Raw genomic sequence first — 143,668 nt, forward strand, 5'->3', positions numbered from 1 at the left:
AATTACAGAGAAATGATTTTTCCAAAAGCAAATTTCTTTATGATTCTCTCTGATCTGAATTTCACTGCATTTCTATTCCTGAAAAAAAAAGATCACTGACAAGTAGAATGACAGCTTAACCAGAATGTTTGATGAATGTCATGTTATTGGTTTCCAATGTGTCATCCACAGCCTATGGATATCCAAGCTGCCTGTGGGAAGGTTGATATCTAATCAAAATCAGAGTTGTATGTAAAAGGAAACAATGCTATGGCTTAAGCAAACAACCATATCTACTGTAAGAACACTAGGAAATTACTGGATTTCTTGATAAAAATATGTATTAAGGCTTAGGACATGAAGATTGATAGAACTGATGGAAATATAAGAGCGGTACTACCCCAAAGGTAAGTACAGTAATCATAGGGACTCCATATATAGTTTTTCATGATTACAAGACATTCGGGAAATTCAACTAACTTTAGATGTATTTTCTTTGGAGAACTATGTTGTATTTCTTCCTGCATTGTTTTACTATATTATTAACAGATATTTTTCCCAAGAACACACATTAATAGCTCTACTATTTACAAATCTCATATTCTTAGAGTCTGTTTCCAAGGGAATTCTATCTGCTACAGAATCTGATTGGGTCAATTAGATATTATCGCATTATCCAATACATGGTGTTTCTAATAGGATGAGTTTCTGATGATGAATAAACTCCTGGTCTTCCTTATGCCTGTCTGTACGTGGTGGATTTTACCAAGGTGCTAAAAAGAAAAAAAATTGATATTAAGAATATAAACATAACTTTTACAAAATATATAAATAAGTGTATTAGAGTAGGTCTTAAAAAGAATACCAGGCCACAGTATTACTAGAGAGAGGATAAAATAACATAAAAGTTAATACATTGCTGAGATTGTAAGAAAATAAGGCAGGCAATTAAGTTCTCCCACCAAAGAAATAAAACACAAAACAATAAAAATAACAAAAGATGACTTGTAATCAGAGAAGTGATTTTAGTCAAAGAAATCTGAGACTGTCTTAGAGGCAAATTCAATATCAGTTTAGGAAAAACTGACTAAATCATGGACTTTTGCTAAGTTGGGGATGAATCTTACACCTGTATATTAAGTGCAGAGTCTCACTGGGGGCTAAAACAGGAGGGTACAAAAATGTGCCTATCACTAATGGAAGGCTGTAAGAAATCATATTTTTATGCTGTGGCTGGGGGTTAATAATAATATGCCCTGCATGTTTGCAATGACAGATCTCACTTGGGTCTGAAGTTCAAATTAGAAGTAGATCTCTAATCATAAAAATCATATATTGATAAATTGAAGCTAAGCTCAAGATAGTTTCCCAGGTTAATAGTGTTCCTTGGAACCCAGAAGAAGCACATTTAAACCTATTTTAGAGGAAATTATTCTCTACTTAAGCCCTCAGAATTTCAACAAACTAAACTGAATAAAAAATGACCTCAATATCAAATATGAACTGTAGATGAAATGAAGTCAAACATAAATAAAAGTCAGCTAAAAAAAGAACTGATATACATACCATGTCTTTCAATAAATCCAGTGATTTCTGAAAATTCAGTTCTAAAGGTAAAGAAATTATATTAAATTATTTTATAAAATAAAGACCAAATCAAGAAAAAGTCTATATCTATTTGCAAAATATCCAATGAAGTTTTTAAGAAAGAAAAATGTTAAAATTAAAATCACAATAAATACATTAAATGTAAGATTTAATTTAGCTAAATAGACAATTATTATTATTTATTTATGACATACCCAATTTAACAGGACATAGAAAGTCTGAAGTATAAGTGACAGAAAGAATCTAAGGGGAGAATACTGATCAAAAAGAAATGGATTTAGTTATAATAATATCAGAAAAAGAAGTCCAAAATATTATCAGGGATTAAAAAATATTTACTATGATAAAATGTATGAATCATTAAGAAGACCTAGTAACTCCAGCTTCTCAAGCTTCTATAAATATAGCAACTCAGTCTTCACAAGGGAAAATTGAAAATCCACAAACTGGGAAATGTTCTCACACTTCTTTCACTTAATGCTATGTCAAAAAATATTTATAGATATAGATAGGTAGATGACAGATAGATGAATGAATGGATGTGTGTGTGTGTGTGTGCATGTGCACATGCATATGTGTATCTTATAAGAGTCTTGAATCAGCAACTGAATTATTGAATCTGACACTGACCTGGAGTAACATTCAGACACTTCAAAAACATCTAGATAAGTGGTCTGAGGTATCGATAACATCTATTAAACAGAAATGATACCCTCTCAAGTTGTTAGCATGAGAGATATGGAGGTCAGGTGATAAACTGAGTTCTGACCCAAGCCCAACTCACAGTGTGCTCACTGGTTCATAATGAAATTTGTGGATATTTATCCCATTCCTGATATATAAGTGGAAAAAACACAGTTAGTGATAGAACACCCCTTGTCTTGCTTTTCAAATTTGTGTAGGAAAGCCAAATGAAACTAAACTGAACTTGTCTCCCATTCCAACGAGCTTGAAATCAACAGCAATACTGCATTTCTGGAATTATTGAAGAGATGTGTATTACTGTCAAAGATATGAAAAATGTAGTAGTTGTGATTCCTAGATATCCCCATTTAATTTTCTTACATGGCTTTAGCACAACAGTGATGGATCATGGCACATAAACATGGACTCCTGTATATTTAACAGGTGGTAGCCTGATTTTGAATTGAAACTGCTATGTCTACATGTGATACCCTGACTAGAAAAGCTTATCATAGACATTATCATTGGAGATTTAGGTGTGCATCTATTGGTTTGGAAAACAATAAATAGGTAAATTTTCAATCTCCATTAAGTGTGTGTGTGTCTATGTGTGTGTGTTTATATGGTAAGGACCAAGGACGATAGTTCCACCTTCATGGTTTTATATAAGTATTATGTCAACTCTCTTGCTTTCTATATAATACTGTACATAGGGCATTTATGATCTCAATAATCCATAGAAGATACCAGTAATTTGCTATATTGATTACATCAGAGTGCTCATTTAACCCCTTTGGGTCCCCACGGGAGTGGAGGGAGACTGGACAGAGAGGGAGAAGGGGCCATTGAAGGTACAGTGTTTACTATGGGATTTAACTCCTCAAAGGCCTCCCAGTAGCTTCAGATCTTCTCAAGAATCCTTCATGTCCTGCTGGTTTGCAGCGAGTGGCTCACAGCTTCAAGGGCTCCTCTGCCAAATGGAGAACTATTTCAAACATCCTGCCTCTATTTTGTACTGTAGCGATGCAGACAGCAAACCTGACCCCATTTTCAGGTCCTAAGGAGAAATTCTAAGTACCTGAAAGACTGAGGATCATGGTGGCTTTTATTTAAGATGTGGAGATAGAGAGCACATACCTGGACTTGGGCCTGCAGCAGCACCAAATTGCACCAAGAGTTCCCTTTATTTTCTCTCGCATCTCTGTTTCTCATTTTCTCTCTGCTGGATTAGCCACGGGGACTCCAAGTTCTTCATTGTGTGGTCCTGGTACCAAGATTCTCCTGGGAATTATAAAGCTATTCACCTTCTACATTGAGCACTTCTTATTTTTTCCCCAGCAGCATAAGTCATCCTTAAGAGGGGTCAGGGTGCTAGCTCTTAAATATATTTTAGGCATCCCTTTGTACATTAAATTCTCTTTCTTGGAGACTGCTCCTGACATGGTGTTCACCGTGCTCCCAGCTGGCCTCCTGAAGTTCTGCTCTGCCTTCCCCACCAGGTAGAGTTCAGGAGCTGCCTACCTCAGGGTGATAGGTTCTCTTCTAGTTGCTTTATTCCTTTCCGTTTTACATTTAGGGAGTATAATTGGAATACATAAACCTCTCTGTGACCAGAGCTTTATTTGCAACCCACAGGTTTTGTTATGGCATATTTTCATTATCATTCAATTAGTAAAATTCTAATTCCCATTGTGACTTTATCTTTGACCTACATAATGATCAGAAGTATGTTTTTAATATCCAACTATTTGGTAAAATATTGGTTGTATAGTTTTAAATTCCTTGCTTATTCAGAGTCTTGTTTTATAACCAGAATGTAGTCAATTTTATAGATGTGCCATGCGCACCTAAAAATTTCTGCGTGATATATATATTCCATCATTGTTGGTTCAGTGTTTTATGTAAATTTAGGCCAAAGTTTTTAATGATGGTATTCAGATCTCCTATAATCTGCTGATTTGTTGTTGTGGTTCTATGTTACTGACCTAGGTAATTCAGATTTTTCTATTTCTACTTAGATTTTTGGAATTTCCCTTCATATATTGCATTGAAGTTTAGATTTATAATATATTCCTTGTAAAGTAACAGTGGGTTTTATTATCCTGCCTTATCACCAGTGATACTTTTTGCTTTCAAATCTATGTTAACATTAAAAAATCTTCTTCAATTTTGCTTATTGTTGTTATGACATAATTTTTGAATCCTTTCATTTTCAATCTGACTCTTGTCTCTTGTAGGTGGCATAGAATTAGGTTTTTTGTTTGTTTCAATAATCCTTGTCCTTTAATTTGAGTATTTACAGTTAATGTATTTTCTTATAGACCGTTTACTCCTTGTTTACAATTTGTCCCACCTTGTTATGTTCCTTTTGCTCTTCTTTCTTCCTTTGAGATTTCTTCAAATTCCATTTTTCCTTGTATTAGCTTGTTATTTTTGCATAAGTAGCAGTTACATATGTACCATGACTTATTAGCTCTTTTACTGCTTCTCAAGCAATGCTGAGATCTTAAATTTCTTTTACTACTTTTTCCTCTTCCATTTGTTTTAATGCATTCTAATTTTTGATATATTTTATTATTACTCTTTTGTGCTGTTAGATTTTATTTAGGTTTATCCACTTATTTATCCTTTCTATTATACATAATTCTTTATAAAGTCCTTATTTTCATCTGTGATAATCTTCCTTCTGCCTGCAGGTCTCCCTTTATAATTTAATTCAGTCAGTTCTGATGAGAAAATATTTTCTAAATTTTTTTTGTCTGCAAATTTCTTTATTTCATCTTTCCTTCCAAACAACATTTTCTCTGCCTCTAGAATTCCCAATGGGAAGTTCTTTTCTTTAGCACTTAAAAATGTTATTCCATTATTTTCTAGTATCCATTCAGTTTCGCTGAGAAGTAAGCTGTAATCTTAATCCTATTGTTCCTTTGAAAGTAATCTCTCTCTTTTTTGTCTGGCTGCTTCTAAGATGTCATGTTTTTCTTTGCCATTCATGAACTGTACTGTGGTGATCTTAAGTGTGGTTTTGTTTGTATTTGTTCTTGTTGCATTTTTTTAGTGCTTATTGAATTTATGGCTCCATATATTCTTTTTAGTTTTAGAGAACTCTCAGCTGTTAACATTTCTGAAATATTGTTTTCATCCCAATCTCTGTCTCCTTTTTTCTTTGGACTCCAGTTTACACATATGATAAAAATGTTTACTGTGGCCCATATGTCTCAAATGTGCTTTTGTGTCCTTTTTATTCTTTTCGTTTCCTGTGCTTTAGTCTTAATATTGTTACTACTCTATCTTCCAGTTCACTTACCTGTCTTTACCTGTGTCCAATCCACTACTGAGTTTTAAATTTCGTATAATTTTTAATTCTATCAGTTCAACTTCAATCAGTTTATAGTTTCTAGTTGTCAAGTTAAATTCTTCACCTTGTCATCTATTTTCTTGAACTTGATAATATTTACCAAAATATGTATGAAATTTAATGTTTAGGTCATCTATGATTCTGATTCTGTTTTGTTTTTTATTCTAATTCTCCTTTTCTTGGTAGTCTTGGTTGTTCTTCAGTGAATACCAGATTTGGGCTATGACAAGTTGTAGAGAATCTGAATGACATTACAGTTGCCCTTTGAACAACCTGGGTTTGAACTGCACAGATCCACTTATACATGGATTTTTTTTCAATAAGTAATACAGTACTACATGATCTGTGGTTGGTTGAATCCTCAGATTCAGAACCACAGATAAGAAGGGCCGACCATAAAGTTATATGTGGATTTTTGACTGCACAGGGAGTCAGCCTCTCTAACCCCTACATTGTTCCAGGGTCAACTGTATTTTCTTGAGGAGAGAATTTCCTATTCTTAGGTAGGGAGCAGAGGGGAAGATCACCTCAGTCACTGGACCAACTGCATACCCACTTTCCTAATTTTTAAGATGGACACACGAAAAAAAGTTCCACCTGTATATGCCACCTAACTCAAGCTTTTGGTAAGGATCATATGAAGTAATATGTGAGTGTCCTCTAAAAATTATAGGACTTTAAAACATTACTTTGTAAATCTATCTTACTGTTTTAATATGAAACCTTTTAGGAATACCACAGTATGGTTGAAACATATTGGAGTTTAGGTTCTGAAATTTAGGATTCATATTTTATTGGACTTACCATGAGCCTTTCTTATAGTTGATGCCAATAATGAAATAAATAAGGGAAACTACTGTAATCATGCAAAGTAATTTTAAGTTGTTAATAGAAACAAAATTATTGTATTATTCTATGTCAGAAATGCTGATTATAATATAAGCAATTAAACAGTGTTGTATTAATAGAGGATAATTGTATTCAGTAAATAGAACCCTTCTCATATTAAAAGGTAGAGTATGATTGTTTTGGGGGGCATTGAACCGTGAGAATTTCCATCAAATTTATTTTAAATGGAGCAAAAACTTTCCTGAAAAAGTCCTTATATATGAGTGCATAAAAATAATATAGTTTCAATTTCAAAACACAATTTTTTAAATTTGGGTTATTTTATTTCTAAGAAACCCTTATTCAAGCTTCAGTCACTATATTTCTATATAAAAATCACAAGTGACATGTGTTGCTTCTGCCGAGATAATTTTACAGAGAGAGTGCCTTTAACTCTCTCTCTCTATCTCTCTGCTCCCCCACCCCCTGCATCTGCCAGCTGGATGTCATTTCCTAAAAACAAAAAAATCAGCAGCTGTATGTTGAGGATGATGTGGTATCTACCATCCCCACTGACTTGCTTTGGACTCTTATGTGACCAGGAGTAAATCTATTTTGGGGTTAAGCCACTGAGAGGTGGGGGTGACTTATTAAAGCTATTGGTATACCCTAATTCTTAAACACCTTATCTTCATTTAATCAACAAATATTTACTGAGCACCCACTAGGTGACAGGCACCCAGGGGAAAGGAGAGGACAAAACAGACAAGATTCTGCATTTACAGGGCATAGCTTGTGTGGAAGATACAAATATATATTTATGTAATCGAAATAATTTTAGATTATGACTCAACCCATGAAATAAGTAAACCAGGTTATAGAGTAGCTTGGTATCCTTTGCCTGAGCAAATGCATTGTTTAGCTACAAGGGGACTTTGAACATAGCATATAAGTGATAGGTCTAGTAAAATAAGTATTTACTGAATTGAAATTATTTAATCTCTTCTGGATGAGCCACCATTCCATTTGTAGCAAATCACAGCTGTCAGACGTTTTCTATCCTTCTCTTTTCACCCTGTATCTCCATTCTAGAAGTGATCAGTGAGCATCTTTCTGAAGTCTTGCAGAGATGTAGAATGGAGCAGCAGGTGAAATATTAATTTCAGGATATGGGATATGGGAACTGGCTAGAAAAATATCAAAGATTGGTCATTTTTTCCCATACTTCCCTAGTTCCACAAATATACCTGTTTACTGCCCCAGAGCTTAGCTAAAAGGGAGAAAAGGAAAGCAGGAATATATACTTTAATTTTGTAGTTACAGATGGAGGAAAACTAAACATGGCTCTAATTGTGATGTGGGAAAATTTGCCTTTTTTTTTAACCACAAATTTTTTGTTTATTTTTATTTATTTATCTTTTTACCACTTACACCCTGTTGTTTTGTGGACTTTCATATGAAATGTTTGAGACAAAAAATATTTTAATTGGAGACAGGAATAATTTTGTTTCCCTCGTTCTGGATGGATAGTGACATAAAAAATTATCTTGTATTTGGACAATTACTTTTATAAGGCCAGTGACTGCTATCATATAACTGGCATTTAGGTAGAGATTTCATTTTAAGTGCTCTCTTGTGGAAAGAAGAAACACATTATTGCACTGCAGGTTAGAGTTGGTGCTTCTTCATTTAGAAAGCTATTTTACTAGATTCTCCTTTGGACTAGTTAGCCGAGAACCAAGTCTTTGGCTTTGCTGCCAGCAAATAATAGACTCTACAAGGATTGTTTTTAAATCATTTTTTATCTGACAAAAGTGTCATGTTAACATTGTCAACTGAAAAAAATGCGCAGCCTAAAAGTTGAGAATTATGTTTTATTTGGTGGACAAAACTGAGGACTTAAGTTGGGGACACAGCATCTCAGATAGCTCTGAGAGAAAGCTCATAAGAGGTAAGGGAGAAGCCAGGATATACAGGACTTTGCAACAAAGACCAGGCAGTTTGAATGTGAAAAGATTACTGTTAATTAAAGAAAACCAGGTATCTCAAGTTAAGGAATTTAGTGCTTTTCTGTGTATGGAAACATGCAAATGTCAGGGCTCATTGAGATTATTCCTTTGATATGCATCTCAGCTATCTGGGGCCAGTCCTGTGCTTTCTCATCCTGAGTGTCCTCAGGATGCACCTTCAGGGGGTGGCTGTAGCAGTTGACTGGTAGATGGCAGGCATCCTGTTTCTATCCTGAGTTCCCTCAGGGCTCACCCTCAGGCTGCTGTAATGTAATGGCTTGAGGCTGCAACATCCTTTGTTTACTGATATGGAAGGCAACATTTTTTTTCATTGATAACATTAAGTTCAAAAAGTTGTTTTTGTTTAAATCAGTTTATATCCTTATAGTACTTAGATGAATATTGCAGTCCCCCAAATAAAGGATATAAACTCTCTTGGCAAATGTATTCTGTTTTTCTGGTAGTATATGGATATTTATTCATGAATATTTGATAGTTTAAATATATTTTGAATGCTCATTAAATATTCATATATTATGCATTCATTGTGTGATAAACTTAATACATGTTAAAATGAATACAACTTTCAATTGAAATAAACTATCTGCAGGTCTCATCCAGAAGCTTTGGTTTTATAGATTGCCCATGTAAGAGGAAAAATCTCAGAGTGCTTGTGGATTCGTGAATGTCATAAATTTCACTGGGAAGAACTGTTCAAGTGCTTCTGCCTGTGGAGTTAATGGCTGGCCTACTCCTCAGTTCCTGCAGTGCCAACCCCTATAGCCCCGAGCCTACTGTGTTCACAGAGTGGGTCTTTACTGAATGTGTAAGTAGACCCTGAGCACTCGCTGTGGGCAGCCTTGTGATACAAAGCCTCTTTCTCAGATTCAACAAAAGATGCTGCTGTGAGGAAAGGTGTTAAGAGGTAAGGGAACATGAAGTGTGATAGTATAGTAAAGTTCATTGAATGGTGGTCATGGGGATTTTCTTATTTTATTATTTGCCTATTCTTGTATAGTAACAGAACTCCTTATTTTCTTTTGGGAACCACTCTTCCATCTCTCAATCAGGTGGTTTCTGCATGCTTGACACCCACACTCCCCACGCCCCATGGCTCACAGGTGGTCATGTGACTCAGACCTGGCCAATCAGAGTACCACACACTGTCCATAGTGCTTAATCCTTGGTGTTTAATACATGCAAAACCATTGAAAACCTAGAGAATTCGTTTTAATTTTTATTTCTTCTGGAATTATTAGGAAATATGTTGAATCTTTTTGCTGCAATCATTAGCTGTAAGAATCACTTGAATCTAAGAGTCATTGGGGAACACCTTTATTACCACAAGAATTTCGAGTATCTGAAAGAGTGAAGATAACAAAGAGGAAAACGAATTTAAGAAAGACAGAGATGGAGTTGTGTGACATAGTTGGAATCCATAGATTCAGAGTGCCTGACATTTCTCCTGTTCTCTATTATTTCCATTTAGTGTGTGAGCTCCTTTGAGTTTTCAGCATTACCTGCAACTGAAAGCCTCACTCATACAAGAATGTTTTGTTGCCTCATCTTGAAACAGGATTGGAAGTGTTTTCTGTTCAGTTTTAGATGGTTTTTTTTCACTATTTTTTACTATTTCAAAGTAGTTTCAAATTTACAAAATTTGCAATAATAAAAATAGTGTGAAGAAAAATCATTGTTTACACAGACTACCCAGCTTTACCTGTCTTAACACTCTAGCCAATTTGCTTTGCCATCTGTTCTTTATCTCCCTCGCTCTCTCCTCCTGTTTTTCTCCATCTTTCTCTCTCTAACATATATATAATAACATGTTATAACATATATATGTCTTTGTGTATATATATATATATATACACACACACATATACATGACATACACACACCACATACATACACACATATATGTATATATGTGTATCTATATAAACACACAGAGCATATATGTAATTATATATATACATATATACATATGCACATAATATTTTGAGCTATTTTAGGGTAAGTTACACATGTATAATAGTTTGACCCTTTATCCCTAAATATGTCAGTGTGTGTTTCCTAAGAATAGGGTTATCCTTACATTTTCACATCATAGTACAGTTATCAACTTTATAAATTTACATGAATATAATCCTTTAATCTACAGTGCATCTTTCAATTTTGTCAGTTTCTTAATAATGTCTTTATAGAATAACCCCGACCAACTCCTCCAGGAGACAGTCAACTGGGTCTGTGACGAAGCTCCAGTTAAAACTCTAGAAACCAAAGCTTAGGTGAGATTTCCTGAATGCAAATCCTTCATGTCTATTAGCACACGTCATTGATGAGAGGAGTTAACACTGTCCATGACTTCACCAGGAAAGGACAGCTGGATGATCCGTGTTTGGAGACCTTCTAAAGTCTACCAATTGCATTTTTTCCTTTGTCTGATTTTAATTGGTATTCTTTCATTGTAATAGGCTATAGCCATGAGTATAATAGCTTTCAGTGATATTTGTCAGTTTTTCTAGAAAATTATCGAACTTGTGGGTGGTCTTGGGGATCTCTGAACTTGTAATTTGTGTCAAAAGTGAGGGTGATTAGGGAAATGCCCAGACTCTTTAGATGGTGTCAGAAGAAAGGGCGGTATTGTGGACAGTTCTCTAGCATCACAGTATTACATTGACCTGCCCCCGCCCCCTGCCCCAGCTATCAGAAGTGCCCTGTGGTACCTCAGACACCTGGAAAAGGTCACCAAACTTCAGTTTGCTTATACTGAAATTGCCTTTGCTGGGTGGGTTCTGTAATTTAGTCTCAAACAAAAGATTGCTCTCAAAACACAAGCCTATTTCTTTTGTTCTGAGGGTATTTTAATAGTTGTCTCCAAAAGATGTGAGGACATGTACCATATGACCTGCTCTACTAGATAGCCTAATGACAGTTTTGGGAGAAAGCTTTCTGGGTGCAGCTCTTATTACCACATTGCTGACTTTATGAGTTAGTGGGAGGTAAGGAAGAGCAATTGGATAGGATAAAACATGCTGAGTTTAAACCAATTTCTACCCCCCAAAACACCTTTGGAGACTTTTCATACTATAATATAGCACGTACTTGAGAAATAGTTAATATTTTTCCATAGTGAATCTTGCTAGTGAGGGAGGGAAATGCTACTAAAAGGAATAGCAGTCTAAAAATTGATTCACACAAATGTGCCATTAGAAGCATGCAGTTAAAGTATGTGATGCTTTATTTCTTACAATTCTTTCTATGAACATCCATACTTTAGGACCCATAAAAAGGATCAATGGATGTTCTTTCTTTTTTATTAAATTTGTAAGTCATTGGAAAATATACAAGTCCACACTTCTTTGCTCATATCCCGTTCATCTGTGAGAGAGGGTGAAAATAATGGCTCAAGATGTTTCCCATCTTTTTCAGAGTCATATATCCTATTGATTGCTTGTTTCCAACAAATGGTGATGAGCCATAAACTCTAAAGCCCTCCATGCCCCATCTCCTTAACATTCTCCTCATAACAACCAGAATCAGGTCCATTCTATCTGCTTTTGTGATTTTAATCATTAGTTTGTAACTTTAATACCATCCATTTTGCTATCAACACGGTAGGTAAGGGTTTTTTTGGATGAAGAAAAATGAACCTTTTGCATTTTAAAATTGCATTTAATAATTTAGAACCACCATGGGTTTCTGTTCTTAGAAACTGCAACCAGATCTCATATCGGTAGATTTGATTATTGAAAGCACAGAGTAAAAGTTGCATTATAATGTATAAAAATGTTGATGAAGAGCAATGGAGTGCTGTGTGGTACAGCTTTGATTTACAGATCAACTAAGGTGGCCAGTTATTGATCATTACCTGTGAATTATTGATACCCTGAGATCAGTGAAATGGTTTTTTTTCAGCTTGTCTCAGTTTACACTTCCTTCAAAGAATGCAGGTTTTGTTTGTAGGACTGTCTTTGTTTGACTTCCCTGAAACCTAATGGTTCACAGTACTTGTTAGAAGAGGATTCTATTTCATCTTGATATTTTAGGTAAATAAAAGTGTCTCCTTGGAAGGGAAGTCTTTCCGTTCAGTGTAGTAGTATTACCCCTTTGTATCAGATTCTTGTAGGGTCCTGGTTCTTTTAATATGAATTTGCCTTAATCATATAACTACCTTTCCCACTTTTCTTGACCAAGTGACATTAGAGGTATTCTTTTCTTTTCTTCCTTCCTTCCTCCCTCCCTCCCTTCTTTCTTTCTTTCTTTCTTTCTTTCTTTCTTCTTTCTTTCTCTTTCTTCCTCCCTCCCTTCCTTCCTCCTTCCCTGCCTCCATTCCTCCCACCCTTCCTTCCTTTTCCTGTCTTTCTTTCTAATGTGAAAAAGTTGTCAAGTGACAATTAAAACCATCATTATTTCACCCCAAATCAGAACCTTGAAACCACTTTTGAGTATACACTCCCCTTTACTCTTCTTGTGCAATTAGTTATCAAGCTGTATTGATAGTTTTCCTTGATATCTCATCAGTCTTTTCCCCTTTATTCTAATTGTTGCTACCATAATTAAGCACTTGCAATAATCAGCTATTTTCACTATCTGGAGTCCTGGCTCTCTATAATACATGATGTTCTCCACTTATCAATTTCAAAGGTTCAGCCCCTGAAGTTGAATGCAAAATACTACAATCAGATTTTGATCTGATTTTTAGAGGAAATCTATGATTAGAGAAAAGTTAAAGATTCCTTCTGTAAATCATCTTCTGGCACATTGCTTTAAGTTTTTAACATTATTCTATACAAGTCTATATGGATGTTCAGAGTGGACAGCTCATCTGTGCAATAGGATGTTTTATTCTAGATCAAAGAACAATTACCACTCTTAGTATGTGAGATATTTTAATGGTTATATTTAAACAGTTTCTTTTCTTTAAAGTTTTTGTTGTCTATTCAAAATCATCAGTGAACTCAAATGTCAATCAACAGGGGCTTGGTTGAATCAATAATGCTGTATCTGCAAAGTAGAATACTATGTAACTATTAAAAGAGATAAATCTACCTGGCTTAACATAGAAAAATCACCAAGATGGATTGTCAAATAAGAAAGCAAGCTATGAGGGATTTTAGAGTAGATACACAATTTAGTTGAGAAAATAAGTATGTGTTTACATATGTACATCTGTATGTACAGACAAAGTTTGGAAGGCTATACCCTATTTTATTAAAACAGCTACCTCTTAGAAATAAATGTAAATAGATTTTTAAAAATTTATACATTTAATTACTGATTGCAATTTTCATTAGGAGCTTGTATCACTTTTATATTCAAAGTTGAAAGAAAAAAATGACATATACCATGAGCGTTTGTAACTATATAAGCAAGTCTAAAGTTAATATTCAAAGCTCCTCATAATTTAGCCTCTGCTGATATTTCCACCATTACTGTTCACTTTGTTAGGATAAGTTGCAGTTTGCTTCTGGTTTACTAACTCTGTTTTGGCCAAAGCGATCTCCCTTTTCCCGAATATGCCTCATGTGAATGTATAGTAATATCTCTGAACACCTCCATTCACAGGGATGAATCCTGGCCTCCTTTACATTCTAGCGTGTGTTCTTCCATCATGTTTTCACATACCTAACTCTCCTGCCTACCGATACCAAGAGCAGAATTGTCTGAATGACAGGGATTGTGTACTACTGCCATTGTTTTCTCCAGATCCCTGTGCAACCTGTAATTTACATAATTTATTTAGATTGCCCCATATTTTTTTTTCACATGTTTTTTGGAGTATAAATGCTTTACAATGTTGTGTTAGTTTCTGCTGTACAACAAAGTGAATCAGCTATATGTATACATATATCCCCATATCCCCTCTTTCTTGAGCCTCCCTCCCACCCTCCCTATCCCACCCCTCTAGGCCATCACAAAGCACCAAGCTGACCTCCTTGTGCTATGCAGCAGCTTCCTACTAGCCATCCATTTTACGTTTGGTAGTGTATATATGTCAGTGCTACTCTTTCACTTCATCCCAGCATCGCCTGCCCCCTCCCCTGTGCCCTCAAATCCGTTTTCTATGTCTACGTCTTTATTCCTGCCCTGCCACAAGGTTCATCAGTATGGCATTTTAAGATTCCATATATATGTGTTAGCGTACGGTATTTGTTTTTCTCTTTCTGACTTGCTTCACTCTGCATGATGGATTCTAGGTCCATCCACCTCACTACAAATAACTCAATTTCGTTCCTTTTTATGGTGGAGTAATATTCCATGTATATATATATGCGCCACATCTTCTTTATCCATTCATCTGTTGATGGACACTTAGGCTGCTTCCATATCCTTACTAACTATTGTAAATAGAGCTGCAATGAACATTTTGGTACATGACTCTTTTTGAATTATGGTTTTCTCAGGGTATATACCCAGTAGTGGGATTGCTGGGTCATATGGTAGTTCTATTTTTAGGTTTTTAAGGAACCTCCATACTGTTCTCCGTAGTGGCTGTATCAATTTACATTCCCACCAACAGTACAAGAGGATTCCCTTTTCTGCACACCCTCTCCAGCATTTATTGTTTGTAGATCTTTTGATGATGGCCATTCTGACCAGTGTGAGGTGATACCTCAATGTAGCTTTGATTTGCATTTCTCTAATGATTAGTGGTGTTGAGCATCCTTTCATGTGTTTGTTGGCAATCTGTATATCTTCTTTAGAGAAATGTCTATTTAGGTCTTCTGCCTATTTTTGGATTGGGTTGTTGTTTTTTTGATATTGAGCTGCTTGAGTTGTTTGTATGTTTTGGAGATTAATCCTTTGTCAGTTGCTTCATTTGCAAATATTTTCTCCCATTCTGAGGGTTGTCTTTTCGTCTTGTTTATGTTTTCCTTTGCTGTGCAAAAGCTTTGAAGTTTCATTAGGTCCCATTGGTTTATTTTTGTTTTTATTTCCATTTCTCTAGGAGGTGGGTCAAAAGGGATCTTGCTGTGATTTATGTCATAGAGTGTTCTGCCTATGTTTTCCTCTAAGAGTTTGATGGTGTCTGGCCTTACATTTAGGTCTTTAATCCATTTTGAGTTTATTTTTGTATATGGTTTTAGGGAGTGTTCTAATTTCATTCATTTACATGTAGGTTGTTTATTTGAGATGTTTCTTCTTTCTTAAGGTAGGATTGTATTGACAGAAACTTCCCTCTTAGAACTGATTTTGCTGCATCCCATAGGTTTTTGTGTCATCATGTTTTCATTGTCATTTGTTTCTAGGTATTTTTAAATTTCCTCTTTGATTTCTTCAGTGATATCTTGGTTATTTAGTAGTGTACTGTTTAGCGTCCATGTGTCTGTATTTTTTGCACACTTTTTCCTGCAATTGATATTTAGTCTCATAGCGTTGTGGTTGGAAAAGATACTTGATACAATTTGAATGTTCTTAAATTTACCAAGGCTCGATTTGTGACCCAAGGTATTATCTATCCTGGAGAATGTTCCATAAACACTTGAGAAGAATGTTTATTCTCTTGTTTTTGAATGGAATGTACTATAAATATCAATTAAGTCCATCTTGTTTAACGTATCATTTAAAGCTTGTGTTTCTGTATTTATTTTCATTTTGGATGATCTGTCCATTGGTGAAAGTGGAGTGTTAAAGTCCCCTAATATGATTGTGTTACCGTCGATTTCCCCTTTTATAGCTGTTAGTATTTGCTTTATGTATGGAGGTGCTCCTTTGTTGGGTGCATAAATATTTACAATTGTTATATATTTTACTTGGGTTGATCCCTTGATCATTATGGTGTGTTCCCAGAACTTGGAACAGCAGTGTGAAATGGGTAGTGGTTCTACTTGGAGACAGGGCAGACTGGAAAATGACAGCCTGGGAAGGAGGTGTGGTGTCCATAGCTTTGGTGTTAGAGGTGCTGCCTGCTGAAGCACCAGTGCTGGCCTAAGCGGTAAATGGGGTGCTGGGGTAAAGAGGAGAAGGATGGAAGATGGCAGCCTGGGAAGGAGGTGTGGTGTCCATAGGTTCGGGGTCAGACGTGCTGACTGCGGAAGCACCGATGCCCGCCAGGGCCATAAATGGGGTGCTGGGGAAAACAGGAAGAGAATGGAAGATGACAGCGTGTGAAGGAGGTGTGGTGTACATAGGTTCGGGGTCTGACGTGCTTCCTGCTGAAGCACCGATGCCCGCCAAAGCCGTCAATGGGGTGCTGGGGAAAACAGGAGCAGAGTGGAAGATGACAGCGTGTGAAGGAGGTGTGGGGTCCATAGGTTCGGGGTCTGAGGTGCTGCCTGCTGAAGCCCTGATACCCGCCAAAGCTGTCAATGGGGTGCTGGGGAAAACAGGAGCAGAATGGTAGAGGACAGCCTGGGAAGGAGGTGTGGTGTCCATAGCTTCCATATTAGAGGTACTGCCTGCCTGATCTGAGAGCAGAGAGTGAAAGTGGGAGAGCTTCTTCCTAGATTCTAACTCCTCTGAATTTATAGCACTGGCTCAGCCTGGCTTTATGACATATCCATTGTACGTGTCACAGAGAAAGGGCGGGCGGGGCATGGGGTGAGGCAGGGGTCACATGCAAGCCCAGCTGGTGGCTTAACCCCGGCCCAAAGGCAAAGGGCGGGGCCCATTCTGGACTTTCTAGTGGCTGGGACTTCTCGCTGTGGGTGGCAGGTGTTTGGCACCAGATGGGCCACAATGCGGAGACTGCTGGGGACTGTGGAAGGCTCCTCCAGAGCTCACCCTGCCTGGGGACTGGATCTGCAGACCCCTCAGCCCTGCGTATGTATCGGCCAGGACTTCCCCACCACGGGGCCCAGAGGCCAGAGCCTGCTGAGACCTGAGGGCAGAAGGCAGCCAGAGCTGACCAGGGTGTGGGCCACCTCGTCCGGAGACCTCCCCAGCTTCTCTGCGAGACCTGGAGACAGGATCGCCTTCTCCAGGGCTGCTCAGCTGCCAGCATCACCACGAGCCAGGTGGCCAAGGTTTCTGAGCAGGAGATGCAGAGCCCTGATGCGACTGGATGCTGCACCCCACGATGTCCCTTCCTGGCAGATAGGTTCTTTCCTCACTTCTTTTTTGAAATTTGGTAAAACAACATTTAAACCGTGGCCTGTCCTTCAGGGTATATAGACGGTACTGGCTTAGCCGGGATTCGATCCAAGCCTGTGTGATTCCAGAGCTCGTGCTCTGGACTGTGGTGCCTCCTTATCGTATATGCTTCATGTGTTACTTGTTTTTCTTTTTCTCTTGTAGTCCTTATGGTACTTAGCCCTAAGTGCCATACCTGTAACAAACAGCTACACTGCCCTGTAGGAGGTCTTCTTCTGTTCAACGCATGAATTGGTCATCCACCACACTGTGTTCTAAGCTCAGAAGATACAGGTCAGGGACCACTAGTTGTCAGCATGGCACCATTCCATATTTCTAATTGAGGCTTGAAGCCCGTATTTTCCCTTTGTCTAGTTTGAAGGATCCAGATATGTAAAGATGATATTCTAGATAAATCATGGGCTGTCGTGAAAGAAATTCACCAGTGAATTGTTCCGTATGGATTAGAAGCCAGCTTCTCTGGCCTTCCTGGAGTATATCCAGTAAGGCGTCTCATTCATGTCTAGTAGGCAAATATATCATTTATTGCAACTTCAGCGTGGAGCGATGTATTGGTATAAAGTACGATCAACACAATTTGGTCATTGTGAGTATGCCAGCTGGGTCCACTCTTACTACAGATATGTAACTCTAGAGATTCTTATGCCCAAGAGAGGAGACATACTCTTGGCTGTCTAGGACAAGGGAAGCATGTGTTGTTATTCAGGAGCTGGAAGCTTCAGCATGACAGGTAGGAATTGAACAATCCTGGTCTACACATCACTTGACCTTGCTTAAAACTTGTTTCTTTGGCTTGCTTCATTGGAGTGTTTCCTCCCTCCTGGGGCTGACATTGTCTGTTATGTATCACGCATGTGACATGTAGAAGTTTCAGAACCCAAAATCATATAGATCATTAAAAATGTATATATATATATATATATGTATGCATGTATATATTTTAAAACCTATTGAAACTCACATTGGACATAATTCATATATTCCAAAATCAGTTTGACCCTCTGCTCATGAGATTCTTTTTATGGTATGTCCCAGCAAATCTGGGCTTCCATCCCCAATATATGTTGAGGTTGGAGGACACAAAAGCTTTTGCTCAGACCTAAATTCTGTCTGAACAAAAGGGAAATATTATAAGCCCTTTGTAACCTCTCCAAGAGCAGAAATGATTTACAGCTGTGGCATTGAACCATAACTCCTCAATCTCCTTTGAGAAGAGTTCAGTTAGAAACAATGTCTTGATTTTTGTTTCTTTTGTTTCTTCCCTGTTTTCTTGTCTTGCTTACCAACAATCCATTGTAATTCATGAGTTAGTATGGCAGCAGGCTGAGTGTTCCCTGGAGCTCATTAAATGAACTGTTTTTCCTAAAATGACGTTTGTCTCCTTGTTTTCAGCCCCTCTTCTTTCCTCTGCCCTTTACTATAACCAGAGCTCAGCAAAAGCTGAGTGGCTTTGTGCAGACCTTACTTAGGTTCAGCCTTTTTTTCTTCATTCTTTTATTCACGGCTCCTCCATTTCATTGTTTGCCTTCTCGAAATGTGTTGAAATCTTTCTGTGGTTGATGACTTCCAAAATATCTTGGCTTTTATTGGTTGATTAATTTTGGTATTTCTACAGTTTTATTTAGATATGGTTTCAGGAGGAACAGAAAGTAAATATATTTCCTAGTCTGCCATCTTGAGCTGAAAATCCCTGTGGATTTTAGCATCCAGTGTTCCCATGGGAAAACACCCAACCATGGCATTAATAGATGTTACACTCAAGATTTCAGCTTTTCTTGAGCAATCACTAAGGATTTAATATGTGGTCATTTCTAATGGGGAAATAATAACTATCTCATGACGTTGATTTGGGGATTAAATTAGATAATGAACATGAAAATGCTTTGTAAGATTTAAAATTCTGTAAAAATGTTTTTTGTTACTATTTGATTTGTTGCTATTTCAACTTCACTTGACAGTTGTTCATGACCTTGCCTATGTGAGAAAATGCCCTCTGGGTTACTTTTTTGAAAGCCAGAATGTATTTTTCAATAGCTCAATGGAACTGGCATCATTTGTGAAGGTTAAGGGTGAAGGGGTAAATGTTTCTTGACCCCTATCACTTTACAGTGTTTTCAGGAACGAACTGACTCATGTATTCCTCTTCCAAATTTGGTTGAGGACCTCCTACCAGCCACATGCTTTACATCAGGTGTTGGAAAGCATCTTCTGGATTTTAACTATCTTAGGCTTTGTGGGCCATATACAGTTTCTGTAGCTTCTCCTCCTCTTTCTTCTTCAACAAGCTTTCTGAACGTGAGAACCATTATTAGCTCACAGTCCCACAGATCCAGGCTGAGAGCCTGATTTGATTTGTGGCCATTATTTGCCGATTCCTGCCCTGCGTCCTCATTGAGGAAGGGGACCATGTTTGAGTAATCACTTCTTTGAATCAACTGTTGGTCTTCTGGGGCTTGTCCTTGCTCTCCTACAGTCTCTAATCAAGGTGGCATCCAGAGAGATCTTGTTAAAACATAAGTCAGATCATGTCACTCAAATTTCTTCAGTGGCTTCTTCACAGAAAATGCAAAGTCCTCAGAGTGCCTCCACAGACCTAGAAATCTGGGTCTCTGTTTCCTCTCTGACTGTTTCCTTCTCCTATCCAATTTGCTCGCTCTGTTTTTCACACGCTGACATCCTTTCTGCTCCTTGGATACTCCAAGCCTACTCTTGCCTCATTGACTTTCTGCCACAGGCCAGCCACAGAAAGAGGATTTCACTGCCCAGGGTCAGAAGGGAAGGGGTAAGGAACTGAAGTAGCACTGACAAATGGGGTCAGAAGTCCATGGGGTTAGAAGGCTGCAATGAGAAGCCTACTCACTGCAACAAAGAATAGACCCCCACTCGCCAAAACTAGAGAAAGCATGCATGCAGCAATTAAGACCCACTGCAGCCAAAAATAAATAAATAAAAAATAAAGTATAGAATCTTAAAAATAATCTATAAAGGATATTACAAGAATAGAATCACAGGCAAGTTTCTCCTTTGAACATACATGCAAAATGTGTAAAGAGAAGCACAAACTGTATCCATGGTATGTAAAACAATCATATATCAAAATCAAAGTAGCTTTATTCTGGCAATGCAAGGTTGCTTTAATGTCCAAACATGAAACTGATCCCAGGAATGAATTAGAGTGGGAAAAAAGTCATTTAAAACTGAAATCTTGGGGCTTCCCTGGTGGTCCAGTGTTTAGAACATGGTGCTTTCACTGCTGGGGCCCTGGAGTCCAATCCCATGTCAGGGAACTAAGATCCTGCAAGACATGAGGCAGGGCCACGAAAAAAAAAAAAAGGAAAGAAAGGAGTCTTAACCAGGAGAAGCACAAGATCGCATAAACATAACAGATAACACCTTATGAAAAGTAGGTGAAGATTATGGAATATTCTAAAATTTAAAACAGAAAGAAACTTTTAAAGATTCAAAAGGATGTGACAAATATTGTACATAGGCAAAATTAAATGAAATAAAATATATGAATGATGGGAGCCCAAAATTCCAGATGCCCAAGTCCTGTCTCTGAAGATTCTCATTCAATGGGTTCAGGATTTCCTCTATATTTATAAACCTACAGGTGATTCTGGTACGATTCACAGACACAATGTAAAGCTTCTCTTTTACAGGAAAGAATACCAGATTATTTTGTTATCTTATAGTTATACTAACAGGTTGTACTATTGACGGATAAGTCTGCTGTCAAAATGCACCCCCACTAGGGATAAAAAAGGAACTAGTAGTCTCTACTGCTACTTGGTGGCAGCATGCATGTATTGCAAGGGCAATTATTGTAGGAATCCAAATTAGTGGAACATTTTAGAATTGGAAGACTACATACAGATCATCTAGTCAAGCTTCCAACTATTACAGTTGTGAAAACTAAGGCCCATATAAATGAAATGATTTATCTCCAAAGAGCATTAGTGAAAGTATGAAATAAAAAATATCTCTGAACTTTAATTTAGTGCTGTTTTTATTAATCTCGAGTATTAGCTTAAACTTCAGTGTGACAGATTTGGGATTGAATTCTTGCTCACGTTTACTGATTGCGTGCCTTTTAGTAAGTTACTAAAACACATTTTTTTCAAATAGACGTATTTATTTATTTATCTTTGGCTGCGTAGGCTCTTCATTGCTGTGCGCGGGCTTTCTCTAGTTGCGGTGAGCGGGGGCTACTTTTTGTTGCAGTACGCGGGCTTCTCATAGTGGTGGCTTCTCGTTGTTGCTGAGCACGGGGTCTAGGTGCGTGGGCTTCCGTAGCTGTGGTTCACGGGCTCTAGCACGCAGGCTCAGTAGTTGTGGCACATGGTCTTAGTTGCTCCGTGGCATGTGGGGTCTTCCCGGACCAGGGCTCAAACGTGTGTCCCGTGCACTGGCAGGTGGATCCTTAACCACTGCGCCAACAAGGAAGTCCTACTAATACACTTTTTACGTTGCTTTTCATGTATGTAAAATGTTGAGCCTTGACTGATATAGAATATGAGATAAACTAGCACTGTTCTTAACACATATATGTAGTTTAAATTTTTTGGCTCTCATCCCTCTTAAACAGCCTCTATCCTCTTAATAATGAATGTGTCTTTCAGCTAGCAGAGCACCCCAGAGCTGACCACATTCTGGCAAGAGATATAGGATTCTTTTTCTTACTGGGGGTTCTTTATACCTGATATTTGAACTGCACTTAAACATGAACAACTCTTGTTTATACTGTATTAATGGATTTGATGGATGAAGTTTAGAAAGTAATATGCAGGAATTGAGCTGCCTTACTCTCAAGAAATATAATTCGATAGTGGTGGCTAGAACGACAAACAGTGTTTGGACAGGGAGTCCATATTGGATGTGAACTTCCTGTACTCCCATTCGTCTATTAAGAATAAATAGAATCCTTTCAAACTGTGTTTTAAAGGGCAGTTATTTCTTTCTGCCTCATTTAAGTTACCTGCAAGAAAAAGACAATCTCCTGAATCCTTGTTTAATAGGCTTTTAATATAAATCAGATAACTTTTTGCAACATTTCCCAAACTTTTCATTATCCAATTGGCTGAGGCTTCTCAACGATTATCATTTCACAACAATATCTCCATCTTCAGCTTTTTTCAATGAATTGGCCTAATAGATGTGCCATTAAAACAGAGCTTCACTCTCAACGTAGTTTTAATTTTGTATTCAAACAGTATGAAGGATTCAGCCATAACAGTGAGTGGATTTCTGATACATGCTACATGATGGATGCAACTAAGTGAAAGAAGTCAGGCATGAAAGGCTACATATTGTATGGTTCCATTTATATGAAATGTCCAGCGGTGGCAAATCCATACACACAGAAAAGATTATACATTAGTGGTTGCCAGGGGTTTGGAAGAGAGGGAAATAGGGAATGACTCCTTAAAATGGGTGTAGGTTTCCTCTTGGTTGATGAAAATGTTTTGCAGCTAGGCAGTGGTGATAGTTGCACAACATTGTGACAGTAGTAAATTCCACTGAATGGTACAGTGAATTGTAAAACGATCCAAATGGTGAATTTTGTGTTATGTTCATTTTACTACAATAAAAAGGGGAAAGAATTAGAGAAAGACTTAGTGTTTGGGAAACTAAGGTGAACTGCTCAAGAAAAAGACAGCTCTATTATTCAGTTTTCTCTCAGCTCTCCCAGTGCATTAATCCTCAGCAAAAAGTAGCCTGAACTTGTAGATGATAGTCATTCAACACAGTCCAGGGAAAAGCCAATAAAATAAAACCGAACTCTTCTTCTTTAGCACACGTATGAAAGGTTAACTTGCTGCTCAGCCACGTGGACATACATGAAGACGTTTCACTTTAGGTGTCCTCTACGTCAGTACTTTACTCACTTTAGCTCATTCACACATGTAGGCAACAGCATTCCTTAATTCGATGGAATCTGCAGCACTGGTTGTGATTGGTCTCATGAAAAGGAAAGGAAAGGTGGCGCAGAAGCCAAGGGAAGAGATTTTCAAGACAGAGACGTTGTTTAAGATCTAACTCGGCTTGGCGGTCACAAAGATAAGGATTGAGAAGTAGTCCCCTGGACTTGTCAACAGAGAAATCATTGGGGGCTTCAAGGAGATCAGTTTCACAGGAGTAGTGGGGCACAAACCAGATCGCAGTGTAGATAGGAGGGGAGAAATGGGGGGCAAGTCAAGAAATTGATGGCAAAGGGAAAGAAGGGAGGGGTGGATAGGAGGACAGGAAAATGGAACGGAGGAGAGCATTTCCTTGTGGCTCTTTAATATGGCTGGGAGGGGCCAACAGAGAAGGAGAGCGTGAAGATGTAGGAAGAGGCGGTGACATTCCGAGCCCAAGGAGGACTGGCCCCTGTCTTCAGCTCCCACCAGCTGGATGTTCCCTTCCTCTAGCTTTCCACGTAGGCTGTGGAAGTTGCCCCTTGCCTCCTTGGATCAGCTGCCCTTGATTCGTTCGTCCTTTTCTTATTTCTCAGCACATCTGGGTCATACGTTATGTGAAGACAAACAAATCACCACGGATGCTTAATTTTCTTGAAAAATCCCCCAGGCAGGTACCATTTTGGAGAACTACATAGTGTGCCTCAGAAAGCCAAAGTAGCCCATTTTTCCTCTCTCATTGGCAGAGATTGCTGTTTCTTGGAGAACCTGATGAAGAGGGTGACTCGCACTTAGGAATAACGTTGCTTGAAAAGTGCAAAAGGTGAGGTAGTTTGGCTATGAGGGGCCTCTGAGGCCTGAGACTTCCTGAGAGATGGCAGACTCACAGCTCCCATTTCCCTCTGACCCTGGGCTATGAGCTCATGAAATGAGATGGTAAATAAAGTCACTGACATGGTTTAAAGGATAATTTTGTTCTCTCTTTTTCACTCAGAGCAAATTGAATGAATTTGCATACAAAATAAGGATGAAATATCTATACAAAGGGAACCATATCCTCATGGTTCCCCTTCCCTTTTCTACATCTGGCCCCTTTAGCTCTGCAGACTTAACGCCACACCATCAGTCCACCCAGTCGGTCCACTGAATGTCTCTTCCTCCTTCACATCTGGTCGTTTTCGTCACCTTGTTCTCCACTGTCGCCTCCTGCAGTAGCTTTTAGGTCCAGAGAGGTTGGTTCACTGTGAGCAAGTAACTGTCAACTCCATGGACGGTTGGAAGTGACTTGGCAGCCGGGATGCGCCCACCCTGAGTTCATTACACCAATGAGGGTCAAGGAGAATGGGGATGCAGCTGGTCTGCAGAGCCCCGGCAGTTCTGAGACACATGCTCCTGGATCCACTCGTTGCTCCATACCCAGCCTTGCCTTTCTTTTTGCTCTCTTGACTCCATCCAGGTTTCTGCTCTCCTTGTCCCTTTGGGGAGGGAGGCCAGTACCAGCCCAGGTGTAGTCCCCCAAAACTTCCTACTTCCAAGCATTACGTAGGCTTCTATATCCACTTGCTTGGGTTGCCCTGACATTCGTGCCAACAAGTTGAGTGGTTTATGCCCTAGGCTCTCTTTTCTGGCAAGAATGTGCCTAAAAATCTCCACCTCTGGTTTGGTGGCCCCTAAACATTCCCAGTCAGTTTTGGTGAGGGGACACTTGGTGACAGTGTTGTCTTTCCAAATGAGTAGGTCTGTTACCGACAATACTTTGCTCCCCATACATCATTTATAAGGTTTCCCTGTTTGTATGTGCAAACTATTTGTGTGCATATTTTGAGAAATACATTGTACGCCCTCTTTTTTATTTCTTCCACACACCCTAGAGATGTCATAGAGGCAGTAAATGTGTCCAACTTTTTGAGAAATTGGAACAATCAAGACTTATCTGTATGGAATGCTGTTAATGATGTCAATTCCCACGACAGCAGCTTTCATCTGACACACTTAGGGACTGTTAACAGGTTAAAAGTAGTAAAAGATGAGGATAGAGAAAATTTTCATTATCTTGTGCTCTGGAATCTTGGATTTTCATTGGCTTGAATGGGCCTGAAAATGTATTTTTGTTTGTAGGGACATAGAAGCCTCTAGCGGTATTCTTAATAAAGCAAGGTGAGTTGTAAGCAATCATCTGATGGAGGGTAAATGTACCACACTCCAGTTTAAGAAAAATACAATATAAAAGTCTTACCATGGAAGAAAATCTTTATATGATCTTTTGTAAAAAAAAAAAGCTTCAAGAAGCATAAAGACATGACACCATATTCAGTTTAAAGTCAGTGACTAGTAAGCAAGGCAAAGCAAAGACAGTCTGATTAAGGCCGTTGCATTGTTCTGGCATTTTTTAGGTCTCACCCAATTCTGTGGCCTTTTTATAACCTAAGATTCTAGGGCACAGAGAACTTCATCTCGACGTAGGGCTGAGCAAGTGCACGGAGCATTTCTCAATAAGTAGGCATTAAATTCTAAGTCCAGAAGGGGCCTTGAGATGCCCTCTCTTTACTCCTTGGTAGAACTGTTTTAACCATCCCCCGAAAACAGATTTTTTTCTTTAAATCTCAAAATTCAGAGATTCCACAATCAGAACTTACTTCTCATATTGCCTTGTGGTCTGCTGTGGGCATCTGTCGAATGGTGTGAACTCTGCGTGGGGAAACTGGCCTACCCTCCAGGCCCACGGTTTGGGCTGCAGTGGTGCCATGCTGTGCTCAGGGGCCTTCTTTTTTGGAAGTCTGGGCTCCAGTGAGCCTTGGTCATGTTCTTTTATGGAACCTTGGGTGCTAGACCACTCTGACCCTCAGTCTCATTTGCAGGTTCTGGGGAGGATGAAATGAGCTCATGTGATATCCAGGTGACTGAGGCAGAGTCGGCTCGGGATGAACCTTTGCTTCGTTTTCATTAGCCGTGGAGAAGACGAAGACAGCTTTGTGCCTATCCAACTTTAATATGGGTATGCCTCTCTTGTGGATCTTGTTAAATGCAGGCTGGTATTCAGTAGTTCTGGGTGGGGCCTGGATTCTGTGCTTCTAACAAGCTCCTAGGTGACGGTGACGCTGAGGGCAAGGGTTTGGCACCTGTGTTTCTCCCTTTCCGGAAGAGCAGGATGTCTGCCCCGCCCCCACCCTGAGAGGAGAAAACATCCGCAACGTGACTACTAGGAACCAGCATCCCTCACAGGCAAGGGACCTGTACCACTGCTCCCAACCATTCTGTCTGAGACGCAGCAAGCCAAAACACTGAAATGCTGAGGTTTGCAGCAAAGAGGAGGTTTATTCACAGGGCAGCCAAGCGAGGACGTGACGTGACAATAGGTCTCAAAACCACCTCCCCAAGGGCAAGGGGCTTTGGGTATCTGTGGGATAAAGAATAAAGAAGCAGGGCAGTATGAGGCATGGGGAGCATGAGGAAAGGTGACTGGAAAAAGGTGTGCTCATCATTGTTCTGAGCTGGCGTAACTAGGCTACAGGGCTCAGCACATTCTCAGGCTGGAGATTTCGGCCCTCTGATGGCAGGAGGTCAAAAGGCACTTGCCCAGGTGGAAGATCGGTGGTCCTCTCCACTCTAAACCAGCTCAGCCTAACCAGGCACAGCTGATTCCAAGTTCCTGGACGATCACGGGACAAACATCTTATTGCTTATGCTACATGCTACTTGGAGGACGTGCAGGTGTTCAACCTACCTTGATGAGTGAAGAAGGGATTTGACTAATCATGACACACTGTTTCACCTCCAGGCGAGCAGAAGAGAGCCGTAGACTGAGTCTGGCTCCTGGCACCTGGTATTGGAGACAGGTGGTTTAAAAACGGGCTCTGCCACCCTCTGTGTGACATTAGGTAGATAGACTATTGAACCTTCCTGTGCCTGTTTCTCCACAAGCAGCATGGGGACACCCAGGGTCCCTCTCTTGGGGGCTGTTATGTGGGTTCAGTGAGATATAGATGCATGCACAGGCACACGGGAGACACCCACTGTGTGTTCCCTTCGTGCTTATTTTTATTAGGACACCAGTATTGTTAGAAGATTTCTGTTTCGGACAGTAAATTACATAGGTGGTCATTGCTATAGTTTATGCAACAGCAATTCACATTGCCATTTGCAAAAATGTAGTTGGTTGTCCAATGGGGATTATAAACATCCGTTTAACATGAGCTACTGAACAGATAGTTTACACAGTAGCTACTTTATTTAAAATCAATTCTCTTTGTTTTCTTAAGCAATTGTTAACCCCCAATTTCGTGAGTACTACCAAGTAAGTCACTTGAAAATCATCTAGAGCAATCTATTTCACTTAGCAAGCCTAAAGCTATAGTTCAACCATTTTATTTACTGTTCTGTGACAAAAATTACTCTCAACAGCTATCCCCTGGATAAGTAATCAGCTAAAGCTAGTTTGACTGACTAAATCGATTTACTGAGTTAATAAGCCAGTTGTTTTAGAAAAGGTCTAATGCATATTTCTCGTCCATTCTGCATTAAACTATTTCCCATGCCTCAAATGTCTTTTTTCCCATTCGTACATACCCAAATTCCTACTTCTGTGCTTTAGGGCTTGGCTGAACTACACCTGCCTTCAGTGAAACTTTTCTGCCCTGCACAATTGGAGATAATTTTAGTCTCCTCATGACTCCCACGGGGTTACCTCTGTTGTGACAATTGACTATTTGGTGGCATATTTTATTTTATTTTATTTGAAAAATCCTTCCGTTCCTCCGTGCACATCAAACAGTAAATGCTTTCTCTTCGTAAACCTGCATAACAATTTTCTGAACTCTTCTGCTCTGGGCAAGATTCATCAGTACACCAGGCAAACATAGTGAAAGAGGAGACAGTACTTGTGTTGTATTCAATTGGGTCTTGATACCTAAGTGTGACTCTTAACCAAGGATTATGCAGTAGTTAAGGACACAGATTAAAGTTGTTTAGGGTGTGTCCTAAAGTGTCAGTGGCAGAATGTAAGTCTCTAATCTGGAAATTGTAGACCTGAGACAGACTACTTCCCTAAACGTCATTTCCTACATCTGAGAAAGATAATAGTATCTACCTTGTAGTAGACTGAATAATACCATTGCCCCCAAATGTCCACATTCTACTCTCCAGAACCTGTGAATGTCACCTTAAATGGCAGAAGGCACTTTGCCAGTGGGTTGAAAGTAATGGTTCTCAGATGGGAAGATTCTCCTGGACTACCTGGACGGGCCCAAATATAACCACCGGTGTTCTCGTAAGAGAGAGGCAGAGGGAATTTTTACCCCAAAGAGAATGTGATGATGAAGTTGGGGTTGGATTGATGTGGCCAGAAGTGAAGGAATGCTGGCGAGGAAAGAGATTCTCACTTAGAGCCTCTAGAAGGAGGATGGATGGCCCTGTTGACTCCTGGTTTCAGCCCAGGGAAACTGGTTTTGGACCTCTGTCTTCCAGAACCATAAGAAAATAAGTGTGTTTTGTTAGAAGCAAGCACATTTGTAGTAATTTGTTACAGCAGCCATAGGGAACTAATGCCTACCTCATAGGAAGTATTTCTCCAATTAAAATGTGTGACTGGAAACACACTTAGTGGCATGTGTGGCACACACTAGTTATGCTACCGTAGGTCGTTCTTGGAAACTGAAGCCTTGGTTTTGAGGGATCATCAAAACCAGTAAAGTTGTTGCCATGTTTCTCCTTGTTCAGTCTGGTGACCAACCCAGTAGAGAGAGCTCCATCCTTTCCCACAGGACACAACCTGTGGGTACGTAGAGGGGAGTGGTTATGTCTCACTTAAGGCACCTTTTTCTTTTCCTTTCTACTTTTGTCTTCATTAATCTTCATCCAACTGACCTTTCTAAATTTTACAGGGAACAAAACCATTTCTCAATGGATTCAGATACTACCCCAAGTTAACATTCCAACCAAGTTCTTGTTCTTCTGGGTCTCATCACCAGAAATTTCTGAGCCTAAATCTTCTCTAGTTTCTAGGATCACTCATTTTCTCATTTCTCCCTTCTCCTTTTAGTTCAGAGTCTTGTCAATTTAGTCCCTTCCCTAACCACAACTTATAATAAGGTGACACAGCAAAGTGATGAAAGTCTAGATGGTCTGGTTTTAATCCCGGGTTTTGCCACCTACTAACTGTGTGGCATTAGGCAAGCTATTCAACGTCTCTGAGCCTCAGTTTCCCCCCAAAAAGTGAACATTATGAATATTCCCTACCACTAGGGTTGCCATTATGAGGAATAAGTGAGTTAATATTTGGTAAGCCCTTAGAATAGTACTTGTTATAGTCTAAGCACTACAGTTGTGCTTGTTAATAATAATAAATGAAATTCCAAGCGTATAACTTACTCAATTTTCTGTCATAACTTTGAAGTGTTGGTCTATCTGTTGGCTCACGTTGCAGGTAAATGAGTCGAGGCATGGGCTGAGGCATCGCTACCACTGGGTGGTGTGTTCCCAGAACTTGGAACATCAGTGAGAAATGGGTAGTGGTTCTACTTGGAGACAGGGCAGACTGGAAAATGACAGCCTGGGAAGGAGGTGTGGTGTCCATAGCTTTGGTGTTAGAGGTGCTGCCTGCTGAAGCACCAGTGCCGGCCTAAGCGGTAAATGGGGTGCTGGGGTAAAGAGGAGCGGGATGGAAGATGACAGCCTGGGAAGGAGGTGTGGTGTCCATGGGTTCGGGGTCAGACGTGCTGACTGCTGAGGCACCGATGCCCACCAAAGCCGAAAATGGGGTGCTGGAGAAAACAGGAGCAGAATAGAAGATGACAGCCTGGGAAGGAGGTGTGGTGTCCATAGGTTCGGGGTCAGACGTGCTGACTGCGGAAGTACCGATGCCCGCCAGGTCCATCAATGGGGTGCTGGGGAAAACAGGAACAGAATGGAAGATGACAGCATGTGAAGGAGGTGTGGTGTCCATAGGTTCGGGGTCTGACGTGCTTCCTGCTGAAGCACCGATGCCCGCCAAAGCCGTAAATGGGGTGCTGGGGAAAACAGGAGCAGAATGGAAGATGACAGCATGTGAAGGAGGTGTGGTGTCCATGGGTTCGGGGTCAGACGTGCTGACTGCTGAGGCACCGATGCCCGCCCAAGCCGTCAATGGGGTGCTGGGGAAAACAGGAGCAGAGTGGAAGATGACAGCGTGTGAAGGAGGTGTGGTGTCCATAGGTTCGGGGTCTGAGGTGCTGCCTGCTGAAGCACCGATGCCCGCCAAAGCCGTCAATGGGGTGCTGGGGAAAACAGGAGCAGAATGGAAGAGGACAGCCTGGGAAGGAGGTGTGGTGTCCATAGCTTCCATATTAGAGGTACTGCCTGCCTGATCTGAGAGCAGAGAGTGAAAGTGGGAGAGCTTCTTCCTAGATTCTAACTCCTCTGAATTTATAACACTGGCTCAGCCTGGCTTTATGACATATCCATTGTACGTGTCACAGAGAAAGGGTGGGCGGGGCATGGGGTGAGGCAGCGGTCACATGCAAGCCCAGCTGGTGGCTTAACCCCGGCCCAAAGGCGAAGGGTGGGGCCCCTTCTGGACTTTCTAGTGGCTGGGACTTCTCGCTGTGGGTGGCAGGTGTTTGGCACCAGATGGGCCACCAAGCAGAGACTGTTGGGGACTGTGGAAGCCTCCTCCAGAGCTCACCCTGCATGGGGACTGGCTCTGCAGGCCTCTCAGCCCTGCGTATGTATCGGCCAGACCTTCCCCACCATGGGGCCCAGAGGCCAGAGCCTGCTCAGACCTGAGGGCAGGAGGCAGCCAGAGCTTACCAGGGTGTGGGCCACCTCGTCCGGAGACCTCCCCAGCTTCTCTGCGAGACCTGGAGACAGGATCGCCTTCTCCAGGGCTGCTCAGCTGCCAGCATCACCACGAGCCAGGTGGCCAAAGTTTCTGAGCAGGAGATGCAGAGCCCTGATCCGACTGGATGCTGCACCCCGCGATATCCCTTCCTGGCAGATAGGTTCTTTCTTCACTTCTGGTTTGAAATCTGGTAAAACAACATTTAAACCTTGGCCTGTCCTTCAGTGTATATAGATGGTAGTGGCTTAGCCGGGATTCGATCCAAGCCTGTGTGATTCCAGAGCTCGTGCTCTGGACTGTGGTGCCTCCTTATCATATATGCTTCATGTGTTACTTGTTTTTCTTTTTCTCTTGTAGTCCTTATGGTACTTAGCCCTAAGTGCCATACCTGTAACGAACAGCTAGACTGCCCTGTAGGAGGTCTTCTTTGTTAAACGCATGAATTGGTCATCCACCACACTGTGTTCTAATCTCAGAAGATACAGGTCAGGGACCACCAGTTGTCAGCATGGCACCATTCCATATTTCTAATTGAGGCTTGAAGCCCGTATTTTCCCTTTGTCTAGTTTGAAGGATCCAGATATGTAAAGATGATACTCTAGATAAATCATGGGCTGTCGTGAAAGAAATTCACCAGTGAATTGTTCCGTATGGATTAGAAGCCAGCTTCTCTGGCCTTCCTGGAGTATATCCAGTAAGGCGTCTCATTCATGTCTAGTAGGCAAATATATCATTTATTGCAACTTCAGCGTGGAGCGATGTATTGGTATAAAGTACGATCAACACAATTTGGTCATTGTGAGTATGCCAGCTGGGTCCACTCTTACTACAGATATGTAACTCTAGAGATTCTTATGCCCAAGAGAGGAGACATACTCTTGGCTGTCTAGGACAAGGGAAGCATGTGTTGTTATTCAGGAGCTGGAAGCTTCAGCATGACAGGTAGGAATTGAACAATCCTCGTCTACACATCACTTGACCTTGCTTAAAACTTGTTTCTTTGGCTTGCTTCATTGGAGTGTTTTCTCCCTCCTGGGGCTGACATTGTCTGTTATGTATCACGCATGTGACATGTAGAAGTTTCAGAACCCAAAATCATATAGATCAGTAAAAATGTATATATATATATATGTATGCATGTATATATTTTAAAACCTATTGAAACTCACATTGGACATAATTCATATATTCCAAAATCAGTTTGACCCTCTGCTCATGAGATTCTTTTTATGGTATGTCCCAGCAAATCTGGGCTTCCATCCCCAATAAATGTTGGGGTTGGAGGACACAAAAGCTTTTGCTCAGACCTAAATTCTGTCTGAACAAAAGGGAAATATTATAAGCCCTTTGTAACCTCTCCAAGAGCAGAAATGATTTACAGCTGTGGCATTGAACCATAATTCCTCAATCTCATTTGAGAAGAGTTCAGTTAGAAACAATGTCTTGATTTTTGTTTCTTTTGTACATCATTTGTAATTCATGAGTTAGTATGGCAGCAGGCTGAGTGTTCCCTGGAGCTCATTAAATGAACTGTTTTTCCTAAAATGACGTTTGTCTCCTTGTTTTCAGCCCCTCTTCTTTCCTCTGCCCTTTACTATAACCAGAGCTCAGCAAAAGCTGAGTGGCTTTGTGCAGACCTTACTTAGGTTCAGCCTTTTTTTCTTCATTCTTTTATTCACGGCTCCTCCATTTCATTGTTTGCCTTCTCGAAATGTGTTGAAATCTTTCTGTGGTTGATGACTTCCAAAATATCTTGGCTTTTATTGGTTGATTAATTTTGGTATTTCTACAGTTTTATTTAGATATGGTTTCAGGAGGAACAGAAAGTAAATATATTTCCTAGTCTGCCATCTTGAGCTGAAAATCCCTGTGGATTTTAGCATCCAGTGTTCCCATGGGAAAACACCCAACCATGGCATTAATAGATGTTACACTCAAGATTTCAGCTTTTCTTGAGCAATCACTAAGGATTTAATATGTGGTCATTTCTAATGGGGAAATAATAACTATCTCATGACGTTGATTTGGGGATTAAATTAGATAATGAACATGAAAATGCTTTGTAAGATTTAAAATTCTGTAAAAATGTTTTTTGTTACTATTTGATTTGTTGCTATTTCAACTTCACTTGACAGTTGTTTATGACCTTGCCTATGTGAGAAAATGCCCTCTGGGTTACTTTTTTGAAAGCCAGAATGTATTTTTCAATAGCTCAATGGAACTGGCATCATTTGTGAAGGTTAAGGGTGAAGGGGTAAATGTTTCTTGACCCCTATCACTTTACAGTGTTTTCAGGAACGAACTGACTCATGTATTCCTCTTCCAAATTTGGTTGAGGACCTCCTACCAGCCACATGCTTTACATCAGGTGTTGGAAAGCATCTTCTGGATTTTAACTATCTTAGGCTTTGTGGGCCATATACAGTTTCTGTAGCTTCTCCTCCTCTTTCTTCTTCAACAAGCTTTCTGAACGTGAGAACCATTATTAGCTCACAGTCCCACAGATCCAGGCTGAGAGCCTGATTTGATTTGTGGCCATTATTTGCCGATTCCTGCCCTGCGTCCTCATTGAGGAAGGGGACCATGTTTGAGTAATCACTTCTTTGAATCAACTGTTGGTCTTCTGGGGCTTGTCCTTGCTCTCCTACAGTCTCTAATCAAGGTGGCATCCAGAGAGATCTTGTTAAAACATAAGTCAGATCATGTCACTCAAATTTCTTCAGTGGCTTCTTCACAGAAAATGCAAAGTCCTCAGAGTGCCTCCACAGACCTAGAAATCTGGGTCTCTGTTTCCTCTCTGACTGTTTCCTTCTCCTATCCAATTTGCTCGCTCTGTTTTTCACACGCTGACATCCTTTCTGCTCCTTGGATACTCCAAGCCTACTCTTGCCTCATTGACTTTCTGCCGCAGGCCAGCCACAGAAAGAGGATTTCACTGCCCAGGGTCAGAAGGGAAGGGGTAAGGAACTGAAGTAGCACTGACAAATGGGGTCAGAAGTCCATGGGGTTAGAAGGCTGCAATGAGAAGCCTACTCACTGCAACAAAGAATAGACCCCCACTCGCCAAAACTAGAGAAAGCATGCATGCAGCAATTAAGACCCACTGCAGCCAAAAATAAATAAATAAAAAATAAAGTATAGAATCTTAAAAATAATCTATAAAGGATATTACAAGAATAGAATCACAGGCAAGTTTCTCCTTTGAACATACATGCAAAATGTGTAAAGAGAAGCACAAACTGTATCCATGGTATGTAAAACAATCATATATCAAAATCAAAGTAGCTTTATTCTGGCAATGCAAGGTTGCTTTAATGTCCAAACATGAAACTGATCCCAGGAATGAATTAGAGTGGGAAAAAAGTCATTTAAAACTGAAATCTTGGGACTTCCCTGGTGGTCCAGTGTTTAGAACATGGCGCTTTCACTGCTGGGGCCCTGGAGTCCAATCCCATGTCAGGGAACTAAGATCCTGCAAGACATGAGGCAGGGCCACGAAAAAAAAAAAAAGGAAAGAAAGAAGTCTTAACCAGGAGAAGCACAAGATCGCATAAACATAACAGATAACACCTTATGAAAAGTAGGTGAAGATTATGGAATATTCTAAAATTTAAAACAGAAAGAAACTTTTAAAGATTCAAAAGGATGTGACAAATATTGTACATAGGCAAAATTAAATGAAATAAAATATATGAATGATGGGAGCCCAAAATTCCAGATGCCCAAGTCCTGTCTCTGAAGATTCTCATTCAATGGGTTCAGGATTTCCTCTATATTTATAAACCTACAGGTGATTCTGGTACGATTCACAGACACAATGTAAAGCTTCTCTTTTACAGGAAAGAATACCAGATTATTTTGTTATCTTATAGTTATACTAACAGGTTGTACTATTGACGGATAAGTCTGCTGTCAAAATGCACCCCCACTAGGGATAAAAAAGGAACTAGTAGTCTCTACTGCTACTTGGTGGCAGCATGCATGTATTGCAAGGGCAATTATTGTAGGAATCCAAATTAGTGGAACATTTTAGAATTGGAAGACTACATACAGATCATCTAGTCAAGCTTCCAACTATTACAGTTGTGAAAACTAAGGCCCATATAAATGAAATGATTTATCTCCAAAGAGCATTAGTGAAAGTATGAAATAAAAAATATCTCTGAACTTTAATTTAGTGCTGTTTTTATTAATCTCGAGTATTAGCTTAAACTTCAGTGTGACAGATTTGGGATTGAATTCTTGCTCACGTTTACTGATTGCGTGCCTTTTAGTAAGTTACTAAAACACTTTTTTTTCAAATAGACGTATTTATTTATTTATCTTTGGCTGCGTAGGCTCTTCATTGCTGTGCGCGGGCTTTCTCTAGTTGCGGTGAGTGGGGGCTACTCTTTGTTGCAGTACGCGGGCTTCTCATAGTGGTGGCTTCTCGTTGTTGCTGAGCACGGGGTCTAGGTGCGTGGGCTTCCGTAGCTGTGGTTCACGGGCTCTAGCACGCAGGCTCAGTAGTTGTGGCACATGGTCTTAGTTGCTCCGTGGCATGTGGGGTCTTCCCGGACCAGGGCTCAAACGTGTGTCCCGTGCACTGGCAGGTGGATCCTTAACCACTGCGCCAACAAGGAAGTCCTACTAATACACTTTTTACATTGCTTTTCATGTATGTAAAATGTTGAGCCTTGACTGATATAGAATATGAGATAAACTAGCACTGTTCTTAACACATATATGTAGTTTAAATTTTTTGGCTCTCATCCCTCTTAAACAGCCTCTATCCTCTTAATAATGAATGTGTCTTTCAGCTAGCAGAGCACCCCAGAGCTGACCACATTCTGGCAAGAGATATAGGATTCTTTTTCTTACTGGGGGTTCTTTATACCTGATATTTGAACTGCACTTAAACATGAACAACTCTTGTTTATACTGTATTAATGGATTTGATGGATGAAGTTTAGAAAGTAATATGCAGGAATTGAGCTGCCTTACTCTCAAGAAATATAATTCGATAGTGGTGGCTAGAACGACAAACAGTGTTTGGACAGGGAGTCCATATTGGATGTGAACTTCCTGTACTCCCATTCGTCTATTAAGAATAAATAGAATCCTTTCAAACTGTGTTTTAAAGGGCAGTTATTTCTTTCTGCCTCATTTAAGTTACCTGCAAGAAAAAGACAATCTCCTGAATCCTTGTTTAATAGGCTTTTAATATAAATCAGATAACTTTTTGCAACATTTCCCAAACTTTTCATTATCCAATTGGCTGAGGCTTCTCAACGATTATCATTTCACAACAATATCTCCATCTTCAGCTTTTTTCAATGAATTGGCCTAATAGATGTGCCATTAAAACAGAGCTTCACTCTCAACGTAGTTTTAATTTTGTATTCAAACAGTATGAAGGATTCAGCCATAACAGTGAGTGGATTTCTGATACATGCTACATGATGGATGCAACTAAGTGAAAGAAGTCAGGCATGAAAGGCTACATATTGTATGGTTCCATTTATATGAAATGTCCAGCGGTGGCAAATCCATACACACAGAAAAGATTATACATTAGTGGTTGCCAGGGGTTTGGAAGAGAGGGAAATAGGGAATGACTCCTTAAAATGGGTGTAGGTTTCCTCTTGGTTGATGAAAATGTTTTGCAGCTAGGCAGTGGTGATAGTTGCACAACATTGTGACAGTAGTAAATTCCACTGAATGGTACAGTGAATTGTAAAACGATCCAAATGGTGAATTTTGTGTTATGTTCATTTTACTACAATAAAAAGGGAAAAGAATTGGAGAAAGACTTAGAGTTTGGGAAACTAAGGTGAACTGGTCAAGAAAATGACAGCTCTATTATTCAGTTTTCTCTCAGCTCTCCCAGTGCATTATTAATCCTCAGCAAAAAGTAGCCTGAACTTGTAGATGATAGCCATTCAACACAGTCCAGGGAAAAGTAAATAAAATAAAACCCAACTCTTCTTCTTTAGCACACGTATGAAAGGTTAACTTGCTGCTCAGCCACGTGGACATACATGAAGACGTTTCACTTTAGGTGTCCTCTACGTCAGTACTTTACTCACTTTAGCTCATTCACACATGTAGGCAACAGCATTCCTTAATTCGATGGAATCTGCAGCACTGGTTGTGATTGGTCTCATGAAAAGGAAAGGAAAGGTGGCGCAGAAGCCAAGGGAAGAGAGTTTCAAGACAGAGACGTTGTTTAAGATCTAACTCGGCTTGGCGGTCACAAAGATAAGGATTGAGAAGTAGTCCCCTGGACTTGTCAACAGAGAAATCATTGGGGGCTTCAAGGAGATCAGTTTCACAGGAGTAGTGGGGCACAAACCAGATCGCAGTGTAGATAGGAGGGGAGAAATGGGGGGCAAGTCAAGAAATTGATGGCAAAGGGAAAGAAGGGAGGGGTGGATAGGAGGACAGGAAAATGGAACGGAGGAGAGCATTTCCTTGTGGCTCTTTAATATGGCTGGGAGGGGCCAACAGAGAAGGAGAGCGTGAAGATGTAGGAAGAGGCGGTGGCATCCCGAGCCCAAGGAGGACTGGCCCCTGTCTTCAGCTCCCACCAGCTGGATGTTCCCTTCCTCTAGCTTTCCACGTAGGCTGTGGAAGTTGCCCCTTGCCTCCTTGGATCAGCTGCCCTTGATTCGTTCGTCCTTTTCTTATTTCTCAGCACATCTGGGTCATACGTTATGTGAAGACAAACAAATCACCACGGATGCTTAATTTTCTTGAAAAATCCCCCAGGCAGGTACCATTTTGGAGAACTACATAGTGTGCCTCAGAAAGCCAAAGTAGCCCATTTTTCCTCTCTCATTGGCAGAGATTGCTGTTTCTTGGAGAACCTGATGAAGAGGGTGACTCGCACTTAGGAATAACGTTGCTTGAAAAGTGCAAAAGGTGAGGTAGTTTGGCTATGAGGGGCCTTTGAGGCCTGAGACTTCCTGAGAGATGGCAGACTCACAGCTCCCATTTCCCTCTGACCCTGGGCTATGAGCTCATCAAATGAGATGGTAAATAAAGTCACTGACATGGTTTAAAGGATAATTTTGTTCTCTCTTTTTCACTCAGAGCAAATTGAATGAATTTGCATACAAAATAAGGATGAAATATCTATACAAAGGGAACCATATCCTCATGGTTCCCCTTCCCTTTTCTACATCTGGCCCCTTTAGCTCTGCAGACTTAATGCCACACCATCAGTCCACCCAGTCGGTCCACTGAATGTCTCTTCCTCCTTCACATCTGGTCGTTTTCGTCACCTTGTTCTCCACTGTCGCCTCCTGCAGTAGCTTTTAGGTCCAGAGAGGTTGGTTCACTGTGAGCAAGTAACTGTCAACTCCATGGACGGTTGGAAGTGACTTGGCAGCCGGGATGCGCCCACCCTGAGTTCATTACACCAATGAGGGTCAAGGAGAATGGGGATGCAGCTGGTCTGCAGAGCCCCGGCAGTTCTGAGACACATGCTCCTGGATCCACTCGTTGCTCCATACCCAGCCTTGCCTTTCTTTTTGCTCTCTTGACTCCATCCAGGTTTCTGCTCTCCTTGTCCCTTTGGGGAGGGAGGCCAGTACCAGCCCAGGTGTAGTCCCCCAAAACTTCCTACTTCCAAGCATTACGTAGGCTTCTATATCCACTTGCTTGGGTTGCCCTGACATTCGTGCCAACAAGTTGAGTGGTTTATGCCCTAGGCTCTCTTTTCTGGCAAGAATGTGCCTAAAAATCTCCACCTCTGGTTTGGTGGCCCCTAAACATTCCCAGTCAGTTTTGGTGAGGGGACACTTGGTGACAGTGTTGTCTTTCCAAATGAGTAGGTCTGTTACCGACAATACTTTGCTCCCCATACATTATTTATAAGGTTTCCCTGTTTGTATGTGCAAACTATTAGTGTGCATATTTTGAGAAATACATTGTACGCCCTCTTTTTTATTTCTTCCACACACCCTAGAGATGTCATAGAGGCAGTAAATGTGTCCAACTTTTTGAGAAATTGGAACAATCAAGACTTATCTGTATGGAATGCTGTTAATGATGTCAATTCCCATGACAGCAGCTTTCATCTGACACACTTAGGGACTGTTAACAGGTTAAAAGTAGTAAAAGATGAGGATAGAGAAAATTTTCATTATCTTGTGCTCTGGAATCTTGGATTTTCATTGGCTTGAATGGGCCTGAAAATGTATTTTTGTTTGTAGGGACATAGAAGCCTCTAGCGGTATTCTTAATAAAGCAAGGTGAGTTGTAAGCAATCATCTGATGGAGGGTAAATGTACCACACTCCAGTTTAAGAAAAATACAATATAAAAGTCTTACCATGGAAGAAAATCTTTATATGATCTTTTGTAAAAAAAAAAAGCTTCAAGAAGCATAAAGACATGACACCATATTCAGTTTAAAGTCAGTGACTAGTAAGCAAGGCAAAGCAAAGACAGTCTGATTAAGGCCGTTGCATTGTTCTGGCATTTTTTAGGTCTCACCCATTTCTGTGGCCTTTTTATAACCTAAGATTCTAGGGCACAGAGAACTTCATCTCGACGTAGGGCTGAGCAAATGCACGGAGCATTTCTCAATAAGTAGGCATTAAATTCTAAGTCCAGAAGGGGCCTTGAGATGCCCTCTCTTTACTCCTTGGTAGAACTGTTTTAACCATCCCCCGAAAACAGATTTTTTTCTTTAAATCTCAAAATTCAGAGATTCCACAATCAGAACTTACTTCTCATATTGCCTTGTGGTCTGCTGTGGGCATCTGTCGAATGGTGTGAACTCTGCGTGGGGAAACTGGCCTACCCTCCAGGCCCACGGTTTGGGCTGCAGTGGTGCCATGCTGTGCTCAGGGGCCTTCTTTTTTGGAAGTCTGGGCTCCAGTGAGCCTTGGTCATGTTCTTTTATGGAACCTTGGGTGCTAGACCACTCTGACCCTCAGTCTCATTTGCAGGTTCTGGGGAGGATGAAATGAGCTCATGTGATATCCAGGTGACTGAGGCAGAGTCGGCTCGGGATGAACCTTTGCTTCGTTTTCATTAGCCGTGGAGAAGACGAAGACAGCTTTGTGCCTATCCAACTTTAATATGGGTATGTCTCTCTTGTGGATCTTGTTAAATGCAGGCTGGTATTCAGTAGTTCTGGGTGGGGCCTGGATTCTGTGCTTCTAACAAGCTCCTAGGTGACGGTGACGCTGAGGGCAAGGGTTTGGCACCTGTGTTTCTCCCTTTCCGGAAGAGCAGGATGTCTGCCCCGCCCCCACCCCGAGAGGAGAAAACATCCGCAACGTGACTACTAGGAACCAGCATCCCTCACAGGCAAGGGACCTGTACCACTGCTCCTAACCATTCTGTCTGAGACGCAGCAAGCCAAAACACTGAAATGCTGAGGTTTGCAGCAAAGAGGAGGTTTATTCACAGGGCAGCCAAGCGAGGACGTGACGTGACAATAGGTCTCAAAACCACCTCCCCAAGGGCAAGGGGCTTTGGGTATCTGTGGGATAAAGAATAAAGAAGCAGGGCAGTATGAGGCATGGGGAGCATGAGGAAAGGTGACTGGAAAAAGGTGTGCTCATCATTGTTCTGAGCTGCCGTAACTAGGCTACAGGGCTCAGCACATTCTCAGGCTGGAGATTTCGGCCCTCTGATGGCAGGAGGTCAAAAGGCACTTGCCCAGGTGGAAGATCGGTGGTCCTCTCCACTCTAAACCAGCTCAGCCTAACCAGGCACAGCTGATTCCAAGTTCCTGGACGATCACGGGACAAACATCTTATTGCTTATGCTACATGCTACTTGGAGGACGTGCAGGTGTTCAACCTACCTTGATGAGTGAAGAAGGGATTTGACTAATCATGACACACTGTTTCACCTCCAGGCGAGCAGAAGAGAGCCGTAGACTGAGTCTGGCTCCTGGCACCTGGTATTGGAGACAGGTGGTTTAAAAACGGGCTCTGCCACCCTCTGTGTGACATTAGGTAGATAGACTATTGAACCTTCCTGTGCCTGTTTCTCCACAAGCAGCATGGGGACACCCAGGGTCCCTCTCTTGGGGGTTGTTATGAGGGTTCAGTGAGATATAGATGCATGCACAGGCACACGGGAGACACCCACTGTGTGTTCCCTTCGTGCTTATTTTTATTAGGACACCAGTATTGTTAGAAGATTTCTGTTTCGGACAATAAATTACATAGGTGGTCATTGCTATAGTTTATGCAACAGCAATTCACATTGCCATTTGCAAAAATGTAGTTGGTTGTCCAATGGGGATTATAAACATCCGTTTAACATGAGCTACTGAACAGATAGTTTACACAGTAGCTACTTTATTTAAAATCAATTCTCTTTGTTTTCTTAAGCAATTGTTAACCCCCAATTTCGTGAGTACTACCAAGTAAGTCACTTGAAAATCATCTAGAGCAATCTATTTCACTTAGCAAGCCTAAAGCTATAGTTCAACCATTTTATTTACTGTTCTGTGACAAAAATTACTCTCAACAGCTATCCCCTGGATAAGTAATCAGCTAAAGCTAGTTTGACTGACTAAATCGATTTACTGAGTTAATAAGCCAGTTGTTTTAGAAAAGGTCTAATGCATATTTCTCGTCCATTCTGCATTAAACTATTTCCCATGCCTCAAATGTCTTTTTTCCCATTCGTACATACCCAAATTCCTACTTCTGTGCTTTAGGGCTTGGCTGAACTACACCTGCCTTCAGTGAAACTTTTCTGCCCTGCACAATTGGAGATAATTTTAGTCTCCTCATGACTCCCACGGGGTTACCTCTGTTGTGACAATTGACTATTTGGTGGCATATTTTATTTTATTTTATTTGAAAAATCCTTCCGTTCCTCCGTGCACATCAAACAGTAAATGCTTTCTCTTCGTAAACCTGCATAACAATTTTCTGAACTCTTCTGCTCTGGGCAAGATTCATCAGTACACCAGGCAAACATAGTGAAAGAGGAGACAGTACTTGTGTTGTATTCAATTGGGTCTTGATACCTAAGTGTGACTCTTAACCAAGGATTATGCAGTAGTTAAGGACACAGATTAAAGTTGTTTAGGGTGTGTCCTAAAGTGTCAGTGGCAGAATGTAAGTCTCTAATCTGGAAATTGTAGACCTGAGACAGACTACTTCCCTAAACGTCATTTCCTACATCTGAGAAAGATAATAGTATCTACCTTGTAGTAGACTGAATAATACCATTGCCCCCAAATGTCCACATTCTACTCTCCAGAACCTGTGAATGTCACCTTAAATGGCAGAAGGCACTTTGCCAGTGGGTTGAAAGTAATGGTTCTCAGATGGGAAGATTCTCCTGGACTACCTGGACGGGCCCAAATATAACCACCGGTGTTCTCGTAAGAGAGAGGCAGAGGGAATTTTTACCCCAAAGAGAATGTGATGATGAAGTTGGGGTTGGATTGATGTGGCCAGAAGTGAAGGAATGCTGGCGAGGAAAGAGATTCTCACTTAGAGCCTCTAGAAGGAGGATGGATGGCCCTGTTGACTCCTGGTTTCAGCCCAGGGAAACTGGTTTTGGACCTCTGTCTTCCAGAACCATAAGAAAATAAGTGTGTTTTGTTAGAAGCAAGCACATTTGTAGTAATTTGTTACAGCAGCCATAGGGAACTAATGCCTACCTCATAGGAAGTATTTCTCCAATTAAAATGTGTGACTGGAAACACACTTAGTGGCATGTGTGGCACACACTAGTTATGCTACCGTAGGTCGTTCTTGGAAACTGAAGCCTTGGTTTTGAGGGATCATCAAAACCAGTAAAGTTGTTGCCATGTTTCTCCTTGTTCAGTCTGGTGACCAACCCAGTAGAGAGAGCTCCATCCTTTCCCACAGGACACAACCTGTGGGTACGTAGAGGGGAGTGGTTATGTCTCACTTAAGGCACCTTTTTCTTTTCCTTTCTACTTTTGTCTTCATTAATCTTCATCCAACTGACCTTTCTAAATTTTACAGGGAACAAAACCATTTCTCAATGGATTCAGATACTACCCCAAGTTAACATTCCAACCAAGTTCTTGTTCTTCTGGGTCTCATCACCAGAAATTTCTGAGCCTAAATCTTCTCTAGTTTCTAGGATCACTCATTTTCTCATTTCTCCCTTCTCCTTTTAGTTCAGAGTCTTGTCAATTTAGTCCCTTCCCTAACCACAACTTATAATAAGGTGACACAGCAAAGTGATGAAAGTCTAGATGGTCTGGTTTTAATCCCGGGTTTTGCCACCTACTAACTGTGTGGCATTAGGCAAGCTATTCAACGTCTCTGAGCCTCAGTTTCCCCCCAAAAAGTGAACATTATGAATATTCCCTACCACTAGGGTTGCCATTATGAGGAATAAGTGAGTTAATATTTGGTAAGCCCTTAGAATAGTACTTGTTATAGTCTAAGCACTACAGTTGTGCTTGTTAATAATAATAAATGAAATTCCAAGCGTATAACTTACTCAATTTTCTGTCATAACTTTGAAGTGTTGGTCTATCTGTTGGCTCACGTTGCAGGTAAATGAGTCGAGGCATGGGCTGAGGCATCGCTACCACTGGGTGGTGTGTTCCCAGAACTTGGAACATCAGTGAGAAATGGGTAGTGGTTCTACTTGGAGACAGGGCAGACTGGAAAATGACAGCCTGGGAAGGAGGTGTGGTGTCCATAGCTTTGGTGTTAGAGGTGCTGCCTGCTGAAGCACCAGTGCCGGCCTAAGCGGTAAATGGGGTGCTGGGGTAAAGAGGAGTGGGATGGAAGATGACAGCCTGGGAAGGAGGTGTGGTGTCCATGGGTTCGGGGTCAGACGTGCTGACTGCTGAGGCACCGATGCCCACCAAAGCCGAAAATGGGGTGCTGGAGAAAACAGGAGCAGAATAGAAGATGACAGCCTGGGAAGGAGGTGTGGTGTCCATAGGTTCGGGGTCAGACGTGCTGACTGCGGAAGTACCGATGCCCGCCAGGTCCATCAATGGGGTGCTGGGGAAAACAGGAACAGAATGGAAGATGACAGCATGTGAAGGAGGTGTGGTGTCCATAGGTTCGGGGTCTGACGTGCTTCCTGCTGAAGCACCGATGCCCGCCAAAGCCGTAAATGGGGTGCTGGGGAAAACAGGAGCAGAATGGAAGATGACAGCATGTGAAGGAGGTGTGGTGTCCATAGGTTCGGGGTCTGAGGTGCTGCCTGCTGAAGCACCGATGCCCGCCAAAGCCGTCAATGGGGTGCTGGGGAATACAGGAGCAGAGTGGAAGATGACAGCATGTGAAGGAGTTGTGGTGTCCATAGGTTCGGGGTCTGAGGTGCTGCCTGCTGAAGCACCGATGCCCGCCAAAGCCGTCAATGGGGTGCTGGGGAAAACAGGAGCAGAGTGGAAGATGACAGCGTGTGAAGGAGGTGTGGTGTCCATAGGTTCGGGGTCTGAGGTGCTGCCTGCTGAAGCACCGATGCCCGCCAAAGCCGTCAATGGGGTGCTGGGGAATACAGGAGCAGAGTGGAAGATGACAGCATGTGAAGGAGTTGTGGTGTCCATAGGTTCGGGGTCTGAGGTGCTGCCTGCTGAAGCACCGATGCCCGCCAAAGCCGTCAATGGGGTGCTGGGGAAAACAGGAGCAGAGTGGAAGATGACAGCGTGTGAAGGAGGTGTGGTGTCCATAGGTTCGGGGTCTGAGGTGCTGCCTGCTGAAGCACCGATGCCCGCCAAAGCCGTCAATGGGGTGCTGGGGAAAACAGGAGCAGAATGGAAGAGGACAGCCTGGGAAGGAGGTGTGGTGTCCATAGCTTCCATATTAGAGGTACTGCCTGCCTGATCTGAGAGCAGAGAGTGAAAGTGGAAGAGCTTCTTCCTAGATTCTAACTCCTCTGAATTTATAACACTGGCTCAGCCTGGCTTTATGACATATCCATTGTACGTGTCACAGAGAAAGGGTGGGCGGGGCATGGGGTGAGGCAGCGGTCACATGCAAGCCCAGCTGGTGGCTTAACCCCGGCCCAAAGGCGAAGGGTGGGGCCCCTTCTGGACTTTCTAGTGGCTGGGACTTCTCGCTGTGGGTGGCAGGTGTTTGGCACCAGATGGGCCACCAAGCAGAGACTGTTGGGGACTGTGGAAGCCTCCTCCAGAGCTCACCCTGCATGGGGACTGGCTCTGCAGGCCTCTCAGCCCTGCGTATGTATCGGCCAGACCTTCCCCACCATGGGGCCCAGAGGCCAGAGCCTGCTCAGACCTGAGGGCAGGAGGCAGCCAGAGCTTACCAGGGTGTGGGCCACCTCGTCCGGAGACCTCCCCAGCTTCTCTGCGAGACCTGGAGACAGGATCGCCTTCTCCAGGGCTGCTCAGCTGCCAGCATCACCACGAGCCAGGTGGCCAAAGTTTCTGAGCAGGAGATGCAGAGCCCTGATCCGACTGGATGCTGCACCCCGCGATATCCCTTCCTGGCAGATAGGTTCTTTCTTCACTTCTGGTTTGAAATCTGGTAAAACAACATTTAAACCTTGGCCTGTCCTTCAGGGTATATAGATGGTAGTGGCTTAGCCGGGATTCGATCCAAGCCTGTGTGATTCCAGAGCTCGTGCTCTGGACTGTGGTGCCTCCTTATCATATATGCTTCATGTGTTACTTGTTTTTCTTTTTCTCTTGTAGTCCTTATGGTACTTAGCCCTAAGTGCCATACCTGTAACGAACAGCTAGACTGCCATGTAGGAGGTCTTCTTTGTTAAACGCATGAATTGGTCATCCACCACACTGTGTTCTAATCTCAGAAGATACAGGTCAGGGACCACCAGTTGTCAGCATGGCACCATTCCATATTTCTAATTGAGGCTTGAAGCCCGTATTTTCCCTTTGTCTAGTTTGAAGGATCCAGATATGTAAAGATGATACTCTAGATAAACCATGGGCTGTCGTGAAAGAAATTCACCAGTGAATTGTTCCGTATGGATTAGAAGCCAGCTTCTCTGGCCTTCCTGGAGTATATCCAGTAAGGCGTCTCATTCATGTCTAGTAGGCAAATATATCATTTATTGCAACTTCAGCGTGGAGCGATGTATTGGTATAAAGTACGATCAACACAATTTGGTCATTGTGAGTATGCCAGCTGGGTCCACTCTTACTACAGATATGTAACTCTAGAGATTCTTATGCCCAAGAGAGGAGACATACTCTTGGCTGTCTAGGACAAGGGAAGCATGTGTTGTTATTCAGGAGCTGGAAGCTTCAGCATGACAGGTAGGAATTGAACAATCCTGGTCTACACATCACTTGACCTTGCTTAAAACTTGTTTCTTTGGCTTGCTTCATTGGAGTGTTTTCTCCCTCCTGGGGCTGACATTGTCTGTTATGTATCACGCATGTGACATGTAGAAGTTTCAGAACCCAAAATCATATAGATCATTAAAAATGTATATATATATATATATATGTATGCATGTATATATTTTAAAACCTATTGAAACTCACATTGGACATAATTCATATATTCCAAAATCAGTTTGACCCTCTGCTCATGAGATTCTTTTTATGGTATGTCCCAGCAAATCTGGGCTTCCATCCCCAATAAATGTTGGGGTTGGAGGACACAAAAGCTTTTGCTCAGACCTAAATTCTGTCTGAACAAAAGGGAAATATTATAAGCCCTTTGTAACCTCTCCAAGAGCAGAAATGATTTACAGCTGTGGCATTGAACCATAATTCCTCAATCTCATTTGAGAAGAGTTCAGTTAGAAACAATGTCTTGATTTTTGTTTCTTTTGTACATCATTTGTAATTCATGAGTTAGTATGGCAGCAGGCTGAGTGTTCCCTGGAGCTCATTAAATGAACTGTTTTTCCTAAAATGACGTTTGTCTCCTTGTTTTCAGCCCCTCTTCTTTCCTCTGCCCTTTACTATAACCAGAGCTCAGCAAAAGCTGAGTGGCTTTGTGCAGACCTTACTTAGGTTCAGCCTTTTTTTCTTCATTCTTTTATTCACGGCTCCTCCATTTCATTGTTTGCCTTCTCGAAATGTGTTGAAATCTTTCTGTGGTTGATGACTTCCAAAATATCTTGGCTTTCATTGGTTGATTAATTTTGGTATTTCTACAGTTTTATTTAGATATGGTTTCAGGAGGAACAGAAAGTAAATATATTTCCTAGTCTGCCATCTTGAGCTGAAAATCCCTGTGGATTTATCATCCAGTGTTCCCATGGGAAAACACCCAACCATGGCATTAATAGATGTTACACTCAAGATTTCAGCTTTTCTTGAGCAATCACTAAGGATTTAATATGTGGTCATTTCTAATGGGGAAATAATAACTATCTCATGACGTTGATTTGGGGATTAAATTAGATAATGAACATGAAAATGCTTTGTAAGATTTAAAATTCTGTAAAAATGTTTTTTGTTATTATTTGATTTGTTGCTATTTCAACTTCACTTGACAGTTGTTTATGACCTTGCCTATGTGAGAAAATGCCCTCTGGGTTACTTTTTTGAAAGCCAGAATGTATTTTTCAATAGCTCAATGGAACTGGCATCATTTGTGAAGGTTAAGGGTGAAGGGGTAAATGTTTCTTGACCCCTATCACTTTACAGTGTTTTCAGGAACGAACTGACTCATATATTCCTCTTCCAAATTTGGTTGAGGACCTCCTACCAGCCACATGCTTTACATCAGGTGTTGGAAAGCATCTTCTGGATTTTAACTATCTTAGGCTTTGTGGGCCATATACAGTTTCTGTAGCTTCTCCTCCTCTTTCTTCTTCAACAAGCTTTCTGAACGTGAGAACCATTATTAGCTCACAGTCCCACAGATCCAGGCTGAGAGCCTGATTTGATTTGTGGCCATTATTTGCCAATTCCTGCCCTGCGTCCTCATTGAGGAAGGGGACCATGTTTGAGTAATCACTTCTTTGAATCAACTGTTGGTCTTCTGGGGCTTGTCCTTGCTCTCCTACAGTCTCTAATCAAGGTGGCATCCAGAGAGATCTTGTTAAAACATAAGTCAGATCATGTCACTCAAATTTCTTCAGTGGCTTCTTTACAGAAAATGCAAAGTCCTCAGAGTGCCTCCACAGACCTAGAAATCTGGGTCTCTGTTTCCTCTCTGACTGTTTCCTTCTCCTATCCAATTTGCTCGCTCTGTTTTTCACACGCTGACATCCTTTCTGCTCCTTGGATACTCCAAGCCTACTCTTGCCTCATTGACTTTCTGCCACAGGCCAGCCACAGAAAGAGGATTTCACTGCCCAGGGTCAGAAGGGAAGGGGTAAGGAACTGAAGTAGCACTGACAAATGGGGTCAGAAGTCCATGGGGCTAGAAGGCTGCAATGAGAAGCCTACTCACTGCAACAAAGAATAGACCCCCACTCGCCAAAACTAGAGAAAGCATGCATGCAGCAATTAAGACCCACTGCAGCCAAAAATAAATAAATAAAAAATAAAGTATAGAATCTTAAAAATAATCTATAAAGGATATTACAAGAATAGAATCACAGGCAAGTTTCTCCTTTGAACATACATGCAAAATGTGTAAAGAGAAGCACAAACTGTATCCATGGTATGTAAAACAATCATATATCAAAATCAAAGTAGCTTTATTCTGGCAATGCAAGGTTGCTTTAATGTCCAAACATGAAACTGATCCCAGGAATGAATTAGAGTGGGAAAAAAGTCATTTAAAACTGAAATCTTGGGACTTCCCTGGTGGTCCAGTGTTTAGAACATGGCGCTTTCACTGCTGGGGCCCTGGAGTCCAATCCCATGTCAGGGAACTAAGATCCTGCAAGACATGAGGCAGGGCCACGAAAAAAAAAAAGGAAAGAAAGAAGTCTTAACCAGGAGAAGCACAAGATCGCATAAACATAACAGATAACACCTTATGAAAAGTAGGTGAAGATTATGGAATATTCTAAAATTTAAAACAGAAAGAAACTTTTAAAGATTCAAAAGGATGTGACAAATATTGTACATAGGCAAAATTAAATGAAATAAAATATATGAATGATGGGAGCCCAAAATTCCAGATGCCCAAGTCCTGTCTCTGAAGATTCTCATTCAATGGGTTCAGGATTTCCTCTATATTTATAAACCTACAGGTGATTCTGGTACGATTCACAGACACAATGTAAAGCTTCTCTTTTACAGGAAAGAATACCAGATTATTTTGTTATCTTATAGTTATACTAACAGGTTGTACTATTGACGGATAAGTCTGCTGTCAAAATGCACCCCCACTAGGGATAAAAAAGGAACTAGTAGTCTCTACTGCTACTTGGTGGCAGCATGCATGTATTGCAAGGGCAATTATTGTAGGAATCCAAATTAGTGGAACATTTTAGAATTGGAAGACTACATACAGATCATCTAGTCAAGCTTCCAACTATTACAGTTGTGAAAACTAAGGCCCATATAAATGAAATGATTTATCTCCAAAGAGCATTAGTGAAAGTATGAAATAAAAAATATCTCTGAACTTTAATTTAGTGCTGTTTTTATTAATCTCGAGTATTAGCTTAAACTTCAGTGTGACAGATTTGGGATTGAATTCTTGCTCACGTTTACTGATTGCGTGCCTTTTAGTAAGTTACTAAAACACTTTTTTTTCAAATAGACGTATTTATTTATTTATCTTTGGCTGCGTAGGCTCTTCATTGCTGTGCGCGGGCTTTCTCTAGTTGCGGTGAGCGGGGGCTACTTTTTGTTGCAGTACGCGGGCTTCTCATAGTGGTGGCTTCTCGTTGTTGCTGAGCACGGGGTCTAGGTGCGTGGGCTTCCGTAGCTGTGGTTCACGGGCTCTAGCACGCAGGCTCAGTAGTTGTGGCACATGGTCTTAGTTGCTCCGTGGCATGTGGGATCTTCCCGGACCAGGGCTCAAACGTGTGTCCCGTGCACTGGCAGGTGGATCCTTAACCACTGCGCCAACAAGGAAGTCCTACTAATACACTTTTTACGTTGCTTTTCATGTATGTAAAATGTTGAGCCTTGACTGATATAGAATATGAGATAAACTAGCACTGTTCTTAACACATATATGTAGTTTAAATTTTTTGGCTCTCATCCCTCTTAAACAGCCTCTATCCTCTTAATAATGAATGTGTCTTTCAGCTAGCAGAGCACCCCAGAGCTGACCACATTCTGGCAAGAGATATAGGATTCTTTTTCTTACTGGGGGTTCTTTATACCTCATATTTGAACTGCACTTAAACATGAACAACTCTTGTTTATACTGTATTAATGGATTTGATGGATGAAGTTTAGAAAGTAATATGCAGTAATTGAGCTGCCTTACTCTCAAGAAATATAATTCGATAGTGGTGGCTAGAACGACAAACAGTGTTTGGACAGGGAGTCCATATTGGATGTGAACTTCCTGTACTCCCTCCCATTCGTCTATTAAGAATAAATAGAATCCTTTCAAACTGTGTTTTAAAGGGCAGTTATTTCTTTCTGCCTCATTTATGTTACCTGCAAGAAAAAGACAATCTCCTGAATCCTTGTTTAATAGGCTTTTAATATAAATCAGATAACTTTTTGCAACATTTCCCAAACTTTTCATTATCCAATTGGCTGAGGCTTCTCAACGATTATCATTTCACAACAATATCTCCACCTTCAGCTTTTTTCAATGAATTGGCCTAATAGATGTGCCATTAAAACAGAGCTTCACTCTCAATGTAGTTTTAATTTTGTATTCAAACAGTATGAAGGATTCAGCCATAACAGTGAGTGGATTTCTGATACATGCTACATGATGGATGCAACTAAGTGAAAGAAGTCAGGCATGAAAGGCTACATATTGTATGGTTCCATTTATATGAAATGTCCAGCGGTGGCAAATCCATACACACAGAAAAGATTATACATTAGTGGTTGCCAGGGGTTTGGAAGAGAGGGAAATAGGGAATGACTCCTTAAAATGGGTGTAGGTTTCCTCTTGGTTGATGAAAATGTTTTGCAGCTAGGCAGTGGTGATAGTTGCACAACATTGTGACAGTAGTAAATTCCACTGAATGGTACAGTGAATTGTAAAACGATCCAAATGGTGAATTTTGTGTTATGTTCATTTTACTACAATAAAAAGGGGAAAGAATTAGAGAAAGACTTAGTGTTTGGGAAACTAAGGTGAACTGCTCAAGAAAAAGACAGCTCTATTATTCAGTTTTCTCTCAGCTCTCCCAGTGCATTAATCCTCAGCAAAAAGTAGCCTGAACTTGTAGATGATAGTCATTCAACACCGTCCAGGGAAAAGCCAATAAAATAAAACCCAACTCTTCTTCTTTAGCACACGTATGAAAGGTTAACTTGCTGCTCAGCCACGTGGACATACATGAAGACGTTTCACTTTAGGTGTCCTCTACGTCAGTACTTTACTCACTTTAGCTCATTCACACATGTAGGCAACAGCATTCCTTAATTCGATGGAATCTGCAGCACTGGTTGTGATTGGTCTCATGAAAAGGAAAGGAAAGGTGGCGCAGAAGCCAAGGGAAGAGATTTTCAAGACAGAGACGTTGTTTAAGATCTAACTCGGCTTGGCGGTCACAAAGATAAGGATTGAGAAGTAGTCCCCTGGACTTGTCAACAGAGAAATCATTGGGGGCTTCAAGGAGGTCAGTTTCACGGGAGTAGTGGGGCAGAAACCAGATCGCAGTGTAGATGGGAGGGGAGAAATGGGGGGCAAGTCAAGAAATTGATGGCAAAGGGAAAGAAGGGAGGGGTGGATAGGAGGACAGGAAAATGGAACGGAGGAGAGCATTTCCTTGTGGCTCTTTAATATGGCTGGGAGGGGCCAACAGAGAAGGAGAGTGTGAAGATGTAGGAAGAGGCGGTGGCATCCCGAGCCCAAGGAGGACTGGCCCCTGTCTTCAGCTCCCACCAGCTGGATGTTCCCTTCCTCTAGCTTTCCACGTAGGCTGTGGAAGTTGCCCCTTGCCTCCTTGGATCAGCTGCCCTTGATTCGTTCGTCCTTTTCTTATTTCTCAGCACATCTGGGTCGTACGTTATGTGAAGACAAACAAATCACCACGGATGCTTAATTTTCTTGAAAAATCTCCCAGGCAGGTACCATTTTGGAGAACTACATAGTGTGCCTCAGAAAGCCAAAGTAGCCCATTTTTCCTCTCTCATTGGCAGAGATTGCTGTTTCTTGGAGAACCTGATGAAGAGGGTGACTCACACTTAGGAATAACGTTGCTTGAAAAGTGCAAAAGGTGAGGTAGTTTGGCTATGAGGGGCCTCTGAGGCCTGAGTCTTCCTGAGAGATGGCAGACTCACAGCTCCCATTTCTCTCTGACCCTGGGCTATGAGCTTATCAAATGAGATGGTAAATAAAGTCACTGACATGGTTTAAAGGATAATTTTGTTCTCTCTTTTTCACTCAGAGCTAATTGAATGGAATTTGCATACAACATATGGATGAAATATCTATACGAAGGGGCTTGACCATATCCTCATGGTTCCCCTTCCCTTTTCTACATCTGGCCCCTTTAGCTCTGCAGACTTAATGCCACACCATCAGTCCGCCCAGTCGGTCCGCCTAACGTCCGTTCCTCCTTTGCATCTGGTCGTTGTCTTCACCTTGATCTCCACTACCGCCTCCTGCAGTAGCTGTTAGGTCCAGAGAGGCTGCTTCACTGTGAGCAAGTAACTGTCAACTCCATGGACAGGTGGAAGTGACTTGGCAGCCGGGATGCGCCCACCCTGAGTTCATTATACCAATGAGGGTCAAGGAGAATGGGGATGCAGCTGGTCTGCAGAGCCCCGGCAGTTCTGAGACACATGCTCCTGGATCCAAACGTTGCTCCATACCCAGCCTTGCCTTTCTTTTTGCTCTCTTGACTCCATCCATGTTTCTGCTCTCCTTGTCCCTTTGGGGAGGGAGGCCAGTACCAGCCCAGGTGTAGTCCCCCAAAACTTCCTACTTCCAAGCATTACGTAGGCTTGTATATCCACTTGCTTGGGTTGCCCTGACATTCGTGCCAACAAGTTGAGTGGTTTATGCCCTAGGCTCTCTTTTCTGGCAAGAATGTGCCTAAAAATCTCCACCTCTGGTTTGGTGGCCCCTAAACATTCCCAGTCAGTTTTGGTGAGGGGACACTTGGTGACCGTGTTGTCTTTCGAAATGAGTAAGTCCATTACCAACAATACTTTGCTCCCCATACATTATTTATAAGGTTTCCCTGTTTGTATGTGCAAATTATTTGTGTGCATATTTTGAGAAATACATTGTACAGCCCTCTTCTTTATTTCTTCCACACACCCTGGAGATGTCATAGAGGCAGTAAAAGTGTGAAACGTTTTGAGAAATTGGAACAATGAAGACTTATCTGTATGGAATGCTGTTAATGATGTCAATTCCCACGACAGCAGCTTTCATCTGACACACTTAGGGACTGTTAACAGGTTAAAAGTAGTAAAAGACACAGATAGAGAGAATTTTCATTATCTTGTGCTCTGGAATCTTGGATTTTCATTGGCTTGAATGGGCCTGAAAATGTATTTTTGTTAGTAGGGACATAGAAGCCTCTAGCGGTATTCTTAATAAAGCAAGGTGAGTTGTAAGCAATCATCTGATGGAGGGTAAATGTACCACACACCAGTTTAAGAAAAATACAATATAAAAGTCTTACCATGGAAGAAAGTCTTCATATGATCTTTTGTAAAATATAAAAGCTTCAAGAAACATAAAGACATGACACCATATTCAGTTTAAAGTCAGTGACTAGTAAGCAAGACAAAGCAAAGACAGTGTGATTAAGGCCATTGCATTGTTCTGGCATTTTTTAGGTCTCACCCATTTTTGTGGCCTTTTCAAGACCTAAGCTTCTAGGGCACAGAGAACTTCATCTTGACGTAGGGCTGAGCAAATGCACGGAGCATTTCTCAATAAGTAGGCATTAAATTCTAAGTCCAGAAGGGGCCTTGAGATGCCCTCTCTTTACTCCTTGGTAGAACTATTTTAACCATCCCCCGAAAACAGATTTTTTCTTTAAATCTCAAAATTCAGAGATTCCACAATCAGAACTTACTTCTCATATTGCCTTGTGGTCTGCTGTGGGCATCTGTCGAATGGTGTGAACTCTGCATGGGGAGCCTGGCCTACCCTCCAGGCCCACGGTTTGGGCTGCAGTGGTGCCATGCTGTGCTCAGGGGCCTTCTTTTTTGGAAGTCTGGGCTCCAGTGATCCTTGGTCATGTTCTTTTATGGAACCTTGGGTGCTAGACCACTCTGACCCTCAGTCTCATTTGCAGGTTCTGGGGAGGATTAAATGAGCTCATGTGATATCCAGGTGACTGAGGCAGAGTCGGCTCGGGATGAATCTTTGCTTTGTTTTCATTAGCCGTGGAGAAGTCGATGACAGTTTGGTACCTCTCCAACTTTAATATGGGTATGCCTCTCTTGTGGATCTTGTTAAATGCAGGCTGGTATTCAGTAGTTCTGGGTGGGGCCTGGATTCTGTGCTTCTAACAAGCTCCTAGGTGACGGTGACGCTGAGGGCAAGGGTTTGGCACCTGTGTTTCTCCCTTTCCGGAAGAGCAGGATGTCTGCCCCGCCCCCACCCCGAGAGGAGAAAACATCCACAACGTGACTACTAGGAACCAGCATCCCTCACAGACAACGGACCTGTACCACTGCTCCCAACCATTCTGTCTGAGGCGCAGCAAGCCAAAACACTGAAATGCTGAGGTTTGCAGCAAAGAGGAGGTTTATTCACAGCGCTGCCAAGCGAGGACGTGACGTGACAATAGGTCTCAAATCCGCCTCCCCAAAGGCAAGGGGCTTTGGGTATCTGTGGGATAAAGAATAAAGAAGCAGGGCAGTATGAGGCATGGGGAGCATGAGGAAAGGTGACTGGAAAAAGGTGTGCTCATCATTGTTCTGAGCTGGCATAACTAGGCTACAGGGCTCAGCACATTCTCAGGCTGGAGATTTCGGCCCTCTGATGGCAGGAGGTCAAAAGGCACTTGCCCAGGTGGAAGATTGGTGGTCCTCTCCACTCTAAACCAGCTCAGCCTAACCAGGCACAGCTGATTACAATTTCCTGGACGATTACGGGACAAACATCTTATTGCTTATGCTACATGCTAGTTGGAGGATGTGCAGGTGTTCAACCTACCTTGATGAGTGAAGACGGGATTTGACTAATCATGACACACTGTTTCACCTCCAGGCGAGCAGAAGCGAGCTGTAGGCTGAGTCTGGCTCCTGGCACCTGGTATTGGAGGCAGGTGGTTTAGAAATGGGCTCTGCCACCCTCTGTGCGATATTAGGTAGATAGACTATTGAACCTTCCTGTGCCTCTTTCTCCACAAGCAGCATGGAGACACCCAGAGTCCCTCTCTTGGGGCTGTTATGAGGTTTCAGTGAGATATAGATGCATGCACAGGCACACGGGAGACACCCACTGTGTGTTCCCTTCGTGCTTATTTTTATTAGGACACCAGTATTGTTAGAAGATTTCTGTTTCGGACAATAAATTACATAGGTGTTCATTGCTATAATTTATGCAACAGCAATTCACATTACCGTTTGCAAAAAGTAGTTGGTTGTCCAATGGGGATTATAAACATCCGTTTAACATGAGCTACTGAACAGATAGTTTACACAGTAGCTACTTTATTTAAAATCAATTCTCTTTGTTTTCTTAAGCAGTTGTTAACCCCCAATTTCGTGAGTACTACCAAGTAAGTCACTTGAAAATCATCTAGAGCAATCTATTTCACTTAGCAAGCCTAAAGCTATAGTTCAACCATTTTATTTACTGTTCTATGAAAAAAATTACTCTCAACAGCTATCCCCTGGATAAGTAATCAGCTAAAACTAGTTTGACTGACTAAATCGATTTACTGAGTTAATAAGCCAGTTGTTTTAGAAAATTCTAATGCATATTTCTCGTCCATTCTGCATTAAACTATTTCCGATGCCTCAAATGTCTTTTTTCCCATTCGTACATACCCAAATTCCTACTTCTGTGCTTTAGGGCTTGGCTGAACTACACCTGTCTTCAGTGAAACTTTTCTCCCCTGCAGAATTGGAGATAATTTTAGTTTCCTCATGAGTCCCACGGGGTTACCTCTGTTGTGACAATTGACTATTTGGTGGCATATTTTATTTTATTTTATTTTATTTGTAAATGCCTTCTGTTCCTCTGTGCACGTCAAACAGTAAATGCTTTCTCTTCGTACACCTGCATAACAATTTTCTGAACTCTTCTGCTCTGGGCAAGATTCATCAGTACACCAGGCAAACATAGTGAAAGAGGAGACAGTACTTGTGTTCTATTCAATTGGGTCTTGATACCTAAGTGTGACTCTTAACCAAGGATTATGCAGTAGTTAAGGACACAGATTAAAGTTGTTTAAGGGGTGTCCTAAAGTGTCAGTGGCAGAATGTAAGTCTCTACTCTGGAAATTGTAGTCCTGAGACAGACTACTTCCCTAAACGTCATTTCCTACATCTGAGAAAGATAATAGTATCTACCTTGTAGTAGACTGAATAATACCATTGCCCCCAAATGTCCACATTCTACTCTCCAGAACCTGTGAATGTCACCTTAAATGGCAGAAGGCACTTTGCCAGTGGGATGAAAGTAATGGTTCTCAGATGGGAAGATTCTCCTGGACTACCTGGACGGGCCCAAATATAACCACTGGTGTTCTTGTAAGAGAGAGGCAGAGGGAATTTTTTGCCCAGAGTTTCCCAGCCGTGGGCCAGTAGTAGTAATAGCAGTAGCAGAATAACAGTAGTAGTCGTAAATTTGCCATGCACAAGGCTAGTAGTATTAATACTACTAGTAGCAGTATTAGCAACAGCAGCAGTAATAGAAGTAATATTTGCCATGCACTGGACTACAAGTAGTCGCAGTACTAGTAGAAGTAGTAGCAGCAGTAGTAATAATAGCAGTATTGTTTTCCATGCCCTTGGCTAGCAGTAGTAGTAGCAGCAGCAGCAGTAGAATTAGAAGCATTTGCAGTAGTAGTAATAGTAGTAGTATTTGCCTTTCACTGGACTAGTAATTGTAGCAGCAGTAGCAGCAACAGAAGTAGTAGCAGTTGTAGTAATAGTATCAGTAGTAGCAACAGCAGCTGTAGTAGTAATATTAATAGTATTTTCCATGCACTGCTCTGCTACAAGTAGCAGAATTAGTAGCAGTAGTAGAAACAGCAGTCATAGGAGTAGTTATAATATTAGTATATTCCATGTGCTGGGCTAGTAATAGTACAAGTAGCAGCAGCAGTAGGAGTACCAGCAGTAGTAGGAGTAGCAGCAGTAGTGGTAATAGTAGCAGTATTTACCATGCAATGGGCTAGTAGTTGTAGTAAAAGTACTAGTAGCAGCAGCAGTAGAGGTGGCAGAAGATTTGCCAGGCAGTGGGCCAGTAGTAGTAGTGGAAGTAGCAGCAATAGATGTAGTAAGAGTAGATTTGCCATGCACTGGCTAGTAGTATTGATAGTAGTATTACCAGTAGTAGAAACATCAGCAGTAGTAGTAATAGTAGTAGTTTTTGCAATGCACTGGACAACTAGTAGTAGCAGTAGTAGTAGCAGTAGTAGCAGCAGCAGCAGGAGTAATAAGAGTATTTGCCATGCACTGGAATAGTAGTAGTAACAGTAGTAGTATAAGTAGTAGCAGCAACAGCAGTAGTAGTAATAGTAGTAGTAATTGCCTTGCACTGGACTAGTAGTCATAGTAGTAGTAGCAGCAGAAGGAGAAGTAGCAGCAGTAGCAGTAGTAGTATCAGTAGTATCAGCAGCAGAAGTAGTAATAATAGTAATAGTATTTGCCATGCACTGGGCTGGTAGTTTTATAAATAGTAGGGGTAGCAGCAGAAGTCAAAGTAGCAGCAGAAGCAGTAGTAGTAACAGCAGATTTGGGCAGTTCACCAGTATAAATAGTAGTAGTAGGAGCAATAGGAGTAGTCGTATATTTACCATGCATTGGGCTAGTAGTATTGGTAATAGTAGTAGCAGTAGTAGCAGCAGCAGCAGCAGTAGTAACAGTAGTAGTATTTTCCATGTGCTGCACTACTATCAGTAGCAGTACTAGCAGCAGCAGCAGTAGTAGTAATAGTAGTAGCACTTGCCATGCACTGGTGTAGTGCTAGTGGTAGTAGCAGCAGCAGCAGCAGAAGTAGCAGCAGCACTACTAGTTGCTGCAGTAGTAGTAGTAGTAGCAGAAGTAGTGGTAATAGTACTAGTATTTGCCATGAATTTGGCTACTAGTAATAGTAGCAGTAGCATTAATAGCAATAGGAGTAGTAGATTTGCCATGCACTGAGCTATTAGTATTCATATTAGTAGTAGCATTAGTAGCAGTATCAGCAGTAGTAGTAACAGTAGTAGTACTTGGCATGCACTGCACTACTAACAGAAGCAGTAGTACTAGCAGTAGTAGCGGCAGCAGCAACTGTAGTAGTAATAGTAGTAGTATTTGCCATGCACTGACCTAGTAGTAGTATTAGTAGCAGCAGCAGCAGCAGCAGGAGTAGCAGCAGCACTACAAGCTGCTGCAGTAGTAGTAGTAGCAGTAGTAGTGGTAATAGTAGTAGTATTTTCCATGCATTGTGCTATTACTAGTAGGAGCAGTAGCAGCAATAGCAATAGTAGTAGCAGATTTGCCATGCACTGGACTAGTAGTATTGATATTAGTAGTAGCAGTAGTAGCAGCATCATCATCAGTAGTAATAGTAGTAGTATTTGCAACAAACAGGGCTAGTATGAGTAGTAGTAGCAACAGCAGCCATAGAAGTAGCAACAGCAGTAGCAGTAGCAGCAGTAGTGGTAATAGTAGTAGTATCAGCTATGCACTGGGATAGTAGTAGTAGTAGCAGTAGAAGCAATAAAAGTAGTAGTAGTAGATTTGCCATGCACTGGGCTAGTACTATAGATAGTAGTAGTAGCAGTAGTAGCAGCATCAGCATTAGTAGTAATAGTAGTAGTATATGGAATGCACTGGACTACTAGTAGTAGCAGTAGTAGTAGAAGTAGGAGCAGCAGCTTCAGCAGTACAAGTAATAGTACTAGTGTTTGCCATGCACTGGGCTAGTAGTAGTAGTAATAACAGCAGCAGTAGAAGTAGAAGCAGCAGTAGTATTACTAGCAGCACTTGTGGTAACAGTAGTAGTATTTGCCATACACTGGACTACTAGTAGTAGCAGTAATAATAGTAGAAGCAACAGCAGTAGAAGTGGCCACTGCAGCAGTAATAGTAGCACCAGATTTGCCCTGCAGTGGGACAGTAGTAGTAGTAGCAGTAGTAGCAATAGAAGTACTACTAGTAGATTTTCCATGCACTGGGCTAGTAGTATAGATAGTACTAGCAGTAGAAGCAGAAGTAGTAATAGTAGTAGTATTTGACATGCACTGCACTACTAGTACTAGCAGAAGTAGTAGAAGTAGTAGGAGCAGCAGCAGTGGTAGTAATAGTAGTAGTATTTGCCATGCACTTGTCTACTAGCAGTAGCAGTAGTAGTAGAAGTAGAAGAAAAAACACACGTAGGAGCAGTTATAGTAGTAGTATTTTCTATGCACTGGGCTAGTAATAGAACAAGTAGCAGCAGTAGTAGCAGCAGTAGTGGTAATAGTAGTAGTGTTTGCCATGCACAGCTGTAGTACTAGTAGTAGTTGTATTGGTAGGAGCAGCAGTAGAAATGGCAGCAACATCAGTAGTAGTAGCAGCAGATTTGCCCTGCAGTGTGCCAGCAGTAGTATTAGTATTAGCAGTAAGAGCTGTAGTACTAGTAGATTTGACATGCACTGGGTTAGTAGTATTGATAGTAGTAGTAACAATAGTAGCAGCAGCAGCAATAGTAGTAACAGTAGTAGTATTTTCCATGCACTGGACTACTATTAGTAGCAGTAGTAGTAGCAGTAGTAGCAGCAGCAGCAGCAGTAATGGTAATAGTAGTAGTATCAGCCATGCACTTGGTTAGTAGTAGTAGTAGCAGTAGCCGCAATAGCAATAGTAGTAGTAGATTTGCCATGCACTGGGCTAGTAGTATTGATATTAGTAGTAGCAGTAGTAGCAGCATCAGCAGTAACAGTAATAGTATAAATATTTGCAATGCACTGGACTACTGGTAGTAGCAGTAGTGGTAGCAATAGCAGCAGCAATAGTACTATTAGTAGTAGTATTTCCCATGCACTGTACTACTAGAAGTAGCAGTAGTAGTAGTGGTAGCAACAGAAATAGAAGTGGCAGCAGCAACAGAAGTAGAAGCAGGAGATTTGCCCTACAGTTGGCCAGTAGTAGTAGTAGTAGCAGTAGCAGAAATAGCAGTAGTAGTAGTATATTTGCCATGCAGTGAGCTAGTAGTATTGATAGTAGTAGTAGCAGTAGTAGCAGCAGCAGCAGTTGTAGTAATAGTAGTAGTTTTTGCCATGCACTGCACTACTAGTAGTAGTAGTAGTAGAAGCAGTAGTAGCAGCAGCCAGTGTAGTAGTAGTGTTTATCCAGCACTGGGCTAGTAGTAGTTGTTGTAGCACCAGCAGTAGTAGAAGTAGCAGCAGCAGCAGTAGTAGTAGCATATAGTAGAGGTAATAGTAGTAGTATTTGCCATGCACTGGGATAGTAGTAGTGGTAGCAGCAGGAGTAGAAGTGGCAGCAGCAGCAATAGGAGTAGCAGCATATTTGTCCTGCAGTGGGCCAGTAAGAGTAGTACCAGTAGAAGCAATAAGAAGAGTAGTAGTAGATTTACCATGCACTGGCCTAGTAGTATTGATACTAGTAGTAGCAGTAGTAGCAGCAGTTTTAGTAATAGTTGTTGTATTTGCCATGCATTTTACTACTAGAAGTAGCAGTAGTAGTAGCAGTAGTAGCAGCAGCAGCAGCAGTAGTAGTAATTGTGGTTGTATTTCCCATGCACTGTACTACTAGTAGTAGTAGTAGTAGCAGCAGCAGTGGTAATTATAGTAGTGTTTGCAATGCTCTGGGCTACTAGTAATAGCAGTAGTAGTAGCACTAGTAGCTGCAGCAGCAGCAGTGGTAGTAGTAGTATTTACCAAGCACTGGGCTAGTAGTAGCAGTAGTAATACCAGCAGCAGGAGAAGTAGCAGCTGCAGTAGAAGTAGTAGCAGCTGTAGTAGTGATACTAGTAGTATTTGATATACACTGGACTACTAATAGTAGCAGTAGTAGCAGCCATAGTAGCAGCGGAAGCTGTAGTATTAATAGTAGTATTATTTGTCATGCACTATTAGTAGTAGTAGCAGCAGCAGTAGATGTAGCAGCAGCAGCAGTAGAAGTAGCAGCAACAGTACTAGTAGTAGTAGCAGCAGTATAGGTAATAGTAGTAGTATTTGCAAAGCACTGGGCTACTAGTAGAACTTGTAGTTGTAGTAGTAGCAGCAGCAGAAGTGGCACCAGCAACAGTAGTAGTAGCAGCAGATTTGCTCTGCAGTGGGTGAGTAGTAGTAGTAACAGTAGCAGCAATAGCAGCATTAGTAGTATATTTGACATGCACTGGGCTAGTAGTATTGATAGTATTAGTAGAAGCAGCAGCAGTATTCGTATTAATACTATTTGCCATGCACTGGGCTAGTAGTACTATTCGTAGTAGTGGTAGCAGCAGCAGGAGAAGTGGCAGCAGTGTGAGTAGAAGTAGCAGTAAATTTGCCCTGCAGTGGGCCAGTAGTAGTATTACCATCAGCAGTAATAGGTGTAGTACTAGTAGATTTGCCATACACTGTGTTAGTAGTATTGATACTAGCAGTAGCAGTAGTAGCAGCAGCAGCAGTAGTAGTAATAGTAGTAATATTTGCCATGCACTGGACTACTATTTGTAGCAGTAGTAGTAGCAGTAGCAGCAGCAGCAGTACTAGTAATAGTAGTCATATTTGCAATGCACTGTGCTAGTAGTAGTACTAGTAGCAGCAGAAGCAGTAATTGTAGTAGCAGCAGTAGTAGTAGCAGCATTTGTAGTGGAAGCAGCAGTAGCGGTAATAGCAGTGGTACATGCACTGGGCTACTAGTAGTAATAGTAGCAGCAGTAGTAGACGTAGCAGCAGTAGTAGACGTAGCAGCAGTAGTAGTAGTAGCAGCAGTAGTGGTAAAAGCATTTGTATTTGGCATGCAATGGGCTAGTAGTAGTACTAGTACCAACAGCAGTAATAGTAGCAGCAATAGTAGTACTAGCAGCAGTGGTGGTAATATTAGTAGTGTTTGCCATGCACTTGGGTAGTAGTAGTACTAGTTGTATTGCTGGCTGCAGCAGTAGAAGTGGCAGAAACATCGGTGGTAGTAGCAGGAGGTTTGCCCTGCAATGTGTCAGTAGTAGTATAACATTAGCATTAATAGGCATAGTACTATTAGATTTGCAATGCACTGGGTTAGTAGTATTGATACTAGTAGTAGCAGTAGTAGCCACAGCAGCAGCAGTAGTAGTAATACTAGTAGTATCTGCCATGCACTGGGTTAGTAGCAGTAGTAGCAGTAGCAGCAATAGCAATAGAATTAGTAGATTTGCCATGCACAGTGCTAGTAGTATTGATATTAGTAGTAGCACTAGTAGCAGCATCAACAGTAGTAGTAATAGTATTAATATTTGCAATATACTGGACTAGTAGTAGTAGCAGTAGTAGCAGCAATACTAGCAGCTGCATCAGCAGTAGTACTAGTAGTATTAGTATTTGTCATGCACTGGACTACTACTAGTAGCAGTAGTAGTAGTGGTAGCAACAGCAATAGAAGTGACAGCAGCAACAGAAGTAGTAGCAGAAGATTTGCCTGGCAGTGGGCCAGTAGTAGTAGAGGAAGTAGCAACAATAGCATTAGTAGTAGTATATTTAACATGCACTGGCTAGTAGTATTGATAGTATTGTTAGCAGTAGTACAAGTAACAGCAGTAGAAGTAATATTTGTTGTATTTGACATGCACTGGACTACTAGTAGTAGCAGTAGTAGTAGCAGTAGTAGCAGCAGCTGCAGCAGTAGTAGTAATAGTATTTGTCATGCACTGGACTACTAGTAGTAGCAGTAGTAGTAGCAGTAGTAGCAGCAGCAACAGTAGTAGTAATAGTCGTATTATTTGCCTTGCACTGGTCTAGTAGTGGTAGTAGTAGTAGCAGCAGGAGGAGAAGTAGCAGCAGTAGCAGTAGTAGCAGCAGCAGCAGGAGCAGTAATAGTTGTAATATTTGCAATTCACTGGACAACAAGTAGTAGCAGTAGTAGTAGCAGTAGCAGCAATGGCAGCAGTAGTAGTAACAGAAGTATTTGCCATACACTGGAGTACTAGTAGTAGCAGTAGTTGTAGTGGCAGCAATAAAAGTGGCAGCAGCAACAGTAGTAGTAACAGTAGTAGTACATGCCATGCGCTACGCTACTATCAGTAGCAGTAGCAGTAGTAGCAGCAGCAGCAGCAGTAGTAGTTATGGTAGAAGTATTTGCCATGCACGGAGATAGTAGTAGTAGCAGCAACAACAGCAGAAGTAGCAGCAGCACTACTAGTTGCTGCAGTAGTAATAGCAGCAGCAATGGTGGTAATAGTAGTAGTATTTGCCATTCACTGGGCTACTAGTAGTAGTAGCAGTAGCAGCATTAGCAATAGTAGTACTAGATTTGCCTTGTACTGGTCTAGTAGTATTGATATTAGTAATTGCAGTAGTAGCAGCATCAGCAGTAGTAGTAATAACAGTAGTATTTTCCACGAACAGGGCTAGTATGAGTAGTAGTAGCAGCAGCAGCAGTAGAAGTATCAGCAGCAGTAGTAGAAGCAGCTGTACTAGTAGTAGAAGCAATAGTGGTAATAGTAGTAGTATCGGCCATGCACTGGTCTAGTAGTAGTAGTAGCAGTAGCAGCAATAGAAGTAGTAGTAGTAGATTTGCCATGCACTGGGCTAGTACTATAGATAATAGTAGTAGCAGTACTAGCAGCAGTAGTAGTAATAGTAGTAGTATTTGCAATGCACTGGACTGCTAGTAGTAGCAGTAGTAGTAGAAGTAGGAGCAGCAGCAGCAATAGTAGTAATAGTACTAGTGCTTGCCATGCACTGGACTAGTAGTAGTAATAGCAGTAGCAGTAGAAGTAGCAGCAGCAGTAGTAGTAATAGTAGCAGCAGTTGTGGTAATAGTAGTAGTATTTGCCATGCACTGGACTACTAGTAGCAGTAGTAATAGTGAGAGCAACAGGAGTAGAAGTGGCCACAGCAGCAGTAGTAGTAGCACCAGGGTTGCCCTGCAGTGGGACAGTAGTAGTAGTAGCAGTAGTAGCAATAGAAGAACTAGTAATAGATTTGCCATGCACTGGGATAGTAGGATTGATAGTAGTAGCAGTAGCAGCACTAGTAGTAATAGTAGTAGTATTTGTCATGCACTGGAATACTATTACTAGCAGAAGTAGTATCAGCAGCAGCAGCAGTAGTAATAGTAGTAGTATTTGCCATGCACTGGTCTACTAGTAGTAGCAGTAGTAGTACCAGTAATAAAAACAGCAGACATAGGAGTAGTTATATATATGTAGTATCTTCCATGCACTGGGCTACCAGGAGAACAAGTAGCATCAGTAGTAGGAGTAGCAGCAGTAGTAGGAGTAGCAGCAGTAGTGTTAATAGTAGTAGTATTTGCCATGCAATGGGCTAGTATTTGTAGTAGTACTCGTGGTCACGGCAGCAGTAGAAGTGGTAGAAAATTTGCCTGGCAGTGGGCCAGTAGTAGGAGTGGAAGTAGCAGCAGTAGCAGTAGTAGTAGTAGATTTGCCATGCACTGGCTAGTAGCATATAAAGTAGAACCAGCAGCAGTAGTAGTAATAGTAGTTGTATTTGCAATATACAGAACTACTATTAGTAGCAGTAATAGGAGCAGTAGTAGTAGAAGCAGCAGCAGTAGTAGTAATAGTAGTAGTATTGCCAATGCACTGGTCTAGTAGTTGTAGTAGTAGTGCTGGTAGCAGCAGCAAAAGAAGTGGCAGGAGCAGCAGTAGTAGTAGCAGCAGATATTCCCCTCAGTGGGCCAATAGTAGTAGTAGAAGTAGCAGCAATAGCAGTAGAAGTAGTAGATTAGCCTTTCACTGGGCTAGTAGTATTGATAGTAGTAGTAGAAGTAGTAGCAGAAGCAGTAGTAGAAGTAGCAGCAATAGTGGTAATAGAAGTAGTATTTGCCATGCACTGTGCTAGTAGTAATAGTACTTGTAGTAGCAGCAGTAGAAGTGGCTGCAGCAACAGTAGTATTAGCACCAGATTTGCTCTGTAGTGGGTCAGTAGTAGTAGTAGAAATAGCAGCAATAGAAGTACTATAAGTAGATTTGCCATGCACTGGGCTTGTAGTATTTATAATTGTAGCAGCAGCAGCAGTAGTAGTACTAGTAGTAGTATTTCCCATGCACGGGACTACTAGTAGTAGCAGTAGTAGAACAGGAGTAGAAACAGCAGACGTAGGAGTAGTTATAGTAGTTGTATATTCCATGCACTGGGCTAGTAATAGTACAAGTAGCAACAGTAGTAGTATTCGCTACAGTAGTAGGAGTAGCAGCAGTAGTGGTAATAGTATTTGCCATGCAATGGGCTAGTAGTAGTAGTGGTAACAGCAACAGTAGAAGTGGCAGAAGATTTCCCCGACAGTGGGCCAGTAGTAGTAGTGGAAGTAGCAGCAATAGCAATAGTAGTAGTAGATTGTCCATGCACTAGTCTACTAGTATTGATAGTAGTATTAGCAGTAGTAGAAGCAGCAGCAGTAGTAGTAATAGTATTTGTATTTGCCATGAACTGGACTATGAGTAGAAACAGTAATAGTTGGAGTGGTAGCAACAGCAGCAGTAGTAGTAATAGTATTTTCCATGCCCTGGACTACTTGTAGTAGCAGTAGTAGTAACAGAAGTAGCAGCAGCAGTTGTAGTAGTAATAGTAGTAGTATTTATCATGCACTGGACTACTATTAGTAGCAGTAATAGTAGCAGTAGTAGAAACAGCAGACATACGAGTAGTAGTACTATATAGTACTATATTCTATGCACTGTGCTAGTAATAGTACAAGTAGCAGCAACAGTAGTAGTAGCAGCAGTAGAAGGAGTAGCAGCACTAGTGATAACAGAAGTAGTATTTCCCATGCAATGGGCTAGTAGTAGTAGTAGTAGTAGTAGTAGAGGTAACAGACACAGTAGAAGTAGATTCTTCTGCCGGGCAGAAGATTTGCCCGGCAGTGGGCCAGTAGTAGTAGTAGTAGTGGTAGCAGCAATAGCAGCAGTAGTAGTAGATTTACCATGCACTGAGCCAGTAATATTGATAGTATTAGTGGCAGTAGTAGCAGCAGCAGGAGTTGTAGTAATAGTAGTAGTATTGCTAAGCACTGCACTATTAGTAGCAGCAGTTGTAGTAGCAGTAGTAGCAGCAGCAGGAGTAGTAGTAATAGTAGAAGTATTTACCAGGCACTGGACTAGTAGTACAAACAGTAGTAGTATCAGTAGGAGCAGAATCAGCAGTAGTAGCAATTGTAGTCATATTTGCCATGCACTGGGCTGGTTGTTGAAGAGGTAGTAGAGGTAGCAGCAGAAGTCGAAGTGGCAGCAGAAGCAGGAGTAGTAGCAGCAGATTTTCCAGGCAGGGGGCCAGTAGTAATAGTAGCAGTAGGAGCAATAGGAGTAGTAGTAGTAGTAGATTTACTATTCATTGGGTTAGTAGTATTGATACTAGTAGTAGCAGTAGTAGCAGCAGTACAAGTAGTAATTATAGTAGTATTTGCAATGCACTGGACTATGAGTAGTAGCACTAGTAGTAGCAGCAGCAGCAACAGTGGTAGTAATAGTAGTAGTATTCACCATGCATTGGGCTAGTAGTAGTAGTAGAAGTAGCAGGAGCTGTAGAAGTAGCTGCAGCAGTAGAAGTAGTAGCATCAGTAGTAGTGATACTTGTAGTATTTGGTATACACTTGACAACTAGTAGTAGCACTAGTAATAGCAATAGTAGCAGCCGAAACAGTAGTAGTAATAGTAGTAGTATTAGCCATGCACTGGACTAGTAGTAATAGTAGTGGTAGTAGCAGCACTAGAAGTGGCCACAGCAGCTGTAGTAGTAGCACCAGATTTGCCATGCATTGGGCAAGTAGTAGTATTAGCAGTAGCAGCAATAGAAGTAGTAGTAGTAGATTTGCCATGCACTGGACTACTAGTAGTAGCAGTAATAGTAGAGGTAGCACCAACAATAGAAGTGGCCTCAAAAGAAGTAATAGTAGCAGAAGTCTTGCCATGCAGTTGGCCAGTAGTAGTAGTAGCAGTAGCAGTCATAGCAGTAGTAGTCATAGATTTGCCATACACAGGGCTAGTAGTATTGATAGTAGCAGTAGTAACAGCATCAGGTGTAGTAGTAGTATTTGCAATGCACTGGACTACTAGTAGTAGCAGTAGTAGTAGCATTAGCACAAGCAGCAGCCGTAGTAGTAATAGTAGTAGTATTTGTCATGCACTGGGCGAGTAGTAGTAGTAGTAGCAGCAGCAGCAGCAGTAGTAGTTGCAGCAGGTATAGTAATAGTAGTAGTATTTGCCATGCACTGAGCTCGTATTAGTCATAGTAGTCATAGTAGTTGTAGCAGCAGCAGTACAAGTGGCAGCAGCAGCAGTACAAGTGGCAGCAGCAGCAGTAGAAGTAGCAGAAGTTTTGAACTGCAGTGGACAAGTAGTAGTATTAGCATTAACATTAATAGGTGTAGTACTAATAGACTTGCCATACACTGTGCTAATATTAATACTATTAGTAGCAGTAGTAGCAGCAGCAGTGGTAGTAGTAATAGTAGTAGTATTTGCCAAGCACTGGACTACTAGTCGTAGTTGTAGCAGTAGTAGCAGCAGCAGCAGAAGTAGTAGTAATAGAGTAGCATTTGTCATGGACTAGATTAGTAGTAGTAGCAGTAATAGCATCAGCAGCAGTAGTAGTAGTAGTATTCACCAAGAACTAGAGTACTAGTAGTAGCAGTAGTAGTAGCAGTAGTAGGAGCAGCAGCATCAGTAGTAGTTATAGTAATAGTATTTGCCATTCCCTGGACTACTAGTAGTAGCAGTAGTAGTCGCAGAAGTAGCAGCAGCAGCAGTAGTGGTAATAGTAGTAGTATTTGCCATGCACTGGAATAGTAGTTGTAGTAGAATTAGCAGCAGCAGTAGAAGTAGCTGCAAAAGCAATAGTAGTAGCAGCAGCAGTAGTAGTAGTAGTAGCAGTTGTGGTAATAGTAGTAGTATTTGCCATGCACTGTACTACATGTAGTAGCAGTAGTAGCAGCAGCAGCACTACTAGTTACACTACTAGTATTTGCAATGCACTGGGCTAGTAGTGGCACTAGTAGCAGCAGTAGTTGTAGTAGCAGCATTAGTAGTACTCACAGCAGTAGTGGAAATAGTAGTAGCATTTTCCATGAACTGTGTTAGTAGTACTAGGAGTAGTAGTGGTAGCAACAGGAGTAGAAGTGACAGCAGCAGTACTAGTGGCAGCAGATTTGCCCTGCCGTGGGCCAGTAGTAGTAGTAGCAGTAGCAGAAATAGCAGTAGGAATATTAGATTTGCCATGCACTGGGCTAGTAGTATTAATAGTAGTAGTAGCAGTATTAGCAGCAGCAGCAGTAGTAGTAATAGTCGTATTATTTGCCATGCACTGGACTACAAGGAATAGCAGTACTAGTAGAAGTAGTAGCAGGACCAGCAATAGTAATAATCATAGTATTATTTGCCATGCCCTTGGCTAGTTGTAATATTAGTAGTAGTAGCAGCAGCAGTAGAATTAAAAGCAGTAGCAGTAGAGGTAGCAGCAATAGTAGTAATAGCAGCAGCAGCAGTAGTAGCAGCAGTAGCGGTAATAGCAGTAGTATTTGGCATGGACTTCGGTAGTAGTAGTACTAGTAGCAGCAGCAGTGGCAGTAGCAGCAGTAGTAGTAGTAGCAGCAGTAGTGGTAATATTTGTAGTGTTTGAAATGCACTAGGGTAGTAGTAGTAGTAGTTGTATTGGTAGCAGCAGCAGTAGAATTGGCAGCAACATTAGTAGTAGTAGCAGCAGATTTGCCCTGCAGTGAGGAAGTAGTAGTATTAGCATTAGCACTAATAGGGGTAGATTTGCCATGCACTGGGTTAGTAGTACTGATACTAGTAGCAGCAGTAGTAGCAGCAGCAGCAGTAGTAGTCGTAGTCGCAGAAGTAGCAGCAGCAGCAGTAGTGGTAATAGTAGTAGTATTTGCCATGCACTGGAATAGTAGTAATAGCAGTACTAACAGCATCAGGAGTGGCAGTAATATTAGTAGTATTTTCCATGCACTGGACTACTATTAGTAGCAGTAGTAGCAGCAGCAGTAGTGGTAATAGTAGTAGTTTCTGCCATGCACTGGGTAAGTAGTAGTAGTAGCAGTAGCAGCAATAGCAATAGTAATAATAGATTTGCCATGCACTGGGCTACTAGTATTGATATTAGTAGTAGCAGTAGTAGCAGCATCAGCAGTAGTAGTAATAGTATTAATATTTGCAATGCACTAGACTACTAGTAGTAGAAGTAGTAGTAGCAAGAGTAACAGCAGCAGCAGCAGTAGTACTAATAGTAGTAGTATTTGCCAGGCACTGGACTACTGGTAGTAGCAGTAGTAGTAGAGGTAGCAACAGTAATAGAAGTTGCAGCAACAACAGAAATAGTAGCAGCAGATTTGCCCTGCAATTGGCCAGTAGTAGTAGTAATAACAGTAGCAGAAATAACAGTAGTAGTAGTAGATTTGCCATGCAGTGAGCTAGTAGTATTGATAGTAGTAGTAGCAGCAGCAGTAGTAGTAATAGTTGTAGTATTTGCCATGCACAGTACTACTAGCAGTTACAGTAGTAGCAGCAGCAGCAGTAGTAGTAAGTATAGTAGTATATTCAATGCAATGGACCACTAGAAGTAGCACTAGTAACAGCAGTAGAAATAGCAATTATACTAGTATTTGCAATGCACTGCACTACTAGTATTAGCAGTAGTAGTTGCACTAGTAGCAGCAGCAGTAGCAGTGGTAGTAATAGTAGTAGTATTTACCATGCATTGGGTTAGTAGTAGTTGTTGAAGTAGCAGCAGCTGTAGAAGTAGCAGCAGTAGTAGTGATACTAGTAGTATTTGATATACACTGGACTACTAGTAGTAGCACTAGTAGTAGCAAATGTAGCAGCCAAAGCACTAGTAGTAATTGTAGTAGTATTACCCATGCACTGGACTACTAGTAGTAGTAGCAGAAGCAGTAGCTGTAGCAGCAACAGCAGTAGAATTAGCAGCAACACGACTTGTAGTAGCAGCGATAGCAGCAGTAGTAGCAGCGACAGTAATAGTAATAGTATTTGCCATGCACTGCACTACAAGAAGTAGCAGTAGAAGTAGCAGAAGTAGCAGCAGCAGTGGCAGTAGTAATAGTAGTAGTATTTGCCATGCATTGAACTAATATTAGTAGTAGTAGTAGTAGCAGGAGCAATAGAAGTAGCAGCAGCAGTAGTAGTAGTAGTAGCAGTAGTGATAAATTTAGTAGTATTTGGAATGCACTGGGCTAGTAGTAGAAGTTATAGTAGTAGTGGTAGCAGCAGCAGTAGAAGTGGCAGCAGCAGCAGTTATAGTAGCAGCAGATTTGCCCTGCAGTGGGCCAGTAGTAGTAGTAGCAGTAGCAACAATAGCAGTAGTAGTAGTATATTTGACATGCACTGGGCTAGTAGTATTGATAGTAGTAGTAGCAGCATCAGCAGCAGTAGTATTAATAGTATTTGCGATGCACTTGGTTACTAGTAGTAGCAGTAATAGTAGAAGTAATAGCAGCAGAAGAAGTAGTAGTAATACTAGTACTATTTGCCATGCACTGGGCTAGTAGTAGTAGTAGTAGTACTACTAGCAGCAGCAGAAGATGTAGCAGCAGCAGTAGTAGTAGTAGCAGCAGTTGTGGTAATAGTAGTAGTATTTGCCATTTACTAGGCTCATGGAAGTAGTAGGAATAGTAGTACTAGCAGCAGCAGTAAATGTAGCAGCAGCAGCAGTAGAAGTAGCAGCAGTAGTGGTAATACAAGTAGTATTTGCCATGCACTGGGCTAGTAGTAGTGGTAGCAGTAGGAGTAGAAGTGGCTGCAGCAGCTGTAGTAGTAGCACCAGATTTGCCATGCATTGGGCAAGTAGTAGTATTAGCAGTAGCAGCAGTAGAATTAGTAGTAGTAGATTTGTCATGCACTGGACTACTAGTAGTACCAGTAGTAGTAGAGGTAGCACCATAAATAGAAGTGGCATCAGCAGCAGTAATAGTAGCAGCAGATTTGTCCTGCAGTGGGCCAGTAGTACTAGTAGCAGTAGCAGCCATAGCAGTACTAGTAGATTTGCTGTACACAGGGATAGTAGTATTGATAGTAGTAATAGCAGTACTAACAGCATCAGGAGTGGCAGTAATATTTGTAGTATTTGCAATGTACTGGACTACTAATAATAGCAGTAGTAGTAGCATTAGTACAAGCAGCAGCAGTAGTAGTAATAGTAGTATTTGCCATGCACTGGGCGAATACTAGTAGTAGAAGTAGCAGCAGCAGCAGTAGTAGTAGCAGGAGTAGTAGTAATAGTAGTAGTATTTGCCATGCACTGGGCGAGTAGTATTAGGAGTGGTAGCAGCAGCAGTAGAAGTGGCAGCAGCAGCAGTAATAGTTGTAGCAGATTTTCCCTGCAAGGGACTAGTAGTAGTAGTAGAATTAGCAGCAATAACAGCATTAGTAGTACATTTGCCATGCACAGGGCTATTAGTATTGATAGTAGTAGAAGTCTTAGTAGCAGCAGCAGCAGCAGTAGTAGTAATATGGTAGCATTTGTCATGGACTGGATTAGTAGTAGTAGCAGTAGGATCAGTAGCAGCAGTAGTAGTAATAGTAGTAGTATTCGCCAAGAACTGGACTACTAGTAGTAGCAGTAGAAGGAGCAGTAGTAGTAGCAGCAGCAGCAGTAGTAGTAATAGTAGTAGTATTTGCCATTCCCTGGACTACTAGTAGTAGCAGTAGTAGTCACAGAAGCAGCAGCAGCAGCAGTAGAGGTAACAGTAGTAGTATTTGCCATGCACTGGACTAGTAGTAGTAGTAGAATTAGCAGCAGCAGAAGTAGCTGCAGCAGAAGTAGTAGCAGCAGCAGTAGTAGTAGTAGTAGCAGTTGTGGTAATAGTAGTAGTATTTGCCATGAACTGGGATAGTAGTAGTAGTAGTAGTAGTACTGGGAGCAGCATCTGTAGAAGTGGCAGCAGCAATACTAGAGGCAGCACATTTGCCCTGCAGTGGGCCAGTGGTAGTAGTAGCAGTAGCAGAAATAACAGTAGTAGTAGATTTGTGATGCATTGGGCTAGTGTTATTAATACTAGTAGTTGCAGTATTAGCAGCAGCAGCAGTAGTAATAGAGGTAGTATTTGCCATGCACTGGACTACAAGTAGTAGCACTACTAGTAGAAGTAGTAGCAGCAGCAGCAATAGTAATAATAGTAGTAGTATTTGCCATGCCCTGGGCTAGTAGTAGTAGTAGTAGTAACAGCAGCAGTAGAATTAGAAGCAGTAGAAGTAATAGTAGCAGCAGTAGTCTTAATAGAAGCAGTAGCAGTAGTAGTAGCAGCAGTAGTAGTAATAGTAGTAGTATTTGGCATGGACTGGGCAGTAGTAGTACTAGTAGCAGCAGCAGTAATAGTAGCACCAGTAGTAGTAGTAGCAGCAGTAGTGGTAATATTGGTAGTGTTTGAAATGCACTGGGGTAATATTAGTAGTACTTGTATTGGTAGCAGCAGCAGTAGAATTGGCAGCAGTATCAGTAGTAGTAGCAGCAGATTTGCCCTGCAATGTGCAAGTAGTAGCATTAGCACTAATAGGTGTAGTACCACTATATTGGCCATGAACTGGGTTTGTAGTATTGATACTAGTAGTAGCAGTAGTATCAACAGAAGCAGTAGTAGGAACATTAGGAGTATTTGCCATGCACTGGAGTAGCAGTAGTAGTAGTAGATTTAGCAGCAGCAGTAGAAGTAGCTGCAGCAGCAGTAGTAGTAGCAGTTCTGTTTATTGTAGTAGTATTTACCATGCACTGTACTAAAAGTAGCAGTAGTAGGACCAGCAGCACTACTAGTTACACTACTAGTATTTGCCATGCACTGGGCTGGTAGTGGTACTAGTAGCAGCAGTAGTAGTAGTAGCAGAATTAGTAGTAGTTGCAGCAGTAGTGGTAATAGTAGTAGCATTTGCCATGAACTGGGCTAGTAGTAGTAGTAATAGTAGTAGTGGTAGCAGCAGCAGTAGTAGTAGCAGCAGTAGTGGTAATATTTGTAGTGTTTGAAATGCACTGGGGTAGTAGTTGTAGTAGACATTGTATTGGTAGCAGCAGTAGAATTGTCAGCAACATCAGTAGTAGTAGCAGCAGATTTGCCCTGCAGTGTGCAAGTAGTAGTATGAACATTAGCACTAATAGGTGTAGTAGTAGTAGATTTGCCATGCACTTGGTTAGTAGTATTGATACTAGTAGTAGCAGTAGCAGCAGTAGTAGTAATATTAGTAGTATTTTCCATGCACTGGACTACTATTAGTAGCAGTACTAGTAGCAGTAGTAGCAGCAGCAGCAGCAATAGTGGTAATAGTACTAGTATCTGCCATGCACTGGGTTACTAGTAGCAGTAGCAGTAGCAGCAATAGCAATAGTAGTAGTAGATTTTCCATCACTGGGCTAGTAGTATTGATATTAGTAGTAGCAGCATCAGCAGCGGTAGTAGTAGTATTAATATTTGCAATGCACTGGACTACTAGTAGTATCAGTAGTAGTAGCAATAGTAGCAGCAGCATCAGCACTACTACTAGTAGTAGTATTTGCCATGCACTAAACTACTAGTAGTAGCAGTACTATGAGTGGTAGCAACAGCAATAGAAGTGGCAGCAGCAACAGAAGATTTAGCCACAGATTTGCCCTGAAGTTGGCCAGTAGTAGTAGTAGTAGCAGTCGCAGACATAGCAGTAGTAGTAGTTGATTTGCCATGCACTGAGCTAGTAGTATTGATAGTAGTATTAGCAGTAGTAGCAGCAGCAGCAGTAGTAGTAATTGTTGTAGTGTTTGCCATACACTGAACCACTAGTAGTAGCAGTAGTAGCAGCAGCAGCAGCAGTAGTAGTAATTATAGTAGTATTTGCAATGCACTGGACTGCTAATAGTAGCAGTAGTAGCAGCAGGAGAAGTAGTAATTATAGTAGAATTTGCCATGAACTGGACTACTAATAGTAGCAGTAGTAGTAGCACTAGTAGCAGGAGAAGCAGCAGTGATAGTAATAGTAGTAGTATTTACCATGCATTGGGCTAGTAGTAGTAGTAGAATTAGCAGCAGCTGTAGAAGTAGCAGCAGCAGTAGAAGTAGTAGCAGCATTAGTAGTGATACTAGTAGTATTTGATATACACTGAGCTACAAGTAGTTGCACTACTAGTAGCAATAGTAGCAGCTGAAGCAGTAGTAGTAATAGCAGTAGTATTAGTCATGTATTGAACTAGTAGTAGTAGTAGCAGTAGCAGTAGATGTAGCAGCAGCAGTAGAATTAGCAGCAAGAGTACTAGTAGTACTAGTAGTAGTAGCAGTAGTAGCAGCAGCAGTAGTAGTAATAGTATTTGCCCTGCACTGCACTACATATAGTAGCAAAAGTAGCAGCAGCAGTAGTAGTAATACTAGTAGTATTTGCCATGCACTGAACTAACAGTAGTAGTAGTAGTAGCAAGAGCAATAGATGTAGCAACAGCAGTAGTAGTAGTAGCAGCAGTAGTGATAAAATTAGAAGTATTGGTCATGAAATGGGCTAATAGTAAAAGTTATAGTAGTAGTGGTAGCAGCAAAAGTAGAAGTGGCAGTGGCAGTAGTAGTAGCAGCAGATTTGCCCTGCAGTGGGCCAGTAGTAGTAGTAGCAGCAACAATAGCAGTAGCAGTATATTTGTCATGCACTGGGCTAGTCATATTGATAGTAGTAGTAGTAGCAGCAGCAGCAGAAGTAGTATTAATAGTATGTGTCATGCACTGGATTACTAGAAGTAGCGGTAGTAGTACAAGTAATAGCAGCAGCAGCAGTAGTAGTAATACTAGTACTATTTGCTATGCACTGGGCTAGTAATAGTAGTAGTAGAAGTAATAGCAGCAGCAGTATAAGTAGCAGCAGTAGTAGTAGTAGCAGCAGTTGTGGTAATAGTAGTAGTATTTGCCATGCACTAGACTAGTAGTAGTAGTAGTAATAGTAGTACTGGCAGCAGCAGTAGATGTAGCAGCATCAGCAGTAGAAGTAGCAGCAGTAGTGGTAATAGAAGTAGTATTTGCCATGCACTGGTCTAGTAGTAATAGTAGTGGTAGTAGCAGCAGTAGAAGTGGCCACAGCAGCTGTAGTAGTAGCACCAGATTTGCCCTGCAGTGGGCCAGTTGTAGTAGTAGCAGTAGTAGCAATAGAAGTAGTAGTAGTAGATTTGCCATGCACTGGACTACTATTAGTAGCAGGAGTAGTAGAGGTAGCACCAGCAATAGAAGTGGCATCAGAAGCAGTAATAGTAGCAGCAGATTTGTCCTGCAGTGGGCCAGTAGTAGTAGTAGCAGTAGCAGCCATAGCAGTAGTAGTAGTAGTAGATTTGCCATACACAGGGCTGTAGTATTGATAGTAGTAGTAGCAGTAGTAGCCTCAGGACTAGTAGTAGTATTTGCAATGCACTGGACTACTAGTAGTAGCAGTAGTAGTAGGATTAGTACAAGCAGCAGCACTAGTAGTAATACTAGTACTATTTGCCATGCACTGGGTGAGTAGTAGTAGTAGTAACAGCAGCAGTAGAAGTAGCAGCAGCAGCAGTAATAGTAGCAGCAGTAGTCATAATAGTAGTAGTATTTGCCATGCACTGAGCTAGTAGTAGTCGTCGTAGTAGTAGCAGTGGGAGCAGGAGCAGTTGAAGTGGCAGCAGCAGCAGTAGTATTAGCAGCAGATTTGTCCTGCCATGGGCGAGTAGTAGTATTAGAAGTAGCATCAATAACAGTACTAGCAGTAGATTTGCCATGCACAGCACTCTTAGTTTTGATAGTAGTAGTAGCAGTAGTAGCAGCAGCAGCAGTAGTAGTAATATAGTAGCATTTCCAATGGACTGGATTACTAGTAGTAGCAGTAATAGCAGCAGCAGCAGTAGTAGTAATAGTAGTAGTATTTGCCATTCCCTGGACTACTAGTAGTAGTAGTTGCAGAAGTAGCAGCAGCAGCAATAGTGTTAATAGTAGAAGTGTTTGCCATGCCCTGGACTAGTAGTAGTAGTAGTACAATTATCAGCAGCAGTAGAAGTAGCTGCAGAAGCAGTAGTAGTAGCAGCAGCAGTAGTAGTAGTAGTAGCAGTTGTGGTAATAGTAGTAGTATTTGCCATGCACTGTACTACAAGAAATAGCAGTAGTAGCAGCAGCAGCACTACTAGTCACATTACTAGTATTTGCCAGTCACTGGGCTAGTAGTGGTACTAATAGCAGCAGTAGTAGTAGTAGCATCATTATTAGTAGTCGCAGCAGTAGTGATAATATTAGTAGCATTTTCCATGAACTGGGTTAGCAGTAGTAGTAATGATAGCAGCAGCAGTAGAAGTGGCAGCAGCAGTACTAGTGGCAGCAGATTTGCACGGCAGTGGGCCAGTAGTAGTAGTAGCAGTAGCAGAAATAGCAGTAGTAGTAGTAGATTTGCCATGCACTCCACTAGTAGTATTGATATTAGAAGTAGCAGTAGTAGCAGCATCAGCAGTAGTAGTAATAGTATTAATATTTGCAATATACTGGACTAGTAGTAGTAGCAGTAGTAGCAGCAATACTAGTAGCTGCATCAGCAGTAGTACTAGTAGTATTAGTATTTGTCATGCACTGGACTACTACTAGTAGCAGTAGTAGTAGTGGTAGCAACAGCAATAGAAGTGACAGCAGCAACAGAAGTAGTAGCAGAAGATTTGCCCTGCAGTTGGCCAGTAGTAGTACCAGTAGAGGTAGCAGAAATAGTAGTAGTAGATTTGCCATGCACTGAGCTACTAGTATTGATAGTAGTATTAGCAGTAGTAGCAGCAGCAGCAACAGTAGTAGTAATTATAGTAGTATTTGCCATGCACTGGACTACTAGTAGTAGCAGTAGTAGTAGCACTAGTAGCAGCAGCAGCAGTGATATTAATAGTAGTAGTATTTACCAAGCATTGCGCTAGTAGTAGTACTAAAAGCAGCAGCTGTAGAGGTAGCAGCAGCAGTAGAAGTAGCAGCAGCAGTAGTAGTGATACTAGTAGTATTTGATATACACTGGACTACAAGTAGTAGCACTAGTAGTAGCAATAGTAGCAGGCAAAGCACTAGTAGTAATAGTAGTAGTATTAGCCATGCACTGGACTAGTAGTAGTAGTAGCAGCAGCAGTAGATGTAGCAGCAGAAGCAGCAGAATTAGCAGCAACAGTACTAGTAGTAGCAGCAGTAGTAGTAGAAGTACTAGGAACAACAGTAGAAGTAATATTATTTGCCATGCACTGCATTACATGTAGTAGCAGTAGTAATAGCAAAAGTAGCAGCATCAGTAGTAGTAATAGTAGTAGTATTTGCCATGAACTGAACTAATAGTAGTAGTAGTAGTAGCAGGAGAAGTAGAAGTAGCAGCAGCAATAGTAGTAGTAGCAGCAGTAGTGATAAAATTAGTAGTATTTGCCATGCACTGGGCTAGTAGTAGAAGTTATAGTAGTAGTGGTAGCAGCAAAAGTAGAAGTGGCAGCGGCAGCAGTAGTAGTAGCAGCAGATTTGCCCTGCAGTGGGCCAGTAGTAGTAGTAGCAGCAGCAACAATAGCAGTAGTAATAGTATATTTGCCATGAACTGGGCTAGTAGTATTGATAGTAGTATTAGCAACAGCAGCATTAGTAGTATTAATAGTATGTGGCATGCACTGCATTACTAGAAGTAGTGGTAGTAGTAGAAGTAATAGCAGCAGCAGCAGTAGTAGTAATACTAGTACTATTTGCTATGCACTGGGCTAGTAGTAGTAGTAGAAGTAATAGCAGCAGCAGAAGTAGCAGCAGCAGTAGTAGTAGTAGCAGCAGTTGTGGTAATAGTAGTAGTATTTGCCATGCACTACACTAGTAGTAGTAGTAATAGTAGTACAGGAAGCAGCAGTAGCTGTAGCAGCATCAGCAGTAGAAGTAGGAGCAGTAGTGGTAATAGAATTAGTATTTGCCATGCACTGGACTACTAGTAGTAGCAGTAGCAGTAGAGTTAGCACCAGCAATAGAAGTGGCAACAGAAGCAGTAATAGTAGCAGCAGATTTGTCCTGCAGTGGGCCAGTAGTAGTAGCAGTAGCAACCATAGCAGTAGTAGTCGTAGATTTGCTGTACACAGGGCTAGTAGTTTTGATAGTAGTAGTAGCAGTAGTAGCAGCATCAGTAGTAGTAGTAGTAGTAGTAGTGTTTGCAATGCACTGGGCTACTAGTAGTAGCAGTAGCATTTGTACAAGCAGCAGTAGTAGTAATAGTAGTAGTATTTGCCATGCACTGGGCGAGTAGTAGTAGTAGCAGCAGCAGCAGCAGTAGAAGTAGCAGCAGCAGCAGTACTAGTAGAGGAGTAGTATTAATAGTAGTAGTATTTGCCATGAACTGAGCAAGTAGTAGTCGTAGTACTAGTAGTACTTTTAGCAGCAGCAGCAGTAGTAGTAGCAGCAGATTTGCCCTGCAATGGGCGAGTAGTAGCAGTAGAAGTAACAGCAATAAGAGTACTAGTAGTAGATTTGCCATGCACAGGGCTATTATTATTGATAGTAGTAGTAGCTGTAGTAGCAGCAGCAGCAGCAGTAGTAGTAATATAGTAGCATTTGCCATAGACTGGATTAGTAGTAGTAGCAGTAGGAGCAGCAGCAGCAGTAGTAGTAGCACCAGATTGGCCCTGCAGTGGGCCAGTAGTACTAGTAGAAGAATCAGCAATAGAAGTACTGTTAATAGATTTGCCATGCACTGGGCTAGTAGTATTTTAGTTGTAGCAGAAGCAGCAGTAGTAGTAATAGTAGTAGTATTTGCCATGCACGGGACTACTAGTAGTAGCAGTAGTAGAGCACTAGTAGAAACAGCAGACGTAGGAGTAGTAATAGTAGCAGTATTTTCCATGCACTGGGCTAGTAAGTGTACAACTAGCAGCAGTAGTAGTAGTCGCTGCAGTAGTAGGAGTAGCAGCAGTAGTGGTAATAGTAGTAGTATTTGCCATGCAATGGGCTAGTGGTAGTAGTAGTAGTGGTCGCAGCAGCAGTAGAGGTGGCAGAAGATTTGCCTGGCAGTGGGCCAATAGTAGTAGTGGAAGTAGCAGCAATAGCAGTAGTAGTAGTAGATTTTCCATGCACTGTTCTAGTAGTGTTGATAGTAGTATTAGCAGTAGTAGAAACAGCAGCAGTAGTAGTAATAGTACTTGTATTTGCCATGAACTGGACTACTAGTAGAAACATTAGTAGTAACAGTGGTAGGAGCAGCAGCATCAGTAGTAGTAATAGTATTTGCCATGCCCCGGACTACTTGTAGTAGCAGTAGTAGTAGCAGTAGTAGAAACAGCAGACATACGAGTAGTTATAGTAGTACTATATTCCATGCACAGGGCTAGTAATACTATAAGTAGCAGCAGCAGTAGTAGGAGTAGCAGCAGTAGTGGTAATAGTAGTAGTATTCCCCATGCAATGGGCTAGCAGTATTAGTAGTAATAGTATTAGAGGTAACAGCCACAGTAGAAGTGGCAGAAGATTTGCCCAGCAGTGGGCCAGTAGTAGTGGTAGTAGTGATAGCAACAATAGCAGTAGTTGTAGTAGCTTTACCATGCACTGAGCCAGTAGTATTGATAGTATTAGTAGCAGTAGTAGCAGCAGCATCAGTTGTAGTAATAGTAGTAATACTTGCTAAGCAGTGCACTATTAGTAGCAGCAGTTGTAGTAGCAGTAGTAGCAGCATCAGGAGTAGTAGTAATAGTAGTAGTATTTACCAGGCACTGGGCTAGTAGTAGTAGAAGTAGTAGTATCAGTAGTAGCAGTATCAGCAGTAGGAGTAATAGTAGCAGTATTTTCCATGCACTGGGCTGGTAGTTGTAGAATAAGTAGGGGTAGCAGCAGAAGTCAAAGTGGCAGCAGAAGCAGGTGTAGTAGCAGCAGATATGCCAGGCAGTGTGCCAGTAGTAATCGTAGCAGTAGGAGCAATAGGAGTAGTAGTAGTAGATTTACCATGCACCGGGCTAGTAGTATTGATACTAGTATTAGCAGTAGTAGCAACAGAAGCAGCAGTAATAGGAATACTTGTAGTATTTGCAATGCACTGTGCTAGTAGAAGTGCTAGTAGCAGCCACAGCAGCAAAAGTAGTAGCAGCAGTAGTAATAGCAGCAGTAGTAGTGGTAGCAGCAGTAGTGGTAATAGCAGTAGTACTTGCTGTGCACTGGGCTAGTAGAAGTCCTAATAGCAGCAGTAGTAGTAATAGCATCAGCAGTAGTAGTAGCAGCAGTAGTGATAATAGTAGTAGTACTTGGAATGGACTGGGCTAGTAGTAGTACTAGTAGCAGCAGCAGTAGTAGTAGAAGCAGTAGTAGTAGTAGCAGCAGTAGTGGTAATATTTGTAGTGTTTGAAATACACTTGTGTACTGGTAGTAGTAGTTGCATTTGTAGCAGCAGCAGTAGAATTGGCAGCAACATCAGTACTAGTAGCAGTAGATTGGCCCTGAAGTGTGCAAATAGTAGTATTAGCCTTAGCACTAATTGGTGTAGTACTAGTAGATTTGCATGCACTGGGTTAGTAGTATTGATACGAGTAGTAGCAGCAGCAGAAGTAGTAGTAATATTAGAAGTATTTTCCATGCACTGGACTACTATTAGTAACAGTAGTAGTAGCAATAGTAGCAGCAGTAGTGGTAATAGTAGTAATATCTGCCATGCACTGGGTAAGTAGTAGTAGTAGCAGTAGCAGCAATAGCAATAGTAGTAGTAGATTTGCCATGCACTGGGCTAGTAGTATTGATAGTAGTAATAGCAGTAGTAGCAGCAGCAGGAGTAGTAATTATACTAGTATTTGCAATGCACTGGACCACTAGTAGTAGCAGTAGTAGCAGCAGCAGAAGTAGTAATTATAGTAGTATTTGCAATGCACTAGACTACTAGTAGTAGCAGTAGTAGTAGCACTAGTACAAGCAGCAGCAGTAGCAATAATAGTATTTGCCATGCACTGCACAACTTGTAGTAACAGTAGTAGTAGCAGAAGTAGCAGCAGCTGTAGTAGTAATAGTAGTAGTATTTGCCATGCACTGAACTAATAGTACTAGTAGTAGTAGCAGCAGCAATAGAACTAGCAGCAGCAGTACTAGTACTAGCAGCAGTAGTGGTAAAGGCAGCAGTATTTGCCATGCACTGGGCAAGGAGTAGAAGTTATAGTAGTAGTGGTTGCAGCAGTAGTAGAAGTGGCAGCAGCAGCAGTATTATTAGCAGCAGATTTACCGTGCAGTGGGCCAGTAGTAGTAGTAGAACTAGCAGCAATGGCAGTAATAGTAGTATATTTGCCATGCACTGGACTAGTAGTATTGATAGTAGTAGCATCAGCAGCAGCAGTAGAAGTATTAATAGTATTTGCCATGCACTGGATTACTAGAAGTAGTGGTAGTAGTAGAAGTAATAGCAGCAGCAGCAGTAGTAGTAATGCTAGTAGTATTTGCCATGAATTCGGCTAGTAGTAGTAATAGCAGCAGCAGTAGAAGTATCAGCAGCAGTAGTAGTAGTAGCATCAGTTGTGGATATAGTAGGAGTATTTGCAATGCACTAGGCTAGTAGTAGTAGCAGTAATAGTAGTACTAGCAGCAGCAGTAGATGTAGCAGCAGTAGCAGTAGAAGTAGCAGCAATAGCAGTAGTAGCAGTATATTTGACAGGCACTGGGCTAGTAGTAGTGATAGTAGTAGTAGCAACAGCAGTAGAAGTAGTAGTAGTAGATTTTCCATGCACTGGACTACTAGTAGTAGCAGTTATATTAGAGATAGCACCAGCAATAGAAGTGGCATAAGCAGCGTTAGTAGTAGTAGCAGATTTGTCCTGCAGTGGGCCAGTAGTAGTAGTAGCAGTAGCAGCCATGGCAGTAGTAGTAGTAGATTTGCCATACACAGGGCTAGTAGTATTGATAGTAGTAGTAGCAGTAGTAGCAGCATCAGGAGTAGTAGTAGTAGTAATAGTATTTGCCATGCACTGGGCGAGTAGTATTAGTAGTAGCAGCAACAGTAGAAGTAGCAGCAGGAGCCGTAGTAGTAGCAGTAGTAGTAGTAATATTAGTAGTATTTGACATGCACTGGGCGAGCAGTACTAGTAGTGGTAGCAGCAGCAGTAAAAGCGGCAGCAGCAGGAGTAGTAGTAGCAGGAGATTTGCTCTGCAATGTGCGAGTAGAAGTAGCAGCAATAACAGTACTAGTAGTAGATTTGCCATGCACAGGGCTGTTAGTATTGATAGTACTAGTAGCCGTAGTAGTAGCAGCAGCAGCAGTATTAGTAATATAGTAGCATTTGCCATGGACTGGATTAGTAGTATTAGTAGCAGCAGCAGCAGTAGTAGTAATAGTACAAGTATTCGCCAAGTACTGGACTACTAGTAGTAGAAGTAGTAGGAGCAGTAATACTGTCAGCAGCAGCAGTAGTAGTAATAGTAGTAGTATTTGCCATGCACTGGACTAGTAGTAGTAGTAGAATTAGCAGCAGCAGTAGAAGTAGCTGCAGCAGCAGTAGTAGCAGCAGCAGTAGTAATAGTAGTAGCAGTTGTGGTAATACTAGTAGTATTTGCCATGCACTGTACTACAAGTAGTAGCAGTAGTAGCACCAGCAGCACTACTAGTTACACTACTAGTATTTTTCATGCACTGGGCTAGTAGTGGTTCTAGCAGCATTATTAGTAGTTGCAGCAGTAGTGGAAATAGTATTAGTATTTGCCAAGAACTGGGCCAGTAGTAGTAGGAGTGGTAGCAGCAGCAGTAGAAGTGGAAGCAGCAGTATTAGTGGGAGGAGATTTGCCCTGAAGGGGGCCAGTAGTAGTAGTAGCAGAAATAGCACTAGTACTAGTATATTTGCTATGCACTGGGCTAGTAGTAACGATAGTAGTAGTAGCAGCAGCAGCAGTAGTAGTATTAATAGTATATGCCATGTACTGGATTATTAGTAATAGTGGTAGTAGTAGAAGTAAGAGCAGAAGAAGCAGTAGTAGTAATACTAATACTATTTGCCATGCACTGGGCTAGTAGTAGTAGTAGTAATAGCAGCAGCAGTAGAATTAGCAGAAGCAGTAGTAGTAGTAGCAGCAGCAGTTGTGGTTATAGTACTAGTATTTGCCATACACTAGGCTAGTAGTAGTAGTAATAGTAGTATTAGCAGCAGGAGTAGATGTAGCAGCAGCAGTAGAAGTAGCAGCAGTAGTGGTAATAGAAGTAGTATTTGTCATGCACTGGGCTAGTAGTAATAGTAGTGGTAGTAGCAGGAGTAGAAGTGGCCGCAGCAGCTGTTGTAGTAGCACCAGATTTGCCCTGCAGTGGGCCAGTAGTAGTAGTAGCAGTAACAGCAGTAGAAGTAGTAGTAGTAGATTTGCCATGCACTGGACTGCAAGTAGTAGCAATAGCAGTAGAGGTAGCACCAGAAATAGAAGTGGCATCAGCAGCAGTAATACTAGCAGCAGATTTGTCCTGCAGTGGACCAGTAGTAGTACTAGCAGTAGCAGACGTAGCAGTATTAGTAGTAGTTTTGCCATACACAGGGCTAACAGTTTTGATAGTAGTAATAGCAGCATCAGGAGTAATAGTAGCATTAGTAGTATTTGCAATGCACTGGACTACTAGTCGTAGCAGTAGCAGTAGCATTAGTACAAGCAGCAGCAGAAATAGTAATAGTAGTAGTATTTGCCAGGCACTGGGCCAGTAGTAGTAGTAGTAGCAGCAGCAGTAGAAGTAGCAGCAGTAGTAGCAGCAGCAGGTGTAGTAATAGTAGTAGTATTTGCCATGTACTGGGGGAGTAGAAGTAGTAGTGGTAGCAGAAGAAGTAGAAGTGGCAGCAACAGCAGTATTAGTAGCAGTAGATTTGGAATGCAATGGGCGAGTAGTAGTAGAAGTAGCAGCAATAAGAGTACTAGTAGTAGATTTGCCATGCGCAGGATTATTAGTATTGATAGTAGTACTAGCAGTAGTAGCAGCAGCAGCAGCAGTATTATTAACATAGTAGCATTTGAAATGGACTGGATTAGTAGTAGTAGCAGTAGTAGCGGCAGCAGCAGTAGTAGTAATAATAGTACTTTTCACCAAGAACTGGACTACTAGTAGTAGCAGTAGAAGGAGCAGTAGTGGTAGCAGCAGCAGCAGTAGTAGTAATAGTAGTAGTATTTGCCATTCCCTGGACTACTAGTAGTAGCAGTAGTAGTTGAAGTAGTAGCAGCAGCAACAGTAGTGGTAATAGCAGTAGTATATGCCATGCACTTGACTATTTGTAGTAGTAGAATTAGCTGCAGAAGTAGAAGTAGCTGCAGAAGCAGTAGTAGTAACAGCAGGAGTAATAGTAGTAGTAGCAGTTGTGGTAATGGTAGTAGTATTTGCCATGAACTGTACTACAAGTAGTAGCAGTAGTAGCAGCAGCAGCACTACTAGTTACACTACAAGTATTTGCCATGCACTGGGCTAGTAGTGGTACTAGTAGCAGCAGTAGTAGCAGCATTAGTAGTAGTTGCAGCAGTAGTGGTAGTTACAGTAGCATTTGCCATGAACTGGGCTAGCAGTAGTAGTAGTAGTAGTGGTAGCAGCAGCAGTAGAATAGGCAGCATCAGTATTACTGGCAGCAGATTTGCCCTGCAGTGGGCCAGTAGTAGTAGTAGCAGTAGCAGAAATAGCAGTAGTAGTAGTAAATTTGTCATGCACTAAGCTAGTAGTATTAATAAAATTCGTAGCAGTATTAGCAGAAGCAGCAGTAGTAGTAATAGAAATGGTATTTTCCATGCACTGGACTACAAGTAGTAGCAGTACTAGTAGAAGTAGTAGCAGCCGCAGCAGTAGTAATAATAGTAGTATTATTTGCCATGCCCTGGGCTAGTAGTAGCTGTAGTAGCAGCAGTAGAATTAGAAGCAGTAGCTGTAGTAGTAGCAGCAGTAGTAGTAATAGCAGCAGCAGTAGTAGTAGCAGCAGTAGTGGTAATAGTAGTAGTATTTGGCATGGACTGGGCTAGTAATAGTACTAGTAGCAGCAGCAGTAGTAGTAGTAGCAGCAGTAGTGGTAATATTTGTAGTGTTTGAAATGCACTGGGGTAGTAGTAGTTGTAGTTGAATTGGTAGCAACTGCAGTAGAATTGGCAGGAGAATCAGTAGTAGTATCAGCAGATTTGCCTTGCAGTGTGCAAGTAGTAGTATTAGCATTAGCACTAATTGGTGTAGTACTAGAAGATTTGCCATGCACCACATTAGTAGTATTGATACTAGTAGTAGCAGTAGTAGCAGTAGCAGCAGTACTAGTAACATTAGTAGTATTTGCCATGCACTTCACTAGTAGTAGTAGTAGACTTAGAAGCAGCAGTAGAGGTAGATGCAGCAGCAGTAGTAGTAGTAGGAGCAGTTGTGGTAATAGTAGTAGTTTTGGCCATGCACTGTACTACAAGTAGTAGCAAGAGCAGCAAGAGTAGCACTACCAGTTACATTACTACTATTTGCCATGCACTTGGCTAGTAGTGGTACTAGTAGCAGCAGTAGTAGTAGTAGCAGCATTAGTAGTACTCGCAGCAGTAGTGGTAATAGTAGTAGCATTTGCCATGAACTGGGCCAGTAGTAGTAGTGGTAGCAGCGGCAGTAGAAGTGGCAGCAGCAGTAGAAGTGGCAACAGATTTGCCCTGCAGTGAGTCAATAGTACTAGTAGCAGTAGCAGAAATAGCAGTAGCAGTAGTAGATTTGCCATGCACTTGGCCAGTAGTATTAATACCAGTACTAGCAGTATTAGCAGCATCAGCAGTAGTATTAATAGAAGTAGTATTTGCCATGCACTGGACTACAAGTTTTAGCAATACTAGTAGAAGTAGAAGCAGCAGCAACAGTAGTAATAATAGTAGTATTATATGCCATGCCCTAGGCTAGTAGTAGTAGTAGTAGCAGCAGCAGTAGAATTAGAAGCAGTAGCAGTAGTAGTAGCAGCAGTAGTGGTAATATTTGTAGTGTTTGAAATGCACTGGGGTAGTAGTAGTATTCATCGTTGTATTGGTAGCAGCAGCAGTAGAATTGGCAGCAACATCAGTAGTAGTATTATCAGATTTGCCCTGCATTATACAAGTAGTAGTATTACCATTATCACTAATAGGTGTAGTACTAGTAGATATGCCATGCACTGGGTTAGTAGTATTGATACTAGTAGTAACAGTAGTAGCAGAAGCAGCAGCAGTAGTAACATTACTACAATGTGCCATGCACTGGACTACTATTAGTAGCAGTAGTAGTAGCAGTAGTAGCAGCAGCAGCAGCAGTAGAGGTAATAGTAGTAGTATATGCTATGCACTGGGTTAGTAGTAGTAGTAGTAGTAGCAGCAATAGCAATAGTAATAGTAGACTTGTTGTGCACTGGGATACTAGTATTGATATTAGTAGTAGCAGTAGTAGCAGCATCAACAGTAGTAGTAATAGTATTAATATTTGCAATGCACTGGACTACTAGTAGTAGCAATAGTAGTAGCAATAGTAGCAGCAGTAGTACTAATAGTAGTAGTATTTGTCATGCATTGGACTACTAGTAGTAGCAGTAGTAGTAGTGGTAGCAACAGCAATAGATGTGGCAGCAGCAACAGAATTAGTAGCAGCAGATTTGCCCTGAAGTTGGCCAGTATTATTAGTAGTAGTGGTAGCAAAAATAGCAGTAGTAGTAGTAGATTTGCCATGCACTGAGCTAGTAGTATTGATAGTAGTAGTAGCAGTAGTAGCAGCAGCAGTATTAGTAATAGTTGTAGTATTTGCCATGCACTGTACTACTAGTAGTTACAGTAGTAGCAGCAGCAGCAGTAGTAGTAATTATAGTAGTATTTGCAATGCACTGGACCACTAGTAGTCACAGTAGTAGCAGCAGCAGAAGTAGTAATTATAGTAGTATTTGCGAAGCACTGGACTACTAGTATTAGCAGTAGTAGTAGCACTAGTAGCAGCAGCAGTGGCAGTAATAGTAGTAGTATTTACCATGCATTTGGCTAGTAGTAGTAGTAGAAGTAGCAGCAGCTGTAGAAGTAGAAGTAGCAGTAGAATTAGTAGCAGCAGTAGTAGTCATACTTGTGGTATTTGATATACACTTGACTACTATTAGGAGCACTAGTGGTAGCAATAGTGGCAGCCAAAGCAGTTGTAGTAATAGTAGTAGTATTAGCCATGCACTGGACTAGTAGTAGTAGTAGCAGCAGCAGTACATATAGTAGCAGCTGCAGTAGAATTAGCAGCAAAAGTACTAGTAGTAGTAGCAGTAGTAGTAGCAGTAGTAGCAGCAGCATTAGTAATAGTATTTGCCATGCACTGCACTACTTATAGTAGAAGTCTTAGTAGCAGATGTAGCAGCAGCAACAGTAGTAGTAATAGTAGTAGTATTTGACATGCACTGAAGTAATAGTAGTAGTAGCAGCAGCAGGAATAGAAGTAGCAGCAGCAGTAGTAGTAGTAGCAACATTAGTGGTAAAAGTAATAATATTTGCCATGCACTGGGCTAGTAGTAGAATTTATAGTAGTAGTGGTAGCAGCAGCAGTAGAAATCTCAGCAGCAGCGGTAGTAGTAGCAGGAGATTTTCCCTGCAGTGGGCCAGTAGTAGTAGTAGAAGTAGCAGCAATAGCAGTAGTATGTTTGCCATGCACTGGGCTAATAGTATTGATAGTAGTAGTAGCAGCAGCAGCAGTAGTAGTATTAACAGTATTTGCCATGCACTGGATTACTAGTAGTAGCAGTAGTAGTAGAAGTAATAGCAGCAGCTGCAGGAGTAATAGTATTACTAGTAGTATTTGCCATGCACTTAGCTAGTAGTAGTAGTAGTAGCAGTAATAGTAGCAGCTGTAGAAGTAGCAACAGCAGTAGTAGTAGTAGCAGCAGTTGTGGTAATAGTAGTAGTATTTGCCATGCACTAGGCTACTAGTAGTAGTAGTAATAGTAGTACTAGCAGCAGCAGTAGATGTAGCAGCAGCAGCAGTAGAAGTAGCAGCAGTAGTGGTAATAGAAGTAGTATTTGCCATGCACTGGGCTAGTAGTAACAGTAGTGGTAGTAGCAGCAGTAGAAGTGGCCGCAGCAGCAGTAGTAGTAGCAACAGACTTGCCCTGCAGTGGGCCACTTGTAGTAGTAGCAGTAGCAGGAATAGAAGTAGTAGTAGTAGATTTGCCATGCACTGGACTACTAGTAGTAGCAGTAGTAGAAGAGGTAGCGCCAGCAATAGAAGTGGCATCAGCAGCAGTAATAGTAGCAGCAGATTTGTCCTGCAGTGGGCCAGTAGTAGTACTAGCAGTAGCAGCCATAGCAGTAGTAGTAGTAGATTTGCCATACACAGGGCTAGTAGTGTTGATAGTAGTAGTAGCAGTAGTAGCAGCATCAGGAGTAGTAGTAGTATTAGCAGTATTTGCAATGCACTGGACTACTAGTAGTAGCAGTAGTAGCATCAGCAGGGGTAGTAGTAATAGTAGTAGTATTTGCCATGCACTGCTCTACTAGTAGTAGCAGTAGTAGCATCAGCAGGAGTAGTAGTAATCGTAGTAGTATTTATCAGGCACTGGGCTAGAAGTACTTTTTTAGCACAAGCATCACTAGAAGTAACAGCAGCTGCAGTAGTAGTAGCAGAACTAGAGGTAATAGCACTAGTATTTGCAATGCACTGGGCTAATAGTAGTGGTAGAAGCAGCAGTACAAATGGCAAGAGCAGCAGTAATAGTAGCAGCAGATATTTCCTGCAGTGGGCCAGTAGTAGTAGCAGTAGAAGCAATAAGAGTAGTATTACAGATTTACCTTGCACTGGGCTAGTAGTATTGATACTAGAATTAGCAGTAGTAGGAGCAACAGCAGTAGTAGTAACATTAGTAGTATTTGCCATGCACTGGACTACTATTTGTAGCAGTAGTAGTAGCATTAGTAGCAGCAACAGCAGCAGTAGTGGTAATAAGTAGTAGTATCAGCCATGCACTGAGTTAGTAGTAGTAGTAGCAGTAGCAGCAATAGCAATAGTAGTAGATTTGCCATGCACTGGGCTAGTAGTATTGATAATACTAGTTGCAGTAGTAGCAGCATCAGCAGTAATATTTGCAATGCACTGGACTACTAGTAGTAGCAATAGTAATAGCAGTAGCAGCAACAGCAGCAGTAGTATTAAAGGAGTAGTATTTGCCATACAATGGACTACTAATAGTAGCAGTAGCAGTAGTGGTAGCAGCAGCAATAGAAGTGGCGGCAGCAGCAGTAGTAGCAGTAGATTTGCCAAACAGTGGGTCAGTAGTAGTAGAAGTAGCAGTCATAGCACTAGTAGTGGTAGATTTGCCATGAACTTGGCTAGTAGTATTGATACTAGTAGTAGCAATAGTAGCAGCATCAACAATAGTAGTAGTATTAGCATAGCACTGGACTGCTAGTAGTAGCAGTAGTACTAGCATTAGTACAAGCAGCAGTAGTAACAGTAGCATTATTTGCCGTGCAGTGAGCTAGTAGTAGTAGTAGTAGCAGCAGCAGTAGAAGTAGCAGCAGCAGTAATAGTAGCATCACTAGTAGTAATAGTAGTAGTATTTGCCAACCATTGAGGAAGCAGTAGTAGTAATAGTACTGGTAGCAGCAGCAGTAGAAGTGGGAGCAGCAGCAGTAGTAGTAGCAGCAGATTTGCCCTGCAATGGGTGAGTAGTAGGAGTAGAATTAGCAGCAATAGCAGTAGTAGTAGTAGATTTGCCATGCACAGGGTTGTTAGTATTGATAGTAATAGTAGCAGTAGTAGCAGCAGCAGCAGCAGTAGTAGTAATATAGTAGAATTTGCCATGCACTGGATTACTACTAGTAGCAGTAGTAGCAGCACTAGTAGCAATGGCAGCAGTAGTAGTAATAGTAGTAGTATTCACCATGAACTGGACTACTAGTAGTAGCAGTAGTAGGAGCAGTTGTAGTTGCAGCAGCAGTAGTGCTAATAGTAGTAATATTTGCCATGGACTGGACTAGTAGTAGTAGTAGAATTAGCAGCAGTAGTAGAAGTAGCAGCAGTAGTAGTAGCAGCAGCACTAGTAGTAGCAGTAGTGGAAATAGTAGTAGTATTTGCCATGCACTGTACTACAAGCAGTAGTAGCAGCAGCAGCACTACTAGTTATAGTAGTAGTATTTGCCATGCACAGGGCTAGTAGTGGTATTAGTAGCAGCAGTAGTAGTAGAAGCATTAGTAGTAGTAGCAGCAGTAGTGGTAATAGCAGTAGTATTTGCCATGAACTGGGCTAGTAGTAGTAGTAGTAGTGGTATCAGCAGCAGGAGAAGTTGGAGCAGAAGCAGTAGTAGTGGCAGCAGATTTGCCCTGCAGTGGGCCAGTAGTAGTAGTAGCAGTAGCAGAAGTAGAAGTAGTAGTAGTAGATTTCCATGCACTGGGCTAGTAGTATTGTTAGTAGTAGTTGCAGTAGTAGCAGCATCAGCAGTAGTAGTAATAGTAGAAGTATTTGCAATACACTGGAAAACTGTTTATAGCAGTAGTAGTAGCAGTAGTAGCAGCAGCAGCAGCAGTAGTAGTAAGAGAAGCAGTATTTGCCATACACTGGGCTCATAGTATTAGCAGCAGCAGTAGTAGCAGCAGCAATAGTAGTAGTATCACCAGTAGTGGTAATACTAGTAGTATTTGCCATGCAATGCGCTAGTAGTAGCAGTAGTGGTAATGGTAGCAGCAGTTGTAGAAGTGGCAGCAGCAGCACTTATAGTAGCAGCAGGTTTGCCTGGCAGTGGGCCAGTATTAGTAGTAGAAGTAGCAGCAATAGCAGTAGTAATAGTAGATTTGCCATGCACAGGGCTAGTAGCATTGATAGTATTAATAGCAGTAGTAGCAATAGTAGTAGTATTTGCCATGCGCAGGACTACTCGTATTAGTAGTAATAATAGCAGTAGTAGCAGCAGCAGCAGCAGTAGCAGCAGAAGTAGTAGTAGTAGCAGTAGTAGCAGCAGCAGCAATAGTAGTAATAGTAGTAGAATTTGCCATGCACTGCACTAGTAGTACTAGTAGTAGTAGTAGCAGCAGTAGTAGCAGCAGCAGTAGTGGTAACAGTAGTAGTATTTGCCATGCACTGGACTACTAGTACTAGTAATAGTAGTAGCTGTAGTAGCAGCAAGGGCAGTAGTAATAACAGTAGTAGTGTTTGCCATGCACTGGGCTAGTACTAGTAGTAGTAGTAGAAGCAGCAGTAGAAGTTGCAGCAGTAGTGGTAATAGTAGTAGTATTTGCCATGCACTGGGCTAGTAGTAGCAGTTGTAGTAGTGGTAGCAGCGACAGTACAAGTGGGAACAGCAGCAGCAGTAGTAGCATCAGTAGTAGTATTTGCCTTTCACTGGACTACGTGTAGCAGCAGTAGTAGCAGCAGCAGCACCAGTACTAGTTATTGTAGTAGTACTTGCCATGCACTGGGCCAGTAGTAGTACTAGTAGTGGCAGTAGTAGTAATAGCAGCAGTAGTAGTAGTAGCACCAGTAGTGGTAATAGTAGTAGTATTTGCCATGCACTGGGCTGGTAGTAGTAGGAGCAGTAGTGTTAATAGTAGTAGTATTTGGGATGCAATGGGCTAGTAGTAGTACTAGGAGCAGCAGTAGTACTAGTAGTCACAGCAGTAGTAGTAGTAGCAGCAGTAGTGATAACTGTATTAGTATTTGTAATGCACTTGTCTAGTAGTAGTAGTGGTAGTAGTGGTAGCAGCAGCAGTAGAAGTGGTAGAAGCAGCATTAGTAGCAGCAGCAGATTTGCCCTGCAGTGCGCCAGTAGTAGCAGTAGTAGCAGTAGCAGCAATTACATTAGTCATAGTAGCAATAGTAGTAGTATTTGCCATGCACTGGACTACTAGTAGTAGCAGTAGTAGTAGCAGAAGCAACAGCAGTAATAGTAATAGTAGTAGTATTTGCCATGCACAGGGCTAGTAGTAGCAGTAGTAGAAGCAGAAGCAGTAGAAGTAGCAGCAGCAGCAGTAGTAGTGGCAAAAGATTGGCCCTGCAGTGGGCCAGTAATAGTAGTAACATAAGCAGCAATAGCAGTAGTATTACTAGATTTGTCAAGAAGTGGGCTAGAAGTATTGATTGTAGTAGTAGCACTAGTAGAAGCAGCAGCAGTAGTAGTAGCAGCAGCAGCAGTAGTAGTAATAGAAGTAATATTTGCCATGCACTGGACTACTAGTAGTAGAAGTAGTTGTATCAGTAGTAGCAGCAACATCAGCAGTAGTAGTAATAGTAGTATTTGCCATGCACTGGGCTAGTAGTAGTAGTAGTAGTGGTAGCAGCAGCAGTAGAAGTGGCAGCAGTAGCAGCAATAGCAGTAGTAGTAGTATATTTCCCATGCACTGGGCTAGTAGTATTGATAGTAATAATAGCAGTAGGAGCAGCAGCAGCAGTAGTAGTAATATTAGTATTTGCCATGCACTGGACTACTAGTAGTAGCAATAGTAGTAACAGTAGTAGCAGCAGCAGCACCAATAGTATTAATATTATTTGCTATGCACTGGACTACTAGTAGTAGCAATAGTAGTATCAGTAGTAGTAGCAGCAGCAGTAATAGTAGTAGTATTTGCTATGCAATGGACTAATAATAGTAGTAGTAGTAGCAGCAGTTAAAGTAGCAGCAGCAGTAGTAGTAGCAGCAGCAGTAGTGATAATAGTAGTACTAGTTGAAATGCACTGGGCTAGTAGTAGTAGTAGTAGTTGCAGAAGCAGTAGAAGTGGCAGCAGCAGCAGTAGTACTATCAGCAGAATTGCCCTGCAGTGCCCAGCAGTAGTACTATCAGCAGAATTGCCCTGCAGTGGCCATAAGTAGTAGTAGCAGTGGCAGCAAGAGCAGTAGCAGTAGTAGTAATAGAAGAAGTATTTGCCATGCACTGGACTACTAGTAGTAGCAGTAGTCTTAGCAGTATTAGCAGCAGCACTAGTAGTAATAGTATTTGCTGTGCACTGGACTATTAGTAGTAGCAGTAGTAACAGCAGTAGAAGTAGCAGCAGAAGCAGTAGTAGTTACAGCAGCAGTATTTGCCATGCACTGGACTACTAGTTGTAGCATTAGTAGTAGCAGTACAAGCAATAGCAGTAGTATTAGTAAATTTGCCAGGCACTGGACTAGTAATATTGATAGTATTAGTAGCAGTAGTAGCAGCAGCAGCAGTAGAAGCAGCAGCAGCAGTAGTTGTAGTAGTAACAGAAGTAGTAGCAATAGTAGCAGCAGCAGCACCAGTAGTAGTAATAGTAGTACTATTTGCCATACACTGTGCTAGTAGTAGTAATAGTAGCAGCAGTAGTACTAGTAGCAGCAGTAGTGATACTAACATCAGTAGTGGAAATAGTAGTAGGATTTGTCATGCACTGGGCTAGTAGTAGTATTAGTAGTGGTATCAGAAGAAATAGAAGTGACAGCAGCATCACTAGTAGTAGCAGCAGATTTGCGATACAGTGGGCCAGTTGTAGTAGTAGCAACAGCAGCAATATCGGTAGAAGAAGTATATTTGCCATGAACTGGGTTAGTAGATTTGATAGTAGTAGAAGCAATATAGCAGCAGCAGCAGTAGTAGTAATTGTGGTAGTATTTGCCATGCACTGGACTACTACTTTTAGCAGTAGAAGTAACATTACTAGGAGCAGCAGCAGCAGTAGAAGTAATAGCAGTAGTATTTGCCATGCCCTGGACTACTAGTAGTAGCAGTAGTAGTAGCACTATTAGCAGCAGCAACAGTAGTAGTAAAAGTAATAGTATTTGCCAAGCACTGGATTACTAGTAGTAGCACTAGTAGCAGCAGTAGCAGGAGCAGGAGCAGCAGTATTAGTAATAGGAGTAGTACTTGCCATGCACTGGACTACTAGTAGTAGCATTAGTAGTACTGGAAGCACCATCAATAGAAGTGGCATCAGCAGCAGTAGTAGTAGCAGCAGATTTGCCCTGCAGTGGGGCAATAGTAGTAGTAGCAGTAGCAGCCATAGCAGTAGTAGTAGTAGATTTGCCATACACAGGGCTAGTAGTATTGATAGTAGAAGTAGCAGTAGTAGAAGCATCAGGAGGAGGAGGAGTAGTAGTATTTGCAATGCACTGGGCTACTACTAGTAGCAGTAGTAGTAGAATAAGTACAAGCAGCAGCAGTAATAGTAGTAGTATTTGTCATGCACTGGGCTAGTAGTAGTAGTAGTAGTAGCAGCAGAAGTACAAGTAGCAGCAGCAGCAGCAGTAGTAGCAGCAGTAGTAGTATTAGTAGTAGTATTTGCCATGCACCTACTAGTAGTAGTAGTACTAGTAGTAATAGCAGCAGCACTAGAAGTGCCAGCAGCAGCAGTAGTAGTAGCAGCATGCCTCCAAGAGAAAGTCGGCTTGCGTGCTTACTGCAATTTAAGTCCTGTTTTTCCTGTGGCATTGCAGGCTTTTGAATAGCCAAAGGCTGAGAGGAGTAGCTATGGCGTTACTTGGTTGAGGCAGTTCCCTTGATGCAGAACACCACACTTTGAGAAGTGATTCAGGGAAGGAAACACTGGGTAACCTGTGTCTCTTTTGACCTGTTAGAAACCACAGAGATGTATGCTGAGTGTGGCCATGGAAACGGCATCCTGCTAGAACTAGCCTTGCTTTCCCATTTTCAAGGTGGTTCTCATGATGCCTTGAATCGACCTGACACTCCCTGCTCTTGTAAGGCCTGTAAACCATGTAAGAATGCTTCCAGGAAAAAAATGAGTTTGCTCTGTCTAAACCAGGTGCGTCCATGGCCACGGTGGTGGTCAGCCTGACAAGCTCTAGCGCTAAAGGGAAACTCAAGAGAACTTGCCTCAAGGTTAGTCCCTGAGTAGCTGTGAAGAAAGGGAGGCATGTGGCACTTTCCATGATTTCCTAATCGCTGTTCTGCTTTATTTTAAAGGAAGTACCCTTTTGAGTACTCCTAGACCCCTCGGGTGTGCATCATTCTTCCTCCAAGTTCACTGAGTACCTCCAGACCCCTGTAGGCTGGCTGCGCAAACTCAAGATACATTGGTCTGTTCGTCAGAGGCCCTCTGTTTGTGCTGAGTGATGGACAACACGATGAACGTTCCTTGAGGAGAGCTACATTTCCAGAGTGCTTGAACAGCCTCAGGACCACATTTCTGGTAAGTCTGAAAGGCCCAGGAAGTCTTTGTCATGGCCCTTGTGTGAGTTGCCATGAGAAAACACTCTGCTTGGAATACTTCAAGGACCTCGCACCAGAAGTCACTCTGCTCGAGGAGAAACTGAGCATCTTACCATGTTGTGTCGCTAACTGGACACCCAACATGAACACATGCCTGGAGGTAAGGCCCTGATTTGCCCTACAGAGGCGGAGTCGTGCAGCAATTTCCATTAGGCCGTCACCTCTGCTCTACATAATTTTAACTGCACAATAGTTTTCTGCACACCTAGGAGGATCGCTTGGGCAACCTGTTGCTGGCAGGTAAACTGAGTACTCCCAGGCCCCGCTGGGTCTGCTAAGCAACATCCAGGCCAGTAGCACTTTGGAGCCACTCTATGTGTGCAGAGTGTTGGGCAACGCACTGCACTATCTTTACGGAGAGCTTTATTTCCCCAGCACTCCCACACGTTCAAGAACACGGTTCTGTCACGTGCAACATGCTGTTGAATTCTTACGCATTGCCCTATTCTGAGCTGCACTCAGAGAAACCCTTGGCTTCGCATTCCTTCTAGGACCTCCTGCCTGAAGTCACCCTGCCTCCTAGAGAAAGTCGGCTTGCATTCTTACTGCAATTTATGTCCTGTTCTTCCTGTGGCACTGCAGGCTTTTGAATAGCCACAGGCCCAGAGGGATAACTACAACGATCCTTGCTTGAGGCAGTTCATTTGATGCAGAACACCCTACTTTGAGAAGTTGATTCAGCGAAGGAAACACAGGGTAAACTGTGTCTCTTTTGACTTATTAGAAACCACAGGGATGCGTGCTGGGTGTGCCCTTGGAAACTGGGGCTTGCTGGAACTAGCCTTGCTTCCTGGTTTGAAGACTTCAGTCATGCTGCTTTGAAGCTACCTGACATTCACTGCTGTTGACAGGCATGTAGCCCTTCTAGGCCTGCTTCTGGGAAAAAAATGAGCTTCCTCTGTTTAAACAGAGTGCTTCCATGGCTGCGGTGGGGCTCAGCCTGACATGCTCTACAGCTATAGGGAAACTCAACGTGACAACTTGCCTCCAAGTTAGGCCCTGAATAGCCGTGAAGAAAAGGAGGCATGCAGCTGTTTCCATGCGGTCTTAGTCGCTTTTCTGCTTTATTTTGAAGGAAGTACTCTTTAGAGGACTCCTAGCCCCTCGTATGTGCATCATTTTCCCTCCAATGTCACTGCGAACCTCCAGACACCTGTGGGCTGGCTGAGCAATATAGAGAACCATTGGTCGGTCTCTCGGAGGCCATCTGTGCGTGCAGAGTGACAGGCAACACACTGCACGTTCCTTAAGGAGATCTACATTTCCAGAGCCCTTGAAGAGCCTCAGGGCCACATGTCTGGTGAGTCCGAGGTGCCCTGGAAGCATTTGTCATGGCCCTGGTGTGAGCCAGCATGAAAAAACACTGTGCTTTGAATACTTCGAGGATGTCGTACCTGAAGTCACTCTGCTGGAAGAGAAAATCAGCTTTCGACCATGCTGCGTCACTAACGGAACACTCAGCGTGAGCACATGCCTGGAGGTATGGCGCTGATTTGCAATGCAGAAGCGGAGGCCTGCAGCACAGACAAACAGGCCATGGCCACTACTCTGCATATCTTTAACTGCAGCAGAGTTTTACGGACAGCTAGGAGGCTCTCCTGAGCACCCTGTTCCCTGCAGGAACACTGAGTACCCACAGGACCCCATGGGTCTGCTAATAAACACCCAGGCCAGTAGCCCATTTGAGCCACTCTATGTATGCTGCGTGGGGGAAACGCACTGCACTCTCTTTTGGAGCAGCTTAATATCCCCAGCACTCGCACACGTTCAGGAACACCGTTCAAGCATGTCTCACGTGGCATGGAAGTCTTACGCATTGCCCTAGTCCGAGCTGCACTCAGAGAAACCCTCGGCTTCGCATTCCAACTGGGACGTCCTGCTTGAGGTCGCCGTGCCTCCTAGAGAAAGTCAGCTTGCGTTCTTACTTCAGTTTAAGTCCTGCTCTTCCTGTGGCACTGCAGGCTTTTGAATAGCCACAAGCCCAGAGGCGTAACTACAGCATTCCTTGGTTGAGGCAGTTTCTTTGATGCAGAACAGCCTAATTTAAGAAGTTGAGTCAGGGAAAGAAACACAGGGTAACCTGTGTCTCTTTGGACTTGTTAGAAACCACAGGGGTGCAAGCTGAGGGTACCCATGGAAACGGGGGCCTGCTAGAACTAGCCCTGCTTTCCTATTTTAAAGGTTGCATTCATGCTGCGTTGAAGCTGCCTGACATTCCCTGCTCTTGACAGGCCTGTGAACCCTGTAAGAATGCTTCTGGGCAGAAAATTAGTTTGCTCTGTCTAAACAAGGTGCTTCCATGGCTGGGGAGGTGGTCCGCCTGACAAGCTCTAGAGCTAAAGGGAATCTCAACGTGAAAAGTTGCCTCCAGGTTAGGCCCTTAGTAGACGTGCAGAAAGGGAGGCATGCAGCTATTTCCATTAGTTCTTAGTCCCTTATGTGCTTTACTTTAAAGGAAGTACACGTCTGAGGACTCCTAGGCCTCTCGGGTATGCATCATTTTCCCTCCCAGTTCACTGAGTACCTCAAGAACTCAGTGGGCTGGCTGAGCAACTTCAAGGCACATTGGTTGATCCCTCGGAGGCCCTCTGTGTGTGCCGAGTGATGGGCAACACACTGTAAGTTCCCTGAGGAGAGCTACATTTCCAGAGTCCTCGAACGGCCTCAGGACAACATTGCTGGTGAGTCCGAAGTGCCCAGGAAGACTTTGTCATGGCAATTGTGTGAGATGCCATGAGAGAATACTGTGCTTTGAATATTTCGAGGACCTCATAACTGAAGTCACTCTCCTCGAGGAGAAAGTCAGCATGTTTCCATGCTGTGTCACTACCGGCACATCCAGCATGAACACATGCCTGGAGATAAAGCCCTGATTTGCCATGCAGAAGCGGACACGTGCTGCATTTTCCATGAGGCGGTGGTCTCTGCTCTGCATTCCTTGAACGGCAGAACAGTTTTCTGGACATCTAGGAGGCTAGCCTGGGCACCCTGTTCCCGGCAGAAACACTGAGTACCCACAGGCCCACCTGGGTCTGCTATGCAATATCCAAGCCCGTAGCCCTTTACAGACCCTCTGCGTATGCTGAGCGTAGGGAAAAGCACTGCACTGTCTTTGGAAGAGCTTGATTTCCCCAGCACTCGCACATGTTCAGGAAAACCGTTCTAGCACATCCCACATGGAGCCGAAGTCTTACACAATGCCCTAGTCTGCGCTGCACTCAGAGAAACCCTCGGCATCGCATTCCATCTAGGAAGTCTTGCCTGATGTCACCGTGCCTCCTAGAAGAAGTCGGCTTGCGTTTTTACTGCACTTTATGTCTTGTTCTTCCTGTGGCACTGCAGGTTTCTGAATGGCCACAGACCCAGAGGAATGGCTTACGGCATTCCCTGGTTGAGGCAGTTCGCATGATTCAGAACACGCTACTTCGAGAAGTTGATTCAGGAAAGGAAACACAGGGTAACCTGTGTCTCTTTAGACTTGTTAGAAAACACAGGAGTGCATGCTGAGTGTGCCCATGGAAACGGCGGACTGATGGAACTAGCGTTGCTTTTTCCCATTTGGAAGGCTGCGTTTTTGCTGTTTTAAAATGGCCTGACATTCCCTGCTCTTGACAGGCCTCAAAACCCTGTAAGAATGCTTCTGGGCAGAAAATGAGTTTACTCTTTCTAAACCAGGTGCTTCCATGGCCACGGTGGTGGCCAGCCTGACAAGCTCTAGAGCTAAAGGGAATCTCAACGTGAAAACTTGCCTCTAGGTTAGGCCCTTAGTAGCCGTGCAGAAAGGGAGGCATGCAGCTGTTTCCATGAGTTCTTAGTCGCTTATATGCTTTCTTTTAAAGGAAGTACACGTCTGAGGACTCCTAGGCCTCTCGGGTAGGCCTTGTTTTCCCTCCAAGTTCACTGAGTACCTCCAGACCCCTGTGGGCCGGCTGAGAAACTTCGAGGACCATTGGTGGATCCCTCAGAGGCCCTCTGTGTGTGCCGAGTGATGGGCAACACACTGTACGTTCCTTGAGGAGAGCTACATTTCCAGAGTCCTCGAACGGCCTCAGGACAACATTGCTGGTGAGTCCGAAGTGCCCAGGAAGACTTTGTTATGTCCCTTGTGTGAGCTGCTATGAGAGAACACTGTGCTTGGAATACTTCGATGCCCTCGTACCTGAAGTCATCTGCTCGAGGAGAAAGTCAGCATCTTATCATGCTGTATCACCAACGGCACACCAAGCATGAACACATGCATGGAAATTAGGCCCTGATTTGCCGTGCAGAAGTGGAGGCGTGCAGCAGATTCCATGAGGCTGTGGCCTCTGCTCTGCATACATTTAACCGCAGCACAGTTTTCTGGACACCTAGGAGGGTAGCATGGGCACACTGGCCCTGGCAGGAAGACTTGATTACCGCCAGGCGCACGTGGGTCTGCTAAGCAACATCCAGACCTGTAGCCCGTTAGAGCCCCTCAGTGCATGCGGAGTGTCGGGATATGCACTGCACTCTCTTTTGGAGCAGCTTAAATTCCCCAGCACTTGCACACTTACAGGAACACCGTTCTGGCACGTCCCACATGGCGTGGAAGTCTTAAGCGTTCCCCTACTATGTGCTGCACTCAGGGTTACCCTCGTCTTCGCATTCCATCTAGGACATTCTGTCAGAAGTCACCATGCCTCCTAGAGGAAGTCGGCTTGCGTTCTTAGTGCAGTTAAAATCCTCTTCTTCCTGTGGCACTGCAGGCGTCTGAATAGCCACAGGCCCAGAGGAGCAGCTTACGGCGTTCCTTGTTTGAGACAGTTGGAATGATGCAGAACACCCTACGTCGAGAAGTTGATTCAGGGAAAGAAACACAAGGTAACCTGTGCCTCTGTGGATTTGTTAGAAACCACAGGGGTGTATGGTGAGTGTGCCCATGGAAAAGGGGTCCTGCTGGAACTAGCCTTGCTTTCCCATTTTGAAGGCTGTATTCACGCTGCATTGAAGGTGCCTGCCATTCCCTGTTCTTGACAGGCCTGTAAATTCTGTAAGAATGTTTCTGGGCAGTAAATGAGTTTGCTCTGGATAAACCAGGTGCTGCCATGGCCGCGGTGGTGGCCAGCCTGACAAGCTCTAGCGCTAAAGGGAATCTCAACGTGAAAAATTGCCTCCAGGTTCGGCCCTTAGTGTCCATGCAGAAAGGGAGGCATGCAGCTGTTTCCATGAGTTCTTAGTTACTTATATGCTTTATTTTAAAGGAAGTACACGTCTGAGGACTCCTAAGACTCTCGGGTAGGCATCATTTTCCTTCCAAGTTCACTGAGTACCTCCAGACCCCTGTGGGCAGGCTGAGCAACTTTGTGGCCCATTGGTGGATGCCTAAGGACCTCAGTGCGTGCCGAGTGATGGGCAACATACTGTACGTTCCTGGAGGAGAGTTACATTTCCAGAGTCCTCGAACAGCCTCAGGACAACATTGATGGTGAGTTCCAAGTGCCAAGTAAGATGTTGTCATGGTCCTTGTGGGAGTTGCCTTGAGAGAACACTTTGCTTGGAATACTTCGAGGCCCTCGTACGTGAAGTCACTCTGCTCGAGGAGAAAGTCAGCATCTTACTATGCTAAGTCGCGACAAGCACACCCAGCATGAACACATGCCTGGAAGTAAGGCCCTGATTTGCCGTGCAGAAGCAGAGGCGTGCAGCAGTTTCCGTGATGTGCTGGCCTCTGCTCTGCGTTCCTTGAACGGCAGCACAGTTTTCTGGACACCTAGGAGGCTAGCCTGGGCACCCTATTCCCGCAGGAACACTTGAGAACCCCAGGCTCACCTGGGTCAGCTAAGCAACGTCCAGACGCGTAGCCCGTTAGAGCTCCGCTGTGCGTGCCGGATGTAGGGAAACGCACTGCCCTCTCTTTTGGAGAAGCTTAATTTCCTCAGCCCTCGCACACGTACACGAACACCATTCTGGCATGTTCCACACGGCGTGGAAGTCTTACGCGTTGCCCTAGTCAGAGCTGCACTGAGAGTAACCCTCGTCTTCGCATTCCATCTAAGAGGTCCTGCCTGAAGTCACCGTGCCTCCTAGAGGAAGTCAGCTTGCGTTCTTACTGCACTTGAAGTCCTTTTCTTCCTATGGCACTGCAGGCTTTCAAATAGCCACAGGCCCAGAGGAGCAGCTTACGGCGTTCCTTGGTTGAGGTAGTTCGCATGATGCAGAACACCCTACTTCGAGAAGTTGAGTCAGGGAAGGAAACACAGGGTAACCTGTATCTCCTCGGACTTGTTAGAAACCACAGGGGTGCATGCTGAGTATGCACCTGGAAAAGGGGACCTGCTGGAACTAGCCTTGCTTTCCCATTTTGAAGGCATCCTTCACGCAGAGTTGAAGGGGCCTGCCATTCCCTGCTCTTGACAGGCCTGTAAACCCTGTAAGAATGCTTCTGGGGAGAAAATGAATTTGCTCTGTCTAAACCAGGGGCTTCCATGGCCGCGGTGGTGGTCAGCCTGACAAGCTCTAGAGCTAAAGGGAATCTGAACGTGAAAACTGCCTCCAGGTTAGGCCCTTACTAGCCATGCAGAAAGGGAGGCATGCAGCTGTTTCCATGAGTTCTCAGTCTATTATATGCTTTATTTTAAAGTAAGTACACGTCTGAGCACTCCTAGGGCTCTCGGGTAGGCCTCGTTTTCCCTGCAAGTTCACTGAGTACCTCCAGACCCCTGTGGGCCTGCTGAGCAACTTCGAGGCCCATTGGTGCATCCCTCAGAGGCCCTCTGTGCGTGACCAGTGATGGGAAACACACTGTAAGATCCTTGAGGAGAGCTACATTTCCAGAGTCCTCGAGCGGCCTCAGGACATCATTGCTGGTGAGTCCGCAGTGCCCAGGAAGACTTTGTCATGGTCCTTGTGTGAGCTGCCATGAGAGAACACTGTGCTTGGAATACTTTGAGGCCCTCGTTGTGAAGTCAGTCTGCTCGAGGAGAAAGTCAGCATCTTACCCTGCTATGTCGCTACCGGCACACCCAGCATGAACACATGCGTGGAAGTAAGGCCCTGATTTGCCATGCAGAAGCAGAAGCGTGCAGCAGTTTCCATGAGGCGCTGGCCTCTGCTCTCCGTTCCTTGAACAGCAGCACAGTTTTCTGGACACCTAGGAGGCTAGCCTGGGCACCCTGTTCCCGGCAGGAACACTCGAGTATGACAGGCTCACCTGAGTCAGCTAAGCAACGTCCAGACCCGGAGTCTGTTAGAGCCCCTCTGTGCTGGCCGGGTGTAGGGAATCGCACTGCCCTCTCTTCTGGAGCAGCTTCATTTCCTCAGCCCTCGCACACGTTCACGAACACCGTTCTGGCACATCCCACACGGCGTGGAAGTCTTACGCGTTGCCCTATCCTGAGCTACACTCAGGGTAACCCTCGTCTTCTCATTCCATCTAAGACGTCCTGCCTGATGTCACCGTGCCTCCTAGAGGAAGACGGCTTGCGTTCTTATTGCAGTTGAAGTCCTGTTCTTCCTGTGGCACTGCAGGCTTTCGAATAGCCACAGGCCCAGAGGAGCAGCTTACGGCGTTCCTTGGTTGAGGCAGTTCGCATGATGCAGAACACCCTACTTCCAGAAGTTGAGTCAGGGAAGGAAACACAGGGTAACCTGTGTCTCCGCGGACTTGTTAGAAACCGCAGGGGTGCATGCTGAGTATGGGCCTTTAAAAGGGGACCGGCTGGAACTAGCCTTGCTTTCCCATTTTGAAGGCAGCGTTCACGCTGCGTTGAAGGTGCCTGCCATTCCCTGCTCTTGACAGGCCTGTAAACCCTGTAAGAATGCTTCTGGGCAGAAAATAATCTTGCTCTGTCTAAAAAAGGGGCTTCCATGGCCGCGGTGGTGGTCAGCCTGACAAGCTCTAGAGCTAAAGGGAATCTCAACATGAAAACTTGCCTCCAAGTTAGGCCCTTAGTAGTCGTGCAGAAAGGGAGGCATGCAGCTGTTTCCATGAGTTCTTAGTAACTTATATGCTTTATTTTAAAGGACGTACACGTCTGAGGACTCCTAGGCCTCGCGGGTAGGCCTCGTTTTTCCTGCAAGTTCACTGAGTACCTCCAGACCCCTGTGGGCCGGTTGAGCAACTTCGAGGCACATTGGTGCATCCCTCGGAGACCCTCTGTGCCTGACCAGAGATGGGAAACACACTGTACGATCCTTGAGGAGAGCTACATTTCCAGAGTCCTCGAACGGCCTCAGGACAACATTGCTGGTGAGTCCGAAGTGCCCAGGAAGACTTTGTCATGGCCCTTGTGTGAGCTGCCATGAGAGAACACAGTGCTTGGAATACTTCGAGGCCCTCGTCTGTGAAGTCACTCTGCTCGAGGAGAAAGTCAGCATCTTACCCTGCTATGTCGCTACCGGCACACCCAGCATGAACACATGCCTGGAAGTAAGGCCCTGATTTGCCGTGCAGAAGCAGAGGCGTGCAGCAGTTTCCATGAGGCACTGGCCTCTGCTATTCGTTCCTTGAAAGGCAGCACAGTTTTCTAGACACCTAGGAGGCTAGCCTGGGCACCCTGTTCCCGGCAGGAACACTTGAGTGCCCCAGGCTCACCAGGGTCAGCTAAGAAACGTCCACACCCGGAGCCCGTTCGAGCCCCTCTGTGCATGCTGGGTGTAGGGAAACGCACTGCCCTTTCTTTTAGAGCAGCTTCATTTCCTTAGCCCTCGCACACGTTCACGAACACCGTTCTGGCACGCCCCACACGACGTGGAAGTCTTACGCATTGCCCTAGCATGAGCTGCACTCAGGGTAACCCTCGTCTTCGCATTCCATCTAATACGTCCGGCCTGAATTCACCGTGCCTCCTAGAGGAAGTCAGCTTGCATTCTTACTGCAGTTGAAGTCCTGTTCTTCCTGTGGCACTGCAGGCTTTCGAATAGCCACAGGCCCAGAGGAGCAGCTTACGGCGTTCCTTGGTTGAGGCAGTTCGCAAGAGGCAGAACACCCTACTTCGAGAAGTTGAGTCAGGGAAGGAAACACAGGGTAACCTGTGTCTCCTCGGACTTGTTAGAAACCACAGGGGTGCATGCTGAGTGTGTCCCTGGAAAAGGGGTCCTGCTGGAACTAGACTTGCTTTGCCATTTTGAAGGCAGCGTTCACGCTGCGTTGAAGGTGCCTGTCATTCCCTGCTCTTGACAGGCCTGTAAACCCTGTAAGAATGCTTCTGGGGAGAAAATGAGTTTGCTCTGTCTAAACCAGGGGCTTCCATGGCCGCGGTGTTGGTCAGCCTGACAAGCTCTAGAGCTAAAGGGAATCTCAATGTGAAAACTTGCCTCAAGGTTAGGCCATTAGTAGTCGTGCAGAAAGGGAGGCATGCAGCTGTTTCCAAGAGTTCTTAGTCCCTTATATGCTTTATTTAAAGGAAGTACACGTCTGAGGACTCCTAGGCCTCTCTGGTAGACCTCGTTTTTCCTGCAGGTTCACTGAGTACCTCCAGACCCCTGTGGGCCGGCTGAGAAACTTCAAGGCACATTGGTGCATCCCTCGGAGGCCCTCTGTGTGTGCCCAGTGATGGGCAACACAGTGTACGATCCTTGAGGAGAGCTACATTTCCAGAGTCCATGAACTGCCTCAGGACATCATTGCTGGTGAGTCCGCAGTGCCCAGGAAGACTTTGTCATGGCCCTTGTGGGAGCTGCCATGAGAGAACACTGTGCTTGGAATACTTCGAGGCCCTCGTACGTGAAGTCACTCTGCTCGAAGAGAAAGTCAGCATCTTACCCTGCTATGTCGCTACCGGCACACCCAGCATGAACACATGCCTGGAAGTAAGGCTGTGATTTGCCGTGCAGAAGCACAGGCGTGCAGCACTTTCCATGAGGCTCTGGCCTCTGCTCTGCGTTCCTTGAACGGCAGCACAGTTTTCTGGACACCTAGGAGGCTAGCCTGGGCACCCTGTTCCCGGCAGGAACACTGGAGTACCCCAGGCTCACCTGGGTCAGCTAAGCAACGTCCACACCCGGAGCCCGTTAGAGCCCCTCTGTGCATGCCGGGTGTAGGGAAATGCACTGCCCTCTCTTTTGGAGCAGCTTTATTTCCTCAGCCCTGCACACGTTAACGAACACCGTTCTGGCACGTCCCACACGGCGTGCAAGCATTACGCGTTGCCCTAGCCGGAGCTGCACTCAGAGTAACCCTCGTCTTCGCATTCCATCTAAGACGTCCTGCCTGAAGTCACCGTGCCTCCTAGAGGAAGTCAGCTGGCGTTCTTACTGCAGTTGAAGTCCTGTTCTTCCTGTGGCAGTGCAGGCTTTCGAATAGCCACAGCCCCAGAGGAGCAGCTTACGGCGTTCCTTGGTTGAGGCAGTTCGCATGATGCAGAAAACCCTACTTCGCGAAGTTGAGTCAGGGAAGGAAACACAGTGTAACCTGTGTCTCCTTGGACTTTTTGGAAACCACAGGGGTGCATGCTGAGTGTGTCCCTGGAAAAGGGGACCTGCTGGAACTAGGCTTGCTTCCCCATTTTGAAGGCAGCGTTCACGCTGCGTTGAAGGTGCCTGACATTTCCTGCTCTTGACAGGCCTGTAAACCCTGTAAGAATGCTTCTGGGGAGAAAATGAGTTTGTTCTGTCTAAACCAGGGGCTTCCATGGCCGCGGTGGTGGTCAGCCTGACAAGCTCTAGAGCTAAATGGAATCTCAACGTGAAAACTGCCTCCAGGTTAGGCCCTTACTAGCCGTGCAGAAAGGGAGGCATGCAGCTGTTTCCATGAGTTCTCAGTCCCTTATATGCTTTATTTTAAAGGAAGTACACGTCTGAGCACTCCTAGGCCTCTCGGGTAGGCCTCGTTTTCCCTGCAAGTTCACTGAGTACCTCCAGACCCCTGTGGGCCGGCTGAGCAACTTCGAGGCCCATTGGTGCATCCCTCGGAGGCCCTCTGTGCGTGCCCAGTGATGGGCAACACACTGTATGATCCTTCAGGAGAGCTCCATTTCCAGAGTCCATGAACGGCCTCAGGACAACATTGCTGGTGAGTCCGAAGTGCTCAGGAAGACTTTGTCATGGTCCTTGTGTGAGCTGCCATGAGAGAACACTGTGCTTGGAGTACTTCGAGGCCCTCGTACGTGAAGTCACTCTGCTCGAGGAGAAAGTCAGCATCTTACCCTGCTATGTCGCTACCGGCACACCCAGCATGAACACATGCCTGGAAGTAAGGCCCTGATTTGCAATGCAGAAGCAGAGGCGTGCAGCAGTTTCCATGAGGCACTGGCCTCTGCTCTGCGTTCCTTGAACGGCAGCACAGTTTTCTGGACACCTAGGAGGCTAGCCTGGGCACCCTATTCCCGGCAGGAACACTTGTGTACCCCAGGCTCACCTGGGTCAGCTAAGCAACGTCCAGACCCGGAGCCCGTTAGAGCCCCTCTGTGCTTGCCTGGTGTAGGGAAACGCACTGCCCTCTCTTTTGACGCAGCTTCATTACCTCAGCCCGCGCACATGTTCACGAACACCGTTCTGTCACGTCCCACACGGCGTGGACGTCTTACGCGTTGCCCTAGCCTGAGCTGCACTCAGGGTAACCCTCGTCTTCGCATTCCATCTAAGACGTCCTGCCTGAAGTCACCGTGCCTCGTAGAGGAATTCAGCTTGCGTTCTTACTGCACTTGAAGTCCTGTTCTTCCTGTGGCACTGCAGGCTTTCGAATAGCCACAGGCCCAGTGGAGCAGCTTACGGCGTTCCTTGGTTGAGGCAGTTCGCATGATGCAGAACACCCTACTTCGAGAAGTTGAGTCAGGGAAGGAAACACAGGATAACCTGTGTCTCCTCGGACTCGTTAGAAACCACAGGTGTGCATGCTGTGTGTGCCCCTGGAAAAGGGGACCTGCTAGAACTAGCCTTGCTTTCCCATTTTGAAGGCAGCGTTCACGCTGCATTGAAAGTGCCTGCCATTCCCTGCTCTTGAGAGGCCTGTAAACCCTGTAAGAAAGCTTCTGTGGAGAAAATGAGTTTGCTCTGTTTAAACCAGGGGCTTCCATGGCCGCGGTGGTGGTCAGCCTGACAAGCTCTAGAGCTAAAGGGAATCTCAACGTGAAAACTTGCCTCCAGGTTAGGCCCTTAGAAGCCGTGCAGAAAGGGAGGCATGCAGCTGTTTCCATTAGATCTTAGTCCCTTATATGCTTTATTTTAAAGGAAGTACACGTCTGAGGACTCCTAGGCCCCTCGGGTAGGCCTCGTTTTCCTGCAATTTCACTTAGCACCTCCAGACCCCTGTGGGCCAGTTGAGCAACTTCGAGGCCCATTGGTGCATCCCTCGGAGGCCCTCTGTGCGTGCCCAATGATGGGCAACACACTGTACGATCCTTGAAGAGATCTAAATTTCAAGAGTCCTCGAAAGGCCTCAGGACAACATTGCTGGTGAGTCCGAAGTGCCCAGGAAGACTTTGTCATGGCCCTTGTGTGAGCTGCCATGAGAGAACACTGTGCTTGGAATACTTCGAGGCCCTCGTACATGAAGTCACTCTGCTCGAGGAGAAAGTCAGCATCTTACCCTGCTATGTCGCTACCGGCACACCCAGCATGAACACATGCCTGGAAGTAAGGCCCTGATTTGCCGTGCAGAAGCAGAGGCGTGCAGCCGTTTCCATGAGGCGCTGGCCTCTGCTCGGCGTTCCTTGAATGGCAGCACAGTTTTCTGGACACCTAGGAGGCTAGCCTGGGCACCCTGTTCATGGCAGGAACACTTGAGTACCCCAGGCTCACCTGGGTCAGCTAAGCAACGTCCAGACCCGGAGCCCGTTACAGCCCCTCTGTGCATGCCGGGTGAAGGGAAATGCACTGCCCTCTCTTTTGGAGCAGCTTCATTTCCTCAGCCATCGCACACGTTCACGAACACCGTTCTGGCACGTCCCACACGGCGTGGAAGTCTTACGCGTTGCCCTAGCCTGAGCTGCACTCAGGGCAACCCTCGTCTTCGCATTCCATCTAAGACGTCCTGCCTGAAATCACCGTTCCTCATAGAGGAAGTCAGCTTGCGTTCTTCCTGCACTTGAAGTCCTGTTCTTCCTGTGGCACTGCAGGCTTTCGAATACCCACAGGCCCAGAGGAGCAGCTTACAGCGTTCCTTGGTTGAGGCAGTTCGCATGATGCAGAACACCCTACTTCGAGAAGTTGAGTCAGGGAAGGAAACACAGGGTAACCTGTGTCTCCTCGGTCTTGTTAGAAACCACAGGGGTGCATGCTGAGTGTGCCCCTGGAAAAGGGTTTCTGCTGGAACTAGCCTTGCTTTCCCATTTTGAAGGCAGCGTTCACGCTTCGTTGAAGGTGCCTGCCATTCCCTGCTCCTGAGAAGCCTGTAAACCGTGTAAGAATGCTTCTGCGGAGAAAATGAGTTTGCTCTGTCTAAACCAGGGGCTTCCATGGCCGCGGTGGTGGTCAGCCTGACAAGCTCTAGAGCTAAAGGGAATCTCAACGTGAAAACTTGCCTCCAGGTTAGGCCCTTAGTAGCCGTGCAGAAAGGGAGGCATGCAGCTGTTTCCATGAGTTCTTAGACCCTTATATGCTTTATTTTAAAGGAAGTACACGTCTGAGGACTCCTAGGACTCTCGGGTAGGCCTCGTTTTCCTGCAAGTTCACTGAGCACTTCTAGACCCCTGTGGGCCAGTTAAGCAACTTCGAGGCCCATTGGTGTATCCCTCGGAGGCCCTCTGTGCGTGCCCAGTGATGGGCAACACACTGTACGATCCTTGAGGAGAGCTACATTTCCAGAGTCCTCGAACGGCCTCAGGACAACATTGCTGGTGAGTCCGAAGTGCCCAGGAAGACTTTGTCATGGCCCTTGTGTGAGCTGCCATGAGAGAACACTGTGCTTGGAATAGTTCGAGGCCCTCGTACGTGAAGTCACTCTGCTCGAGGAGAAAGTCAGCATCTTACCCTGCTATGTCGCTACCGGCACACCCAGCATGAACACATGCCTGGAAGTAAGGCCCTGATTTGCCGTGCAGAACCAGAGGCGTGCAGCAGTTTCCATGAGGCGCTGGCCTCTGCTCTGCGTTCCTTGAACGGCAGCACAGTTTTCTGGACACCTAGGACGCTAGCCTGGGCACCCTATTCCCGCAGGAACACTTGAGTACCCCAGGCTCACCTGGGTCAGCTAAGCAATGTCCAGACCCGGAGCCCGTTACAGCCCCTCTGTGCATGCCGGGTGTAGGGAAACGCACTGCTCTCTCTTTTGGAGCAGCTTCATTTCCTCAGACCTCGCACACTTTCACGAACAGCGTTCTGGCACGTCCCACACGGCGTGAAAATCTTACGCGTTGCCCTAGCCTGAGCTGCACTCAGGGTAACCCTCGTCTTCGCATTCCATCTACGACGTCCTGCCTGAACTCACAGTGCCTCCTAGAGGAAGTCGGCTTGCGTTCTTACTGCAGTTGAAGTCCTGTTCTTCCTGTAGCACTGCAGGCTTTCGAATAGCCACAGGCCCAGAGGAGCAGCTTACGGCGTTCCTTGGTTGAGGCAGTTCGCATGATGCAGAAGAGCCTACTTCGAGAAGTTGAGTCACGGAAGGAAACACAGGGTAACCTGTGTCTCCGCGGACTTGTTAGAAACCGCAGGGGTGCATGCTGAGTGTGGGCGTGGAAAAGGGGACCTGCTGGAACTAGCCTTGCTTTCCCATTTTGAAGGCAGCGTTCACGCTTCGTTGAAGGTGCCTGCCATTCCCTGCTCTTGACAAGCCTGTAAACCCTGTAAGAAAGCTTCTGTGGAGAAAATGAGTTTGCTCTGTCTAAACCAGGGACTTCCATGGCAGCGGTGGTGGTCAGCCTGACAAGCTCTAGAGCTAAATGGAATCTCAACGTGAAAAATTTCCTCCAGTTTAGGCCCTTAGTAGCCATGCAGAAAGGGAGGAATGCAGCTGTTTCTATGAGTTCTCAGTCCCTCATATGCTTTACTTTAAAAGAAGTACACGTCTGAGGACTCCTAGGCCTCTCGGGTAGGCCTCGTTTTCCCTGCAAGTTCACTGAGTACCTCCAGACCCCTGTGGGCCGGCTGAGCAACTTCGAGGCCCATTGGTGCATCCCTCGGAGGCCCTCTGTGCGTGCCCAGTGATGGGCAACACACTGTACGATCCTTGAGGAGAGCTACATTTCCAGAGTCCTCGAACGGCCTCAGGACAACATTGCTGGTGAGTCCGAAGTGCCCAGGAAGACTTTGTCATGGCCCTTGTGTGAGCTGCCATGAGAGAACACTGTGCTTGGAGTACTTCGAGGCACTCGTACGTGAAGTCACTCTGCTCGAGGAGAAAGTCAGCATCTTACCCTGCTATGTCGCTACCGGCACACCCAGCATGAACACATGCCTGGAAGTAAGGCCCTGATTTGCCGTGCAGAAGCAGAGGCGTGCAGCAGTTTCCATGAGGCGCTGGCCTCTGCTCGGCGTTCCTTGAATGGCAGCAGAGTTTTCTGGACACCTAGGAGGGTAGCCTGGGCACCCTGTTCCCGGCAGAAACACTTGAGTTCCCCAGGCTCACCTGGGTCTGCTAAGCAACGTTCAGACCCGGAGCCCGTTAGAGCCACTCGGTGCATGCCGGGTGTAGGGAAACGCGCTGCCCTCTCTTTTGGAGCAGCTACATTTCCTCAGCCCTCGCACACGTTCACGAACACCGTTCTGGCACGTCACACACGGCGTGGAAGTCTTACGCGTTGCCCTAGCCTGAGCTGCACTCAGGGTAACCCTCGTCTTCGCATTCCATCTAAGACGTCCTGCCTGCAGTCACCGTGCCTCCTAGAGGAAGTCGGCTTGCGTTCTTACTGCAGTTGAAGTCCTGTTCTTCCTGTAGCACTGCAGGCTTTCGAATAGCCACAGGCCCAGAGGAGCAGCTTACGGCGTTCCTTGGTTGAGGCAGTTCGCATGATGCAGAAGAGCCTACTTCGAGAAGTTGAGTCACGGAAGGAAACACAGGGTAACCTGTGTCTCCGCGGACTTGTTACAAACCGCAGGGGTGCATGCTGAGCGTGGGCCTGGAAAAGGGGACCTGCTGGAACTAGCCTTCCTTTCCAATTTTGCAGGCAGCCTTCACGCTTCGTTGAAGGTTCCTGCCATTCCCTGCTCTTGACAGGCCTGTAAACCCTGTAAGAATGCTTTTGGGATGAAAATGAGTTTGCTCTGTCTAAACCAGGGGTTTCCATGGCCGCGGTGGTGGTCAGCCTGACAAGCTCTAGAGCTAAAGGGAATCTCAACGTGAAAACTTGCCTCCAGGTTAGGCCCTTAGTAGCCGTGCAGAAAGGGAGGCATGCAGCTCTTTCCATGAGTTCTTAGTCCCTTATATGCTTTATTTTAAAGGAAGTACACGTCTGAGGACTCCTAGGCCTCTCGGGTAGGCCTCGTTTTCCTGCAAGTTCACTGAGTACCTCCAGACCCCTGTGGGCCGGCTGAGCAAGTTCGAGGCCCATTGGTGCATCCCTCGGAGGCCCTCTGTGCGTGCCCAGTGATGGGCAACACACTGTACGTTCCTTGAGGAGAGCTACATTTCCAGAGTCCTCGAACGGCCTCAGGACAACATTGCTGGTGAGTCCGAAGTGCACAGGAAACTTCTCATGGTCCTTGTGTGAGCTGCCATGAGAGAACACTGTGCTTGGAGTACTTGGAAGCCCTCGTACGTGAAGTCACTCTGCTCGAGGAGAAAGTCAGCATCTTACCCTGCTATATCGCTACCGGCACACCCAGCATGAACACATGCCTGGAAGTAAGGCCCTGATTTGCCGTGCAGAAGCAGAGGCGTGCAGCAGTTTCCATGAGGCGCTGGCCTCTGCTCTGCGTTCCTTGAACGGCAGCACAGTTCTCTGGACACCTAGGACGCTAGCCTGGGCACCCTATTCCCGCAGGAACACTTGAGTACCCCAGGCTCACCTGGGTCAGCTAAGCAACGTCCAGACCCGGAGCCCGTTACAGCCCCTCTGTGCATGCCGGGTGTAGGGAAACGCACTGCCCTCTCTTTTGGAGCAGCTTCATTTCCTCAGCCCTCGCATATGTTCACGAACACCGTTCTGGCACGTCCCACACGGCGTGCAAGTCTTACGCGTTGCCCTAGCCTGAGCTGCACTCAGGGTAACCCTCGTCTTCGCATTCCATCTAAGACGTCCTGCCTGAAGTCACCGTGCCTCCTAGAGGAAGTCAGCTTGCGCTCTTACTGCAGTTGAAGTCCTGTTCTTCCTGTGGCACTGCAGGCTTTCGAATAGCCACAGGCCCAGAGGAGCAGCTTACGGCGTTCCTTGGTTGAGGCAGTTCGCATGATGCAGAACACCCTACTTCGAGAAGTTGAGTCAGGGAAGGAAACACAGGGTAACCTGTGTCTCCTCGGACTTCTTAGAAGCCACAGGGGTGCATGCTGAGTGTGCCCCTGGAAAAGGGGACCTGCTGGAACTAGCCTTGCTTTCCCATTTTGAAGGCAGCGTTCACGCTGCGTTGAAGGTGCCTTCCATTCCCTGCTCTTGACAGGCCTGTAAACCCTGTAAGAATGCTTCTGGGGAGAAAATGAGTTTGCTCTGTCTAAACCAGGGGCTTCCATGGCCGCGGTGGTGGTCAGCCTGACAAGCTCTAGAGCTAAATGGAATCTCAACGTGAAAACTTGCCTCCAGGTTAGGCCCTTAGTAGCCGTGAGAAAGGGAGGCATGCAGCTGTTTCCAGGAGTTCTCAGTCCCTTATATGCTTTATTTTAAAGGAAGTACACGTCTGAGGACTCCTAGGCCTCTCGGGTAGGACTCGTTTTCCCTGCAAGTTCAGTGCGTACCTCCAGACTTCTGTTGCCGGGCCGAGCAACATTGAGGCCCATTGGTGCATCACTCGGAGGCCCTCTGTGCGTGCCCAGTGATGGGCAACACACTGTACGATCCTTGAGGAGAGCTAAATTTCCAGAGTCCTCGAACGGCCTCAGGACAACATTCCTGGTGAGTCCGAAGTGCCCAGGAAGACTTTGTCATGGCCCTTGTGTGAGCTGCCATGAGAGAACACTGTGCTTGGAATACTTCGAGGCCCTCGTACGTGGAGTCACTCTGCTCGAGGAGAAAGTCAGCATCTTACCCTGCTATGTCGCTACCGGCACACCCAGCATGAACACATGCCTGGAAGTAAGGCCCTGATTTGCCGTGCAGAAGCAGAGGCGTGCAGCAGTTTCCATGAGGCGCTGGCCTCTGCTCTGCGTTCCTTGAACGGCAGCACAGTTTTCTGGACACCTAGGAGGGTAGCCTGGGCACCCTGTTCCCGGCAGAAACACTTGAGTTCCCCAGGCTCACCTGGGTCTGCTAAGCAACGTTCAGACCCGGAGCCCGTTAGAGCCCCTCGGTGCGTGCCGGGTGTAGGGAAACGCGCTGCCCTCTCTTTTGGAGCAGCTACATTTCCTCAGGCCTCGCACACGTTCACGAACACCGATCTGGCACGTCTCACACGGCGTGGAAGTCTTACGCGTTGCCCTAGCCTGAGCTGCACTCAGGGTAACCCTCGTCTTCGCATTCCATCTAAGACGTCCTGCCTGCAGTCACCGTGCCTCCTAGAGGAAGTCGGCTTGCGTTCTTACTGCAGTTGAAGTCCTGTTCTTCCTGTGGCACTGCAGGCTTTCGAATAGCCACAGGCCCAGAGGAGCAGCTTACGGCGTTCCTTGGTTGAGGCAGTTCGCATGATGCAGAAGAGCCTACTTCGAGAAGTTGAGTCACGGAAGGAAACACAGGGTAACCTGTGTCTCCGCGGACTTGTTAAAAACCGCAGGGGTGCATGCTGAGTGTGGGCCTGGAAAAGGGGACCTGCTGGAACTAGCCTTGCTTTCCCGTTTTGAAGGCAGCGTTCACGCTGCATTGAAAGTGCCTGCCATTCCCTGCTCTTGACAGGCCTGTAAACTGTAAGAATGCTTCTGGGGAGAAAATGAGTTGGCTCTGTCTAAACCAGGGGCTTCCATGGCCGCGGTGGTGGTCAGCCTGACAAGCTATAGAGCTAAAGGGAATCTCAACGTGAAAACTTGCCTCCAGGTTAGGCCCTTAGTAGCCGTGCAGAAAGGGAGGCATGCAGCTCTTTCCATGAGTTCTTAGTCCCTTATATGCTTTATTTTAAAGGAAGTACACGTCTGAGGACTCCTAGGCCTCTCGGGTAGGCCTCGTTTTCCTACAAGTTCACTGAGTACCTCCAGACCCCTGTGGGCCGGCTGAGCAAGTTCGAGGCCCATTGGTGCATCCCTCGGAGGCCCTCTGTGCGTGCCCAGTGATGGGCAACACACTGTACGTTCCTTGAGGAGAGCTACATTTCCAGAGTCCTCGAACGGCCTCAGGACAACATTGCTGGTGAGTCCGAAGTGCACAGGAAACTTCTCATGGTCCTTGTGTGAGCTGCCATGAGAGAACACTGTGCTTGGAGTACTTCGAGGCCCTCGTACGTGAAGTCACTCTGCTCGAGGAGAAAGTCAGCGTCTTACCCTGCTATATCGCTACCGGCACACCCAGCATGAACACATGCCTGGAAGTAAGGCCCTGATTTGCCGTGCAGAAGCAGAGGCGTGCAGCAGTTTCCATGAGGCGCTGGCCTCTGCTCTGCGTTCCTTGAACGGCAGCACAGTTTTCTGGACACCTAGGACGCTAGCCTGGGCACCCTATTCCCGCAGGAACACTTGAGTACCCCAGGCTCACCTGGGTCAGCTAAGCAACGTCCAGACCCGGAGCCCGTTACAGCCCCTCTGTGCATGCCGGGTGTAGGGAAACGCACTGCCCTCTCTTTTGGAGCAGCTTCATTTCCTCAGCCCTCGCACACGTTCACGAACACCGTTCTGGCACGTCCCACACGGCGTGCAAGTCTTACGCGTTGCCCTAGCCTGAGCTGCACTCAGGGTAACCCTCGTCTTCGCATTCCATCTAAGACGTCCTGCCTGAAGTCACCGTGCCTCCTAGAGGAAGTCAGCTTGCGTTCTTACTGCAGTTGAAGTCCTGTTCTTCCTGTGGCACTGCAGGCTTTCGAATAGCCACAGGCCCAGAGGAGCAGCTTACGGCGTTCCTTGGTTGAGGCAGTTCGCATGATGCAGAACAGCCTACTTCGAGAAGTTGAGTCAGGGAAGGAAACACAGGGTAACCTGTGTCTCCTCGGACTTCTTAGAAGCCACAGGGGTGCATGCTGAGTGTGGGCCTGGAAAAGGGGACCTGCTGGAACTAGCCTTGCTTTCCCGTTTTGAAGGCAGCGTTCACGCTGCATTGAAAGTGCCTGCCATTCCCTGCTCTTGACAGGCCTGTAAACACTGTAAGAATGCTTCTGGGGAGAAAATGAGTTTGCTCTGTATAAACCAGGGTCTTCCATGGCCGCGGTGGTGGTCAGCCTGACAAGCTCTAGAGCTAAAGGGAATCTCAACGTAAAAACTTGCCTCCAGGTTAGGCCCTTAGTAGCCGTGCAGAAAGGGAGGCATGCAGCTGTTTCCATGAGTTCTTAGTCCCTTATATGCTTTACTTTAAAGGAAGTACACGTCTGAGGACTCCTAGGCCTCTCGGGTAGGCCTCGTTTTCCCTGCAAGTTCACTGAGTACCTCCAGACCTCTGTGGGCCGGCTGAGCAACTTCGAAGCCCATTGGTGCATCCCTCGGAGGCCCTCTGTGCGTGCCCAGTGTTGGGCAACACACTGTACGTTCCTTGAGGAGAGCTACATTTCCAGAGTCCTCGAACGGCCTCAGGACAACATTGCTGGTGAGTCCGAAGTGCACAGGAAACTTCTCATGGTCCTTGTGTGAGCTGCCATGAGAGAACACTGTGCTTGGAGTACTTCGAGGCCCTCGTACGTGAAGTCACTCTGCTCGAGGAGAAAGTCAGCATCTTACCCTGCTATATCGCTACCGGCACACCCAGCATGAACACATGCCTGGAAGTAAGGCCCTGATTTGCCGTGCAGAAGCAGAGGCGTGCAGCAGTTTCCATGAGGCGCTGGCCTCTGCTCTGCGTTCCTTGAACGGCAGCACAGTTTTCTGGACACCTAGGACGCTAGCCTGGGCACCCTATTCCCGTAGGAACACTTGAGTACCCCAGGCTCACCTGGGTCAGCTAAGCAACGTCCAGACCCGGAGCCCGTTACAGCCCCTCTGTGCATGCCGGGTGTAGGGAAACGCACTGCCCTCTCTTTTGGAGCAGCTTCATTTCCTCAGCCATCGCACACGTTCACGAACAACGTTCTGGCACGTCCCACACGGCGTGCAAGTCTTACGCGTTGCCCTAGCCTGAGCTGCACTCAGGGTAACCCTCGTCTTCGCATTCCATCTAAGACGTCCTGCCTGAAGTCACCGTGCCTCCTAGAGGAAGTCAGCTTGCGTTCTTACTGCAGTTGAAGTCCTGTTCTTCCTGTGGCACTGCAGGCTTTCGAATAGCCACAGGCCCAGAGGAGCAGCTTACGGCGTTCCTTGGTTGAGGCAGTTCGCATGATGCAGAACAGCCTACTTCGAGAAGTTGAGTCAGGGAAGGAAACACAGGGTAACCTGTGTCTCCTCGGACTTCTTAGAAGCCACAGGGGTGCATGCTGAGTGTGGGCCTGGAAAAGGGGACCTGCTGGAACTAGCCTTGCTTTCCCGTTTTGAAGGCAGCGTTCACGCTGCATTGAAAGTGCCTGCCATTCCCTGCTCTTGACAGGCCTGTAAACCCTGTAAGAATGCTTTTGGGGAGAAAATGAGTTTGCTCTGTCTAAACCAGGGGCTTCCATGGCCGCGGTGGTGGTCAGCCTGACAAGCTCTAGAGCTAAAGGGAATCTCAACGTGAAAACTTGCCTCCAGGTTAGGCCCTTAGTAGTCGTGCAGAAAGGGAGGGATGCAGCTGTTTCCATGAGTTCTTATTCCCTTATATGCTTTATTTTAAAGGAAGTACCCCTCTGAGGACTCCTAGGACTCTCTGGTAGGCCTCGTTTTTCCTGCAAGTTCACTGAGTACCTCCAGACCCCTGTGGGCCGGCTGAGCAACTTCGAGGCCCATTGGTGCATCCCTCGGAGGCCCTCTGTGCATGCCCAGTGATGGGCAACACACTGTACGATCCTTGAGGAGAGCTACATTTCCAGAGTCCTCGAACGGCCTCAGGACAACATTGCTGGTGAGACCGAAGTGCACAGAAAACTTCTCATGGTCCTTGTGTGAGCTGCCATGAGAGAACACTGTGCTTGGAGTACTTAGAGGCCCTCGTACGTGAAGTCACTCTGCTCGAGGAGAAAGTCAGCATCTTACCCTGCTATATCGCTACCGGCACACCCAGCATGAACACATGCCTGGAAGTAAGGCCCTGATTTGCCGTGCAGAAGCAGAGGCGTGCAGCAGTTTCCATGAGGCGCTGGCCTCTGCTCTGCGTTCCTTGAACGGCAGCACAGTTTTCTGGACACCTAGGACGCTAGCCTGGGCACCTTATTCCCGCAGGAACACTTGAGTACCCCAGGCTCACCTGGGTCAGCTAAGCAACGTCCAGACCCGGAGCCCGTTACAGCCCCTCTGTGCATGCAGGGTGTAGGGAAACGCACTGCCCTCTCTTTTGGAGCAGCTTCATTTCCTCAGCCCTCGCACACGTTCACGAACACCGTTCTGGCACGTCCCACACGGCGTGCAAGTCTTACGCGTTGCCCTAGCCTGAGCTGCACTCAGGGTAACCCTCGTCTTCGCATTCCATCTAAGACGTCCTGCCTGAAGTCACCGTGCCTCCTAGAGGAAGTCAGCTTGCGTTCTTACTGCAGTTGAAGTCCTGTACTTCATGTGGCACTGCAGGCTTTCGAATAGCCACAGGCCCAGAGGAGCAGCTTACGGCGTTCCTTGGTTGAGGCAGTTCGCATGATGCAGAACACCCTACTTCGAGAAGTTGAGTCAGGGAAGGAAACACAGGGTAACCTGTGTCTCCTCGGACTTCTTAGAAGCCACAGGGGTGCATGCTGAGTGTGCCCCTGGAAAAGGGGACCTGCTGGAACTAGCCTTGTTTTCCCGTTTGAAGGCAGCGTTCACGCTGCATTGAAAGTGCCTGCCATTCCCTCCTCTTGACAGGCCTGTAAACACTGTAAGAATGCTTCTGGCGAGAAAATGAGTTGGCTCTGTCTAAACCAGGGGCTTCCATGGCCGCAGTGGTGGTCAGCCTGACAAGCTCTAGAGCTAAAGGGAATCTCAACGTGAAAACTTGCCTCCAGGTTAGGCCCTTAGTAGCCGTGCAGAAAGGGAGGCATGCAGCTGTTTCCATGAGTTCTTAGTCCCTTATATGCTTTACTTTAAAGGAAGTACACGTCTGAGGACTCCTAGGCCTCTCGGGTAGGCCTCGTTTTCCCTGCAAGTTCACTGAGTACCTCCAGACCCCTGTGGGCCGGCTGAGCAACTTCGAGGCCAATTGGTGCATCCCTCGGAGGCCCTCTGTGCGTGCCCAGTGATGGGCAACACACTGTACGTTCCTTGAGGAGAGCTACATTTCCAGAGTCCTCGAACGGCCTCAGGACAACATTGCTGGTGAGTCCGAAGTGCACAGGAAACTTCTCATGGTCCTTGTGTGAGCTGCCATGAGAGAACACTGTGCTTGGAGTACTTGGAGGCCCTCGTACGTGAAGTCACTCTGCTCGAGGAGAAAGTCAGCATCTTACCCTGCTATATCGCTACCGGCACACCCAGCATGAACACATGCCTGGAAGTAAGGCCCTGATTTGCCGTGCAGAAGCAGAGGCGTGCAGCAGTTTCCATGAGGCGCTGGCCTCTGCTCTGCGTTCCTTGAACGGCAGCACAGTTTTCTGGACACCTAGGACGCTAGCCTGGGCACCCTATTCCCGCAGGAACACTTGAGTACCCCAGGCTCACCTGGGTCAGCTAAGCAACGTCCAGACCCGGAGCCCGTTACAGCCCCTCTGTGCATGCCGGGTGTAGGGAAACGCACTGCCCTCTCTTTTGGAGCAGCTTCATTTCCTCAGCCCTCGCACACGTTCACGAACAGCGTTCTGGCACGTCCCACACGGCGTGCAAGTCTTACGCGTTGCCCTAGCCTGAGCTGCACTCAGGGTAACCCTAGTCTTCGCATTCCATCTAAGACGTCCTGCCTGATGTCACCGTGCCTCATAGAGGAAGTCAGCTTGCGTTCTTACTGCAGTTGAAGTCCTGTTCTTCCTGTGGCACTGCAGGCTTTCGAATAGCCACAGGCCCAGAGGAGCAGCTTACGGCGTTCCTTGGTTGAGGCAGTTCGCATGATGCAGAACAGCCTACTTCGAGAAGTTGAGTCAGGGAAGGAAACACAGGGTAACCTGTGTCTCCTCGGACTTCTTAGAAGCCACAGGGTTGCATGCTGAGTGTGCCCCTGGAAAAGGGGACCTGCTGGAACTAGCCTTGCTTTCCCGTTTTGAAGGCAGCGTTCACGCTGCATTGAAAGTGCCTGCCATTCCCTCCTCTTGACACGCCTGTAAACACTGTAAGAATGCTTCTGGGGAGAAAATGAGTTTGCTCTGTCTAAACCAGGGGCTTCCATGGCCGCGGTGGTGGTCAGCCTGACAAGCTCTAGAGCTAAAGGGAATCTCAACGTGAAAACTTGCCTCCAGGTTAGGCCCTTAGTAGCCGTGCAGAAAGGGAGGCATGCAGCTGTTTCCATGAGTTCTTAGCCCCTTATATGCTTTACTTTAAAGGAAGTACACGTCTGAGGACTCCTAGGCCTCTCGGGTAGGCCTCGTTTTCCCTGCAAGTTCACTGAGTACCTCCAGACCCCTGTGGGCCGGCTGAGCAACTTCGAGGCCCATTGGTGCATCCCTCGGAGGCCCTCTGTGCGTGCCCAGTGATGGGCAACACACTGTACGTTCCTTGAGGAGAGCTACATTTCCAGAGTCCTCGAACGGCCTCAGGACAACATTGCTGGTGAGTCCGAAGTGCACAGAAATCTTCTCATGGTCCTTGTGTGAGCTGCCATGAGAGAACACTGTGCTTGGAGTACTTCGAGGCCCTCGTACGTGAAGTCACTCTGCTCGAGGAGAAAGTCAGCATCTTACCCTGCTATATCGCTACCGGCACACCCAGCATGAACACATGCCTGGAAGTAAGGCCCTGATTTGCCGTGCAGAAACAGAGGCGTGCAGCAGTTTCCATGAGGCGCTGGCCTCTGCTCTGCGTTCCTTGAACGGCAGCACAGTTTTCTGGACACCTAGGACGCTAGCCTGGGCACCTTATTCCCGCAGGAACACTTGAGTACCCCAGGCTCACCTGGGTCAGCTAAGCAACGTCCAGACCCGGAGCCCGTTATAGCCCCTCTGTGCATGCCGGGTGTAGGGAAACGCACTGCCCTCTCTTTTGGAGCAGCTTCATTTCCTCAGCCCTCGCACACGTTCACGAACACCGTTCTGGCACGTCCCACACGGCGTGCAAGTCTTACGCGTTGCCCTAGCCTGAGCTGCACTCAGGGTAACCCTCGTCTTCGCATTCCATCTAAGACGTCCTGCCTGAAGTCACCGTGCCTCCTAGAGGAAGTCAGCTTGCGCTCTTACTGCAGTTGAAGTCCTGTTCTTCCTGTGGCACTGCAGGCTTTCGAATAGCCACAGGCCCAGAGGAGCAGCTTACGGCGTTCCTTGGTTGAGGCAGTTCGCATGATGCAGAACACCCTACTTCGAGAAGTTGAGTCAGGGAAGGAAACACAGGGTAACCTGTGTCTCCTCGGACTTCTTAGAAGCCACAGGGGTGCATGCTGAGTGTGCCCCTGGAAAAGGGGACCTGCTGGAACTAGCCTTGCTTTCCCGTTTTGAAGGCAGCGTTCACGCTGCATTGAAAGTGCCTGCCATTCCCTGCTCTTGACAGGCCTGTAAACACTGTAAGAATGCTTCTGGGGAGAAAATGAGTTTGCTCTGTCTAAACCAGGGGCTTCCATGGCCGCGGTGGTGGTCAGCCTGACAAGCTCTAGAGCTAAAGGGAATCTCAACGTGAAAACTTGCCTCCACGTTAGGCCCTTAGTAGCCGTGCAGAAAGGGAGGCATGCAGCTGTTTCCAGGAGTTCTCAGTCCCTTATATGCTTTATTTTAAAGGAAGTACACGTCTGAGGACTCCTAGGCCTCTCGGGTAGGACTCGTTTTCCCTGCAAGTTCACTGCGTACCTCCAGACTTCTGTTGGCGGGCCGAGCAACATTGAGGCCCATTGGTGCATCACTCGGAGGCCCTCTGTGCGTGCCCAGTGATGGGCAACACACTGTACGATCCTTGAGGAGAGCTAAATTTCCAGAGTCCTCGAACGGCCTCAGGACAACATTCCTGGTGAGTCCGAAGTGCCCAGGAAGACTTTGTCATGGCCCTTGTGTGAGCTGCCATGAGAGAACACTGTGCTTGGAATACTTCGAGGCCCTCGTACGTGGAGTCACTCTGCTCGAGGAGAAAGTCAGCATCTTACCCTGCTATGTCGCTACCGGCACACCCAGCATGAACACATGCCTGGAAGTAAGGCCCTGATTTGCCGTGCAGAAGCAGAGGCGTGCAGCAGTTTCCATGAGGCGCTGGCCTCTGCTCTGCGTTCCTTGAACGGCAGCACAGTTTTCTGGACACCTAGGAGGGTAGCCTGGGCACCCTGTTCCCGGCAGAAACACTTGAGTTCCCCAGGCTCACCTGGGTCTGCTAAGCAACGTTCAGACCCGGAGCCCGTTAGAGCCCCTCGGTGCGTGCCGGGTGTAGGGAAACGCGCTGCCCTCTCTTTTGGAGCAGCTACATTTCCTCAGGCCTCGCACACGTTCACGAACACCGATCTGGCACGTCTCACACGGCGTGGAAGTCTTACGCGTTGCCCTAGCCTGAGCTGCACTCAGGGTAACCCTCGTCTTCGCATTCCATCTAAGACGTCCTGCCTGCAGTCACCGTGCCTCCTAGAGGAAGTCGGCTTGCGTTCTTACTGCAGTTGAAGTCCTGTTCTTCCTGTGGCACTGCAGGCTTTCGAATAGCCACAGGCCCAGAGGAGCAGCTTACGGCGTTCCTTGGTTGAGGCAGTTCGCATGATGCAGAAGAGCCTACTTCGAGAAGTTGAGTCACGGAAGGAAACACAGGGTAACCTGTGTCTCCGCGGACTTGTTAAAAACCGCAGGGGTGCATGCTGAGTGTGGGCCTGGAAAAGGGGACCTGCTGGAACTAGCCTTGCTTTCCCGTTTTGAAGGCAGCGTTCACGCTGCATTGAAAGTGCCTGCCATTCCCTGCTCTTGACAGGCCTGTAAACACTGTAAGAATGCTTCTGGGGAGAAAATGAGTTTGCTCTGTCTAAACCAGGGGCTTCCATGGCCGCGGTGGTGGTCAGCCTGACAAGCTATAGAGCTAAAGGGAATCTCAACGTGAAAACTTGCCTCCAGGTTAGGCCCTTAGTAGCCGTGCAGAAAGGGAGGCATGCAGCTCTTTCCATGAGTTCTTAGTCCCTTATATGCTTTATTTTAAAGGAAGTACACGTCTGAGGACTCCTAGGCCTCTCGGGTAGGCCTCGTTTTCCTACAAGTTCACTGAGTACCTCCAGACCCCTGTGGGCCGGCTGAGCAAGTTCGAGGCCCATTGGTGCATCCCTCGGAGGCCCTCTGTGCGTGCCCAGTGATGGGCAACACACTGTACGTTCCTTGAGGAGAGCTACATTTCCAGAGTCCTCGAACGGCCTCAGGACAACATTGCTGGTGAGTCCGAAGTGCACAGGAAACTTCTCATGGTCCTTGTGTGAGCTGCCATGAGAGAACACTGTGCTTGGAGTACTTCGAGGCCCTCGTACGTGAAGTCACTCTGCTCGAGGAGAAAGTCAGCGTCTTACCCTGCTATATCGCTACCGGCACACCCAGCATGAACACATGCCTGGAAGTAAGGCCCTGATTTGCCGTGCAGAAGCAGAGGCGTGCAGCAGTTTCCATGAGGCGCTGGCCTCTGCTCTGCGTTCCTTGAACGGCAGCACAGTTTTCTGGACACCTAGGACGCTAGCCTGGGCACCCTATTCCCGCAGGAACACTTGAGTACCCCAGGCTCACCTGGGTCAGCTAAGCAACGTCCAGACCCGGAGCCCGTTACAGCCCCTCTGTGCATGCCGGGTGTAGGGAAACGCACTGCCCTCTCTTTTGGAGCAGCTTCATTTCCTCAGCCCTCGCACACGTTCACGAACACCGTTCTGGCACGTCCCACACGGCGTGCAAGTCTTACGCGTTGCCCTAGCCTGAGCTGCACTCAGGGTAACCCTCGTCTTCGCATTCCATCTAAGACGTCCTGCCTGAAGTCACCGTGCCTCCTAGAGGAAGTCAGCTTGCGTTCTTACTGCAGTTGAAGTCCTGTTCTTCCTGTGGCACTGCAGGCTTTCGAATAGCCACAGGCCCAGAGGAGCAGCTTACGGCGTTCCTTGGTTGAGGCAGTTCGCATGATGCAGAACAGCCTACTTCGAGAAGTTGAGTCAGGGAAGGAAACACAGGGTAACCTGTGTCTCCTCGGACTTCTTAGAAGCCACAGGGGTGCATGCTGAGTGTGGGCCTGGAAAAGGGGACCTGCTGGAACTAGCCTTGCTTTCCCGTTTTGAAGGCAGCGTTCACGCTGCATTGAAAGTGCCTGCCATTCCCTGCTCTTGACAGGCCTGTAAACACTGTAAGAATGCTTCTGGGGAGAAAATGAGTTTGCTCTGTATAAACCAGGGTCTTCCATGGCCGCGGTGGTGGTCAGCCTGACAAGCTCTAGAGCTAAAGGGAATCTCAACGTGAAAACTTGCCTCCAGGTTAGGCCCTTAGTAGCCGTGCAGAAAGGGAGGCATGCAGCTGTTTCCATGAGTTCTTAGTCCCTTATATGCTTTACTTTAAAGGAAGTACACGTCTGAGGACTCCTAGGCCTCTCGGGTAGGCCTCGTTTTCCCTGCAAGTTCACTGAGTACCTCCAGACCTCTGTGGGCCGGCTGAGCAACTTCGAAGCCCATTGGTGCATCCCTCGGAGGCCCTCTGTGCGTGCCCAGTGTTGGGCAACACACTGTACGTTCCTTGAGGAGAGCTACATTTCCAGAGTCCTCGAACGGCCTCAGGACAACATTGCTGGTGAGTCCGAAGTGCACAGGAAACTTCTCATGGTCCTTGTGTGAGCTGCCATGAGAGAACACTGTGCTTGGAGTACTTCGAGGCCCTCGTACGTGAAGTCACTCTGCTCGAGGAGAAAGTCAGCATCTTACCCTGCTATATCGCTACCGGCACACCCAGCATGAACACATGCCTGGAAGTAAGGCCCTGATTTGCCGTGCAGAAGCAGAGGCGTGCAGCAGTTTCCATGAGGCGCTGGCCTCTGCTCTGCGTTCCTTGAACGGCAGCACAGTTTTCTGGACACCTAGGACGCTAGCCTGGGCACCCTATTCCCGTAGGAACACTTGAGTACCCCAGGCTCACCTGGGTCAGCTAAGCAACGTCCAGACCCGGAGCCCGTTACAGCCCCTCTGTGCATGCCGGGTGTAGGGAAACGCACTGCCCTCTCTTTTGGAGCAGCTTCATTTCCTCAGCCATCGCACACGTTCACGAACAACGTTCTGGCACGTCCCACACGGCGTGCAAGTCTTACGCGTTGCCCTAGCCTGAGCTGCACTCAGGGTAACCCTCGTCTTCGCATTCCATCTAAGACGTCCTGCCTGAAGTCACCGTGCCTCCTAGAGGAAGTCAGCTTGCGTTCTTACTGCAGTTGAAGTCCTGTTCTTCCTGTGGCACTGCAGGCTTTCGAATAGCCACAGGCCCAGAGGAGCAGCTTACGGCGTTCCTTGGTTGAGGCAGTTCGCATGATGCAGAACAGCCTACTTCGAGAAGTTGAGTCAGGGAAGGAAACACAGGGTAACCTGTGTCTCCTCGGACTTCTTAGAAGCCACAGGGGTGCATGCTGAGTGTGGGCCTGGAAAAGGGGACCTGCTGGAACTAGCCTTGCTTTCCCGTTTTGAAGGCAGCGTTCACGCTGCATTGAAAGTGCCTGCCATTCCCTGCTCTTGACAGGCCTGTAAACCCTGTAAGAATGCTTTTGGGGAGAAAATGAGTTTGCTCTGTCTAAACCAGGGGCTTCCATGGCCGCGGTGGTGGTCAGCCTGACAAGCTCTAGAGCTAAAGGGAATCTCAACGTGAAAACTTGCCTCCAGGTTAGGCCCTTAGTAGTCGTGCAGAAAGGGAGGGATGCAGCTGTTTCCATGAGTTCTTATTCCCTTATATGCTTTATTTTAAAGGAAGTACCCCTCTGAGGACTCCTAGGACTCTCTGGTAGGCCTCGTTTTTCCTGCAAGTTCACTGAGTACCTCCAGACCCCTGTGGGCCGGCTGAGCAACTTCGAGGCCCATTGGTGCATCCCTCGGAGGCCCTCTGTGCATGCCCAGTGATGGGCAACACACTGTACGATCCTTGAGGAGAGCTACATTTCCAGAGTCCTCGAACGGCCTCAGGACAACATTGCTGGTGAGACCGAAGTGCACAGAAAACTTCTCATGGTCCTTGTGTGAGCTGCCATGAGAGAACACTGTGCTTGGAGTACTTAGAGGCCCTCGTACGTGAAGTCACTCTGCTCGAGGAGAAAGTCAGCATCTTACCCTGCTATATCGCTACCGGCACACCCAGCATGAACACATGCCTGGAAGTAAGGCCCTGATTTGCCGTGCAGAAGCAGAGGCGTGCAGCAGTTTCCATGAGGCGCTGGCCTCTGCTCTGCGTTCCTTGAACGGCAGCACAGTTTTCTGGACACCTAGGACGCTAGCCTGGGCACCTTATTCCCGCAGGAACACTTGAGTACCCCAGGCTCACCTGGGTCAGCTAAGCAACGTCCAGACCCGGAGCCCGTTACAGCCCCTCTGTGCATGCAGGGTGTAGGGAAACGCACTGCCCTCTCTTTTGGAGCAGCTTCATTTCCTCAGCCCTCGCACACGTTCACGAACACCGTTCTGGCACGTCCCACACGGCGTGCAAGTCTTACGCGTTGCCCTAGCCTGAGCTGCACTCAGGGTAACCCTCGTCTTCGCATTCCATCTAAGACGTCCTGCCTGAAGTCACCGTGCCTCCTAGAGGAAGTCAGCTTGCGTTCTTACTGCAGTTGAAGTCCTGTACTTCATGTGGCACTGCAGGCTTTCGAATAGCCACAGGCCCAGAGGAGCAGCTTACGGCGTTCCTTGGTTGAGGCAGTTCGCATGATGCAGAACACCCTACTTCGAGAAGTTGAGTCAGGGAAGGAAACACAGGGTAACCTGTGTCTCCTCGGACTTCTTAGAAGCCACAGGGGTGCATGCTGAGTGTGCCCCTGGAAAAGGGGACCTGCTGGAACTAGCCTTGTTTTCCCGTTTGAAGGCAGCGTTCACGCTGCATTGAAAGTGCCTGCCATTCCCTCCTCTTGACAGGCCTGTAAACACTGTAAGAATGCTTCTGGCGAGAAAATGAGTTGGCTCTGTCTAAACCAGGGGCTTCCATGGCCGCAGTGGTGGTCAGCCTGACAAGCTCTAGAGCTAAAGGGAATCTCAACGTGAAAACTTGCCTCCAGGTTAGGCCCTTAGTAGCCGTGCAGAAAGGGAGGCATGCAGCTGTTTCCATGAGTTCTTAGTCCCTTATATGCTTTACTTTAAAGGAAGTACACGTCTGAGGACTCCTAGGCCTCTCGGGTAGGCCTCGTTTTCCCTGCAAGTTCACTGAGTACCTCCAGACCCCTGTGGGCCGGCTGAGCAACTTCGAGGCCAATTGGTGCATCCCTCGGAGGCCCTCTGTGCGTGCCCAGTGATGGGCAACACACTGTACGTTCCTTGAGGAGAGCTACATTTCCAGAGTCCTCGAACGGCCTCAGGACAACATTGCTGGTGAGTCCGAAGTGCACAGGAAACTTCTCATGGTCCTTGTGTGAGCTGCCATGAGAGAACACTGTGCTTGGAGTACTTGGAGGCCCTCGTACGTGAAGTCACTCTGCTCGAGGAGAAAGTCAGCATCTTACCCTGCTATATCGCTACCGGCACACCCAGCATGAACACATGCCTGGAAGTAAGGCCCTGATTTGCCGTGCAGAAGCAGAGGCGTGCAGCAGTTTCCATGAGGCGCTGGCCTCTGCTCTGCGTTCCTTGAACGGCAGCACAGTTTTCTGGACACCTAGGACGCTAGCCTGGGCACCCTATTCCCGCAGGAACACTTGAGTACCCCAGGCTCACCTGGGTCAGCTAAGCAACGTCCAGACCCGGAGCCCGTTACAGCCCCTCTGTGCATGCCGGGTGTAGGGAAACGCACTGCCCTCTCTTTTGGAGCAGCTTCATTTCCTCAGCCCTCGCACACGTTCACGAACAGCGTTCTGGCACGTCCCACACGGCGTGCAAGTCTTACGCGTTGCCCTAGCCTGAGCTGCACTCAGGGTAACCCTAGTCTTCGCATTCCATCTAAGACGTCCTGCCTGATGTCACCGTGCCTCATAGAGGAAGTCAGCTTGCGTTCTTACTGCAGTTGAAGTCCTGTTCTTCCTGTGGCACTGCAGGCTTTCGAATAGCCACAGGCCCAGAGGAGCAGCTTACGGCGTTCCTTGGTTGAGGCAGTTCGCATGATGCAGAACAGCCTACTTCGAGAAGTTGAGTCAGGGAAGGAAACACAGGGTAACCTGTGTCTCCTCGGACTTCTTAGAAGCCACAGGGTTGCATGCTGAGTGTGCCCCTGGAAAAGGGGACCTGCTGGAACTAGCCTTGCTTTCCCGTTTTGAAGGCAGCGTTCACGCTGCATTGAAAGTGCCTGCCATTCCCTCCTCTTGACACGCCTGTAAACACGGTAAGAATGCTTCTGGGGAGAAAATGAGTTGGCTCTGTCTAAACGAGGGGCTTCCATGGCCGCGGTGGTGGTCAGCCTGACAAGCTCTAGAGCTAAAGGGAATCTCAACGTAAAAACTTGCCTCCAGGTTAGGCCCTTAGTAGCCGTGCAGAAAGGGAGGCATGCAGCTGTTTCCATGAGTTCTTAGTCCCTTATATGCTTTACTTTAAAGGAAGTACACGTCTGAGGACTCCTAGGCCTCTCGGGTAGGCCTCGTTTTCCCTGCAAGTTCCCTGAGTACCTCCAGACCCCTGTGGGCCGGCTGAGCAACTTCGAGGCCCATTAGTGCATCCCTCGGAGGCCCTCTGTGCGTGCCCAGTGATGGGCAACACACTGTACGTTCCTTGAGGAGAGCTACATTTCCAGAGTCCTCGAACGGCCTCAGGACAACATTGCTGGTGAGTCCGAAGTGCACAGAAAACTTCTCATGGTCCTTGTGTGAGCTGCCATGAGAGAACACTGTGCTTGGAGTACTTCGAGGCCCTCGTACGTGAAGTCACTCTGCTCGAGGAGAAAGTCAGCATCTTACCCTGCTATATCGCTACCGGCACACCCAGCATGAACACATGCCTGGAAGTAAGGCCCTGATTTGCCGTGCAGAAGCAGAGGCGTGCAGCAGTTTCCATGAGGCGCTGGCCTCTGCTCTGCGTTCCTTGAACGGCAGCACAGTTTTCTGGACACCTAGGACGCTAGCCTGGGCACCCTATTCCCGCAGGAACACTTGAGTACCCCAGGCTCACCTGGGTCAGCTAAGCAACGTCCAGACCCGGAGCCCGTTACAGCCCCTCTGTGCATGCCGGGTGTAGGGAAACGCACTGCCCTCTCTTTTGGAGCAGCTTCATTTCCTCAGCCCTCGCACACGTTCACGAACAGCGTTCTGGCACGTCCCACACGGCGTGCAAGTCTTACGCGTTGCCCGAGCCTGAGCTGCACTCAGGGTAACCCTCGTCTTCGCATTCCATCTAAGACGTCCTGCCTGAAGTCACCGTGCCTCCTAGAGGAAGTCAGCTTGCGTTCTTACTGCAGTTGAAGTCCTGTTCTTCCTGTGGCACTGCAGGCTTTCGAATAGCCACAGGCCCAGAGGAGCAGCTTACGGCGTTCCTTGGTTGAGGCAGTTCGCATGATGCAGAACACACTACTTCGAGAAGTTGAGTCAGGGAAGGAAACACAGGGTAACCTGTGTCTCCTCGGACTTCTTAGAAGCCACAGGGGTGCATGCTGAGTGTGCCCCTGGAAAAGGGGACCTGCTGGAACTAGCCTTGCTTTCCCGTTTTGAAGGCAGCGTTCACGCTGCATTGAAAGTGCCTGCCATTCCCTCCTCTTGACAGGCCTGTAAACACTGTAAGAATGCTTCTGGGGAGAAAATGAGTTTGCTCTGTCTAAACCAGGGGCTTCCATGGCCGCGGTGGTGGTCAGCCTGACAAGCTCTAGAGCTAAAGGGAATCTCAACGTGAAAACTTGCCTCCAGGTTAGGCCCTTAGTAGCCGTGCAGAAAGGGAGGCATGCAGCTGTTTCCATGAGTTCTTAGCCCCTTATATGCTTTACTTTAAAGGAAGTACACGTCTGAGGACTCCTAGGCCTCTCGGGTAGGCCTCGTTTTCCCTGCAAGTTCACTGAGTACCTCCAGACCCCTGTGGGCCGGCTGAGCAACTTCGAGGCCCATTGGTGCATCCCTCGGAGGCCCTCTGTGCGTGCCCAGTGATGGGCAACACACTGTACGTTCCTTGAGGAGAGCTACATTTCCAGAGTCCTCGAACGGCCTCAGGACAACATTGCTGGTGAGTCCGAAGTGCACAGAAAACTTCTCATGGTCCTTGTGTGAGCTGCCATGAGAGAACACTGTGCTTGGAGTACTTCGAGGCCCTCGTACGTGAAGTCACTCTGCTCGAGGAGAAAGTCAGCATCTTACCCTGCTATATCGCTACCGGCACACCCAGCATGAACACATGCCTGGAAGTAAGGCCCTGATTTGCCGTGCAGAAACAGAGGCGTGCAGCAGTTTCCATGAGGCGCTGGCCTCTGCTCTGCGTTCCTTGAACGGCAGCACAGTTTTCTGGACACCTAGGACGCTAGCCTGGGCACCTTATTCCCGCAGGAACACTTGAGTACCCCAGGCTCACCTGGGTCAGCTAAGCAACGTCCAGACCCGGAGCCCGTTATAGCCCCTCTGTGCATGCCGGGTGTAGGGAAACGCACTGCCCTCTCTTTTGGAGCAGCTTCATTTCCTCAGCCCTCGCACACGTTCACGAACACCGTTCTGGCACGTCCCACACGGCGTGCAAGTCTTACGCGTTGCCCTAGCCTGAGCTGCACTCAGGGTAACCCTCGTCTTCGCATTCCATCTAAGACGTCCTGCCTGAAGTCACCGTGCCTCCTAGAGGAAGTCAGCTTGCGTTCTTACTGCAGTTGAAGTCCTGTTCTTCCTGTGGCACTGCAGGCTTTCGAATAGCCACAGGCCCAGAGGAGCAGCTTACGGCGTTCCTTGGTTGAGGCAGTTCGCATGATGCAGAACACCCTACTTCGAGAAGTTGAGTCAGGGAAGGAAACACAGGGTAACCTGTGTCTCCTGGGACTTCTTAGAAGCCACAGGGGTGCATGCTGAGTGTGCCCCTGGAAAAGGGGACCTGCTGGAACTAGCCTTGTTTTCCCGTTTGAAGGCAGCGTTCACGCTGCATTGAAAGTGCCTGCCATTCCCTCCTCTTGACAGGCCTGTAAACACTGTAAGAATGCTTCTGGGGAGAAAATGAGTTTGCTCTGTCTAAACCAGGGGCTTCCATGGCCGCGGTGGTGGTCAGCCTGACAAGCTCTAGAGCTAAAGGGAATCTCAACGTGAAAACTTGCCTCCAGGTTAGGCCCTTAGTAGCCGTGCAGAAAGGGAGGCATGCAGCTGTTTCCATGAGTTCTTAGTCCCTTATATGCTTTACTTTAAAGGAAGTACACGTCTGAGGACTCCTAGGCCTCTCGGGTAGGCCTCGTTTTCCCTGCAAGTTCACTGAGTACCTCCAGACCCCTGTGGGCCGGCTGAGCAACTTCGAGGCCAATTGGTGCATCCCTCGGAGGCCCTCTGTGCGTGCCCAGTGATGGGCAACACACTGTACGTTCCTTGAGGAGAGCTACATTTCCAGAGTCCTCGAACGGCCTCAGGACAACATTGCTGGTGAGTCCGAAGTGCACAGGAAACTTCTCATGGTCCTTGTGTGAGCTGCCATGAGAGAACACTGTGCTTGGAGTACTTGGAGGCCCTCGTACGTGAAGTCACTCTGCTCGAGGAGAAAGTCAGCATCTTACCCTGCTATATCGCTACCGGCACACCCAGCATGAACACATGCCTGGAAGTAAGGCCCTGATTTGCCGTGCAGAAGCAGAGGCGTGCATCAGTTTCCATGAGGCGCTGGGCTTGCTCTGCGTTCCTTGAACGGCAGCACAGTTTTCTGGACACCTAGGACGCTAGCCTGGGCACCCTATTCCCGCAGGAACACTTGAGTACCCCAGGCTCACCTGGGTCAGCTAAGCAACGTCCAGACCCGGAGCCCGTTACAGCCCCTCTGTGCATGCCGGGTGTAGGGAAACGCACTGCCCTCTCTTTTGGAGCAGCTTCATTTCCTCAGCCCTCGCACACGTTCACGAACAGCGTTCTGGCACGTCCCACACGGCGTGCAAGTCTTACGCGTTGCCCTAGCCTGAGCTGCACTCAGGGTAACCCTAGTCTTCGCATTCCATCTAAGACGTCCTGCCTGATGTCACCGTGCCTCATAGAGGAAGTCAGCTTGCGTTCTTACTGCAGTTGAAGTCCTGTTCTTCCTGTGGCACTGCAGGCTTTCGAATAGCCACAGGCCCAGAGGAGCAGCTTACGGCGTTCCTTGGTTGAGGCAGTTCGCATGATGCAGAACAGCCTACTTCGAGAAGTTGAGTCAGGGAAGGAAACACAGGGTAACCTGTGTCTCCTCGGACTTCTTAGAAGCCACAGGGTTGCATGCTGAGTGTGCCCCTGGAAAAGGGGACCTGCTGGAACTAGCCTTGCTTTCCCGTTTTGAAGGCAGCGTTCACGCTGCATTGAAAGTGCCTGCCATTCCCTCCTCTTGACACGCCTGTAAACACGGTAAGAATGCTTCTGGGGAGAAAATGAGTTGGCTCTGTCTAAACGAGGGGCTTCCATGGCCGCGGTGGTGGTCAGCCTGACAAGCTCTAGAGCTAAAGGGAATCTCAACGTAAAAACTTGCCTCCAGGTTAGGCCCTTAGTAGCCGTGCAGAAAGGGAGGCATGCAGCTGTTTCCATGAGTTCTTAGTCCCTTATATGCTTTACTTTAAAGGAAGTACACGTCTGAGGACTCCTAGGCCTCTCGGGTAGGCCTCGTTTTCCCTGCAAGTTCCCTGAGTACCTCCAGACCCCTGTGGGCCGGCTGAGCAACTTCGAGGCCCATTAGTGCATCCCTCGGAGGCCCTCTGTGCGTGCCCAGTGATGGGCAACACACTGTACGTTCCTTGAGGAGAGCTACATTTCCAGAGTCCTCGAACGGCCTCAGGACAACATTGCTGGTGAGTCCGAAGTGCACAGGAAACTTCTCATGGTCCTTGTGTGAGCTGCCATGAGAGAACACTGTGCTTGGAGTACTTGGAGGCCCTCGTACGTGAAGTCACTCTGCTCGAGGAGAAAGTCAGCATCTTACCCTGCTATATCGCTACCGGCACACCCAGCATGAACACATGCCTGGAAGTAAGGCCCTGATTTGCCGTGCAGAAGCAGAGGCGTGCAGCAGTTTCCATGAGGCGCTGGCCTCTGCTCTGCGTTCCTTGAACGGCAGCACAGTTTTCTGGACACCTAGGACGCTAGCCTGGGCACCCTATTCCCGCAGGAACACTTGAGTACCCCAGGCTCACCTGGGTCAGCTAAGCAACGTCCAGACCCGGAGCCCGTTACAGCCCCTCTGTGCATGCCGGGTGTAGGGAAACGCACTGCCCTCTCTTTTGGAGCAGCTTCATTTCCTCAGACCTCGCACACGTTCACGAACAGCGTTCTGGCACGTCCCACACGGCGTGGAAGTCTTACGCGTTGCCCGAGCCTGAGCTGCAATCAGGGTAACCCTCGTCTTCGCATTCCATCTTAGACGTCCTGCCTGAAGTCACCGTGCCTCCTAGAGGAAGTCAGCTTGCGTTCTTACTACAGTTGAAGTCCTGTTCTTCCTGTGGCACTGCAGGCTTTCGAATAGCCACAGGCCCAGAGGAGCAGCTTACGGCGTTCCTTGGTTGAGGCAGTTCGCATGATGCAGAACACACTACTTCGAGAAGTTGAGTCAGGGAAGGAAACACAGGGTAACCTGTGTCTCCTCGGACTTCTTAGAAGCCACAGGGGTGCATGCTGAGTGTGCCCCTGGAAAAGGGGACCTGCTGGAACTAGCCTTGCTTTCCCGTTTTGAAGGCAGCGTTCACGCTGCATTGAAAGTGCCTGCCATTCCCTCCTCTTGACAGGCCTGTAAACACTGTAAGAATGCTTCTGGGGAGAAAATGAGTTTGCTCTGTCTAAACCAGGGGCTTCCATGGCCGCGGTGGTGGTCAGCCTGACAAGCTCTAGAGCTAAAGGGAATCTCAACGTGAAAACTTGCCTCCAGGTTAGGCCCTTAGTAGCCGTGCAGAAAGGGAGGCATGCAGCTGTTTCCATGAGTTCTTAGCCCCTTATATGCTTTACTTTAAAGGAAGTACACGTCTGAGGACTCCTAGGCCTCTCGGGTAGGCCTCGTTTTCCCTGCAAGTTCACTGAGTACCTCCAGACCCCTGTGGGCCGGCTGAGCAACTTCGAGGCCCATTGGTGCATCCCTCGGAGGCCCTCTGTGCGTGCCCAGTGATGGGCAACACACTGTACGTTCCTTGAGGAGAGCTACATTTCCAGAGTCCTCGAACGGCCTCAGGACAACATTGCTGGTGAGTCCGAAGTGCACAGAAAACTTCTCATGGTCCTTGTGTGAGCTGCCATGAGAGAACACTGTGCTTGGAGTACTTCGAGGCCCTCGTACGTGAAGTCACTCTGCTCGAGGAGAAAGTCAGCATCTTACCCTGCTATATCGCTACCGGCACACCCAGCATGAACACATGCCTGGAAGTAAGGCCCTGATTTGCCGTGCAGAAACAGAGGCGTGCAGCAGTTTCCATGAGGCGCTGGCCTCTGCTCTGCGTTCCTTGAACGGCAGCACAGTTTTCTGGACACCTAGGACGCTAGCCTGGGCACCTTATTCCCGCAGGAACACTTGAGTACCCCAGGCTCACCTGGGTCAGCTAAGCAACGTCCAGACCCGGAGCCCGTTATAGCCCCTCTGTGCATGCCGGGTGTAGGGAAACGCACTGCCCTCTCTTTTGGAGCAGCTTCATTTCCTCAGCCCTCGCACACGTTCACGAACACCGTTCTGGCACGTCCCACACGGCGTGCAAGTCTTACGCGTTGCCCTAGCCTGAGCTGCACTCAGGGTAACCCTCGTCTTCGCATTCCATCTAAGACGTCCTGCCTGAAGTCACCGTGCCTCCTAGAGGAAGTCAGCTTGCGTTCTTACTGCAGTTGAAGTCCTGTTCTTCCTGTGGCACTGCAGGCTTTCGAATAGCCACAGGCCCAGAGGAGCAGCTTACGGCGTTCCTTGGTTGAGGCAGTTCGCATGATGCAGAACACCCTACTTCGAGAAGTTGAGTCAGGGAAGGAAACACAGGGTAACCTGTGTCTCCTCGGACTTCTTAGAAGCCACAGGGGTGCATGCTGAGTGTGCCCCTGGAAAAGGGGACCTGCTGGAACTAGCCTTGTTTTCCCGTTTGAAGGCAGCGTTCACGCTGCATTGAAAGTGCCTGCCATTCCCTCCTCTTGACAGGCCTGTAAACACTGTAAGAATGCTTCTGGGGAGAAAATGAGTTTGCTCTGTCTAAACCAGGGGCTTCCATGGCCGCGGTGGTGGTCAGCCTGACAAGCTCTAGAGCTAAAGGGAATCTCAACGTGAAAACTTGCCTCCAGGTTAGGCCCTTAGTAGCCGTGCAGAAAGGGAGGCATGCAGCTGTTTCCATGAGTTCTTAGTCCCTTATATGCTTTACTTTAAAGGAAGTACACGTCTGAGGACTCCTAGGCCTCTCGGGTAGGCCTCGTTTTCCCTGCAAGTTCACTGAGTACCTCCAGACCCCTGTGGGCCGGCTGAGCAACTTCGAGGCCAATTGGTGCATCCCTCGGAGGCCCTCTGTGCGTGCCCAGTGATGGGCAACACACTGTACGTTCCTTGAGGAGAGCTACATTTCCAGAGTCCTCGAACGGCCTCAGGACAACATTGCTGGTGAGTCCGAAGTGCACAGGAAACTTCTCATGGTCCTTGTGTGAGCTGCCATGAGAGAACACTGTGCTTGGAGTACTTGGAGGCCCTCGTACGTGAAGTCACTCTGCTCGAGGAGAAAGTCAGCATCTTACCCTGCTATATCGCTACCGGCACACCCAGCATGAACACATGCCTGGAAGTAAGGCCCTGATTTGCCGTGCAGAAGCAGAGGCGTGCAGCAGTTTCCATGAGGCGCTGGGCTTGCTCTGCGTTCCTTGAACGGCAGCACAGTTTTCTGGACACCTAGGACGCTAGCCTGGGCACCCTATTCCCGCAGGAACACTTGAGTACCCCAGGCTCACCTGGGTCAGCTAAGCAACGTCCAGACCCGGAGCCCGTTACAGCCCCTCTGTGCATGCCGGGTGTAGGGAAACGCACTGCCCTCTCTTTTGGAGCAGCTTCATTTCCTCAGCCCTCGCACACGTTCACGAACAGCGTTCTGGCACGTCCCACACGGCGTGCAAGTCTTACGCGTTGCCCTAGCCTGAGCTGCACTCAGGGTAACCCTAGTCTTCGCATTCCATCTAAGACGTCCTGCCTGAAGTCACCGTGCCTCATAGAGGAAGTCAGCTTGCGTTCTTACTGCAGTTGAAGTCCTGTTCTTCCTGTGGCACTGCAGGCTTTCGAATAGCCACAGGCCCAGAGGAGCAGCTTACGGCGTTCCTTGGTTGAGGCAGTTCGCATGATGCAGAACACCCTACTTCGAGAAGTTGAGTCAGGGAAGGAAACACAGGGTAACCTGTGTCTCCTCGGACTTCTTAGAAGCCACAGGGGTGCATGCTGAGTGTGCCCCTGGAAAAGGGGACCTGCTGGAACTAGCCTTGCTTTCCCGTTTTGAAGGCAGCGTTCACGCTGCATTGAAAGTGCCTGCCATTCCCTCCTCTTGACACGCCTGTAAACACGGTAAGAATGCTTCTGGGGAGAAAATGAGTTGGCTCTGTCTAAACGAGGGGCTTCCATGGCCGCGGTGGTGGTCAGCCTGACAAGCTCTAGAGCTAAAGGGAATCTCAACGTAAAAACTTGCCTCCAGGTTAGGCCCTTAGTAGCCGTGCAGAAAGGGAGGCATGCAGCTGTTTCCATGAGTTCTTAGTCCCTTATATGCTTTACTTTAAAGGAAGTACACGTCTGAGGACTCCTAGGCCTCTCGGGTAGGCCTCGTTTTCCCTGCAAGTTCCCTGAGTACCTCCAGACCCCTGTGGGCCGCCTGAGCAACTTCGAGGCCCATTAGTGCATCCCTCGGAGGCCCTCTGTGCGTGCCCAGTGATGGGCAACACACTGTACGTTCCTTGAGGAGAGCTACATTTCCAGAGTCCTCGAACGGCCTCAGGACAACATTGCTGGTGAGTCCGAAGTGCACAGGAAACTTCTCATGGTCCTTGTGTGAGCTGCCATGAGAGAACACTGTGCTTGGAGTACTTGGAGGCCCTCGTACGTGAAGTCACTCTGCTCGAGGAGAAAGTCAGCATCTTACCCTGCTATATCGCTACCGGCACACCCAGCATGAACACATGCCTGGAAGTAAGGCCCTGATTTGCCGTGCAGAAGCAGAGGCGTGCAGCAGTTTCCATGAGGCGCTGGCCTCTGCTCTGCGTTCCTTGAACGGCAGCACAGTTTTCTGGACACCTAGGACGCTAGCCTGGGCACCCTATTCCCGCAGGAACACTTGAGTACCCCAGGCTCACCTGGGTCAGCTAAGCAATGTCCAGACCCGGAGCCCGTTACAGCCCCTCTGTGCATGCCGGGTGTAGGGAAACGCACTGCCCTCTCTTTTGGAGCAGCTTCATTTCCTCAGACCTCGCACACGTTCACGAACAGCGTTCTGGCACGTCCCACACGGCGTGCAAGTCTTACGCGTTGCCCGAGCCTGAGCTGCAATCAGGGTAACCCTCGTCTTCGCATTCCATCTAAGACGTCCTGCCTGAAGTCACCGTGCCTCCTAGAGGAAGTCAGCTTGCGTTCTTACTGCAGTTGAAGTCCTGTTCTTCCTGTGGCACTGCAGGCTTTCGAATAGCCACAGGCCCAGAGGAGCAGCTTACGGCGTTCCTTGGTTGAGGCAGTTCGCATGATGCAGAACACACTACTTCGAGAAGTTGAGTCAGGGAAGGAAACACAGGGTAACCTGTGTCTCCTCGGACTTCTTAGAAGCCACAGGGGTGCATGCTGAGTGTGCCCCTGGAAAAGGGGACCTGCTGGAACTAGCCTTGCTTTCCCATTTTGAAGGCAGCGTTCACGCTGCATTGAAAGTGCCTGCCATTCCCTCCTCTTGACAGGCCTGTAAACACTGTAAGAATGCTTCTGGGGAGAAAATGAGTTTGCTCTGTCTAAACCAGGGGCTTCCATGGCCGCGGTGGTGGTCAGCCTGACAAGCTCTAGAGCTAAAGGGAATCTCAACGTGAAAACTTGCCTCCAGGTTAGGCCCTTAGTAGCCGTGCAGAAAGGGAGGCATGCAGCTGTTTCCATGAGTTCTTTGTCCCTTATATGCTTTACTTTAAAGGAAGTACACGTCTGAGGACTCGTAGGCCTCTCGGAAGGCCTCGTTTTCCCTGCAAGTTCACTGAGTACCTCCAGACCCCTGTGGGCCGGCTGAGCAACTTCGAGGCCCATTGGTGCATCCCTCGGAGGCCCTCTGTGCGTGCCCAGTGATGGGCTACACACTGTACGATCCTTGAGGAGAGCTACATTTCCAGAGTCCTCGATCGGCCTCAGGACAACATTGCTGGTGAGTCCGAAGTGCACAGAAAACTTCTCATGGTCCTTGTGTGAGCTGCCATGAGAGAACACTGTGCTTGGAGTACTTCGAGGCCCTCGTACGTGAAGTCACTCTGCTCGAGGAGAAAGTCAGCATCTTACCCTGCTATATCGCTACCGGCACACCCAGCATGAACACATGCCTGGAAGTAAGGCCCTGATTTGCCGTGCAGAAGCAGAGGCGTGCAGCAGTTTCCATGAGGCGCTGGCCTCTGCTCTGCGTTCCTTGAACGGCAGCACAGTTTTCTGGACACCTAGGACGCTAGCCTGGGCACCCTATTCCCGCAGGAACACTTGAGTACCCCAGGCTCACCTGGGTCAGCTAAGCAACGTCCAGACCCGGAGCCCGTTACAGCCCCTCTGTGCATGCCGGGTGTAGGGAAACGCACTGCCCTCTCTTTTGGAGCAGCTTCATTTCCTCAGCCCTCGCACACGTTCACGAACAGCGTTCTGGCACGTCCCACACGGCATGCAAGTCTTACGCGTTGCCCTAGCCTGAGCTGAACTCAGGGTAACCCTCGTCTTCGCATTCCATCTAAGACGTCCTGCCTGAAGTCACCGTGCCTCCTAGAGGAAGTCAGCTTGCGTTCTTACTGCAGTTGAAGTCCTGTTCTTCCTGTGGCACTGCAGGCTTTCGAATAGCCACAGGCCTAGAGGAGCAGCTTACGGCGTTCCTTGGTTGAGGCAGTTCGCATGATGCAGAACACCCTACTTCGAGAAGTTGAGTCAGGGAAGGAAACACAGGGTAACCTGTGTCTCCTCGGACTTCCTAGAAGCCACAGGGGTGCATGCTGAGTGTGCCCCTGGAAAAGGGGACCTGCTGGAACTAGCCTTGCTTTCCCATTTTGAAGGCACCATTCACGGTGCTTTGAAAGTGCCTTCCATTCCCTGCTCTTGACAGGCCTGTAAACACTGTAAGAATGGTTCTGGGGAGAAAATGAGTTTGCTCTGTCTAAACCAGGGGCTTCCATGGCCGCGGTGGTGGTCAGCCTGACAAGCTCTAGAGCTAAAGGGAATCTCAACGTGAAAACTTGCCTCCAGGTTAGGCCCTTAGTAGCCGTGCAGAAAGGGAGGCATGCAGCTGTTTCCATGAGTTCTTAGCCCCTTATATGCTTTACTTTAAAGGAAGTACACGTCTGAGGACTCCTAGGCCTCTCGGGTAGGCCTCGTTTTCCCTGCAAGTTCACTGAGTACCTCCAGACCCCTGTGGGCCGGCTGAGCAACTTCGAGGCCCATTGGTGCATCCCTCGGAGGCCCTCTGTGCGTGCCCAGTGATGGGCAACACACTGTACGTTCCTTGAGGAGAGCTACATTTCCAGAGTCCTCGAACGGCCTCAGGACAACATTGCTGGTGAGTCCGAAGTGCACAGAAAACTTCTCATGGTCCTTGTGTGAGCTGCCATGAGAGAACACTGTGCTTGGAGTACTTCGAGGCCCTCGTACGTGAAGTCACTCTGCTCGAGGAGAAAGTCAGCATCTTACCCTGCTATATCGCTACCGGCACACCCAGCATGAACACATGCCTGGAAGTAAGGCCCTGATTTGCCGTGCAGAATCAGAGGCGTGCAGCAGTTTCCATGAGGCGCTGGCCTCTGCTCTGCGTTCCTTGAACGACAGCACAGTTTTCTGGACACCTAGGACGCTAGCCTGGGCACCTTATTCCCGCAGGAACACTTGAGTACCCCAGGCTCACCTGGGTCAGCTAAGCAACGTCCAGACCCGGAGCCCGTTACAGCCCCTCTGTGCATGCCGGGTGTAGGGAAACGCACTGCCCTCTCTTTTGGAGCAGCTTCATTTCCTCAGCCCTCGCACACGTTCACGAACAGCGTTCTGGCACGTCCCACACGGCGTGCAAGTCTTACGCGTTGCCCTAGCCTGAGCTGCACTCAGGGTAACCCTCGTCTTCGCATTCCATCTAAGACGTCCTGCCTGAAGTCACCGTGCCTCCTAGAGGAAGTCAGCTTGCGTTCTTACTGCAGTTGAAGTCCTGTTCTTCCTGTGGCACTGCAGGCTTTCGAATAGCCACAGGCCCAGAGGAGCAGCTTACGGCGTTCCTTGGTTGAGGCAGTTCGCATGATGCAGAACAGCCTACTTCGAGAAGTTGAGTCAGGGAAGGAAACACAGGGTAACCTGTGTCTCCTCGGACTTCTTAGAAGCCACAGGGGTGCATGCTGAGTGTGCCCCTGGAAAAGGGGACCTGCTGGAACTAGCCTTGCTTTCCCGATTTGAAGGTAGCGTTCACGCTGCATTGAAAGTGCCTGCCATTCCCTGCTCTTGACAGGCCTGTAAACACTGTAAGAATGCTTCTGGGGAGAAAATGCGTTTGCTCTGTCTAAACCAGGGGCTTCCATGGCCGCGGTGGTGGTCAGCCTGACAAGCTCTAGAGCTAAAGGGAATCTCAACGTGAAAACTTGCCTCCAGGTTAGGGCCTTAGTAGCCGTGCAGAAAGGGAGGCATGCAGCTGTTTCCATGAGTTCTTAGTCCCTTATATGCTTTACTATAAAGGAAGTACACGTCTGAGGACTCCTAGGCCTCTCGGGTAGGCCTCGTTTTCCTGCAAGTTCACTGAGCACCTCCAGACCCCTGTGGGCCGGTTGAGCAACTTCGAGGCCCATTGGTGCATCCCTCGGAGGCCCTCTGTGCGTGCCCAGTGATGGGCAACACACTGTACGTTCCTTGAGGAGAGCTACATTTCCAGAGTCCTCGAACGGCCTCAGGACAACTTTGCTGGTGAGTCCGAAGTGCACAGAAAACTTCTCATGGTCCTTGTGTGAGCTGCCATGAGAGAACACTGTGCTTGGAGTACTTCGAGGCCCTCGTACGTGAAGTCACTCTGCTCGAGGAGAAAGTCAGCATCTTACCCTGCTATATCGCTACCGGCACACCCAGCATGAACACATGCCTGGAAGTAAGGCCCTGATTTGCCGTGCAGAAGCAGAGGCGTGCAGCAGTTTCCATGAGGCGCTGGCCTCTGCTCTGCGTTCCTTGAACGGCAGCACAGTTTTCTGGACACCTAGGACGCTAGCCTGGGCACCCTATTCCCGCAGGAACACTTGAGTACCCCAGGCTCACCTGGGTCAGCTAAGCAACGTCCAGACCCGGAGCCCGTTACAGCCCCTCTGTGCATGCCGGGTGTAGGGAAACGCACTGCCCTCTCTTTTGGAGCAGCTTCATTTCCTCAGCCCTCGCACACGTTCACGAACAGCGTTCTGGCACGTCCCACACGGCGTGCAAGTCTTACGCGTTGCCCTAGCCTGAGCTGCACTCAGGGTAACCCTCGTCTTCGCATTCCATCTAAGACGTCCTGCCTGAAGTCACCGTGCCTCCTAGAGGAAGTCAGCTTGCGTTCTTACTGCAGTTGAAGTCCTGTTCTTCCTGTGGCACTGCAGGCTTTCGAATAGCCACAGGCCCAGAGGAGCAGCTTACGGCGTTCCTTGGTTGAGGCAGTTCGCATGATGCAGAACACACTACTTCGAGAAGTTGAGTCAGGGAAGGAAACACAGGGTAACCTGTGTCTCCTCGGACTTCTTAGAAGCCACAGGGGTGCATGCTGAGTGTGCCCCTGGAAAAGGGGACCTGCTGGAACTAGCCTTGCTTTCCCGTTTTGAAGGCAGCGTTCACGCTGCATTGAAAGTGCCTGCCATTCCCTCCTCTTGACACGCCTGTAAACACGGTAAGAATGCTTCTGGGGAGAAAATGAGTTGGCTCTGTCTAAACGAGGGGCTTCCATGGCCGCGGTGGTGGTCAGCCTGACAAGCTCTAGAGCTAAAGGGAATCTCAACGTAAAAACTTGCCTCCAGGTTAGGCCCTTAGTAGCCGTGCAGAAAGGGAGGCATGCAGCTGTTTCCATGAGTTCTTAGTCCCTTATATGCTTTACTTTAAAGGAAGTACACGTCTGAGGACTCCTAGGCCTCTCGGGTAGGCCTCGTTTTCCCTGCAAGTTCCCTGAGTACCTCCAGACCCCTGTGGGCCGGCTGAGCAACTTCGAGGCCCATTAGTGCATCCCTCGGAGGCCCTCTGTGCGTGCCCAGTGATGGGCAACACACTGTACGTTCCTTGAGGAGAGCTACATTTCCAGAGTCCTCGAACGGCCTCAGGACAACATTGCTGGTGAGTCCGAAGTGCACAGGAAACTTCTCATGGTCCTTGTGTGAGCTGCCATGAGAGAACACTGTGCTTGGAGTACTTGGAGGCCCTCGTACGTGAAGTCACTCTGCTCGAGGAGAAAGTCAGCATCTTACCCTGCTATATCGCTACCGGCACACCCAGCATGAACACATGCCTGGAAGTAAGGCCCTGATTTGCCGTGCAGAAGCAGAGGCGTGCAGCAGTTTCCATGAGGCGCTGGCCTCTGCTCTGCGTTCCTTGAACGGCAGCACAGTTTTCTGGACACCTAGGACGCTAGCCTGGGCACCCTATTCCCGCAGGAACACTTGAGTACCCCAGGCTCACCTGGGTCAGCTAAGCAATGTCCAGACCCGGAGCCCGTTACAGCCCCTCTGTGCATGCCGGGTGTAGGGAAACGCACTGCCCTCTCTTTTGGAGCAGCTTCATTTCCTCAGACCTCGCACACGTTCACGAACAGCGTTCTGGCACGTCCCACACGGCGTGGAAGTCTTACGCGTTGCCCGAGCCTGAGCTGCAATCAGGGTAACCCTCGTCTTCGCATTCCATCTAAGACGTCCTGCCTGAAGTCACCGTGCCTCCTAGAGGAAGTCAGCTTGCGTTCTTACTGCAGTTGAAGTCCTGTTCTTCCTGTGGCACTGCAGGCTTTCGAATAGCCACAGGCCCAGAGGAGCAGCTTACGGCGTTCCTTGGTTGAGGCAGTTCGCATGATGCAGAACACCCTACTTCGAGAAGTTGAGTCAGGGAAGGAAACACAGGGTAACCTGTGTCTCCTCGGACTTCTTAGAAGCCACAGGGGTGCATGCTGAGTGTGCCCCTGGAAAAGGGGACCTGCTGGAACTAGCCTTGCTTTCCCATTTTGAAGGCAGCGTTCACGCTGCATTGAAAGTGCCTGCCATTCCCTCCTCTTGACAGGCCTGTAAACACTGTAAGAATGCTTCTGGGGAGAAAATGAGTTTGCTCTGTCTAAACCAGGGGCTTCCATGGCCGCGGTGGTGGTCAGCCTGACAAGCTCTAGAGCTAAAGGGAATCTCAACGTGAAAACTTGCCTCCAGGTTAGGCCCTTAGTAGCCGTGCAGAAAGGGAGGCATGCAGCTGTTTCCATGAGTTCTTTGTCCCTTATATGCTTTACTTTAAAGGAAGTACACGTCTGAGGACTCGTAGGCCTCTCGGAAGGCCTCGTTTTCCCTGCAAGTTCACTGAGTACCTCCAGACCCCTGTGGGCCGGCTGAGCAACTTCGAGGCCCATTGGTGCATCCCTCGGAGGCCCTCT

Source organism: Delphinapterus leucas, chromosome 9 (genome assembly GCF_059928025.1).
Source record: "Delphinapterus leucas isolate spDelLeu-1000000601 "Yukka" chromosome 9, BTC_Dleu_Yukka2, whole genome shotgun sequence".
NCBI lineage: Eukaryota > Metazoa > Chordata > Mammalia > Artiodactyla > Monodontidae > Delphinapterus > Delphinapterus leucas.